This window comes from Syzygium oleosum, unplaced genomic scaffold (assembly GCF_021117445.2).
Source record: "Syzygium oleosum isolate NSW1041296 unplaced genomic scaffold, Sole_v2.1 Sole_v2.17, whole genome shotgun sequence".
Taxonomy (NCBI): domain Eukaryota; kingdom Viridiplantae; phylum Streptophyta; class Magnoliopsida; order Myrtales; family Myrtaceae; genus Syzygium; species Syzygium oleosum.
The window spans coordinates 839,567-983,745 of record NW_026607501.1 but is presented as its reverse complement, the minus strand read 5'-3'; the positions used below and the strand labels follow the sequence as shown (position 1 = coordinate 983,745).

Below are 144,179 nucleotides of genomic sequence, written 5' to 3'. Positions count from 1 at the left end.
AAATGGGATTTTTCATTTGCTTCAATATGGAACAGCATCGTATGGCTTATGCTCCTGAACTTCTTCATTAAGATAGTAACTTCGACTGCTCAAAGTTATCTGAAGAAACAGCAAGAAAAAGAGCTTGACGACTTGAAAAACAGGTTATCCACGGCCACGAATTCAAATTGATATGTCTGATGAAGCAGGTCGATGAAGCGCCACCTTTATAACCCCCTTTGCTTTTTTCCCCCTTTCTTTCCCTTATGGAACTAGATTTATTGATTTATAGTGACAGATCTTTATAGGTCACTATTTAGGTTACCCCCCCCCCCCCTCCCCGAAGATCTCCGGGAAGTAGGAGTCCTTTTTACACAGCTTGTATAGATCTAGGAACGGGACGGCCATAGGAATCCGAGGGCTCCACAATCTCCATTATATTTGGCGCAAGCATTGTTTTGGGTGGGTTTTTCCCCCCGGTCTCAACTGTTAAACATTCGGATGATGATGAAAGGTCATTATTATTCTTTCGGAATGCAAGAACCGATCATCTTTCTCTTTGCACATTCGTGCTCTCTGATTGGCACAAGAGTGGCCCGTGTGTGTATGTGGATATTTCGTCAAATCACCTTCTTAAAGTGAGTTCGATGTTACATGCCCTGCTTTAGTGGAACATGTTCAAAGGAAAATTTCCACATCAAAACAAGAAATCCTTCGTGTTCACAAACTGTTAAACATTCGGATGATGATGAAAGGTCATTATTATTCTTTCGGAATGCAAGAACCGATCATCTTTCTCTTTGCACATTCGTGCTCTCTGATTGGCACAAGAGCGACCCGTGTGTGTATGTGGATATTTCGTCAAATCACCTTCTTAAAGTGAGTTCGATGGTACATGCCCTGCTTTAGTGGAACATGTCCAAAGGAAAATTTCCACATCAAAACAAGAAATCCTTCGTGTTCACAATGATATTTTCCGTGATGTCTTGGGCCCCCCGTAGAAGAAAGAGGAGGTTCCTGGGTTCTCCACCTGTTCATGCTTTTTGGGAAGAAAAGATTGCAAGTCCCACTTCTTGATGCTAAGTGAGTGGAAATTGAGTAGGAGTGGATTGACTAGTTTCTAGAAGGTGACATCTTTCATGGAAAGAAATGACACTTTTGGATCGATATACAACTGAGATATCACCATGACTAATAGTAAACGTTGGGCCCTCAAACCAAAGTTTTCTAAGTGCTGTAGACTTAAGACTTCTACTACAATGCAATTTGCGCTGGAAGTCCGCTAGAGATTAGTTCTTTTTGATTTTTAATGCTTAGTTTCGAATAGATTGGTTGGCGGGGTGAGGAGAGGTCATCCATATCTTTTAATGAAATTGGGTTTCGAGTGCTGGGTTGCTCTCTGTCATATCATTTATAAAGTTCCCCCACGAAATCCACGAGGTATGATTGAGTATAACACCGCGCAGAACGTGGTGTATAACAAAATAGTTTCTTAATCTTAGATGGCTCCTCCCTATATGCGATTGTTATTTCACCATTTAATAATAAGTGGTATTAATTATGGGTAACAAGTCTTTAATCGAAATGTTTTAATCAATCATTTTTGTGAGTACACCTAAATCGAAGGAAGTTTTGGAGGAAATTGTCTAGTCGGTCCTAAATCTATTGTATGGATACCAATTTAGTCATTAATTTTCAATTTTACCAGTTTAGTTATAAACTTTTGCGCGAAATTTTAATATAGTCATTCCGGAAATTGCTGACGTGTGCCACATAGGATGGCCGACAATGACTAGACCAACGAACCTAATCTTAGATGTCAACGGTTAATCCTAGAGGCTCTGTTGCAAATAAAGACAAGGCGCCAACGAACCTAGATCAAATGTTTGGATCGAGCCTAATCCACAAATCTCTACTTGGGTGGATCACTCGACCGAAGCCCTAGATATGAGACTAGGGCTCGACTTGACCTTGGCCGGTGGTTGGCAATGGCCATGGCTAGGATCCTAGAGGTCGACGGTTGCCCTCAAGCCCGACCCATGTTAGAGAGAGAGAGAGGTTGTCATCGCACGCGGGGGCAAATTGCGGGTCACCGAAGATGTCATGGATGAGTAGCGGCGACAATGACCGAGGTGTGATGTCTTGGGCAAGGTTGAGCAAAGGAGAGGAAGGGAGGGAGGGCTAGGGTTTTTGGCAAAAGTGTCAAAAAAGTCCTAAACCTTTTGCATTGGTGCCAATTTAGTCCTAAACCTTTTTTTGGTGCCAATTCAGTCCTAAACTTTTTGCATTTGTGCCAATTCAGTCCTAAACCTTTTTTTGGTGCCAATTCAGTCCTAAACCTTTTGGTATTGGTGCCAATTCAGTCCTAAACCTTTTGTATTGGTGCCAATTGAGTCCTAAACCTTTTGTATTGGTGCCAATTGAGTCCTAAACCTTTTTTTGGTGCCAATTCAGTCCTAAACCTTTTGTATTTGTGTCAATTCAGTCCTAAACCTTTTGCATTTGTGCCAATTCAGTCCTAAATCTTTTTTAGCTAAATTAACCGAAAGGACTAAATTGGCACAAATACAAAAGGTTTAGGACTGAATTGGCACAAATGCAAAAGGTTTAGGACTGAATTGGCACCAAAAAAAGGTTTAGGACTCAATTGACACCAATACAAAAGGTTTATGACTAAATTGGCACAAATACCAAAAGGTTTAGGATTGAATTGGCACAAAAAAAATGTTTAGGACTGAATTGGCACCAATGCAAAAGGTTTAGGACTGAATTGGCACCAAAAAAAAAGTTTAGGACTAAATTGGCATCAATGCAAAAGGTTTATGACTTTTTTGATACTTTTCCTTGGCCGGTGATTGGCAATGGCCATGGCTAGGATCCTAGAGGTCGACGACTGCCCTCATGCCCAACCCATGTTAGAGAGAGAGAGAGAGGTTGTCATCGCACGCGGGGGCAAATTGCGGGTTACCAAAGATGTCATGGATGAGCAGCGGCGACAAAGACGGAGGTGTGACGTCTGGGGCAAGGTTGAGCAAAGGAGAGGAAGGGAGGGAGGGCTAGGGTTTTCTCATAGCGGTTGTTGGATCATCACATGGCCCAAATCAAATGGTGAACAGTGTCGCGATAAGAGGTAGGTATAGTGTTTGGCAACAGCATCCCTTCTTCCACAATCAAACTTATTATCGTTCAAGACTTTCACAAGTTTTAACTACCTAAAAAGGACTACCTAACCGCTCACTCAACTTTCAGCTATAATTAATAGGGGGATCGTGTTTTCCCCCGTTCCTTAAAAGACTATAACTGATAAATCAAAAATCGAGCACATTATCCATATGCAAGCTCAATAAAGAGTAAGCGTCAACGACATCCAAATTTTACGATCCGCCAAATAAAAAGAAAGTTCGAGGAACCACAAACGGGAGCAACGTGCAAATCTATTAGTAATTCACACGTTTGTTATGGGATCTTGTACCATTTCCCTGTCGGAATCTTATTCCCTATCTTTCCAATGTTTTTCTCTACCATCGAACAGCCCTATGTCGTGACGTGAGGTTGTATACTATTTCCACCCAAAATTCCTTTTCCCTACCCGTCAATCTCTCCTCTCTTTTGCATTATTATGTCTTTTGTAATCATTATTGTTAATCATTTCTCTTTTGCTTTTTGGGTGGCGCAGTCAGTTTATCTAATTTCCCCCGTTCTTTTGGTTATAATTACGATAATAATGTCACGATCTAAACTCCAAAGCCGCCGTGACGTGACGCCGCTTCACACCTCTCATCCTCCAACTTTTCGAAATTTGTGGTGATATGCTTTTTCTTTTTCGAATTGGAATGTTTTCCAATTTTAAATAACCTCAAATTACAATCGTGAAAGATACGGAGTTCACATATGATTGGCATTTTCTAATTTAACAATCGAAATGGAAAAGATCAATATAAAAAAAGAGATTAGTTAGATATTTCCCCATTTTGAAAATATAGATGTAAGTCCATTCTTGTCACGCTCCGAACCCCATCGAGCCCGTGACTTCCCTCTACCTCGGTCGAATCAGTGTGACGTCCCAGGAACACGTCGCCGACCCAAAGTTCCCATCAGAGTTGATTCGCGGCGGAAACAATTATAAAATCCCAGACAATAAAATTGGAGACTACCAGGAATAATTAGATCGCCAAACCGCCAACATATATATATATATATATATATATATATATATATATATATATATACACATTACACTTCCAAAGATTTACAATATCCATTATTATTTACAAGCACACTGAACCAGTAACTATTAACTTCCAAAATACAAAAAGGATCAGCATCCTAGATTAACATTATCAAAAAATGGGGCACTCTCAACTATTGCCTCACTCCCAAAACTAGTCCTTACGCCCTCTCGGAGGCGTCCACTCTGACTCACTGTCCTCGGCATCACCACCTGAATCCTCCTCAGCTGTCTGCTCACCCAACGGCTCCGAGTCGGCCTTAATATGTTCATGGCTCAGGCGGAAGCTCTGAAATGATTTGGTTGATGCAACCATGAGACACTTATCAATAAGTTGCAACCTAAACCCTACCTATTCTACCACGTTATTTCAAACACTTATAGACACGCAACCAATCAATTCACCCATCATCATCCACAAAATTAAACATACCTGGACTCACGGCATACGCAACCTACACATTAGTCCACACTCACAAACAATCAATTCTCACACACATGCCACAAACACACGACTGTCCGCATATCAATGTACACATCGATCATGCCATGTTTCCAACCCACTCATCGTACCCACATTTCCTCAACCATTTTCCCGGCCCGCGTAAACACGCCTCGGCCCACTCGATCGCGCCCCGAGCATCACACGCCTCGGTCCGATCCCACTTTCACACTTTCCACATCACATGTCTCATTCTCAATCGCTTTCTCGGCCCGCGTCAACATGCCTCGGCCCACTCGATCGCACCCCGAGCATTACACGCCTTGGTCCGATCCCACTTTCACACTTTCCTCAGCCCACGCCAAATGCGATAGGCCTACGTGATCAAGGCCCGAACCTAGAATGTCTCGGCCTGATCCCACATTCACTTTCTTTCCTCAGCCCACGCCAAATGCGACAGGCCTACGTGATCGCAGCCCGAGCTTAGAATGTCTCGGCCCGATCCCGATCTCATCCGAGCTAGTCGTGCCTCGGGCCAATCTCAATTTTTCCCGCTTTCTCATACCTCAGCCAGCGCCAAATGCGACTGACCTACATGATCGCGACCTGAACTTATAATATCTCGGCCTGATCCCACATTCTCGCACTTACACACGTTCACATTAATTTCCTTGCACATAATTGCACCCACAACCACATAATCACATCACAAACGCGCATTCGCGCACAAATCCGCCTTTTTCCACACCCAAACGTTTTCAAATCAATTTCAGTCATTCACGGGACTTTCACAGAATTTCGAGACGGACCTAACGGTACCAGCCTCGCACCAAACAGCAACCCACAGCACATCACACGGCACATCACATCCAGCAAATAGTATTTTCTACACTCAAAATCACAATATTACTCTTCCGGCTCTTCATGACACTTGCGTGAAATCCCGAGCCGGACTTAACGGTACAAACCGCGTCTCCAACAGCACCTCACAGCATACCAAACACGCAATCACAGCATTGATCGGCCTCTAAAATTTCTGTCAAAACTCCCCAAATTCAATCCTAGGCCCCGCATATCAACTTCGCCCACAAAACCATACCGAACAGCGTCTATCTAGGCCCGAAACAACCCGATATATTAGATAAAGTTTAGGTTGAACTTACCGAGCTCTAAACTATCGCGGTTAGAGCGAAAGCGGCGGCAAAACCCGAGATCTAACGGCGGCTTGCGGCGGCGGTGATGTATGGCAAGTGGCGGCGACGGCGGTGGCTTGGGCAGTCGGCGACGGCTCACGGCTTGGGCCGGTGAGGCTCACGTCCAAGAGAGACCGAGAGAGAGAGTCACGGAGGAGGGGGTGAGGCAGTGAGGCGGTGGTGTGGTGGAACGGCGGCGATGGGTGGCGTGGCGCGGCGGCGATGGGTGGCGTGGCGCGGCGGCGGTCCGGGACAGCGGCGCGGCGGCGACACGGCGAGAGGGGTAGCTCACGGAAGGGAGAGAGGGAGTCCACGGTGGGGGGGGGGGGGAAATGCTGTGAGAGAGAGGAAATGAGGGAAGAGAGAGAATTGTCTAGACTTAAACAGTAAAATTTGACCAACTTTGGCTAATTACAATCCTACCCCTCTCTCACAAATCCATCCGACGGCCCAGATTCGATCTTATCTTGAAATCGACGGCCCAGATCGAATCTCATCCAAAATATCCAAGGGCAATCTTGTAATTTCTCAAAAAGTTCAAGGGCAACATTGTCTTTTCCAAATTTGAGGGCAAAATTACCAAAATGCCTTTGCCCTTTATAACTAGCCCTTTAGAAATCCTTAGGGGTAAAATGGTCACTTTCTCATTTTCTTGCCCAAATTGAATTTTTCTGAAGGATTCGGGCACACCCAAAAATCGCACGTTACACCGGCAACGTCGTCCTAATGTTCTGCCGTGACTTCCTAATTTTCCGATGCCCAATTTGGTCTAAATTTAATAATTAAATTCTATATAATGTAACTCATGCATATCTCTGACTAACGGGCGGCTTTCCGGGAAATTCGCAGAATCGACCCGTGACTGATACTAAATCGAGTCACGTGCAATTTATTCAGACCGTAACGACTTCGGTTGTCAATAAAATCGTGAGGATCGATCACTAGTTCCGATGAGTACGATCGTTTGGAATAGGTTCTGGATCGTTCGTCAATTCATTTCGGGGTCAAATGGAATCACTCGTGATCTACGTGTATGATAATAACGAATTGGCCCATTTCTATCCTAAGATCGGCCTACACTGGCTCAAAATATCACCTCGACGATTTTATGGTCGAAAGTCAATTCGCGATCGAATTCCTCTAGTCGTACGAATTTAAATCCCCCATTAGCCTTTCCCTAATAGTTAGTATCTCAGGAATGATCAGTTCCGAGCGAGACTGCCTACAAGCACATTAATAAAATCAGCTATTTCATAAATCCCAAATGGGCGAAATTTCGGAATGTCACAATTCTTATGCGATATTGAGCTATCTCCAATTGGAGTTCATTTAAAAAAGAAAAGAAAATTTAAATAGGGATTTGTAAAAAATGTATATCAAATGTTATAACTAGTTAAACTTATGAACTCTCCAAAATTTAGGGTTTGATGATATTGTATGTCACATAATGACTAACATAAGTTACATGGAAGTGCCACTTTTGTGAACGTGAGGTGTGCATGGACTCTATATTAAAAGAAAGGTGTAGTGGGCCATTTTCACTGGACAATGTGAGAGCGTCTAGACATCTTATCTTAACTTACGAGCTTATAATCTTCGTATCTTTTTTTAGGGATGGGGTTACATAAATTTGAGGTAAGTTTATCTCTCATAAAAAAAAGTGATGTGGATGCTATTGCCGGACTAGAGTGTTTGGATAAGTAGAAAATCGAAAGGAGGGCCCGGACCAAGAATTTGCGCAATGTCTAGTAAACAGACCACAACTTTTGATCCCGAAGGGCCGTAATATCAATTTGGAAAGTTCGTTCCGAGCACTATGCTTTGCCGAAACAAGACAACTTATATGTAGTTGTTTCAAGCCTCGAAATTCATCATTTTCAAGGGTTTGAAGCCAACTCTGTATTTTGTAGGTCTATTTTCCTCATTGTTTTGAACCATTAATTATTTTCCGAGTTTCTTTGTTGCTTAGGGTTAATTGCGGGTTGCCTAGAGTATTATTTGTTCTTTTTGAATAAACCTTTCATAAATATTAATTCGGAACAAATGCTTTGAAAGAAGAATTTCTCCAGAATTTTGACTATAACCGAATTTTGCGTGCATTTGCGAATTGGACTATTTGCGTTTTCTTCGGTTCTACCGTGTCAAAACGTACCCAAATGATCTTCCACGTCGATACACACCCAATACTCGTTTGGAAATCAAGCTAGGGTTGTAGCTAAGTCAAACCAAATCTAATATATGCACCAAATCACAATGCTACAACATTCAACCTTCTCACCATCACGAATCCTCTACCAAATCTGATGACCGACCTCGTACATTCTCAAGACGCCTTTCCAATTTAGATAATCTTTGCTCCCACCCAATTTGACCTTAATATAAATCCCAAACGAATTTCCGTGTGCAAAATTTGATTGTAACGTGGCACCTCTCAAATCTTGCAGCTGACGCAGACCCTTATCTCGTTCTTCGCCGAATTCAAATCCCATGTAGTTCCCATTGGCACAGAAAGTGACAAGTACAAGGAATTCCATGGGACCATTGCTTTGATCGAAAGGGCATTCTACACGTGTGACGTTTTCGCTTGGAATCTGAGTGGTCGGATGTTCAAAGAAAAAAGGAGAAAGGAAAGAGAATGATGAGTGTAGGGTTTTACTTGACTTTGTAATGAGGATAAGGCAGCATCACTTTTGGAAGCCGTGAATAGTGATCTTTCTTCCCTTGCATTAATTAAAAGACATCCCCTGATGGTGTCTACTAATCTAGGGGTACAAATGCAAAGGCAAAACTATAGGGAAAAATGTAAAAAAAGTCTCAAATCTATTTTATTAGTGTTAATTTAGTCATAAACATTTTTTTATGTCAATTCAGTCCTAAACCTTCTAATATAATGTCAATTCAGTCATTCCGACTAATTTTGACATGATTTTACTGACATGGACGCCAGTGGTGCCACGTATGCCCGCCGGTGATAATGTGGACAATTTTTAATAAATTTTTAATATTTTATTGTTTTTTTAATTATTTTTCTGATTTTTTTTCTTTTCTTTTTTGGCTTTCTTCCTCCCATGGCCGGTGACTGGCCACTAGCCACCGACGATGGCCAGCCATTGGCCATGGCGGGGCCGACTGCCCTCGCCTAGGCGAGGGTCGGCCTCGCCCGGCTAGGCGATGCCTTGCAAGGCCTGGGTGAGCCTCGGCCAGGCAAGGGCAAGCCCCGGCGAGGGCTCCCCTCGCTAGATCTGGCAGGGCCAACCGTCGTCCAAGCCACGGCAGGGTGATGTCCGGTAAGGCCACCATGGCCTAGGCGAGGGTCGGCCCTGCCAGATCTGGCGAGGGGAGCCTTCGTTAGGGCTCGGCCGCGCCCAGGCGAGGGTCGGCCTCCGGCGAGGCCATTGTGGCCTGGGCGGGGGCTGGCCTCACCATATCTGGCCTAGGCTAGGCAGACCTCACCGGGCCTTGCCAGAGCCCTCGTCCAGGCGAGGCCAGCCAATCCTGCCATGGTCGGGGTGGCTGATCACCAGAAAAAGGTTGAAGAAAGAAGAAAGAAAAAGATAAGAAGGAAACAAGAAAAAAATCAGAAAAAATAATTAAAAAAACAATAATATGTTAAAATTTTATTAAAAACTGTCCACGTTAGCGCTGGCGGCGCCACGTAGGCCGGCTGGCATTCACGTCACCAAAATCCGGCCAAAAGTAGCCGGAATGACTGAATTGACATAAAAACAAAATATTTAGGACTAAATTAACATCAATGCAAAAGGTTTATGATTTTTTCAACATTTTTCCCCACAACTATCTATAGGCCAATGAATATCTTGCAAATTCCATGAATCGGTTACATTCAGCTCATTAACCTTTACAGTTGATCCTGATTCAAAGCATTTTGCACACGCTCCGGGTGTATTCCTACGTTAAAATACACTTGGACCATCGAATTTTGTGTATCCCATGTAAGTCATTGAGTCGAGGGCTCACCATATTCTAGATGCATCTGCAGTACCGCACACCCAATTGATAATTTGTTGTACGTAATTAAATGAAGAATACGCAAAACTCGACCAACGAAACGACGAAGGGGAGCCGTACTAATTCCATCGAAATTCAAGAATCAAAGAATTTGTCCTACATGTTAAGGTAGTACGACAAGTTGTGATTGAATTACGATGAGAAGAGGGTAAGACGAGCCAATCCATTTTTGTTTTGACATGAAATTACATACACATGGAGAAAGAATTAATTATACTTGAGCAACATGGACCAAGCCAATAATTGCATGTAATTATATTTGGACGATGTCCTCCAAAATCGGATATTTGTAACAGGTGTTTTCCAAAAATGCACTCCATTTAATAATTGCTGTTTAAGTCTCGAGGGCCATATATATAATATCTCCCTGGCTCCATTATGGAGGTGCACTGAACATAAGCCCTCAACCTCTCCTCCTCCTCCTCCTCTTCTTCTTCTTCAAAGTACAAGAGCTCATTGAGTTGGATCATTACTTGCTATTCACACAAGAGTTAGCTCAGCGACAGCCGGAGTACGAGATGGCGGGGGGAGGCTTTGCGGTGGCGGCGCCGGGGGCGAGCCAGTTCGAGGCGAAGATAACGCCCATCGTCATCATCTCCTGCATAATGGCCGCGACCGGTGGCCTCATGTTTGGCTACGACGTCGGCGTCTCAGGTAAAACCCCATTCACTTGTCCATTCGTTCATCAGATAGCCAAACGACAGCCTCCGTATGCGTAGAGAAGTTCACGTTCACACGCCGCGATCGTTCGTCTCGCGACGCCGGTCTTGTTCGGGTCGGCTCGGTTCCATCTCTCGACTCTGCCAATATCCAAGAGAGATAGAGAGAGAGAGTTCGAAACGAAGTAATCGACACGAAAACTTCACGAGTTTGAGAGCAACAGAGAGAGTTCATTAGGTTAGGTTTGTTGTGGTGGAGGATACTGGTAGCCGGTCCCTTCCAACCACTGGATGCACTCACCAATGGATGATGTTAATGCTATTTTCGTGGTATGTATGGAACAATTTAGAATAATCATATAGTCACTATTTAGATTAGGTTTACTTGGTGTCTGAGAAAGCAAGATTAATTTCCTTAATTTTTAATTTTCTCATCGCCAGTTAACCCTTTTTCACTTCAATTTTAACCGATAAAATTAGCGAATAATCCGTCTTTTCGAGCGGCGAAAATTATGATTTCTCCGATCATATTGATGTGAACGTATCTAGTGACATTTTTTATCCCGTGATGTGCAACTTGTTACCGTCTATAATGCTAAGGTTATTTGCAATGAAAATTTATCTGCTTATGTACACAGGAGGAGTCACATCGATGCCCGATTTCCTGAAGAAATTCTTCCCGGTGGTGTACCGGAGGACCCAGGAGCCGGAGCTCGACAGCAACTACTGCAAGTACGACAACCAGGGGCTCCAGCTGTTCACGTCGTCGTTGTACCTCGCCGGCCTGACCGCGACCTTCTTCGCGTCCTACACGACGAGGCGGCTTGGGCGGAGGCTCACCATGCTCATCGCTGGGGTCTTCTTCATCCTCGGGGTGGTGTTCAACGTCGCCGCCCAGGACCTGGCCATGCTCATCGTCGGACGGATCTTGCTCGGCTGCGGCGTCGGCTTCGCCAACCAGGTAATCCTTCCAAACATATGCATGCTCGCGCACAAAAAGATCGTTTTCATGATATCTAGCGTGCGATTGTGTACCGAAATGTGGTCCGGAAAGGGTGTCGTTACGCGACGCTTCAGTTGTAGCGATCGGATTTCCGTCGAGCAAAGGACGACTTGTTCATAAGGATAAGGTGTCCTCTAACTAAAGAAGAACGTAAGGTGGTACTTGACCATCTGGTAAGAAAAAAGGGCTTTTGTTTTTCTATAGGAGTGCCAATAGAAATGAGGAAAAGAAGAAAAACATGCGCTAGCACATTCAATCATGTGAAATTGTTCTCCTCTTGGTAAAGCTAAAGTTTAAACTCGACCTAATTTTTGGGCCATGATGACAAGAAGTACATCAATTATCTCATTTCTTTTCTTAATTTCTCTCAGAAATAAAGTGGTTTTTTCTCTAACATAATATGAAGTTTTATTTATTGAAAACTAACGAGGTTTCATGACCGGCTTCTTGTCGGTCATCCGATCAAATTGCTTATTTCTCAATTAAATGTCCTCCTTCCTCGAAGTCTTGGTCATCTATTCTTTTCCCTTCCATTATAGATACGGAGAGATTCTGTCGGACCGCTACTTGCTTTTCTAAAAATTCAGATACTTCCCTTCACATAGGCCAGACTCGGCCCGAGATCAAACATAAAGTTGTGTAGTCAGGAAAATGAATGCGGGGTCTGGAAATACTCGAACTCGGGAAGTGTGGCTTAATATCTAAATATTTTAGCAGATATCGTAATCCTTATTAATAGTTCTTTAAACTCAATCGACCAAATAATTTAAAAAAGATAGAGATATATATTCTGTGAATTGGCAGTTCGTCCTTATTATGATTGCGACATCACATTTATATATCTTTTTCTGGCCGATGGTCCAAAGAACATCATATTCGACATCGACTATCTTGGAGTCATTCGGGCAATGCCGACAACATCCCATTTAATATAATATGCTTTTATGCATCATTTTCGCCTCGTGAAAGGTCCTTTGGCTTTTGTTCCATCTTTCAAGTCCAATCCAATGTTTCGTGCCTTTTTTTAATTTTTTTTTAATTTATCTTATCCTCTTTTTTCACGTGACTTGAAATTCAAAATTAAATTCAACTGCCTGCGAAAGAATCTCTCATTCCTAGTTCCAAGAAATAATTGTTTGACCTAACACATCATGTGAGTCGAAAATAGATATAAATTATTTAATCGAGCGAAAAAACGATCTGGCGAGTTCCAACTAGACCACGTTATGTGATTTTGGGGGTTTGAACATGGACATCAAAGACCACACTTAATGTAGCTGCTATTTTGTTTCTTTTGGTACGGATAAAAGGGGTTGAAGCCGAATATGAGAATTATCGTCGAGAACTTACTATTCCCTATCTTATCACCTAATAAAACCAAGAAATAACCCTCTAGGAGGTAGTGAAACAAACCTAGTGTCAAAGCACCTATTGATTCCAAGATAAGCAAGCCAATTAGCAAGACAATTTTTTTCTCCAAAATTGTATTGCTCGACGGTCGCCAACATTATCAGTAAAAAACTACTGATTTATAAGATCAGTTACGACTTCAGACATAATTACAAAGCTTTCTATTTCTGGTTCTCGTATAGCTGGTCCTCCGGAACTACAAGAATCCTTCCTTAGAATAGATATAGAGAAAACCAAATTGTTGTGCATATACCAGAGATTTTCGATTATTTCGAGTAAAATGGAAGCTAGTACAAAAAAAGAAAAGAAATAAGATTTCCCAATTCATTTCTTGATTACTCGTACTTACAAAACACGTGCATTCGGTAATATTTTATAGGCGGTCCCGTTGTTTCTATCGGAGATCGCGCCGACGAGGATCCGAGGAGGGCTCAACATACTGTTCCAGCTCAACGTCACCATCGGCATCCTCTTTGCAAATCTCGTCAACTACGGCACGAACAAGTAAGTCAAACTCCAATAATTCCTAATTAAATTATTTTTCTCATATGTACATTTTTTTAATTTTCAAGATCTTCTGTGTTACACCTGTTGATTCCGTGAAAGCCCCTCCAATTTTTTTTAAATCGAGTTTTATAATCCCCTCCCCTTTTTTTTTAAGTGTGAATAAAAGTACGCCTCACACGTCGTCTTTGCTGAGATGAAGAAATTAGTAGGAGGGTCGACACGCTAGCAACCAAAAGAAATAATAATAATAATTTAAAGCGAACAAGAGAAAAAACAACGAATGGGATCTTCTTTGGTAGAACCGAAAATAGGGTGTAGAAAAATTTGAGTGTCGAATTGTAGGCGTCGGTGATTTTAAGTGCTGAAGATGAAAATAAAATATTTGAAAAAGCTAAATATCGAGTATCGATTCATAATTATTCTTTCTTGCCGGATATGGAGTTGTGAAAATCATTGGTAAGTTTTAGGCTTTTAGCAATATAATAGGGAGATTCTATGTTGGATGTGGATGTCTTTTCTATTTAAATGAATTAAGTAAAACCATCCTTGATTTCTTGAATTTAGTTAAATCTTTTAAGTCAAAACCAGTTGTAAATGCCGAACTTGCTCATTTTTATTAATAGATTAATTTTCAGCACTTGTTGAAGTTATCAAGCATGCCCTAAGTCAATATATGCCAGTATGAAGATGAGAGGTTTGAGACCAGGGAGGCTTTGGGCCATTGGCATTAATGGGCTTTTTAATTTGTATAGGGCCTGATAAATTATGCCTATGTCATTAGTGGGTTCGATGATTTACATTTGATTATGAACTTACACTCATTTAAGAGAGCATTTATTTCACAGAAAATGAATAATTTAGAAAAATAAATTTAAAAATAATCGCTTGAAGTAATTGGTCGATGAAAAATATATTCATTACTAATGATAATTTATGTCTATGAAAATATTTTTTGTTTCAATTTTTTTTTCTGTAAGTGATACAAGCGATTTTTTTAGGAAAATATTTTCCAAATTAATCATTTTTCGTGAAACAAATGGAATCTAAATGTAGTCTTTTTCATTATAAGCCTATGGCCAAGAACACCTCAAGGCAGAAGTAGTATGGTTAACATCAATGTTGTCCTCGTCCTCGTCCTCGTCATTGTCATTGTTGTCACTACTACTAGTATCCATTATTATTTCCTTCATAAATTTTCATGAAGTCTTACTAATCGATGATGATTTTTAGGAACCAAAGGGTGAAATGTGAACCAAATTACCGAAGGTTTTGCTGCGGATTACTCTATTTTGCCAATAATCAATTAATCACACTGAACTCTAGCATGATACACAAGTTTTAGTGTAATACTCTGATGCATGTTTTTTACTCCTGATAACTTGTTCTTCTCTGCTTCTTGATTTGATACAAGACGTTCCGAGTTTATATCTAAATCCAATCCATCTTCTCGTTGTTCTATTAAACCGATTCGATTCGATTAGATTGTCCTAACATAACTGCGAAAACTGTCTGATAGGATCAAAGGAGGATGGGGTTGGAGGCTGTCCCTGGGACTAGCGGGCATTCCGGCCGTTCTTCTAACCGTGGGGGCTCTCATGGTAGTCGACACTCCCAACAGTCTCATTGAGCGCGGCCGCCAAGAAGAAGGCAAAGCGGTCCTCCGAAAGATACGAGGGACCGACAACATCGAGCCCGAGTACTTGGAGCTCGTCGAGGCGAGCCGCATCGCCAAAGAAGTGAAGCACCCGTTCCGGAACCTCCTCAAGAGGAGGAACAGGCCTCAGCTAGTCATTGCCATGTCCTTGCAGGTACTTAGTCTCATGCCCTACATTGAATTGACTCAATTAAGTATAGGTACAAAGTACAGACATAAGATTAAGTTTTCAAATTGATGTTACCTTTTGATCTCAAGATCATGATCTTGTCAAAGGGAAATCATCCAGTGATGATAGATGTTCTCAAATTCTTATCAGAACACTTTTCTTTCATTGCAACAGATTTTCCAACAATGCACCGGCATCAACGCCATCATGTTCTACGCGCCGGTCCTCTTCAACACGGTGGGATTCGGGGGCGACGCATCGCTCTACTCGGCTGTTATAATCGGGGCTGTCAATGTCCTATCCACTTGTGTGTCCATTTACTCGGTCGACAAGGTCGGTCGCCGGATGCTCTTGCTGGAGGCCGGCGTGCAAATGTTCTTGTCCCAGACTGCGATCGCCATTATACTCGGGATCAAAGTCAAGGACCACTCGGAGAATCTCAGTCACGGGTTTGCAATCTTCGTGGTCGTCCTGGTCTGCACGTTCATCTCGGCCTTCGCGTGGTCGTGGGGCCCCCTCGGGTGGCTGATCCCGAGTGAGACGTTCCCCCTGGAGACGCGCTCGGCGGGGCAGAGTGTGACAGTCTGCGTGAACCTGCTCTTCACCTTCGTGATCGCGCAGGCATTCCTCTCAATGCTGTGCCACTTCAAGTACGGCATCTTCCTCTTCTTCTCCGGGTGGGTCTTGGTCATGTCGCTGTTCGTCCTGTTTCTTCTACCGGAGACGAAGAACGTCCCCATCGAGGAGATGACCGAGAAAGTGTGGATGCAGCATTGGCTCTGGAAACGTTTCATGGACGACGGAATTCCAGTGGCGAATGGTAAGGGCACCTCCAAGAATGGACACAGTTGTGGACTCTTAAGTTGGCTTAGCAGTTGTAAATTCTTTGCATCCATCGAGATATAGTGATGATACATATGCTAGTACGAAACATTTTCAGGGTGACTATGTTTATCGTACTGATTAGCGGACTCTATGTCATGTCCGAACAAGATGTCGATTGTGAAATAGATCCTGTAATCACGATTGCTTGAAAAGAAAATCCGACCCGAGTACTTTTTACGTCGCTTCCTGATGATGTCACAAGTGTTTTATTTCACTAGCAAAAGTGACATGTCTGAAACAAATATACATGTCGGCAACATATATACATGTCCTTCTTGCTGATTGACGTTACAAAGATTCAATCTTTCATGATCTTCAATGCATGAATTTCTTCCAAACTGGGTCCTGCTTCCACACCTTGTCGACCATCGCATCCATCGGCACGTTGTTCTTTTGTCTCGGGCGGCAGGAACAGCCCCATCAGGAAGATCCAGCCCATGAAGAAGAAAATGTAGGCGCACATGTCGCACAGCATCGAGAGGAAGGCTTGGGCTATGAGGAACGCGAACAGCATGTTGGAGCTGACTGCGAATGTGAACCCGGCAGTCCTTGTCTCAACGGGGAATGTCTCGCTCGGTATCGGCAACTGAGCGGGCCCCAAGGCCATGCGAATGCCCGACGAACAAGCACACAAGCACGATCAGGATCGCAGCCTCTCTTTTGTCTAGTGAGTTTGCGGCTTTCAAATAGGCTAATAGAATTGCTCCAATAGCAGCCTAAATCACCCAGACTTGCTAATCACCAAATCAAGATACAGCAAAACGAAAAGTTCGGCGCAGAGAAAGAGAGAGAGACCCGACTGATGAACATTTGGATGCAGGCTTGGAGCAGCAGCTTTCTCCTTCCGACTCTACTGACAGCGTAGATCGACACCAATGTACTCGACACGTTCACAATTCCCGTGATCACGGAGGACGACGGCGATGTGTCGTTCTTGAACCTGACTGTCTGGAAAAGGACCGGAGCGTAAAACATCAAGGCGTTGATCCAGGTGAACTGCTGCTGGAACACTTGCAATGAGATCCCGATTAATAGGTGTTTCGCCGGTTTTTACTCCGTCGAAAATCTTTCACCGAACGCTGCGTTTCGGATTTTATTAAGGGAGACCAAGGTCCTGAATCAAGTTTGGACAGAGAATGTCAAATGCATTTATTAATCCCAATTTAGATCTTACACCCTGACTTGATACGATGCTAGACTCGACAATACTAACAATGAAGCAACAACTTGCAAATGTTGCAATTAAGCTACGTCGGAATCTAATCAACGACACAACTTCAAAGTACGCCAGAATTTAATCAATGGCGTAGCTTAAGAGAATATGGCTTGAATCTAATCAATAGCTATACTCTAAGCACAACGCAGGAATTTAATCAACGACGCTGAACTGGTGGCACAACATTGGAATTTAATCAACAATGCTAAACCTGATAAAGACCCTCGTCGGAATTGAATCTACGACAAAGAATCTGAAAGCTATGATTAAAACTACTCCTAATGCGTTAAGGATAAAGACTAGATAAAAGATGTGTTGTGTTTGTCGAAGAAGGTCGCTCCTTCGTTGGAAATCCTTGAGTATTTATAGAACAGCTTGATAACTGTTGATCGCACTTTTCCTTGAAAGTCGTTTTTCACTTCTTTACGTTTCGCGTTTTAACTGCTGACTTATCAATGTGGCTTACGCTCCTTGGGCATCACGTACTAGCTAACGTGTCTTTTTATTTCTTCCTTGATCTTCACGCCCACGGTCATATTTTTACTTTTTGACACGTATAAATGAATTTTCCACCACGTATTACCATGATCCCGTGCAAAGCTCGTGATCTTAGATTCGTCGACGTCACATGCAAAGTTCGTGATCTTGGATTCGTCGACGTCACGTGCAAAGCTTGTGGTCTTTGGATTCGTCGACGTCACGTGCAAGGCTCGTGATCTTGAACTTGTCAATAATGTCACGTGCAAGGCTCGTGATCTTGAATTTGTCGACACCTCTATGACATGTCTTGTCGACAATTGCCTTAGGTCTTCTTAATGCCTCTGAGCCTGACTTGCGGGCTTTTGGATTTTCGCTATGTGGGCCGCACTTTATACCTTTTGTAACTTGTAAACGGTCCACTCCCACCAGGGATTATTTTGGGTGTCAACAATAGGAAAGGCAAGATCGGTCTCGTTAGGAGCTTCCTGGACGGGTTCATTGACTTGCCGGGCCACTTCATCGGCCGCTTTGATCTGCTCGAATTCGCTGTCGACTCTTTTCACACCCCTGATGTTTCGAGAGTCTTTCTTCCGCACATTTTTCCTTCCCGCGCTAGACTAGCCTAGTTGGTGTCTCGGCGATGACTATCGATCCTATGAACAGGAACATCTCTGGGATGAAAAAAAATGAAAGAAAAGTAAAAAAGCAAACAAAGAAAAAGAGAAAAGCCGCTGTTTTTGTGTACCCAAGACCGAGAGAGAAAAGAGGAGAGAGAGAGAGCGCGCGCAATGAGAAGAACGGAGGAGGAGAAGAAAAAAGAGGTGCGGCTTTGCGGTCCCGGTTCAAAGCCAAAGGTTGTTGGAATTGGCTCAAAATCCGGCAATTTCGGTTAGAGTCCTTGCTCCATTTATATTAATCCACCTTTGTAGTAGTGAAATATTGCCTAAGAAATGAAAGAAGATTCTTTGTGGAAGAGATTGTAAAATCTCTATGAGAGGAAAACCACAAAAAATAAAGCCTTTCAAGTTAAAAAAACTTGTGAATTTAAGAAACAAGGAGGGAAGTAACATGTTAGAATATTTGAGTGAATTTCAAGATGTTGTAAGTCAATTGACAAATTTTGAAATTGATCTTGGCAATGAATTTTTTCTATGTCTATTGCTTTGTACTTTTCCAGATAGCTTGGACACTTTGGTTGTGGCATTTAACGGTTCAGCTCCTTTCAGTATGCTTTTTATGAGCATGGTTAAAGAAAGCCTACTCAATGAAGAAATCAAGAGAAAAGGCTTGAATTATGCTTCTAAAGTAAAGGCTCTTGTTTTAGAAAACATGGCAAGAAGTTAATCGAGAAAATTTCAGAGTAATGATAACAGAGGCAAGTTAAAAAGAAGGTTAAAATCAAGGCCGAGGAGTGTGAAGGGTTACAATTGTGGCAAGATGGGACATTATGCCAAAGAGTGCTGATTGTCAAAGAGATAAATCCCATGATAGAAATGGAGATTAAAAGAAAGAAGAGAAACATACGGCGATAGTTGCATCCGATAGAGATATAATATTCATTTGTGATGATGCTTGTGTAAATCTTACATGCCAAGACTCTAGCTGGATTGTTGATTCTGCAGCTTCATCTCATGTCACCTCTCAGCTTGACTACTTTACATCAAATCGCAACAGTGATTTTGATTGTTGTTGAGCCTATAGTGTGTGACTAGAGAAAAACCCTTTGTGTGTCATACTATTTTTGATGATTATTGGAAGTTTTTTTTTTTGGGCAAACCGTGGTTTGTCTCGCATTGGACTTTCCAAATAAAATTTTGGTGTTGCTTTTGCCTTTGTCTTCTTATCATTTGGCAGTATATTTATTTATTTTGAGGTTGTATTGCTGGTTGCTGCTGGGGATAAATCGATTTTGGTTGACTTAGTTTTGGGGATGAAATGGATCCTGGATTAGGTTAGTTCTTGGTCAATTGTTACTCGGTTGTCCCCAACACTTAGTTTACTGAGTTTGCAACTAGAATGCCAACAGTGAAAAGGAGTTGGAAGTGAATGTTCACAGCTCCTCTGTGTTGAACATGAGCAATCTCTGACAAGAACAAAGGCACAGCTGCATGATTATTACCAAAGAGATTGGAAAGTGCTACACATTTTGTGAATTCCCATGATTTATGCACATCGAATTTCAACCAACTTAAAGTACTCAAATGCCAAAAAAAAAAAGTACTCAAATAGTTCTTGCATGGCTAAGTTACATGGATCTCTCCTCTGTTTTAAAAGAAATCTCCATTCCTTGTACCCTTAATTTTCTTTGTTTTCAGGATAAAAATTGAGGCCAAACCTTACAAAGAATAAGCTGTAGGATTTGTATTGCATTTAGAATGCAAAATTTGTGGGATTAAGCACAAATTGAATCAAAATCACCTTCCATAAGGTTAGAATGCAAAATTTGTTCAAAACAGTAATTATGACTCTTATATGCTAATTGATGGAGCAAGATTCACATTGCCATACCTCATTGCCGAAACTGACTCTGCTGCATAGTAGAATGCGTGCGACGATCAGCATCCAAATACGTTGAGCGCCAGCACTCAAGCCGGCTCCGCGCGCGAAGAACGAGGACGCAATGAGAATGGTGGGCTTCTATCCCCATTTAGTACAGACCCTCAACGCAACAACCTGAAACGAGAGCTACAAGGTACAGGGAGGATGCGAAAAGCTGTATTTACTGACTATCATTCTTGCTGTAATTGTCTTCCTTGGCGTGGAGCTTCCTTTCGTGGACGGTGGGGAAGAACTTTATCAGGAAATCGTCCATTGATGTAACTCCATCTGTGACATTTTGAAATTCGACCCTATTCGAGATGTAATGAAATGATAATATTAATCGATGTACTGTTAGTAAATCTCGCTCCGAATTGATCACTCGTGAGAGACTAACCGATAGGGAAAGACTATTAAAGAATTAGGTACGCACGACCTAAGAACCCTACCGTGGATTGACAATTCGACCATAAGGATTGATGAGGATCAATTTTAAGCCATTATAGACCGATCAAGGGATGGTTATAAAACGATTCGTCAATAGTATACAATCGAATCGCGGGTGATTCCGCTTGACCATTGTATGTATTGCGAACAACCCTAAACCCATTGACTGATGATCGCGTACTTCGAAACTAGCGATTGACCCCTCACAATTACATGACAATCGAGATCATCCATGGTTCGAGAAAAACTTAAACGTGGTTTGATACCGAATCAACCACGGGTCGAATACGCTTAACTCCTAAAAGCCGCCCGTTAGTTTGAGATGCACTAAAGTCACAATTGATTGATTTTTACCACAAATTAGAATCCAAATTTGTGTGTCGAATCTTCGAGGATTTCAAGACTAAAATTATTGGACATCGCCTCATTGATTTACTCGTTTATCGATTTGCTCGAATTTCTCGGAAAAGGATTAACGGACCGAGAATTTGAGCCCACGAGGGAGTGGGCCGGATAAAGGCACATTGGGCCTCAAGCCCAATGTGGTTCGGCCATTTGGGCCCAAGGCAGCCCAAGTGGGCCCAATGAGGCCCATTTAGCCCATCTAAGCCCAAATTCCATTTTCAAGCCCAAATTTGAGCCCAACCGCATTTTCAAGCCCGCTTCTTATCCGATTGAAACCCAACTTGATTTATACGAGTCCGTACAAAATTCTAGCTTGTATATGCATATAAATATTTTTATACCTTGTAAAATTACCAAAATACCTTTCTTTGCATTTATGATCAAGAAACAAAAACATTAAAGAGAGAAGACTTTTGTGCATTTTTGAATGATAAAAGAGGACTTTGAAGGCTTGCCTTAAATGAGAGAAATATCTCTCTTTTGTCTCTCTTTCCTCACTCTCTCTCTCATTTCACGTCCACCCCCTCCTCTCTCTTTTCTATCTCTCCATTTTCCTCTCAATTTTCACTCTTCTTCCCCCTTTTCTTCCTTTCTCGGCCAAACCAGCAGAACAGCCTTTGGGCTGCTGTTCTTGCTGCTTTACACCACCACTGAACCACCAGCAGCTCGCCGTGTTTGCCTGGAGCCGTACGCCGCCCGTTCAAGCCTTTTTCCGCCGCCGGTTCAAGGCCGCCGAGCCAAAAACAGCCGCCCCAAGTTGCTGTCCAGCCGAGACACAGTCGTCGTTGTCGTCTTTCCGTGTCGATTCTGGACCGTGCAAAGCGTAGCCCTCGCCGCCGCCGACGCACCGGTGTCTCCGGAATTTTAATCGGGTGAGTTTTCGCACTAATCCCTTGATTAGTATGTTAAACTTGATTAGAATGTATTAGTTTAAGTTAATTGTGCCTAGTACTAATTAAGTGGGGATTAGTTGTTAAGCTATTGGATTATTTATAATAATATTTTATTAATTTTCAGAATTAAAATATTATTAATTAATTTATTTTCGGAAAATAAATATTAATATTTTAATAATATTTTTGTGGAAATTCCTAAATTAAATTGTGATTATTTTAGGCTTAAATTGTAATGCCTAAGTTGGAATTTTCCTTATAAATTGGTTTGTATGTTCAATTGAATTGATTGTTTATTATTAAATATAGAATTGTGGGCATTTAATTAATAAACCCTAAGGTGTCGGGTTTATTTGCTGAGTTTTATGAGATAAATATGTTGTGGATGATTGAATATGGAAGTGTGCCAAGTTTGGTGGTTTAATAATATGTGCATGATCACGTGTGATTATTTTAGTGCATTTTTACGTGTGAAAATTGCAATATTTCAACGTATTAGCACGGATCATGTTTGCATCTGCTATTGCAAATTATAATGATGGAACCTGAGTACTGCTATGTGTGCATGATCACCTAAAGGTTCCTTTTGTGCCCGGTTATACCAGAAAACCGTATACCGGATGACCGCCAACCTAGGGTTTGGCCGTCCCTAACGGGTGTCCTCAATTTGATAATTGGAAGCCGTCGCTAGTAGAAAGGGAGACGTAGTCATTCGCGAATTGGATTCGGAATGAACCCCATTTTTGGGATACACCGTCATTGTGGTAGGGTGAGACGATGCCGTGCCCGTTGAGGTAGGGCGATGCCCGGATATACCGGAAGACCGCCAACCTGATGCGAATATCGCGGGTTGTACCGTAGCCCCTGGTGTGGCTGTTGTAATTGAAATACGCGTGAAAGATTGTGGTGGCATTGCGCTTGATTATGAGATCAAATTGTTAGGCACGGTATGGGACGGGCCGAAGCGGTTTCACCTTATAATCAGGACACGTGTGAATGCATTATGCTTGAGAAAGTTGATGCGTATTTTGATTGTATTATATGCTTATTGCATTATTATGGCATACGGTGAATCATAACGTACAGGGCGTGTGCATGTGCCCGGGGCAAGGTAAGGTTGCCTGTGACTATGTGGCGAAATGTTGTGAGTATTATGTTGAGATATCTACCTTCGATGTATCGTTGCATGTTTTAGGTACATCCGAGATGAGTTGACCTCCTAATCGAGGCTTAGGTCGTTAACTTACTGAGATTTTATCTCACTCGTTGTTGTTAATCACTTTTCAGGTGCTCAGATATGAGTACGCGTTGCGTTCCAAGAGAACTGGCTGTTTCGAGGGGAAACACCTTTTTGAGGTTATCCTCGTAGATAGAGGAGTTAGATTAACCCCTACCTTTTGTGGTTGCAATCGGATAGGTCTGTGTGGCGGACTCGTAATATGTTAACCCTATGTATTGTTGATGTTGTTTAAATTGAGGTATGTTTTCCTGACTATCCCTGTTGTTTTGATTGGGAGTTTTAGTTCGCTTCCGCATGCGTTTATTTGTTAACGATTTGATTGGGTCGGCGATGCGTCCTGAGACGTCGCATTTATAACGACTATGGTGGGATGTTAGCGTGCTCGAGGGTCGGGGCGTGACACCACCTTTTGCACGTATGACAAGGAAGAACAATGAGTGAATCATCTGCATAATCAGGCAGATGCAAACTGAAATTTCGCTTGGCAATGGCTATGAAGAGAGCAAAAAGTACATTAAGTAATTATCTTGTGTTGCGGCCTATCATGTGCTTTGATGTGCCATTTTACATAAACCAAAATGCATCACAACATGCCGCCAATTTTATGCAATGATAAGGTTACATAATTTTCCTTCAAGAGTATGAAAACCAAAGGAGATTTGAACTGACTAAATTTACAGTTTACTGAGTTCTGATCATGTTATAGAAGTGCCTGCTTGATGATACCGAACTTCATCTGATTTAGCAGAAAATAACTCGTAAATTTCTCGGCGTGGGTCAAAATTGATGGCATACTTGAGTGAGTTAGTGGATTGGTGTACCTGAAATTCCATATGTCATAGCCAAACACGAGACCACCAAAAGCGGCAAGAACCCAGAGACAACGACATAGAGTGTGACGTTCCACTGGAAGTCCCCAAAATTGTCAACCTTCATCGTTTTCGGTTTTGCCTTCTGACCTGATTCTGTAGGCACTTAGTATGGGAACGACTCGCTAAAACATTAAAAGATTGACTTGGTTTAGGACATAAGGTGCACGAAGTGGGATGAATTGCAGCACTTCCCTTAAATGAGCTTTGTCTCCATTTCAGATGGAGAATCTGGATGAATTTCACAAGTAAATTCTGCCTCAAATGCAGCCTTAAAGAGCAGATTCGGTTCTACATATTCTCAGTTCAAATTGATTTGGGAACATCACCGACACTCGGTTTAAAAAGACAGAAATTGACATGCTAGGAGAATCCTTATTCATGTCATGCTCCGAGTGTAGATGAAAAGGACTAAGGTGCAATCTTACATCAAACAATATGTGGATATATTATTGCTAGGGCCATCAAATTGGTGTGTCGGGTAGGGTCGGTTTGGGTTGGGTAGAAAATTGTCCGACCCGTTTCGACTCATTTATATGCAATACAAATTTAGTGACCGATACCCGATCCGACCTAATTACTAAAATACTTTCATATTTAATCCAATCTATGAAAATTTGTACTTACCTAGCTAACCCACTTTAAGCTTTCTATGTGTATATGTTATTTGGATAAAATCGTTATTTCAACTATAAGATGCTAAAGAATTGGCTTTCAACATTGCATAGAATTTTCAGTTTCTATATTGATTCACAATGAAGAATAAGAGAAGGTTAATACTTGGTAAAGAATTTGTAAAAGCACAACAATAAATAATATGGATGAATTCAAATTTTAATTAAATGGAATACATGATATTTAAGAGGATGATTTATGGCGACCATGGATTGCAATGACAAGAATTAATGTTAGAATATTCATATAATGACAATGCAAAATGCAATCAAGGAAATATATATTTTAATAACTAATAGATGAAACTTATTAGATTGATAAAAATAAAAATAAAATGAGAAAAAAAAGATGTTGTGATATTTTCAATAAGGGTGAAGTTAGACCCGTCTTGCAAGCCTACCAAAACTTTTCTAAACTTGGAACGGTCCAAGGAATTCATTATTTTCTTATAGACGGTGAAAAGAAAGTCACAAAAGTGGATTGGGTTTGGGTAGACTGTGAACTCATTCAATGCTCATATTTTTGGTCATCATATTGCGGGGTCGTAAAGAGAATATATAGAACTCAATTGCAAAGAGAATATGCGCTCCTATGTTCACAATATTTGCACTTCGCTTTATCTCTATGATTGTCGCGTGGCAAGACACTTGTTGTAACTTTAACATGTGATCCACATTTAACCAATAAGTTTTTAGCTTAGTGAATTGTCATCTTTTCTATCTATATTGGATTAAAATTGTAGAGAATCGATATTGAGAAAGCATATGAAGATTTATCTCTTCTCGAGGGTAAATTTGGAAAAAAAGTATAAATTAGAGAAAATATTTTCAATTATAATCTACCATCTCCTAGTTTCTATACTTTATTAATATTGAGTTTAAATGTTAGAAATTGGATAAGGAGAAAGTATGTTAAAATTTATTTCTATTTGAATTTATTTTTTAAAAGTATAAACTAGAGAAAGTATTTTAAATCATCCTATTAACTGGCATGGCTCATTTTGAATGTAGTTTCCTAAATTTATTTGTAGAGAGTGAAAATTATGTGCTAATTACAAAAGTCTAAACAAATATTTCAGTATTCTACAATGTTTGCTGCAAGTATAATTGTCCAATCAAATTAGGATATGTACTCTTGGGCGGATCAATTAAACTTGAACAAAGATATGGGTCGAATGGACGAGCTAAACAAAATTAGCAATAAGCAAAAATCTAATTTAGGATTTTGATATTTTTTTAAATCAAAGTAAATATTGTTCAAAATACAAATAGGGGATAGACAATCTTAATTTGACCAATCAGGAATAATAATAAGGATCAAAGACTCCTTCCATCCTTTCTATAAGCAAGTGACCTATTCTCTTTGATTGACCGACAAATGGAGGCTTTTTAACTTTTGTAGAGTCATAAGTGAATCAAAGATCGTTCAATCTAATTCGAGATTAAGCCACTAAAACCCTCTTACGGTGCTTATGTGCATGGGCTTTATTTTTTGTGATACAAGTTTAAACATGAATAAATAGATGAAGATATCTTTAAATATGATATCAAATGCTGTACAGTATATTTTTAACAAAAAATTAAAATAGTGGATTTCATAAATCCATTTTGTCACACCCCAGGACTCGTCGCCGACCCAAACGAACATCAAAACATAAAGCGCACGCGGAAGCAATTATAACACCCAGACAAGTCTTGAAGACCAAGGGTAGCAAGAGAACACTTGAACAAATCAACCACATACTTCATTCAATGGCACATACTTACAAAATCAAACCTTACGTACAAAAGGCTAATAGGGTTAAAACCACCATCATAAAAAAGGGACAAGTGGTCGGGTAGGCTAGCCTAGCTATACAAAAAGGTCCACCAACTCCATGGGCTCCTCTTCGGGGTCTTGCTCCATCAGCTCTTCCTCGGGATCCCAAAACGCTATGATGGACCATTCATGGTCGGGGTCGGGGGTCTGAAATGGTTATATAATAACCATAAGAACGAGTCTCAATAAGCAAGCACCCTAAACCCCACATAGGCTAACGCGTACCTCCAAACAAATAGAATAACACCCAACACATTCAATCACATGCAATAACATTCAAAGGCACTCTCTAACCTTACCTCGATGCATATATAACCCTGCACGTTAGTTGGATTGCAATAACATAACCAACTTATCATTGCACATGCACTCCAAGATACAACCAATTTCCTACACATGCATTCATAATAACATTCCAACCTATTCCAATCTCAAACTCTACACATGCTCACGTCTTTCAACTTCCGACACACATATGTGTCCACCTCGATCAATACCGACCCGCGTAACACGTCTCAGGCCTACCTCATCGTACGACTCACGTAACAGGCATCAAGTTTACGGCACGACTCGCGTAAAGACGCATCAAGTCCACGGCACGACTCGCGTAAAGACGCATCAAGTCGGCGATCCTCCGATTTATCCGGGCATTGTCTCGCGTAACACGCCTCAAGACAAATCCAATTCCTCGCGTAAACACGCCTCAAGGATTATAGGATCAAACCTCATTCAATTTCATGCATTTCCCCGCGTCAACACGCCTCAGGGATTATCGATCATACGCGATACATATCTTATTCCCTTCACACAACATCAACATGCCCTAATCACACACAAATATGCTCAATTCCAAATCAACAACTCAGCCCAACCAATCCATTCATAAGGGCAGCAATGTAGCTCAACCATATCATCCAATCATTCCAACACCTTTCAATCCACAATTCAAGTTATACACTCAATGGCATAAATCCACACATCTCAACATTCAACTCAGCCTCCAAGCACCACAACATTCAACTCAGCCACAAAGCACCACAACTCAACTACAAGAAACAAGGGAAAACCGAATACATAGATTCGGAGCAATTCTGGGCCAGCGTGCAGTTCTGGGATCCCTTTTAAAATAAAGAGTAATTCAACTCTAAAAATTATGAATTTCGGATATGTCCTAGAAGACATCTTGATGAACATTTTTCATGAAGAACACAAAACCTAGTTCTGCATAGAACCATCTCTTTTTGTCATCCAAAGTCGGACATAAAACATTTTATTCGGACTGGCCATCCAGCTTTCAAAATGCATTTCAACTAGTAACCAAATCTCCTTAGAAAGCTTTGAAATTTTTATATGTTATATCCACAAATGTCCCCAACAAGTTTTATGAAGGAAGTATTTTGAAAATAGGTCTGGAAAAATTTATAAAAATTCGAACAGATCCGAAGGTCGGAGGAACAGTGTTTCCGGCAGACTTATTTCGGTCCAAAGATGGACTTCCGAATGGCCTCAAATGACTTCCAAAAATTTCCAAATTAAATTATGTTATACTTCAAGATGTTTTGAACAACTTTCATGAGGGACAATACCCCAGATTCGGCCCACACAGATCTCGGAAAAAATAGAAAAATCCAGCGGCGCAGCAGCAACCTTACCGGAAATCAACCAACAAGCACCACCAAGCAAACCAAGCACAACCAGCCACTAAACCAACTATCCACAGCCCTTAAACCATCCCTAACATGTCCATTAGTCACCCCTTAGCCTAGTCAAGGGTTAGGAAGCCACTTACTCAAGGTCTAAGCAAGATTTTCAAGCTAGGGAGCCTAACAGAGCAAAGCCAAGCCAAGCATGCAGCAGCTGTTCCGGTGGACGTATGGGTGGCTCGGCGGCGGCGCTCACGGCGGCGGAGGGTGGCTGAGCAAGGGAGCTGGTCGGTCTGGTGAGCAGCAGCAAGAAAAAGCAAGAAGCAAAGAAGCAAAATGAATAAGAAAATAGCAGCAACAAAAGTGAAGAAGAAGCAACGGCAGCAGCAATGAAGGACAGAAGCAACACGTGAGGTTCATCATGAGCAGCAGCAGCAAAGGCGTGGGCAGCAGTAGGTCAGCAGAGGAAGTCAGCAAGGAGGAGAGGTCAACAAGTCAGCAGAAGAAGGGGTGTCAGCGGCAGCAAGCATAAGCAACGTGAGGGCAGCATCATGGGCAATCGGCGGGACAGAGGAGTCAACAACGTGGGCCAGCTTGGGAGTCAGCAAAGCAGGAGGAAAGCAGAAGCATGTGAGCAACGCAGAAGCAGAAATAGAAACGTGGGGATGCTCGGCGGGGAAGGAGGAGGAGAGAGAGAGATTTTCAACATTATCCACCCAAATATTTTGTCCGTAATTTTCCTTTTTCCGTAATTTCGATCAACCCGATAATTGGCCACACTTTAACGAGACGACGTCCAATAAATTAGTCGTGGAAATCTTGAAACTTCGATACCCAATTCGAATTCTAATTAATGGCCAAATTCAATCGAACGCGACTTTAGTGCATCTCGAACTAACGGGCGACTTTTAGGAATTTACGCGTATCGACTCATGGCCGATTCGATATCGAGCCACATCTAAGTTTACTAGAGCCATGGCGACCTCGGTTGTTATGTAATTATGAGAGTCAATCACTAGTTCCCAATGACGCGATCGTTCGGATTAGGTTTAGGATCGTTCGAAATTCATACAATGGCCAAGCGGAATCACCCGCGATCCAATTACACGACATTTGCAAATCGTTCCATAACCATCCTTGGATCGGCCTTTAATGGCCCAAAATATTCCCTCGCCAATCCTTATGATCGAAGTGTCAATCAACGGCCAAGTTCTTAGGTCCACGTACTTGATTCCTAGCTAGCCATTTCCTAACGGTTAGTCTACTCGAGAGTGATCAATTTCGAGTGAGATTTCACTGAAAGCGCATTGAAAAAATATTCATTTCATAAATCCCGAAAATGGGTCGAAATTCAGAATGTCACACATTTAATTTAAAATAGACATAAGCGCAAAAAAAAATTCTAAAACCTGTCGCAAAAGTACAATCGAATTTTAAAAATTTCAAATAATGCAATCAAGTTCTATGATTTTCGAACAGTGCAATCATCTCCTAAATCTTTCAAATAGCGCAGTCAAGTACTCTTGTTGATTCTGTGGAATTTGAATAACGAAAAATATTGACGTGGCATCCGAAACTCCAGCATCTTCTTCTTCCCTGGTTCGTCATCGCCCAAATCCATCCACCCTCGTCATTGTTCGACTTTGCGACTGCTCCACCAACCACTACATGCCCTAGCTTCGAATCTCCCACCAACGTGTCTTCCTTGTCGCCGTCCTCAAGGTCGACTTCCATGAAACGATGGTCACAGCTATACTTCGACCTCCGCAACCTTAGATTTGGGGGTCATGATCTTAGATTTGGAGGACGGGACACTGTTTGAGAGAGACTTCAGGGGTGGTAAGTTAAGCATGGTGGTGCTTGAGGTCGACAGATGTCACACCTCTAAACCATCAAAAATGGCGAGAACGACACAATCATCTTTTCACTCAATGGATGTAGCTCAAACATAACTAACAACGTGTTATCAAAATACACACACATATATGATAAAACAGTAAATTGGCTATAATATCAGAGTTTCTATAATCCATCAAAAGAATATTTATACTTCCAACTCAACTAAACCAAACAAATGTCATCGTAGACAATGATATAACTTCGTCAAACCATACCCAAAATCCATCTCCCAAAAGGCCTTGTCAATAGCGCTTTCGTACTATCAGCTGCTAATCGAGTAACCTGAAAAGATTTGGAAGGAATAGGGTGAGCAATCACAGCTCAGTGAGTAGTGTGTATCTTCTAAGCATATTGAGTATCCACTATGCACATTTACAAAACCAAACCACAACTCATTTAACCCAAATCCAAAATTTAACAAACTTCAAGATCAAAATGAGTTATATAGTACTTCAACAAAACATATTCATAGAAGAAATACTCATTTCAATTAATAATATCAAAACAAATATCAATGGTCCAACCTACTCATCAATCTCATCAAATCACACTTGGATGGTTTATTCCATTAATCAATTTCAAATCACATGTCAATACTCTATTCCATTGACCAATCTCGTGCTTAGATTTTTTTAACCATGATCACTCATAACACCTTGTGAGAATGCAACCAAGATTCCTCATTTGGTTAAGTCTCTACCTCTGTTGCTGTGGCACAGCCCACAAGGATATTCTGACACCAGTATGTATACACACAAACTCCTAACCGGGTTCACAGCGATATTAAGCATCAAATTATTATCCTCCAATACCATAATCAAATCCAAAATCCATCTCATAAATCGGTTTCACAAATCGAATCAAATCACCTTTCACAACTTAAGTATCAAATAAAATGCATTTCATAAAGCATTTCACAAATCAATACGTATGTTCACTAGAAGTCCTAAATCTTGTCACAAAAGTGCAATTGAGTCATAAAACTTGCACAAAATGTAATAAAGTCCTAAAACTTGTCAAATTGGTTCAATCGAGTCCTAAAATTAACACTGTCAAACTTACTAACGGAATATGCTGACGTGGTGCTAATGTGGCTTATTTTAATATTTTCTCGCTCCTGCGTGGCTAAAGTATGAAATATAAGACTAAAACGACGTCATTGTTGCCCAAGTTTGAAATAAGCTTTAAAAAAAAAAGGGAGAGGAGGCAGGTGTAAAGGCCTGCAAGCCCTCGCCGCCGTCCCCCACCCTTGCCGGTCCCTCGCGACAATGGTGGGGTAGCAGCAGCGAGGAGAGCTGCCCTCCCCACCCGTCCTCCTCCTCCTCCTCCATTTTGTTTTTAAAATTTAGCTTATTCTTAATTTAATATAAATAAAATTAGTATTAAAATAATAATAAAAAAAGCTACGTCATCACCACGTAGGTAGTCATGGCCACGGGCCGATTTCGGCCCGGAACCGGCCCGGTCAAACCCGGGCCCGCGGTTCGGAACCGGAACCGGTTCGTGGCCTACGGGCCCGGTTCCGGTTCCAATAATTTTGGAACCGGCTCGGAACAGGCGGTTCCGGACCCGGTTCCAAAAAAAAAAATTTAAAAATTAAATAAATAAATTAAAAAAAAAAAAAAGAAAACCTGCGGCGGGGCTGCACGTGCAGGAGCCACCTTTCTGACCCGTTGCCGGGCGCCTTTGCGAGGCTGCCTTGGCAACAGGCAAAAATAAAATAATAAATAATAAATAATAAAAAGATAACCGTTGCAAATTGCAACGGTTATTTAGCTTTTTTTTTAATCCTAAATTTTCTTCTCATTTTTTTTTTATAAATTCTCTTAAATTCTCTCAAATTCTCTTCTCTTAAATTTTCTCAATACTCTAAATTCTCTCAAATTCTCTTAAATTCTCTCAATTTTCTCAATCCGCGCAATTCTCTCTTAATTCTCCCAATCAATCCGCTCAATTCTCTCATTCCACTCAAAAAATGGCAAGTGGAAGTCGAGTGCCAACTGGCAAAGGTAAGAATATCATGACGGAATCCCATCATTCTTTTGATCCTCGTGATTATGCAAATTTTCAAGATGATGAAATCAACATTTTTCCTGATGTGGAGCGCGTCCTGACGCAAGAAAGTCTTCATCCTCATGCCGAAATAGCCACAACAAAGGAGGCGGAGCGGGAACTTACATCTGACATTTGGGACCACTTCACGAAAATGGAAAGGTTTGATATTGGTCAAAAAAGGTATGATATAATTTGTAAACATTGTGGGAAAATACATAAATACACAGGTGGACAAGGATATAGAACATTCAAACGACATCTTAGGAGCAAACATCCAACCCAAGCGGGAATCGATATCAGGAAATAACAAATTTCCAGGTACGTCAATCATAACACTTCTCCTTTATTTCGTTTTAATGAAAAAACTTATAATGAAGAATTAGGTAAATTTGTTTCCGTTGAGCATTTATCATTTAATTTTGGAGAAAGATTTGGTTTTAATCAATTTGTACAAAAAGCATGTGCTCCACAAGCAAAACGTGTTCCTAGAAATTCACTTAAACGAGTAATTAAAGATCTTTACAAAAATGGAAAAAAAGATTTACAAAACTTTTTTATGCAATTTAATGGATGTGTGCATATAGGTAGTGATATTTGGAGTGATCATTGGCAAATTCATTCTTACATGGGCATAACATGTCATTGGATAGATGACGATTGGAATATTCAAAAAAGAGTTATTGCATTTAGAGTTTTCGATGGTAAGCATACGGCAAATAATATTTATAGAATAATTAGGTAAATTTTAGAATAATATTATTTGCTTAATAAAATTTTTTCAATTGGTTTTGATAATGCCGCGGCAAATACCGCTTCAATTGCCGATTTAGAAAATATTTGTAAACCCGCTTTTGACGGAAAAATTTTTCACGTTAGATGTGCTTGTCATGTTTTAAATTTATGTGTACAAGATGATTTGAAAACTCTTGATATTTTTCTTGAACTAATAAAAACGGTGATTCAATTTTTATGGAAACATCTCCAAAAAATGAAAGGATGGGGTAGATTTTGTAAAGAAAATGACAAAAAGCCAAAAATATTTCCAAGAGATGGTCCAACTCGTTGGAATTCTACTTTCCACTTGCTTGGTGAATCTTTTGCATATAAAGATTTATTATGTGCATTCATTTCTAATAATATACCTCAGATTAATTTATACCCACAAGAGTAGGGTATTTGCAAAAAAAAATTAGATATTTTAAAGGTTTTTAATGATGCAACTTATACTTTGTCCGGTGTTTATTATCCTACTACGCATTTATTTTTAGTAGAGTGTATTAATATTGTCGGAGTTTTTGAGGAATATGAAAATGATGTTGAATTATAAAATACTATAGTAACAATGAAAATGAAGTGGCTACATTATTATAGCGAAATTCCCATTATTTATTTAGTTGCTTGTGTTTTTTATCCGTGTTGCAAATTAGATGGTTTAAGTGATTTTTTGCATATGTATTATCAATGTTTACATTATGATACGGTAAATGTTACAACCATACTAAGTGAGGTTAAAAACGTAGTAATAGGATTATATAATGAATTTTATACTAAATATAATTTAGGTGATATTGGATCTTCTCAATCTACCGAGAAAAAAAGTGAGAGTACAGGTAAAACTAGTAGAGGGTACCAACTTTTATTGCATAGACAAAAAAAGCAAAAGGGAGTAATAGGAAATATTTCTGAATTAGAGATTTATCTAACCGTTTCCTTTGAGTTTACTGAATCCGAAGGTCGTACAGGTTTTTTAATTTTGGATTGGTGGAAGAGGCATGCAAGCCAATACCCAATCCTTTCTCTTATTGCAAAACAAATTTTTGCAACCCCTTGTTCGACAGTTGCGGTCGAACAAGCATTTAGTGCCGGAGGTAATATTTTGGACGAACATCGTTCAAGATTAGTTCCAGAATCAGTGGAGGCTCAAGCTTGTGTTGATGATTGGACGAAGGCTCAATATCGACAACAAGAAATAGATCGGAATAATGAATCCGAATTCTTTAACGACGGAGGTACCACCGCTACCGGTACTGATACCGGAACAGGTAGCGACGACTGAGGGTAAAAGAACTGTTGGAGTTGGCAAATATTTCGGGGACCCTTGTTTTTCATACCGGGCACGCCCACGTGAGCTTAGGGAAACCGAAGTATAATCCGACGACATGTGACCCCTATGCACGGAATGCGGGGGTTCGGATAGGCTTAGGTTTTGGGGTCATTTTAGAGCATATATATTGTGCTCCTTTTTTTTTATAGATCATTGTAACGAATTGTAAGGCGCTTAGTGATAATTTATTAAGTTCAAGCCCCCTCTTTCTCTCTTTTTGTCCCCAAATTTGATTACAATTTACATTTTGATTACAATTTATATTGAATAATTCATTATTTCATAATTTCATAATTCATTATTTTTTTATTTCATAATTTATTTTTTAAAATTTTAAATTATGAACCAGAACTGGCCCGGAACCGGCAAGAATCGGCCCGGAACCGGAACCGGGCCGGTTCCGGTTCATACATGGCCACGAACCGGAACCGGCCGGTTCCGAACCGTGGCCATGACTACACATAGGATAAAAAGTAATAAAAAAAGACATGTCGGTATTTTCTTTTAGCCAAACTGGATGGTTTTAACTTTAGTACTCGATTGAACCAATTTGATAAATTTTAGGACTTGATTGTACTTTTTGTAAGTTTTATGACTCAATTGCACTTTCGTGATAAGTTTTAGGACTTTTAGTGAACATATTCCTTTCATAAACCATACTTAAAATCAATAGCTTTTAAAAGGTTTTGCAGACCTAAAATATATAATGTTTCTCAACTCCTTTCATCAAACAGAGAATACATATTTTGTTAAAATATGTCTCGAGTTGGAGTCCGATAGATGAAACCTAATTTGAGATTAATTGTTATCTGTGAAGATCTGAAAATTTCGAATTGGATATTTTACTCACGTCCAAAATTGAGCAAAATTGAATAATGCAGATTATAAAAAAAATTTAGTGATTGAATCGTGATCAAGAAGCGAAGGTAATATTATCTTTCCTACTGTGCTTTGGATTGTTTGGCTTAAATTAGAAAGTCCCCTATGGACTTTGAATTTGACCGTGACTTGGTCAACATATATAAATATATTCTCTGTTGGTGGGAGCTTTGGATGAGAATTGTTGAAGCGCCACTTGTGCTAGTGCTTTGTGCAAAGGGCTTTATCGTGAATTCAAATTGAAGTTGCACCCAAGTTGAAGAGTTATTTTGACATGAGATCAACTCTGTGCAAGACAATTGATTTCTTCAGAAATTTCACAACGTTTGAGTTCTACCCGAGAAATTCTTATGGTAATAATTTATGTATAATTCCTTCGTGAGATTGAGAATTATTTCGTGAGGTTTGAAAATTACTGAAAGTGTTTGAGTGACTCGAGTGTGGTTGCAATATCCGGATTATCACTTGATCTATAGTGAAATTTCACGCTACTCCCACTGTGGATGTAGGTAGATTACTATGATCGAACTACGTAAATCTAGTTTCCGATTTATTTTCTTATTCCTCTATTTTATTATTCGATCGCTTGATTCTGCAACATATTTCACAAGACATTTTTCATACCATTTTGGAACCCATTTCATATACCTGTAACATTTTGAAACACCTTTCATAAAACGTTTCTCCAACCATTCACAAATAATCGAAAAGTAGTAAATGCTCGATCCAAATTTTATGCAAAAAAACATGCTCTTTGAAAACTCCTATAATACTCAAATCTTTGTTACTTTCAAGACATGAGTTTACAAATTCATAGAAGAAATAGCACCACTTACTTGGGAATGCCCAAAAACCAAACAAGCTCACTCGAATCAACGATCTCATAATTTTATCAACCAAACGAGAATTGACTTCAAAATAAAGTAAAATACTGCTTTAACTAACGACTCGATTAAACTACACTTAAATGCTAACAAAACAACTCCTACACACTCACAAATCGCTCATCCAAAGCAATTATTCAAAGCCGTTCGAAAGCAGAGCTTGTGCGCCAAACTTGGTTGCACCACAACTCTCTCAATTGAACTCTGTTTAAAGAGAACTTGCAATTAAAAGAAAGCCCCAAACATCCATAGCTTGCTGACCCAAAATAGAGCCGAAAACCGACAAAAATTGGCATGAAAAGCTATTGGTCATTACCGTTCATCATGTGTGCCAAATTTCGAAAGTTCGTTTCGGGCAAATCGGAGCTCAATTAAAGTTCTGTAAAATTTTATAGCTCCACAACATCTTAAACTATCAATCTCCCATAATTTCTCAGCTTAACACCTCCAAAATCGGACTTTGTAATTCAAAAATCACTTAATTCCGAATTTGAGCCCTAATTCCAAAACTATTCCGATTATAAGAGCGTAAGGCGTGAACACTTGTCAGGATTTGCGAATCGAAATAAATTCGGCTTGACGAACTCTCCGTGGCGTACCTGTGCAATTTTCTCTCTTTTTCTCTTTCTTTCCCGGTCTTTCCTCTTCTTCTTTATATTCTTTCCTTTCCCCCGTCTATTTCTCTCTCTGGTCGCGTACTTTTCCCTTTATAAGAGCTGAGCACTTTTCCTTCTTTCTTTGACTCTTCAACCTTTTCCTTTCCAGGCGTCCCCCCCTTTTTGACCCAGTCAAAGGCACCATTACAGATGTTGGTAGAGGTAAGTTGTGCTCCTGGTTTGGTGGTGGCGAATGCCCGTGGTTGAGAGAGCAGTGAGGCGAACCGTGGCGGTTGAGTGTGGTTGCTATTGGCAAGGCAAAGGAGTCGGTGGTGAAGCCATTGTGACTGGTGTGAGTCGGATCTAGGGCGGTTGGTGGTGGTGAGCCTAATCAACGCTAGTAGTGACACCACTGCGGAAGTGCCGATGGCCCAGGTGGCTGAGCCTCCTAGGGGTGGTTTTAGATTTTTAGCTTTTTTTTATTTCTTTAATTCTTATCCCTTTTTTTTCAATTTTTTAATACTTCTTCTTTTTTTCATTTTAAATGTTCAAGTTTTTTTTTCTAATGTGACGATTGGTGGGTGTTAAATAAGTGCCATATATCTTAAGAAAAAAAAGTTCATGTCAACGTTTTTCGTTAACCAACTCAAACATAGTTCATGGAGGGACTTTATTACACAAATTTAATAACTTTTGGGATTTGATTGCACTATTTGAAATTTTTAAGATCCGATTGAAATTTTTGTAGACAAGTTTGAGAGTTTTTGGTGCAGGTACCCCTTTGAAATATTATGTCGCATTTCACAAATATAATATTTATAATTTGAAACTATAACATATGTCATCTCACATAAAAGACACAAATTTCAGTCATTTAAAAGTATTGAATTTAGGATGTCAAATATAGCATATTTCTTTTTCATCTATCTCTATTAATAACCTTATAAAAAAATCGTGAGTTTTAGTATAGATAATTTAATCACATGAACAAATTTCAATTGATTTATATCTTAAATCAAATTAGTGACAGACAAAGTTAACCTACAAAAAAATAAAACATTCAAATCCATATAAATAGACATGTTACTAAAAAATATATTATTGCTAATTAAAGCTTAAATGATTTTATCTGAGAAATTTGATTTGTGTAATAAAAAATACACTGAGCAAATAACTTCACATAATTTGAGTAATAAAAGAATTTTAAATATGTTATTTAATTGATGACAGATTTATTAAAATTTCCTTTTAAATATAATGATATTAAACGGAATAATTGACTCCGGTTAATTTATTATTAGAAAAGCATTGGTATTATCTAAAATCTTCAAACTCGCGACAAAATCTTTAAACAGAAAACATTAAATTGCAATTTATCTAAAACATACATCATTTACATTTTACTTATTTTTATTTTTCACCTTATGAACAGAATTATTATAGATATAGCTTTGATTATTATACACTGGAAAATCATTTTTTGTTCATATTTTATGTGCTTAGAAAACTTAACATTATAGCATCAATATGATAGTCTCCTTTAAAATTATAATACATTATCGCTATAAAAATGTCATATTTTTCTCGTACACGACTTATCATAGTAATGGATTACTGATTCAAAAATATGCATATTAGGAGGCAAGCGTAATGCTTGGGTTAAGTAACTAGTTTAGTGACATCTAGTTGGTGTTTCACATTGTATAAGCACCACAAGATTATCTTCTTTTCAATATGCTAGCAGTCCTTTGTTCGTCATGGCCCAAGATGGGTTATAAGAAGGCCTTCTTGTGAATTTCAAAAAATTGGAGTGTTCGTCACAAACCTCACTTTTGTATTGCTACAGGGATCCTTTTTCATCCGAAAGAAAATGCATTAAATAAAACACGAGTTAGCTTTTAGTCAACAACTATGTACGTACAGTTTTTGCATATGGTCGAATGCGTATAACTTTGCCTCTCATCCCATCCCACCCTCATGTGAATCCTCACGTGCAGTTTACTTTGTCACACCCTGAATCTATCAAGAATGGGGTGACACGACCGTCCTTCCATTCTGAGGATGCAACCTCAAACAAAAACCAACAACTTATTATTATTATTATTATTATTATTATTATTATTATTATTATTATATATTTATATATATATGTATGTTTCCATCTATATATATGATAAGCCAGCAAGCTCTTTTCAACATTGAAATTTCTAAAATGCATCATCAAGAATACTTACATCTCATAGCTCAGCTAAACTCAATGTGTATCAACTCATAAATCATATAACTAGCTAAGCTCATACCCAAAATCCTACTACCATAAGTTCTCCGTTGATAGTACTCTCTCCCTACTTGCCGCTAACCGCGAAACCTGAAACATATGAAAGATGAGTGGTATGAAAAACCACAACTCAATAAGTAGTAAATCTCTTTTAAGCAGATCAAGCAGCTATTATGCATATATATGTTTGTATGTATAGAGCAACACTATAAATTCATAATCCAACTCTTTAGTATACATATCAAATCATATATGAGTTGTTTTATTTCAACAAACTTTACACAATTTAGAAATACTCGTTTAATCCATCATCTCAATTCAAACATCAATGATCAAGTCCATTAATTAGTCTCACTCATAACAACGTCAATAGTCCATTCCATTGACCAATTATTGTTTGATATCATACTATGATCACGACACAAAGCCTAGTGACAAAACAACAAAGATTGAACCATTGGCAAGGTCTGCACCTGTTATTAGACGGTGGCTTAGTGAAAAGTATATCCTGAAATCAAGATGCATACTCACAAACCCCTACTTGGGTTCATAGTGATATTAAGCATCAAACCATCATTCTCCAATACTAGAATTCCAACCCATAATCAATCTTATACATTCTCTAGAAATACTTTTCGTAAAGCATTTCTCATAACATTTCAAAAATCATTTCACAAACCAGTTCGCAAAACAATACATACATATGTGTGTGTGTGTGTGTGTCTATATATATCATTTTACAACACCTTTTGTAAAACCATTCTCAAATACTAAAAGGTAGTAATTTCCTGATCAAGATTTTATGTAATAAACATGCTTTAATAACTCGTATAATACTTAAATATTTATTACTTTTAAGACATGAGTTTAGAAATTCATTTAAGAGATAACATTACTTACCTAGGAAGGCCTACGATCAAGCAACGTAGCTATATGCACCGATAATCTCATAATCCTATCAATTAAACGATAATCGACGTCAAAACTAAGAAAAATACTACTTAAACTAATAACTCAACTAAACTAACCTATTTCATAGCTAACACGCTCACTATGGATAGACAAAAGACCTCAAGAATGGCTAGCCACGATGGAAGGCCATTAATGTGAAGAGCAACCATTCGCGTGACAAACTTCCTTGTGCAATATCTCTCTCCACCGAACTTCATTTCAAGAGAGCTTATAGTCAAAAGAAAGATATTTCAAAGTATAAGAGAACCCATAACTTGACTAATCCAAAATCGAGCCGAAAACCAACTAAACTCAGCCCCAAAAGCTGCAGGTCATTACTGTACAGCACGCGCATCCAACCTCAAAAATTCGTTTCGGACAAACCGTAAGTCCAAACCGAATTCTGTAAAATGGTATAACTTTACAACACCTTAAACTATAATTCTCTCATAATTTTTCAGCTTAACAACTCCTAAATTGGAACTTGCAACTCAAATTTCACCTAATTCCGAATTTGAGCCATAATTCAAAAAATTACTACGATTAAACGAACAAATGGCATAAATCCTTAGGCAGCGTGGCAATTTGGAGTTGAATCGGCTTGGCGAGGGGGTCGTGACAAGAACGTGTAGTCCCTCATCTTCTTCTTCTTCTTCTTCTCGAGCGGTTCTCTCCCTCTCTCTCTCTCTCTCTTTTCTGTTCCCTTTCTTCCTTCTTATAATAAGAGTCCCATTTCTTTCATTTATTTTTACCTGGTCAAAACCCATATTTCACATACTTCACATGCGGATGCACTTGCTCCTTGATTACTTCGTCGTCCACATCGACCATGTACCGCTTCCAAAACCAGTGTTGTTTCCATACCTTCTCGACCATCGCGTCAATGGGGACGCCTTTCGTTTCGGGCAAGAAGAAGTGGGTGAGCAGCCCCATGACCAAGATCCACACCGCGAAGAAAAAGAAGATCCCAGCCCTCATGTGGCACAACATCGACAAGAAGGCTTGCGCGATGATGAAGGTGAAGAGCATGTTGGAACTGACGGCGAACGCAAAGCCGGTAGTCCGGATCTCGAGGGGGAATATCTCGCTCGGGATGAGCCACCCCAGCGGACCCCATGACCACGCGAATCCCATCACGAATACGCACACCAGGATGACCACAATTAGGGCTTCCGCGTGGTTCCATGAGCCTGTGGGCTTCAGGTCTGTCAGAAGGATCAAGCCAATCACAGTCTGCAGCATCACAGCACAATGCCAAATTGTGACATCATGGGAAGATTCAAATGAACATAGGACTAAAATAAATCTCCTGTAGATTCTTCTTCACCTGAGTGAGAAACATCTGAACACAAGCTTCGAGGAGCAAGATCCTCCTTCCCACCCGGTCGACCATGTAGATCGAGACCAGCGTGCTGAACACGTTGACAAGACCTGTGATGACGGTCGAGAGCAGAGATGCGTTGTTGCCAAACCCAACCGTCTGGAAGAAGACGGGTGCATAGAACATGATGGCATTGATCCCGGTGAACTGCTGGAACACCTGGAGCAGGATTGCGATGATGAGTGGGGGGCGGCTCGAGGGCTTCAGCAGCGTGCTGAAGGGGTTCTTGATCTGGCGGGCTGTCTCGCTCGCATTCACAATGGACTCAAACTCGGCAGTGACATTGTCCGTGCCCCGGATCTTCTTGAGGGTGGCCTTGCCCTTGATGAAATTCCTGCGCTCAATGAGGCTCGTTGGGGTCTCGCAGATGGTGAGGGACCCACAGAGGAGGATGACGGCTGGGACCATGGCAAGGCTGAGGGAGATGCGCCACCCGTGAGGGTGGATGTCAGATGTGAAGTAGTTGATAATGCCGGCGACAAAGATCCCAATGGTGATGAAGAGCTGGAAGCATATGTTGAGCGCTCCTCTCATCTTGGCTGGTGCTAGTTCTGATAGAAATAGAGGCACTGCCTGTAAAGAATTGGAAACATACATAGTTAGCAAAAATGAATCATAGAAACTACATGTCAAGGCTAACAAGAGCATTAATGTTGCTTTACACAAATTTGTTTTTAATTGGTAATTTATGCTCTTTTTGCTCATAATGTACTTGCCAGATAAATCTCAACTGACTATACGTCAGGAAATTTTAGAAGTTCTCTAGCTTTGATTGGCTAGAATTTTTTGCATGTGTCCCCACCAAATGGTTTGTCACTGCTACACAGAATATACCTGATTGGCAAAACCGACGCCGATGCCGAGCGTGATGCGTCCGCAAACAATCATCTCGATGCTGACGCTGCCAGCCTGAAGCCCGACCCCGATGATAAAGAAGAGCGATGCGATCTGCATTGTCGGCTTTCGGCCCATCTGCGTGCACACCTTAGAGGCGACGAAGCTGGCCAAGAGAGCGGCAATGTAGAGTGACGACGTGAAGAGCTGCAGAACATGGTTGTCATATTTGCAGTAGTTGTTCTCGTGCACATGCTGCTTCTTCTCGTACACTTCCTTGAAGAACTCCTTCAGGAAGTCATCCATGGCTGTGACACCTCCTGTGTTTAATTAAAATTAAACAAAAGAGGTTAAATTAAACATTTTGTTTAAGTATATTACCATCTATGATGTTTTAATCTTCGCCTTTTTCATATAATAAAAGCATTTCTTATAAGATACTAGCAAAAAATGCACGCTCATGTGAGTCCGCAAAAATGGCAAAAAAGAATCAGTCAAGAAAGACGAATGTGATTTATCAAATTTTCACAAATAATTTTAAACTATAATGAAACTTTATCTCATAAGAAGTTATATCTGAAAATCATTTTTTCCCGAAAAGATTACAGTTATGTGGTTATTTCTTTGCAGGCAACATAGGACTAGTTTACCAGGTGCACCAAATTGACTAGTTTTGGCACCAGGTGCACTTTATGTCTGTTACATGACTAAATCCTTTTGAACAATTTTTAGACCACCAATGAAAATCCTTTTCTAGAGCAGAACAAAAATTCAAACGAAAAGTTCAAGAAGTAGTAAGTTAAACCTGAAATTCCCAGGTCATAACCAAACATAAGCCCTCCGAAGGCGGTGAGGAACACGCAGACGATCACGTAGAACGTGATCTCGCCATCAAAGTCAGGAGTATCGCCACCGTGATTATTTATTACAAAAGCCGGCATTTTGACCTCTCCTTGGAAAGGAACTCCTCAAAAATCAATGAATGAAAGGGTGCAAGACAAATTGGCATAAATGGAGGAGAGGAAAAATGCAAGAGATGAAGAAAAATGGAGTTATCAAAGAGCAGAAGAGCAAGAGCGAGAGAGAGTTTCGCGTCCTTTGAGATGATAGGTTTTTGATTGCTCATCCCATTAGACAGGGGAAGAAACCATTCAAGAAAACTGTATTTAACTAAATATGGAGGCAGCAAGAAATTCTTATTGATATACTTGTGGACATAAAGGTTGTCCCTTAGGAATAGGAATGTCTATGCATTTATGTCCTCAGATGTTTTTTCAGTACTGTAATTTTCTTTTCCTTTTTTTGGATAGATAAGGAAAATTAGTGGGATTAATAAATAGTGCGAAAGATTTTCCCACTCCAAAGAGGTTGGCATGAATGACCAAGTTAAGAACGTTTGACTCTTTGTCCCAATATCTTCTACAGCTCACAAAGACCAGCAAAACATGGCATAAGTCCTTTTTTCCTTTTTTTTCAGTTTTTGTCCTCGTATTACTTTCTGAATATGACTCATAGATCGCCGGTTAAGTAACTAGTTTAGTGACATCTGGTCGGTGTTTTACTGTAGAACACAGAAGCATGGTTTTGATGTCGATGATGATTTGTGGTTTGAATGTGTGCAAGTGTATATGTGTATGGTATAGTTAATGTAGAGGAATGAACTAGGGGCAAGGAATACAGTTGAGTATTTAACGATTAGTATGCTATGGAATATGGAAATGCGGTTTCATAGTTTTTATTTAGAGGAGTATACATGATGTAGTTGGTTGGAATGGTGAGGGAGCTAGAGGTTTTCCACTTTAGTACATGCTACCCCACTCGTCTTTTTGACTGGTTTTTTCTGCTTCACTTACGGGAGCACTACACGCCTATTTATAGGCTGATTTTCACCGCCGTCTCTCTCTCTTTTGTTCAAGAGGTAAGGAGGTGAGCTACGGTCTTCTCTTTAACTCATACACACTTTGACTTTTACCCAATCTCTAGACAACTCCAACGTCGACTCTTCCTTTTTGTTACACATTTCAACTACTTCCTAAGTAATTTTTAGCCACTCATCTCACTTACTTCATGCAAGAGACACAGCTATACTTTAGTGGGATGTTCTGGAAAATGGATCACTTTCCAACATTTACATTGTACAAGCAATCACACGGTTATCTTCTTTTTAGCAGACTAAAAGCCCTTTGTTCATCATAGCCCAAGATGGGTAATAAGAAGGCCTTCATGTGAATTTCGAAATTTAGGAGTGTCCGTCCTGTTTGAATAGATTAATACTAGTGTTTTGGCATGCGCGTTATGAGAAAGAAAGAAATCTAGTAAATCACGGAAGTGAGCGGTTGTTCAATTATTTTTAATATTTGGATAATCTGGACATGTACAAAAATTGAGACAAACCTCACTTCTGTATAGCTATACTAATCTTTTTTTTCGTCTGAAAGAAAATGCATTAAATTAAACATGTCGAAACGGGTTAGCTTTAGCTCTACAACTATGTACGTTCAGTTTTTTTTACATGCGGTCGGACGTGCACGACTTCGCCTCTCGTCCCGTCCCGTCCCATCCTCGTGTGAATCCTCGTGTTCAGCTTACTTCACATGCGGATGCACTTGCTCCTTGATTTCTTCGTCGTCCGCATCGACCATGTACCGTTTCCAAAACCAGTGTTGCTTCCATACCTTCTCGACCATCGAGTCGATGGGGACGCCCTTCGTTTCCGGCACGAAGAAGAGCGTGAATAGCCCCATGACCAAGATCCACGCTGCGAAGAAGAAGAAGATCCCAGCCCTCATGTGGCACAGCATCGACAGGAAGGCTTGCGCGATGATGAAGGTGAAGAGCATGTTGGAGCTGACGGCGAACGCGAACCCGGCGGTCCGGGTCTCGAGTGGGAATGTCTCGCTCGGGATGAGCCACCCCAGCGGGCCCCACGACCACGCGAATCCCATCACGAATATGCACACCAGGACGACCACAATTACGGCTTCCACGTGGTTCAATGAGCCTGTGGTCTTCAGGTCTATCAGAAGGATCAAGCCAACCACAGTCTGCAGCATCACAGCACAATGGCACCGTCAGCTGTGATATCATGGGAAGAATCGAATGAACATAATACTAAAGCAAATCTCCTGTAGTTTTTCTTTCACCTGAGTGAGGAACATCTGAACACAAGCTTCGAGGAGCAAGATCCTCCTTCCCGCCCAGTCGACCGTGTAGATGGAGACCAGGGTGCTGAAGACGTTGACGAGACCCGTGATGACTGTTGAGAGCAGCGACGCGTTGCTGCCAAAACCGACAGTCTGGAAGAGGACGGGCGCGTAGAACATGATGGCGTTGATCCCGGTGAACTGCTGGAACACCTGGAGCAGGATTGCGATGATGAGCGGGGGGCGGCTCGAGGGCTTCATGAGCTTGCTGAAGGGGTTCTTGACCTGTCGGGCCATCTCGCTCGCGGCCACGATGGACTCGAACTCGGGGATGACATCCTCGGTGCCCCGGATCTTCTTGAGGGTGGCCTTGCCCTCGTCAAGATTCTTGCGCTCGATGAGGCTCGTCGGGGTCTCGCAGATGGCAAAGGATCCAATGAGGAGGATGACGGCGGGAACAATGGCGAGGCCAAGGGAGATGCGCCACCCGTGGGGGTGGACTTTGGAGGTGAAGTAGTTGATGATGCCAGCGGCCAAGATCCCGATGGTGATGAAGAGCTGGAAGCATATGTTGAGCGCTCCTCTCATCTTGGCTGGTGCTAGTTCTGATAGAAATAGAGGCACTGCCTGCAAAGAATTGGAAACATACATAGTCAGCAAAGGTAAATGTTAGAAACCATATGTGAAGGCTAACAAGAGCATTATGTGTCACCGCCAAATGGTTTGTAACTGCTGCACAGAATATACCTGATTGGCAAAACCGACGCCGATGCCGAGCATGATCCGTCCGCACACAATCATCACAATGTTGATGCCGCCGGCCTGAAGCCCGACCCCAACCATGAAGAAGATGGATGCGATCTGCATTGTTGGCTTTCGGCCCATCTTCGTGCACAACCTTGAGGCGACAAAGCTGGCCAAGAGGGCGGCGATGTAGAGTGACGACGTGAACAGCTGCAGAAGCGCGTCGTTGTATTTGCAGTAGTTGTTCTCGTGAACATGCTTCTTCTTCTCGTAGACGTTCATGAAGAACTTCTTCAGGAAGTCATCCATGGATGTAACACCTCCTGTGTTTGATTAAAATTAACTAAAAGAGGTTAGATTAAACATTTTGTCTAAGTATATTACATTATATGATGTTTCAATCTTCGCCCTTTTTATATAATAAAAGCATTTCTTATAAGATACTAGCAAAAAATGCACACATTCTCACGTGTGTCCGCAAAAATAGCAAAAAGAATCAGTGACGAAAGACGAATGTGATTTATCATTTTATAAAAATAATTTTAAATTATAATGAAATTTTAAATTATTAGAAGTTATATTCCGAAAATCACCCGATAAACTTTCCCCCCCGAAAAGATTACAGTTATATGGTTATTTCTTTGTAATTTGTAGGCAATATAGGACTAGTTTACCAACTAAACGAGACATTTATAGAACTTAAGAATAATTCTTTTAGAGGGTCAACGGTAAAATCAAGTGCACTTTATGTCTGGTACATGACCAAATCCTTGTGAACAATTTTTCAGACCGCCAATTAAAATCTATTTCTAGACAAGAACAATGAGGTCAAATGAAAAGATCAAAAAACAAAAAGAGAGTTAAACCTGAAATTCCAATGTCATAACCGAACATAAGCCCGCCAAAGGCGGCGATGAACACGCAGATGATCACGTAGATCGTGATCTTGCCTTCAAAGTCCGGGACATCGCCGCCGTGATTAGTTACTACAACAGCTGGCATTTCGACCTCTCCTTGAAAAGGAACTCCTCAAAAATCAATGAATGGAAGGGCGCAAGATAAATTGGCATAAATGGAGGAGAGGGAAAATGCAAGAGATGAAGAAAATTGGATTTATCAAAGAGCCAAAAGGGCAAGAGTGAGTGAGGGAGAGCTTCACGTCCTTTGAGATGATAGGGTTTGGATTGCTCATCGCATTTTATAGAGGAAGAAAACCATTCAAGAAAACCGCATTCGACTAAATATGGAGGCAAAAAGAAATCGTTGTGGATATATTTGTGGATATTATTTTAAGGTTGTCCCTTAGGAATAGGTCTATGCATTTTTGTCCTCAGATGTTTTTTTAGATTGTTTAATTTTCTTTTCCATTTTTGTGGGTAGATGAAGAAAATTAGTGTCATTAATGGAATATTAGGAAAGATTCTCCCTCTCCAAAGATGTTGGCATGAATGGCCAAGTGAAAGTTTACGTTTGGCTCTCGTGCCAATCTCTCTTGCAACTCACAAAGACCAGCAAAACATGGTACCACTACTTTTCTGAATATGGCTCGTGTTTCTTTCTATTTCTACTCATTCGAGAATTATTTTTCATCTTCAAAGGACATTAGAAGAAAAGGCTGTTTTGTTAGCTCGTAAGTTCTTTTGTGTATTTCATATCCTAAGTTAAGGGAGTAACAATTTCTAACATGACTTCTTAACATATCCACGCAACACGCGCGAGTTTGGATTTCATTTGATATGATCATGCACGTGTGAAAATCATGTTGTTGGCGATGTGATTTCAGTCAATCTGCTTTCCAGTTCATTGTGAACAGTTTGATTTAAAGTGTAATGTTTATTTGCTGTAACATAGTTTTGTCCAAGCTAGTTGTTGACACGTAAGTTTTTGCTCCAAATGTCACTTTCATGTTTAATGAAATTTAGGGATCGAATCCGCCGACAATGACAGATTTTGACTCCCACATAAAACCATTAATAATTTTGTTGTGCCGAATTTAAATAGACTTAGCCCAATCCAAGTTTAGCCCGAGGCCTTCATGTAAAACCTGGTTGGCCCATATCTCTGCCTCTCTCTCTCTCTCTCTCTCTCTCTCTCTCTCTCTCTCTCGGCTGTTTCTCTGTCATAGATTCAAGAATGAAAAGTTACACAAATAGTCTCTAAACTTTGACCCAATGTGTAATATCATCCCTGAATTTTTAATTTATTTAATATGGTCCTTAAATTTTGGCTCAATGCTCGATGTCGTTCCTGAATTTTTAATTTATTTAATATGGTCCCTGAATTTTTGGTACATAGTTAATTTAGTCCCAAAACTATAAAAAAAAATGTTCAATATTGTCTTTCCATTGATTCAAATTAACGAAATTTGTTGATTTAGCTTTCAGTCCGGTATGTTTGAATGGTGGACAAAAAAGCGTTACACGTGGATTATTCAAGTAATAATTCTTACAATTTGGACAAATAATTATCCATGTTATTTGATGACGTAAATTATTATATCTTGATTTGAGTTAAATATCTTACGTAAATAATCCACATGTAAGGCTATTTTTTTGTCCACCATTCAAACTTATCAGATTGTAAGCCAAACCAGTAATTAGAAGGGTAACATTGGATATTTCTATATAGTCTAAAGACTAGATTGAACATTTATCAAAAATTTAGGACCATATTGAACAAATTGAAAGTTCATTGATGATGTTACACATTTGGTCAAAGTTGAGAGATCATTTGTATATTCATCCCATTAGAGAATGTCGTGTTATGATGCTATATTTGGTTCGGTTCTCTGTCCAAACAAATGATGCCTCAGTTAGGGAAAGATCCTAAGGATTTCTAGGCTAAGGAAAGTGAATGAGTGAAGGGAAGGAGGGATTAAAACAGAAGAGTTCGGACTGTGTTGTCTAACACTGTCTCGAAAATAAGGCTCTGTTGGACACTATAAGTTTGAATCAATGTATGAGCCGCATGCCATTAGAAACTAGACTCGAAGGGGGTCACCGCGGTGTCCGATTGGTTGCTGTTTGAGTCCGTACTGGTCCAGAAACCATCCGAGACAAGACGGATTGGAAATCTGCTCAACCCGAGCCAGGGACCTTACGGGCTGCTTGTGAAATCAGGTCTGCTCTGGTGCTTCCGGGTCTTTGTTAGTGCTCCGAGGGCTCACTAAATCAATCACTCAAAGCCCTACATCGTGGCTGAAGAGCCATGTAGCCCTTTACGAATCTCGCACACCGTTGTCTAGGGGTGTCAGCAGTTTGGATTTCCATTATACCTGAACCGAACAGAAAATGGAAGCGTGCTTGACCCGAACTGAACCGATACCAACACTAAATATAGCCCAAGCCATCGGGTCGGACCGGGTTGGGCTCCCGGGTTTTTTGGGTGGACGTAAAACCATTTTTTCTCTCCTCCTAGTGCATCCTTTTGTTCCTTTTGTTAATAATTAGACCAAATTCATCTCAAGGAAGCTGCTGATTATGTGAAGAGGTTTTCGATTTACTAAACTAGTTGTTCATTTTAATGATTGTCAATCCGCTACCTGGTTGTTGATGTACAAGTTCGATGTCGATGTCTGTTCAGCTTCCAAGACTAGTGCACGGATTAAGAGGAGTCTTCATAGTAGTGTTGTTTTCCAGAGCATGTTCATGTTTGTATGTCTAGTTAATGTTTTGTGAATTCTCAGGAACCTATATATTTATGAGTCATGTAACAAGCCTATTGTAATATCCCAAAATTTCGTCGGTTCGTTTAACGAACAAAGTGAACGAATGGATGGTGGCAACGAGAACGTTCGTCGATGGAAGTTGGGAAGTGTCAATTTCGGAAACTTCGGAAATCACTACGTCATCACCGTTGCCATCACTATTTCCACCACTGTGTCACCACGTCACTTCCACACTAGCCACCGCGCGAATCGCCCCTCGCCGTCACCGCCGGGACACCAACCGCTATCATCCCTATCCACTTTTTGCCGCTGGCCATTTCCTTTTCATTTTCCAACCTCCACACCAACATCACCATACATGCCACCATCAGCCACATCATTTCATCTATTCATGCCACCACTTGACACCTAGCTCCCCCATGCTCACTCATAACCGTTTTCTTTTCCCCTTGAGCCACCTTGCCACTCCCTCTTCTTTCTTCTTGCCACCTTGCAGCCCACTGACCACCGTTTCTCCTTCCTTCTTGCCACCTGCTCATGCCGCTGCCTTCCCCACATTACACTCGGTCGCCCACACTCACGAACGCTCACAGAGAACCAGCAACTTTCTTTCTTCCTTTCCTTCGGTTTTCTTCATCTCGGGCAACACTCACGCGCACGGCCACTCACCACTCACACTCACTCGTTCGGCCAACGTTCGTACCACACGGACGCACGTCCCCCGCCCGCAAGAACACTGGTCGATCCACGAAGATTCGCGGAAATCCGAGTATCAATAGGCAAGTGAATGTTTTCTAATCTATGCTGTGTAAATCCATTATTGCTCGGCGTGGCCCTTGCATGTGCATCTTTCGGTTTGAACTTGAGTAGGCACGGCCTTGCATGTGTAATTTTCGGTTTGAATGGTGATTGCATGCGTTATTCGTGGATTCAAGTTGTGAATTAAACTTATTTTGCTGAATCTTGATGGAGATGGATGGTGCATGTGGAGGTTATCTTCCGGTTTGGGGGTTTCTTGAACAAAAAATTGTGGGTTCAACTTTTGGGTTGCTTCTTGAACTTTTGCTTTGATTTCCAGAATCGGTACTGCAGGACCTTTACCTTTTTCCATTTTTATAGAGCTTTTTGTGGGTCGAATTTGGGGAAACTTTCTCGATGAAAGTAGTTCAAAACATCTTGGAGTATAATATACTTTAAATTCATATTTTTCTGAGTTCAAATGGGTTGCACGAAGACCCTATTTCTTACCATATTAAATCTGTTCAATACAGTAAAAACAGTGACCTTTATGTTTTCTCGAATTTTTATAAAAATTTCCAGTTCGAAATTAGACATACTTCCTGCACAAAATTTTTTACAGAAATCCATTTCTACAACTTATAAAAATTTTGAAGTGTTTTTAAAAGGTTTGGTTTGCGAAATGATTATTTCTTTTAGTTCAATCATTCTGTTCCAGTGGGCCAGTTTTGGTATGACTTTGAGCTAAAAAATGAGGCATTTAAAAAAATATTTAGACTTTTAGTCCTTCAAGAAAAATGTTTATCAAGGTATCTTCTGTGACATATCCAAAATTAAAAAATTTTGGAGTTCATATACTATTTATTTAAATCAGATTTCAAAAACGGCGCAAGGCTGCCCAGTTTGACCCTTTTTGCAATGATTCACTATTTCCTATGTGAAAACGTTGGAATCTTGATATGATGTCTTTTCGAGATGTAATGTACAAACTCTGAGCTTGCTGATGAGATATTTTCTTTACATTAGCAATTGCAAATGACATTTCTCATTTTGATGCACTGTATACGCTGAGACGTGTGGCATTGTAAGTGTGACTATTCCGTCGGTCCCCCATGACGACAATGCCCCGAAGTTGAGATGCCTGGAGGGGTAACTGGGTTCCTCTGGATGCCTGGGGAGTAACAGGGGTCCCTAGATATCCTCACAATGCCGTGGTGGGTGCGAGATGCCCGAAACGTAATTGGATTCCCCGGAGGATGTTGCAACCTGAGTTATTGAATCAAAAGTGATCATTCGTATTTCCATGTTTCAATTGCATTTCTAGTTTACTTGTCCTAGGGTCTTCCCTTTATGCCAACTTACTACTTTGGTTTTGAAGAAGGTACTCAGACAAGTTGATTTTAAAAATGATTTCATATATTTAATGTTTGGAGTTATCCTCGCATGTGCACTGATAGGTTTATACAGTATAGATTGCTAAACATTTTACTTGCTGAGTTTGTGCTCACTGGTTGTCGACTATCCTCTTTCAGATTAGTAGGCATGCCGATCTTGCCTGCCTCCACCTCGATTAGCTACGGTGCCCCTGTCGATTTCTCTAGTCATATTACTGAGTTTGTGGATCCTGAGTTTGTGAATCCTGATTTCTAGAGGATGGTGGAGTAGCATTTTTGGAGACCAGGTAATGATTTTTGGACATACTTTGGGTGATGGATAGGCGAAGTTGTACATATGTGCTTACAAGTTGGGAGGTGATAACTTTATTTTATATAGAGTTTATTTATTATTTTAGACTTAATATTTGCTTAGTTTTAATTGAATTTGATGTCTACTTTATTTATTTTAATTAATTTTTGTAGGTAATTGAAGTTAAAGGGAGCTTAGGGACTAATCCTGTAATTTGCCGGCTTTCCACGCGCAAAAGTATCCGAAACAATCCAATTGTTCCTAAATCGTGTAGAAGCTTCCCAGATTGGAGATCAAAGCCATGCAAATCTGCAATCAAGAAGAATCAAGCCTATTTTGGGAAGAAAATCAAAGTCCAAGCTAAAAAAGGAATTTTATTTTTTGGAGGAGTCCTAATTTGGAAGAACCTTTAATTGCAATCGTATTGTGATTAAGGTTTCTTGGAAAGCAAGAGGAGGTCTATAAAAAAAAAGACATTACACGTGATTTCATAGGGAGAAAAAAAAAGAAGAGAGAAAAAGAAGAAAGAGGAGGCGACAAAAAAATCAAGCATTTGATTATTCTTGGTGAATCCGTTCTAGCTCTTCATCATGTTTAGTTTAGTTATTATTTTTAGTTTAATGTTCATTATGTTCTAGACTACTTGTTGTTAGAGCTACGATGTAGCTTAACTATGATTGATTAATTTTCAAGAGTTGTTGATGCAATTCTAGATCTCGTATGTGTGAGTTATATATCATGTTCTTAATGCTTTGAAGTGCTTGATCACCACTTGAATGATTTTTATTGCATGATGAAACCGAAAGGAGATTCTATGCGAGTGCTTTATGATATATAGCCATGAATTTAACTTAGATAGAGATATACTAGGTTGTTTGTGTGGTTTCGGTAGTAAGTAAATCGATGGTGATTTATTGAATCCGGGAACATTCATAGATTTTAATGCACTTAGGTTTACATAAATTCACATGGACCAAGTGTGGGTTGCTAAATCTAAGTAGGGTTGCTATACCGGACCAAGGATAGTAATTTAAATTAGGGTATTCTACCATCACACTATGATTTCAATTTGATTGCATGACAAACTTGGTTAATTAATCTTGATTGGTTAAGTGAAATCGGATGCTCTAACGTTTTTAATTCTTGATCAAAGTCCTTTGCTTCTTGCTTCTTTATGTTCGAAATTTCTAGGTTTAGTTTGTGAATTTCTATTTTCGATTTTTGTTTGCTGCCTTGGTTAATTTAGCTTTCAAAAATTTCAATCGTAATAGGTTAATTTAGTTTTCTTTAGAATTTCGATTGTTTTATTAAATCTTTAATTGGTTAGATAAAGTTGAGAATTGTTCACCTTTAGTAAGTAATTTGATTGATTTGTCTACAATCTCTGTGGGAACGATACTTTAATTTATCACTTTATTACTTGTTCGATACGTACACTTGCGTGGCTAATTTAGAGAACAAGTTTTTGGCGCCGTTGCCGGGGATTGATTTGATAATTAACAATTACTATTAATACCGAGCAATTCTTGGTTTAGTCTAGCTTTATTTTATTTTATTTTATTTTTATTTATTTGATTTTACAGAAGAAAAATAAAAAAAGGAATTCGGCTCTATTCAAGAATTGGGTGGAATATTGCATGACTCGAAGCCAACAGGGAGAACTTGAGAAGCTTGATCCTAAAATTGAGCGCACTTTTCTAAGGCGACGACGAGAGCAAAACAACAACACCATGGCTGAAAACCAACAGGGAGAAGAAAATCCAAGGATGACTTTGAAGGATTATGCCGCACCTACGGTCCAAGGATCAACATCAAGCATTAGAAGGCCAACCATACAAGCTAACAATTTCGAAATTAAGCCTTCCTCAATTCAGATGCTTCAAAACGCAGTCCAATTCAGTGGATTGCCGAATGATGATCCTAATATCCATTTAGATGCTTTTCTTGAAATTTGTGACACTATAAAATATAATGGCGTTACTGATGATGCCATTAGATTGAGATTATTCCCTTTTTCCTTGCGTGATAAAGCTAAGACGTGGTTAACTTCTCTTCCTGTAGGATCTATCACGACTTGGAATGACATGGCTCAAAAATTCCTTAGTAAGTACTTTCCTCCTGCTAAGTCTGCCAAGATGCGTAACAATATTACTTCTTTTGTACAGATGGATGGTGAATCTCTATACGAAGCATGGGAGAGGTTTAAAGAATTACTAAGGCGTTGTCCGCACCATGGCCTACCAGTTTGGATGCAAGTGCATACATTCTACAATGGAGTGATGCCGAATTTGAGGTCTACCATTGATGCCGCAACTGGAGGGACGTTGAACAATAAATCGCCTGAGGAAGCCTTTGATCTTTTGGAGGAGATGGCAGCTAATAGCTACCAATGGCCGATTGAGAGGCTATCTACTAGAAAGTCGAGTGGAATTCATGAAGTCGGTGTCAATACTACCATTGTCGCAGAGTTTGCTGCTTTAAACAAAAAGATCGACTCAGTGTTGAAGATTCAAGGCCCAACTTGTGAATTTTGCAATGGAAGCCATGCTAGCACCGAATGTCAGGTAGGTAATCCTTTCACACATCCTCCTGAAAATACTAACTTTGTTGGAAATTTTAGCAGGCCTCCCCAGAACAATCCATATTCAAACACCTATAATCCTGGATGGCGAAACCACCCGAATTTCTCCTGGAGCAACCAAAATCAGCAAGGGCCGAGACCACCACCACCATCATTTAGGCCGCTTGAGGAGAAACAACACAATCACCTTGAGGAGATGGTTACTAAGCTAGCTCAAACAACTCAAGACTTCATTAAAAGTGCTGATGTGAGGTTCCAAAATCAGGAGGCATCCATTCGAAATCTGGAGAAGCAGGTTGGCCAGTTAGCTAACCATTTATCTAAAAGATCGTATGGTACCCTTCCGAGCAACACTGAGAAGAATCCAGTTGAGAATGCAAAAGCAATCACCTTGAGGAGTGGAAAAGAAGTTAGCAGAAATTTGTCTAATGAAGCAGCAAGAAAGAAGAAAGAAATCGAACCACCCGGAGCCGACGCACCCGAAATTGAACCCTCCAAAGTTGATCCACCTCGAAGCAAGTTATTTCTGGACAATCCAAAGCCATATGTGCCGCCAGTTCCATACCCAGAAAGACTTCAGCAACACAAAATAGATAAGCAGTTCTCTAAATTCCTTGATGTTTTTAAGAAATTGCACATTAATATTCCTTTTGCAGATGCCTTAGCCCAGATGCCTAGTTATGCGAAATTTTTGAAGGAAATTTTGGCAAACAAACGGAAATTGGAAGATTATGAGACTGTGAAGCTTAATGAAGAATGTTCAGCTATTTTGCAGAATAAGTTACCACCAAAGTTGAAAGATCCAGGGAGTTTTACTATTCCTTATACTATTGGTAATTTTTATTTTGATAAGGCATTGTGTGATTTAGGTGCAAGTATTAATCTAATGCCTTATTCTGTTTTTAGGAAATTAGGTTAGGGGGAAGCAAAAGCCACCACCGTATCTCTTCAGTTAGCCGATCGATCGATCAAATACCCGAGAGGCATAGTAGAGGATGTTCTAGTTAAGGTTGACAAGTTTATTTTTCTTGCAAATTTCATTGTCTTAGAGATGGAGGAGGATTTCGAGATCCCAATCATCCTAGGCCGACCTTTTCTAGCAACAGGGAGAGCTCTAATTGATGTGCAACAAGGAAAATTAATTCTTAGAGTTCAAGATGACCGAGTCACCTTTGATGTGTTCAAAGCCATGAAATATCTTGCTGAGCCGAATGAATGTTTGAGAGTTGATGCAATTGATAGGCTTATGGAATCAATTTTTAGTAAAGCCACAATTGAAGACTCGTTGGAGGCATGCTTAGTTTGGCCAAGCAAAGAAGAAGCCAAAGTTGTAGAGGTCGAGCAGTACACGAAATTTTTGGAAGCAAATCCACCTCTTCCGAGATTTAGACCACCGAAATTCGAAGAATTGGGATCGAATTTGAAGAAACCGAAACCCTCTATTGAAGAACCACCAATTCTAGAACTCAAATCTTTACCATCTCATCTTAAATATGCTTTTTCTTGATGGAGTGTCCTCTCTTCCAGTAATTATTTCTTCTTCTTTGACAGGTGTGATGGAGGAAAAGTTACTCCGAGTCCTGAGAGATCATAAAGGAGCAATAGGATGGACCATTGCAGATATTAAAGGAATAAGCCCCTCGATATGCATGCATAAAATATTGATGGAATAGCAATTCAAACCGATCATCCAACCCCAAAGGAGGCTCAATCCAAAAATGCAGGAGGTGGTGAAGGCTGAGGTAATTAAGCTACTTGATGCAGGGATCATCTATCCTATCTCTGACAGTGCTTGGGTAAGTCCTGTGCAAGTTGTTCCCAAAAAAGGAGGTATGACTGTTCAACCTAATGATGATAATGAATTGATTCCTGCTAGAACAGTTACTGGATGGCGTGTTTGCATGGATTATAGAAAATTGAATGATGCCACCCGTAAAGATCACTTTCCTTTGCTTTTTATTGATCAATTATTGGAAAGACTTGCAGGGCATGAGTTTTACTGCTTTTTAGATGGTTATTCTGGTTATAATCAAATCCCTATTGCACTTGAGGATCAAGAAAAAACTACTTTTACTTGTCCCTATGGCACTTTTGCCTATAGGAAGATGCCTTTTGGTCTTTGTAATGCGCCTGCTACTTTTCAAAGATGCATGATGGCTATTTTTTCTGACATGATGGAAAAATATATTGAGATATTTATGGATGATTTTTCTATTTTTGGCTCATCATTTGATTCATGCTTGAATAATTTAGCTTTGGTGTTACAAAGATGTGAGGAGACTAACCTTGTCTTGAATTGGGAGAAGTGTCACTTTATGGTGCAGGAAGGGATTGTGCTAGGCCATAAGATCTCTATAAGAGGAATTGAGGTGGACCGAGCTACGGTTGAAGTTATTTCAAAACTGCCGCCTCCTACCTCTGTGAAGCTTGTTCGAGGATTTTTGGGACATGCAGGATTTTATAGGCGTTTTATTAAAGATTTTTCTAAGATTGCTAGACCCCTTTCTAAATTGTTGGAAAAAGATTCTAAATTTGACTTCTCTAATAATTGTTTGCAGGCATTCAACACATTGAAGGAGAAGTTAATTTCGGCCCCTATCATGACTGCGCCTACTTGGGATTTGCCTTTCGAGTTGATGTGTGACGCTAGTGACTCGGCTGTTGGAGCCGTACTTGGACAAAGAAAGAATGGAATTTTTTGAACCATATACTATGCAAGTCGCACCCTATTTGGAGCTCAATTGAATTATGCCACAACTGAAAAGGAGCTTTTGGCGGTAGTGTTTGCTTTTGATAAATTTCGCTCTTATTTGATTGGTTCCAAAGTCATTGTTTACACTGACCACTCTGCTCTTAAGTATTTGCTTGAAAAGAAAGATTCAAAACCTAGGTTGATTAGATGGGTCTTACTGCTGCAAGAGTTTGACTTGGAAATCAAAGACAAGAAAGGAAAAGAAAACTTAGTGGCCGACCATCTCTCTAGATTGCCGAATGCCCCTGTGGAAGAAAGACCAATCCTAGATGAATTTCCTGATGAGGCACTTTTCTCTGTCAAAACCGAAACCCCTTGGTATGCTGATTATGTTAATTTCTTGGTAAGTAAGGTTCTCCCTTCTGAATTGACTTATCAACAAAGGAAGAAATTCTTTTCTGATGTTAAACACTATTTTTGGGAGGATCCTTTCTTGTTTAAGGTATGTGCTGATCAAGTTATTAGGCGATATGTTCCCAATGAAGAAATACCTAACATTCTTTTTCATTGCCATGATGGACAGGCAAGTGGTCACTTCGGTGCCTCCAAGACTGCAGCTAAAGTTTTACAGTCTGGTTTTTATTGGCCTACACTATTTAGAGATGCATATTCTTATGTTGGTGCATGTGATAAGTGTCAAAGAATTGGTAATATATCTAGAAGACATGAAATGCCTTTAAACAATATCTTAATCTGTGAATTGTTTGATGTTTGGGGTATGGATTTCATGGGACCCTTTCCACCTTCTTATGGTAATACTTATATCTTGGTTGCTATGGAGTATATTTCTAAATGGATTGAGGCCGTAGCTTTGCCTTCTAATGATGCTCGAGTTGTGGTTAAATTTTTGAAAAAGAATATCTTCACCAGGTTTGGCACGCCTAGGGCTATTATAAGTGATCAAGGTACACACTTTTTGAATAAGCAATTTGAATCACTTTTGCATAAATATGGTGTGACACATAAAGTAGCTGCTTCTTATCACCCTCAAACTAGTGGTCAAGCTGAAATTTCTAATAGGGAGATAAAGAGAATATTGGAAAAGACAGTGAATTCTAATAGGAAGGATTTGGCAATTAAACTTGATGATGCATTGTGGGCTTATCGAACTGCTTATAAAACTCCTATTGGTATGTCATATTTTCGACTTGTTTATGGAAAAGCATGTCATTTGCCTGTTGAGTTAGAGCATAAAGCATATTGGGCAGTACGTTTTCTTAACTTCAATATGCAGGTAGCTGGTGAGAAGAGATTGTTGCAATTGAATGAGTTGGATGAGTTCCGCAATGAAGCATATGAGAATGCCAAGATCTATAAGGAGAGGACCAAGAGATGGCATGATAGGCACATCTTAAGAAAGGAGTTTCATATAGGTCAAAGAGTTTTATTATATAACTCACGTCTTCGTCTTTTTCCAGGTAAGTTGAAGTCAAGATGGTCTGGACCTTTCACTGTCACCAAGATCTTCCCTTATGGAACAGTTGAAGTTGTTAATGATAAGGAGGAAACCTTTAAAGTGAACGGTCAACGTCTCAAGCCGTACTTTGGAGGTGGTTTCGACTCACAGACAACCACCATTGCTTTGCTTTCGCCTGCCTAAAAGAATTGGAAGAGTTTGGCTGCAAACTATAAAGCAAGCGCTTCTTGGGAGGCAACCCAAACATTTTTATTATGTTTCTTCATTAATTTTTATGTTCATTTTGTTTCAAAAAAAAAAAAGATGATTAATTTTTTTTTCTTTTATCCAGGTTAATTTTCTTTCTTGAAGGATCACCTTTTGGAGTTTAGTCATCAAGACCATCCATGGACACATCCTACAGCAAGGGGAGTTTTCTTGTTCCTATTTTTCTTTTGTTTCTTTTGTTTTTCGCATTAAGGACAATGCTTTATTCAAGTTTGGGGGGGAGACAAAAATTTTGCTAAATTTTTATGATTGCATTCCTTGTTGTGAATTGTTGCGATTCTTAGGAAAATTTAAATTTTGTTCAAACTTGCAAATGATATGTGAGTTAATTTTGATTCTGATTATGTTGATCCACTTACTGAGCACTAAAAGTCCTTAATTTTTGAGTAGTGTGTACATCTAGAGAACATTCACGTGAAGTATGTGCTTTTCTTAGATCTCACCCAAATCTTAGAATTTGTTTGATTTTCTCTTGAGGTGAAATCCTAGGCTACATCTAACTGAGAAAATGATTTAGGCAATTTTTGGATCGATTGAGCCTTTCAAGCCAACCCTGTTTATTTATCCATAGTCACCCCCATTGAGCCTTAATTATTATCCAATCTTTTATTGGCACCCGCATTTTTTTAGCTTACCTTTTGCCAAATTATATCATTGTCCCACGCCCCATGAACATGTTAATTTTTTAGGATAAAAGTTTATTTGGGAGGAAGGGTGGAGTATGGAAATAATTTGATTGCTATGGTTGTTTAGGGTGTATCGTTTCAAAAAAAAGAAAAAAATTGCTTTTATGGTTCCCTATCCAACTTTCAATTGAGTGAGCCTTTCGGATACTAAATGGGTTGGGAATATTCACGTTATATTAGGAGGGACTTAGGGAGGAACTCCACCATAAAGCAATGAAAAAAAAAAGAGAAAAAAAAAACGAAAAAAAAGGAGAAAGCATGATGATACGTGGTGGCAGAAAGATTATTTTGAAGATGTGAAATTGGGGATAGTGGCATATGCTCCAATTAGATCCTAGAAATCAATGTGTTCATGGGTGATTTGAGCTTAAATTTACCATTATCCCACCGTTAGCCCAGCCTTACATTACAACCCGAGGAAAGTCCTATTGATTTTTGGTTGGTTGATTAGCTTACATTAGTGGAGAGAGGAATGAAAAGCAAACCTATGAGATTTGGTTATAATTATAAAGAGTTTTTGAGAGGTTGCATACCAATGTGAACTTATCTGGATTGCATATAATTCGAAAAGATGAGGACTCACACACACACTTGGATCACATAGTTAGAATTGGTTTTAACTTATGAATCTATTTCAATGTTTGGATGAAATTTTTGTTTGTCTTTGAATTGTGATTTCGAGCAATTATGGAAGGAAGTCATGTAGGGGGTTGTTAGCTTGAGTATGTTTTATATCTTACTTTTGCTCGAGGACTAGCAAAATGTTAAGTTTGGGGGTATTTGATAACTTTATTTTATATAGAGTTTATTTATTATTTTAGACTTAATATGTAACAGTCTGAATTTTCGATCCTTTTCCCGGGATTTAAGAAATGAATGTTTTGGCCAATGCACTTATAGTGAGATCTCACCCGGGACCCGCGCATTCTCGGGATGTTAACCTTAGGGGTAGGGCTATTACGGGATTGACTTCACACGACCAAAGAACTCGACCTGAGTTCGATCTTCGACCATATGGATTGACGAGGGAATGTTTTGAGCCAATCGAGACCGGTCTACTTGATTGATCGTGTCCGAAGGGAACTAGTGACAGACCCTCGCAATTATATGACAATCGAGGTCGTCTCGGGTGGAGTAAACTTAAACGTGATTTGACTTAGTGTCGGTCACGGGTCGAGAGCGCATAATCCCAATGAGCCACCCGTTAGCCAGAGATAAGCTAAAGTTGCAATTGTCCAATTTTAGTCATTTCTTGGAATTCGGGCCCGGGAATCGAGAATTTTGAAAGTGACAATTTTGAGCGGCCGATGACGTTTTTGGCTTGGCCAACCTTGGGGCCACCCATTTCTGCAAAAAAATGGATTTCGGTCCGGGACCCGGAAAATGACGATTTTGCCCCTCTGGTCACCGATGGCGATTCTGAAGTCGTTTGAGGTTATTTTTCGAGGCTAGTGTCATTTTGGGGTGGCCACGCATACCAGGAGTCGTTTTGGCCAAAAATTGGAATTTCAACAAAAATTGGAAAAATAATATTATTTTATTCCCGAAACTTTGACGTGGATTTTCGAGGGCTTGCGCGATGAATTTCGCGATTCCGACGCCATATTATGTTGGCCACGCACATATGGAACACGTATGTGCGAAAATTGAAATTTCGGTTCGGGATCGGAAAATTACGAAAATGCCCCTAGGCCATTTTTGGACAATTCCGAATTTAGAAATTTTTGGGGTTCTAACCAAGGTGAGTTAACTTAATCCAGGTCTGGTCAACCATGGTTAGGGACAAAAGACCATTTCACCCCTAAATTATTGGATTTGATCAAATCTTGTCCTTTGGATCAAGGGCAAAAGTGTCCAATGGGCTTAGATAATGACACTTGGACTCTACTTAGACCATCTTTGACCCAATTGACCAGAAATCTCTCTCTTTCTCACGCATTTCCCTGATCTGCCGAGCCCATTCTCCTCATTTCTCTTCTTCCTCACCGTTTCTGGTTTTTTTTGCCGTGCACTTTCTGCGAATTCTGGTACTGTTCACGCCGGAACAGTATCAGCCGGAGCTACTGGCCACCCACCAGCCATCACCACAGTACCCTTGGACCTCCCTCTCACCTGTTCAGCCACCACAGCCCCGGGGTATAGTCCAGAAACAACCCTCTCTCTCTCTTTTTCTCTCTTCCCGTTCTGCAAACAGTATCGCCGGAGCTTCGCCGGAGCTCCGATCGCCGTTCCGTCGACACCCAGCCGTCCAGCACGTCCATACATCGCCGCCCAACCCGTCCGTACAGTGTCCCCCCGTACGGGTACTGTTCACCGTCCGTACGGATCACTGTTCACGCCGGACCGTACGAACGCCGCTGCTGTCACCGGCACCTCGCCGGCCACCGCCAGCCCTGTCCGTACGGTGTCCGTACGAAAAGTATTGTTCACGCCGCCCGTACGTCGCCGGCGACGCTGCTCCCGCTGCTGCTACTGTTGTCCCGGCCCGTTCCAGCCCCGTTCTATCTCGCCTTTTTGGGTAAGTGTTTTCCCCAAATGTCATTTAGGAGTTCGGGTATCGTAGGGCATGTTTAGGGTTTAGTTCGGGTAGTTTATGTGGCTATTTTAGGACTAAATTGAAGGCTGATTGTGTGGTTGTTGTGGGCTGAATCGGAGACTGAGTTGGCAAAGAAATTTGCGAGGTTTAGGAGGCTCGATGATGGCTGAGGTGTTGTGGATTGATTGTGACTGAATTGTACGATTGATTGGTAGAATTATGCCTTGAATGGCACTTTGTATGCGGTTGTGTGGCTCGTGATGGTTGGCTAGTTTGGTGTGTGTTTCGGACTGAATGTGGCTTGGCCGTATGCTTCGTGTGTGTGGCCGTGAGGTGTGTGAGTATGGGAGTGTGATTGTGCAATGAATTTGTGTACCAAGAGTGTGTGGTTATGTGTGCGTGTTCGTGTGACGAGAATGAGTAATCGTGAAATGTGTGTGAGGTGTGTATGTTTGACCATACGTGGTGGATTGTGTGTAAGGCGTGAGGTTGTGTATGACCGTGAGTGTTGCTGGCCATGTGTAAGTGTGGTTTGAGTGGAACGAGGGTACGGAAATGTAGGATTGGTTGGAAAGGTCCGTCCTGAGGCGTGTACGTTTACGCGGGACAATGCCATCCCTGACGAGGTGACGATGCCCGGCCTGACGAGGTGTCGATGCCTGACGTGGTCAGAAGACCGTTGGCCTGATGCGTTTTACGCGGGCGCGGTAGAAGGAAAGTGTGTGTAGGATTCCGTCCTGAGGCGTGTACGTTTACGCGGGACGATGCCGTCCCTGACGAGGTGACGATGCCCGGCCCGACGGGGTGACGATGCCTGACGAGGTCAGAAGACCGTTGGCCTGATGCGTTTTACGCGGGCGCGGTAGTGGTGGAAAGGTTGAAAATGAGTGGGATTTGGCAAGACAAGCGAGAGGATTGTGGAAAGTGACGCATGGTGTGAGTAGCGTGCGAGTGTGTTTGTATCGAGTGATGTGATGCTTAATTATGGGGTAGAAACTGCTAGGCACGGTATGGGATGTGCCCAAGTGGTTTCTGTCTTATAATTAAGGCACGCGCCCGTCTGTGATTCCTTGCTGTGATGTGTTGGCTGTGTTATTGTCTAACGTGCAGGAACGTGCGTGATGGATTCCAAGTAGGGTCACATGTGATTGTTAGTTTGGCCGATCGTTGTGTGTTATGTGTGTTTTCGTCTGGCGGTACGTGAGTGCCTACGTGGGGTTTGGGGTTGTACACTTATTGAGATTCGTCTCACGGTTGTATAACCGCCACTTTCAGACCCCCGGCCCTAAACCCGGGAAGTGCGCCTTTTCTTTTTGGAAGTCCGGGGAGCTGCTGTTGGTGCCCAGTGGAGCTACAGGTGAGTTCCAGAGATTCAAGCCAGAAATTCCGAAGCAGAATGGAAGAGGGCGACCCTTAGGTTTTTCCCTAGGGTGTTTTACGGGTTGTATAACTTGGGTTATCCGATAGTGAAGTTAAGATAACCAAACTCCTGAACTTTTGTTTAAACGGTGACTGAGGATGTTAGTCTGTATTTACGTCTGTAATATGATGTTTGTATATTTGGTGTTGTATGAATATGTGGTTGCTGAATTGTTCTGTTGTTCTACCCCGTTGTCGTCATTATTTGTCCGGGGTTTTGTTATTCGCTTCCGCATGTGGCTCTGATGTTTAGGTTGGGTCGGCGACGTTCCTGGGACGTCGCATCATTTCGACCGGAGCAGGGGATGACGCGAGCTCGTTGGGGTTCGGGGCGTGACATAATATTTGCTTAGTTTTAATTGAATTTGATGTCTACTTTATTTATTTTAATTAATTTTTGTAGGTAATTGAAGTTAAAGGGAGCTTAGGGACTAATCCTGTAATTTGTCGGCTTTCCACGCGCAAAAGTATCCGAAACAATCCAATTGTTCCTAAATCGTGTAGAAGCTTCCCAGATTGGAGATCAAAGCCATGCAAATCTGCAATCAAGAAGAATCAAGCCTATTTTGGGAAGAAAATCAAAGTCCAAGCTAAAAAAGGAATTTTATTTTTTGGAGGAGTCCTAATTTGGAAGAACCTTTAATTGCAATCGTATTGTGATTAAGGTTTCTTGGAAAGCAAGAGGAGGTCTATAAAAAAAAAAAGACATTACACGTGATTTCATAGGGAGAAAAAAAAAGAAGAGAGAAAAAGAAGAAGGAGGAGGCGACAAAAAAATCAAGCATTTGATTATTCTTGGTGAATCCGTTCTAGTTCTTCATCATGTTTAGTTTAGTTATTGTTTTTAGTTTAATGTTCATTATGTTCTAGACTACTTGTTGTTAGAGCTACGATGTAGCTTAACTATGATTGATTAATTTTCAAGAGTTATTGATGCAATTCTAGATCTCGTATGTGTGAGTTATATATCATGTTCTTAATGCTTTGAAGTGCTTGATCACCACTTGAATGATTTTTATTGCATGATGAAACCGAAAGGAGATTCTATGCGAGCGCTTTATGATATATAGCCATGAATTTAACTTAGATAGAGATATACTAGGTTGTTTGTGTGGTTTCGGTAGTAAGTAAATCGAGGGTGATTTATTGAATCCGGGAACATTCATAGATTTTAATGCACTTAGGTTTACATAAATTCACATGGACCAAGTGTGGGTTGCTAAATCTAAGTAGGGTTGCTATACCGGACTAAGGATAGTAATTTAAATTAGGAAGTTCTACCATCACACTATGATTTTAATTTGATTGCATGACAAGCTTGGTTAATTAATCTTGATTGGTTAAGTGAAATCGGATGCTCAACGTTTTTAATTCTTGATCAAAGTCCTTTGCTTCTTGCTTCTTTATGTTCGAAATTTCTAGGTTTAGTTTGTGAATTTCTATTTTTGATTTTTGTTTGCTGCCTTGGTTAATTTAGCTTTCGGAAATTTCAATCGTAATAGGTTAATTTAGTTTTCTTTAGAATTTCAATTGTTTTATTAAATCTTTAATTGGTTAGATAAAGTTGAGAATTGTTCACCTTTAGTAAGTAATTTGATTGATTTGTCTACAATCTCTGTGGGAACGATACTTTAATTCATCACTTTATTACTTGTTCGATACGTACACTTGCGTTGCTAATTTAGAGAACAGGAGGATATGACTGACGGAGCTTTTGGTGTAGTCAGGGGCGGCAGGACCCTTTTTATTTCCCCAATGTACCCCAACCTATGTCGTATAAGTACATAAATAAGAAATGAAAATGAGATAGTCATGTTTATATTTTCAAATTTTAGCATGCATAAAAAGTGAAAGAATACATTAACAGCGTTAGAGGTAACGTACTAGGGGCGTCACACCTATTTATGGGCACATCTTGTAATCGTCTTTGATAAGGTGAAAAATAAAAACTCTATTCGTCTCCCTCACTTCCTTGAGTTGTGTGAGTGTTTACACCTAATTTTTTATTATTCCATCTAGTCATTTGAAAAATTAGGGATCAAATTCGAGCCCTAATATATATACACATCACTTGCATTTGCATTTTTACTGAAATCACCACACGTAAGATCACTCTTTATCGTACAACACCTCCACAGATAAGCGTACGTTGGATTATCTCCCACATTATCTCCCACAGATAACTGGCCATTGCACACTGTTAATCTCGATCAAATAATTCAGAAGGAAAGAAAGTAAATTATGATCGACAAATCGAGAACATTCAAGGGTTGAAAGGAAACAATGAAATTTGGTGTGGTTGAATAGATCAATTCGGTGGAAATTTGGTCTTTCTTTGCCAAGATCCGGCAAGATCCAAAGCAAAACTCTACACGATTCTTGGCCCAAAAAAGAGCAATTGGAGAGAGAATTTAGCTCTTGATTGGCGTGTGCACAAATTGAGCAATTCTCTCCCAATAAAGAGCTAGGGATCCGAGCCACAATGAAGGAAAGGGGAGAACCAGATTATGCAATTTGGAAGGAAAAGTGATGCCGGAGAAAGTGTAGAAAAGTAGGAGGCAACACAAAAGAGAACTTAAATGGATAGGTCGCTCGCTACTCGTAGATAATTAACCTAAGAGATAAAAGCAATACTCGCCACCCGTAGAAATCCACCTAAGGGATAAGAGTAAAACAAGAAATCCTTCTTGTTCTCAAGCCAAAGCTCAATTAGTTTTGAATCAAAATTAGTCTTGCTTTGTTATTCATCATAGCACGCTTATATAGAGTATGGAATAACCCTCCAAGCTTGAGTAATTACTAAGACTCTTTGTAAAAACAAAAGACTCATAGGAACGACAAACAACATTTACTAAAAAACAACCACAAATAAATAAGGACTCTAGAAACTTGAACGACATTAATTAGACCTAGAAAATATATAAGAATTAAACGTAACCGATTGAAGGTCTCCATGATTTTACCATTTCCAAAGTGGATAAATTAATGGCCTTTATTTTTTTTGAAGGAACCAAACAGCCTTCGGTTCGTTGTGATCAATGAGTCGACTTGGAATCAACAATATCAACAAGAGTCGACTTAGTGTCGACAATATCGACAAGAGTCGACTTGGAACCGATAATATCGGCAAGAGTCGTCTTGGAATCGACAACTCGTCAACAACTCGATGTCTTCCGACATCAAAAAGAATGAGTGAAACAAATCTGATGAAAACCGTAATTTATGGTTGCGTTATCATCCACCATATCCTCTCCTTCCACATGTTGACTCGTACATCTCCAAGATTGGTGAAGAAAGGAAAATAATCAATGGAGAGAGAAATTTTCGGAAAAAGCAATCGAGAATTCTCAGCTATATAAAGCAGAGTTCACAATGCTAAAAGGAAGCGGGGAAGATAAAGTGAGGTCTTTATCATCATCATCGTGGTTTTACTCTGTAAGTCCACATTGTGGGAGAGGAGCGTCCGTTAAAAAAGAGAGGAGACAATCGTGAATACAGAAAATTTGAGAGAGACCAAAAATTCCTTCTTCTTGCTGAAGGTCACATCCGCCACTAGAGGGGCCCGTCAACTACATTTCTTTTTTCACCGTCACCCACAGAGCCCATTGTCGAGCGCACGAGACATTCACTCCAAGCCACACTTGCTCTGACCTTCCACACGCATAAGCAATAAGAGCACCCGAAGTGAAATTTGGCGAAACGAAGTTTCAGTCACTTTGGCCAACGGTGACTCTTTTCCAGTGACGATGCTGCGATCGCGAAGGAGCCTGGACGTCCATAATGTCTTGCCGCAAGTCATCACTATCCGTAGCGCTCACCAAGCTCCGCTGTTCCAGCATTTTTTTTCCTAGCGCCGCTGAACTCTCAGCCCCTACTCATATGCGGTCCCTATCACAATCCAGTTGTAGCAAGTTTCCACAGCCGCCTAGAGAGTTGCTCGCTAGCGATTTCTCTGTGTCCTGGTGATCTTACCTAGCATCCAGTGGTTCCTGCAGCCATTCCAGAAATTCCAGTGGTGTACACGAATTCCCACAGCGTCTGCAGCAGTCCCAGTGGTCTTCAGCGAACCCCAACGATCACCGACCCCGACATTGTGCCCAACGAGCACCTAGTATTCCTACCGCGCCTCGATAGCGAGCCCCGCTGTCATGTTCCACGCTCGCCAAGAAAATCCAACCTGCTCGTGTACGCTCCAGTAACTTCTGTCAGTACGTCGGCTACAGTCTCTGCTGTACCCAGGGATCCTCTTATCGACATTGGTTTCCCTTCTGCGTGCCACCAGCAACTCAACGAGCCCCTCCTGCATTCCTACAAATTTGTTTGTCAAATTCCTTGTATTCTCAGTTTGTTGCAGGTCTCTTGGACGAAACCTTCATCACGTTAGCAGGCCAACGAGCCCACCAATCTGTCGTGGTCTCAGTCCAATTGCTCTTCAATCATCGCCTAGTATTCTTCCAGTTTCGCTAGCTCCTATATTCTCAAGGAAGCTTCACCGTTGGCCAGCATTGAACCGCTACTATAGTGTTCCTCACGTTGCTCGTGGTTCCTCTTCTCGTTCGGTGTTATGTAGGTAAGTGGAGTTGTGTTCCAACTTTCTGTGATAATTCTTAATTGCATGTTATTAGTTTATAGAACCTTAGGTTGTCATGATTTGATTATTTACCCGTGTTAACTAAGGCGTATTAGGCCTCCGAACCTTTAGACACTAAGGTCGGATCCTAATGTTGTCTCGCATGACTTGTCATAATTGATTTTGATATGATGTGTGTTTCATTGCATCACAATATTATCAATCGTCATTGCACGCCACTTGCACTTTAGGATTTTCATATTTAGGGCCGTGCATTGTTAGTCTCATAACGCATATAGGTTTAGAATGTGCTAGTTTTAGAATGCATATAGATTCAGGTTAGTTCATAGCTTTCATAAATAAATAAAAAATGTTATCTAGTTTCCCTCTAGATTGCACGAAGACTTAGAATTAATTAGTCTCATATCTTATAATATCATCATTTAGAAAATCATATAGAAAATGTTAACTATTAATCGCATTACAAGCATCATCCGCATTGCACATAGTTCAATATTAATGGCTAGTTCATTAGATCACATTATAGTCCTAAGATTTAAATTTGCTGTTTTCATAAAATAAAATTAGCATTTCATAGTGGTTTGTATTATAGGATTAGTTCATAGTTAGTCCTAGAATAGAAAATCCATGCATATTGAATTTATAGACTTTTGGGACATTTGTCTTTTTGTTAAGAAAAAGAACAAAAATACGCTAGAGAATCTCATGTAGATTGCATTAATTAGGTTAAATATTTTTGTAAAAATCTATATTTCATGACATTTAGTAGAATTAATAGGTAAATTTAGAATTAATTCTATGACATATTATTAGGAGAGTCCGCACTAAACTCGAGCAATTGCCTCATGAAAAGGAACCTTCATTCCTGTTTAGTAAATCCGTTGGCCATCCCCTAGTGGTTCACCTCCAAGAAGGTCACGATAGTGAGTTGTGAGTGTTTCACCTTCAAATCATCCCATCAGATTGGTATTAGAGCTTCCGATTTGTGATCATGGCCTCAACAAACACTCAATTTCCTCTTCAATACCCTCGTCTTACCAAAGAAAACTATGGTAATTGGGCTGTTAGAATGAAAGTGCTACTCAGCGCCTATGGTGTTTGGTAACTTGTCAACACTAGCTATGATGAGCTAGAGGAGAAAGCCACTTTGAGTCAAAATAAAAAGATTGCCTTGGTGAAGGCTTGAGCAAATGATCAATATGCTCTATCAATCATCTATCAAGCTTTAGATGATTCTATGTTCAAGAAGGTTTCGAACGCTACTACTTCTAAGGAGGCATGTGAGATCCTTCACAACATACACCAAGGTGTACAAAAGGTTAAGAAGATTCGGATTCAAACTTTGAGATGCAAATTCGAGGTAATCCATATGAAATAATCTGAATCTATTTTCATGAGTCTACTCAACATGAGCTGTAAATGAGCTATAAATGATATTGAACTATTATACACAAGAGTTTTGGCAATTGTCAACAAAATGAAAAGAAATGGTGAAGATGTTCCATATGTTCGAATTGTTGATAAGATTCTTCACTGTTTAGACAAGAAGTACAATCACATTGTCATTACAATCGAAGAGTCCAATGATCTGGATGCCATGATGATTGATGAACTTTTGAGTTCATTGCAAGCCCATGAAGAAAGAGTTAGAAGAAACAAGCATAAGCTGGTGGAGGAAGTACTCCAAACTTGGTTGACCATCCGAGATGAGGAGCAAAGTGGAGATCCCGTGCAAACTTGAGGGACTAATAAAGATTGTGGTCAAGGTCGAGGCTGAGGTAGTTTTCAAGGTAGAGGTCGTGGACGAGGTAGAGGAGATATTGCTCGAATTGACATTAGATGCCAAAATCAAAGAGGTGCTCGTGGAAGAGGAAAGAACTTGAAAAGTCATTGGCATGATAAATCTAAAATTCAATGTTATCATTGCAATAAACTTGGCCATTATGTTTCTGATTGTCGGTACAAAGAAAGTAGTGGAGCATATGAAAAGGCAAATCTGGTGAATGATGTTGAACAAGTTCTTTTATTGGCATTCAAAGAAGATGAAGGTGGACAAAATGATACTTGGTACTTGGACATTGGAGCAAGCAACCATATATGCGGGCAAAAAGACACAATTCTCATTCGTTTGAAGAATGGTGCACATCAATTTATCACTAATGTTTATTATGTTCCAAAAATGTCAAGCAATATCTTGAGTTTTATACAGCTTCCGAAGAAAGGCTACACTGGCCACATGAAAAATCTTAGCCTTGTGCTAAGAGACCAAAGTAATAAACAGATTGTAAAAGTGAAGATGTCAAATAATAGGATGTTTACTCTCAATATAAAAAAGTTTCATTCGGTGATAATTCTAAAATTCTTATTAAAGGAAAAGATACAATTCTGATTCGTTTGAAGAATGATGCACATCAGTTTATCACTAATGTTTATTATGTTCCAAAAATGTCAACAAATATCTTGAGTTTTATACAGCTTCCAGAGAAAGGCCATATTGTCCACATGAAAAATCTTAGCCTTGTGATAAGAGACCAAAGTAATAAACCGATTGCAAATGTGACTATGTCAATGAATATGATGTTTACTCTTAATATAAAAACTGAATGACTCGATACTTAAAGGCAAGCGTGGATGAACCTTCATGGTTGTGGCATTTGAGGTTCGAGCATCTCAATTTTGGTGGACTCAATTTGCTTTCTTGTAAGAAGATGGTTTATGACTTACCACATATTGATCATCTTAATCAATTATGTGAAAGGTGTGTCCTCGGCAAGCATTCAAGAATTAGTTTATCAAAGGAAGCAACTTATCAAGCAAAGAAGCCACTAGAGTTGATTCATTCTGATGTGTGCAGCCCAATCACTCCTCAGTCATACGGTTATCATTGATATTTTGTTACTTTTATTGAAGCGTCGCATGTGAAGACAGGAGATCAAGTAACATATATTTTTACTAAACCTCTTAAGATCAATGCTTTTGAAAAATTCAAGAGTATGCTTGGAATGATCGATGGAAGAGAATTTGGTTTGAGGGTATCAAACAAGTTGCCGATTATGCTAACATGTTACCAATTCACTAAACAAGTTGTCAATTCAATTTTAATGGTTGTTGATCGGATGTTTGGTTGTGGATGTACAAGTTCGATGTCGATGTCTATCCGGCTTGCATGAATTAAGAAGAGTCTTTATTGTAGTGTTGTTTTTTAGAGTGTTCGTGTATTTATATTTGGTTAATGTTTTGTAAATTCCCATGAATCTATCTCATTAGAATGCTAGATATTTACGAGTCACTTATAAGTAAGTGTTACATAACGAACCTATTTAAAGGCACATCTTGTAATCGTTTTTGATAAGGTGAAATAAGGTGAGATAAATAAAAAGCCTATTCGTCTCTTTCACTTCCTTGAGTTGTGATTTGTGAGTAATTCACTTTCAAAATATCCATCGCTTCCACCACTCCACAACCCCACCCCACCACTCCACAACCCCACCCCGCCCCGCCTCCCCCCCCCCCCCCCCCCCCCAACCCCTCGATGCTTGACTAGCTTGGTGCCTCCTCCTAGCTCCCCTTTGTACTCTCTCTCTCTCTCTCTCTCTCTACGCTTTCTTCATTGTAGAGCATCGGAAGAAGCTGATCTCCCTTTGCCTTCAATCTCTAGTAGTATTATTCCATCAATCGTTCGCTTCTACGAGAATCTCCTCACTATGACTTCTCTTTCTCGTCGCTTCAATTTCCCTCCTCTTGCTCCGTATCCTCGTACTTCATCGGACCTCAACTCGGCGCCCCCGTGCTAAAGGTGTTGCACCAGACCAAATGTATCCTCTCCTTCCTTGACACAGTGATTGAGGCCGTGAGGCTCACCTTATGAATGGCGATGTCACCAGGAATTGCTACCTCGAGAAGCTCGTGAAGTTCATGGGAGTGCAAGCAAGCCCGCTGATCGATGGAACCCCAGTGCTCAAACTGAACCTCATGGGTGCTGGAGTCCCTGCACGAGCTGGAGCGCCTTCTCGCGGGGGCTTCTGTTGACTACCTTCGGGTTTATGTTGCCAACCTTGGGGATCACTGTGCCCTCGAGCAGAAGGGAAGAAGAAGAAACCCAAAACCTGGTCCGAACCAAACCGCCAAACTACCCAAATTCCTTTACTTATTACCTGAACCAAATGATACCCGAATAAAATAAGTCCTAAAATTTTTGGTTCTGTTCGGTTCGGGTATTTTTTACACCCTTAGCTGCCATAGCTCGTTTTGCTCGAATCAAAGTAAAATTCCAGACTTCGATTCCATCACCATGGTTATTCTCTTAACATTGCTTTGAGGATTCTTTTACTATCTTATTCTGAGAAGGTCGTCACTTAGCACCACTCATTAGCCGTTCTTCAGAAGTAGCCGAGCCCCATCATTGTTACCCCCATCAAGTTGCCAAAAGGTCATGGTTAATGAGGTACACGTACTACCTCACCATTTGTAGAATATGTGTCCGTTCTAATAAGTCATTACCCTAGTGATAAGTGGTCTCCCATACTTGCGGGTTATCATAGCCAGGAGAATTATTCAGTGGAGAAAAGAATCATCGAAAGGGTAACTAATTTATAAGAATAGGAAAGCAAGCTATCCCGTTTCTTGTCTTGTTTGTTCGTTCTTTTTTGTTGCCGTGTGAAATTTTGTTTGTCTGATCACTTTTATAGTCGTTTATTATGCAGCAAGATGATTATTGTTCAAGACTAATTGATAGTCACTTCCAGATTTCTTAATTTTCTTCATGCCATCTGTTAATCTTCGGGTTGAAGAGTCTCCAATAAATGACAGCATGATTTGAACTGTTTGATGAATGATGATGGCGATTTGGGACAGCCAGGGGATTAAAGAAAAATTCTGGGGCTTTTGCTTTGTTTTCTAATATGAATATTTTTATATTTTATCTTACTGAATCATTTTAGAGTTGGCAATACTTCAAACTATATTATGGGTAAGAAATTCTCAACTAGCACCTGCACGAAACAGGTACAACTTTCTCACGTTCTATGTGAGATGAAATGCTTATCCGGAAATAAGGTACGAGAGAAACTACATACTGCCCATTTGAAATTAGTCTCTTAAATTGATATGCTCTTCGAAGCTTGCTTTGTCTTATCGTATCGTGAACTTTCAAAACATGCATCAACTTGCCCAAAATCCTTTGGGATAGTGCCTCTAAAGATTAGAAAGTTGTATAGTACGATATGAGGATCACAATGACGAGAGAGCTAAATCTGAACAAAGTATTTTGTATCAAACACATGCAAAGTAGTAGCACAAAAATAATGTGCAGTCAATCAAGGTGTGACCTAATTACTCATGCCCATTCCTACAAACGACACCTTCTTTCGGTCACAACAATTTTTATTCGGTCGTAGTCTCCATCTGTAGCCATATCTTTATATTACCTTTACTCATTCTAAGGGAGAGATTATGCATCCTTTCAAAGACTCACTCTCCCCCCCCCCCCCCATCACATTGGAAGACTTTCAGTTTACCTCCATCAATTTATGACCAGATTAAGCTGCTGTACTTTGTCTTCGTTACATTTAACCATTCAAGCATTATAATAAACTTTGTCCCCTCCAATGATGGAGCAACGGAAGGCCCACAAATCGCCGGAGACAGCACATACAACATTTATATGAATATGCATTGATAATAGCATGCTAGATTACTGATTTTACAGAATCAAATCACAGCCCCAGACAAAATTTAATAAAAGATTTCGCATTGCCCTGTGTAATTCAGGTGTCTGGATCGTGTTAGAGCTGCCCCCAAATCTTTCTGCTAGCTAGTTTCCCAAGGAGCTGCATAATAATTACCACTGGGTCATTCGGGTCCCAAGATTGCCCCTACCCAGAAGAGCAAAACTACAGATTGTGCCAGAATAAGTCCCATGTTGCACAGGGCCAAATAGGTCATTAAGCAGGTCTAATGGGTCATCATTGGTTTCAGCTTTGCACTGGCTCCCACATGGCAAGAAAAATTAAGCTCTCATGGGAGCACATGGTTAGGGCTCCTACGATCCATGCTATAATCCATGCAAAGCCTAGTCAAAGGCATTAAAGAAAGGGAAGTATAGTTTATCTTTGACTGACCCTAGTTTTAATTATGCCTCCCAATTGCCCCCACTAAACATAAAAAGATAAACCCTAGGCTTCCTCACCCTATATCATAATTTTCTCTCTTCTTTCGAGATGCTGAAATCCCGTGGTGCAATGATTTAGACTAATACAGAACTTTCAGTTTTCTTTTCTGATATTTTCGCTGCTTTTTATTTCAATTGAGAATCCATTTTACCATCCAAGAACATATGTGATGCTCTATTTCCTGCATTGACATTTTAATAAGTTATAAATCATTAGTTACATAAGTTATGCAACTAAAATTCTACTTACTCATATCTACAAATTATGGGTCATTGCAAATAATTAATTAACTTTTCATATCTAGGTGTGTGCAAAAATACCTGCAAAACCGGCAGAACCAATAGTTATTAAAGGTCGCGAGGAGATTCTAGGTTTCAGAAGTTTAGAACTATGAGTATGGGAAAATCTCGGAGTCCGGAATCATTTCTAAGGAATGTATATGCACGTAAGGAAGGAAGCTACATACTATCCTTCCTGGGTGTTTTGTTTTAAGTGCAATATCAAGGGAACCCCCTTCCTAGCAATAAATATTTCAAGGCAACCCTTGGCTTTTTCTCAATAAGAACAAATTAATTTATTATATCTCTCATTAAATTAGTCATCCATTCAAATCTGAGCATATACTATCATTATAGTTAATAACACCAAAGTAAATATTTTATATCTCATTAAATTAGTCATCAATGCAAAGTCTTTTCTGTCAAGCACTCGCTTTTAGTATTCGAAGTTAAACAATTTTTACTAAAGAAATTTGGAAAAATACCTAACATGCCGCTATCACCTAAAATGCAGAAGTTCATACTTCACTAGTACAGGCTACAGTATTATCACAACTAAGCACTATTTTTTTCGTTCTTTTTTGAACTTTTCCATAAGATTAAATATTCAAATCCGACCCAAATACTAGGGGTGTGCATGATCCGGGTGGGTAATTTCCACCATAGAATCGGGAACTGCCCACTAAGGATCAGTTCCTAAAAATTGAAACTGGGAATCGCCCATTGATTCCATAGATCCACCCGGAAATCGGATCGCCGGTGCGGTCCGATTTCCGGGTGGATCCATGGAACCAATCCTACCAAGCTTCACATGTCCGCATTGTAATATTATAAGGAGGTGCACATATGCAGAACTTTTGGATCGACATTGACAGGAACACTAAGGAAAAAACCTAAAAAATGATGTGTTCTGGTCTCATTTCTGCATGCACAAGCAGATAAAGAAGCCAAGCCATTTGTCATGTATCCCCCCGAGAGGTCCCATGTGCTGTTCCGGTGTTCCCATATCCTCACACACCATCTCACCTCTGATGTTTGGGCATCTCCAGACGGCCTCATTCCCTAGAAAAAATCCCAATTTTAGATCAACTCCCAAATTTAACCTGAACGTTTTTTATCTCAGAAAAAATCTCAAACTTTAAATTCAGTCCCAAATATGCCCCAAACTTTTTTTTGTCTCGGAAAAAATCCCAAACTTTAAATTCAGTCCCAAATCTGCCCCGAATTTTATTTTGTGCAAAAAAAATCACCAAAATTCAATTTATTTTCAAAAATATACCCCCATGATTCAGTCCCAACTTAACGTGGCACTTCCACGTCGATAGCAAATCCACATCAACAAAGTAATGGGACTTTTTTTATAGACATAGAAAAGTTTGGAGTAAAACCTAAAAATTAGGTTTTTTATTAATTAAAAAAAGGTTTTTGGGGTAGATTTGTTATCGTCCCTAACTTTCATATCTTAGAATGGTTTTATTTTGAAAAATTTCAATAATTTTTATTAGATTGGATTTGTTATCGAAGTGGAAATGCGACATCGCCTATCGCCCTATTACTTTGCTGATGTGGATTTGTTATCGAAGTGGAAGTGCCACGTTAAGTCGAGACTAGATCACGAGATATATTTTTGAAAATAAATTTTAGCCAATTTTTTTTTGAAAATAAATTGAAATTTGTTGATTTTTTTACACAAAATAAAATTCAAGGTAAATTTGGGACTGAACTTAAAGTTTGGGGTTTTTTCTGAGACAAAAAAGGTTTGGAGCAGATTTAGGACTGGACCTAAAATTTGGTGTTTTTTCTGAGATAAAAAAGTTCGAGATAAATTTAAAATTTGACCTAAAGTTGAAGGTTTTTTTAGTGAATTCACCCATCACCAATGAGGCCCCCAATCACGACAAAGTTCAGACCTCAAATTATATATGTATCTGTGTGTATGTAAAAAATAGTAAAATTAATTTTCATGAAACAAACAAATAAACAATATCCTTCATAGTCTCCTTCCCTTTTATAAGATCCCATCACCAAGCCCACCCTCTTGTTCCAATCTCACCGTCTACATCAGTCTCTCTCTCTCTCTCTCTCTCTCTCTCTCTCTCTCTCCCCCAAAACAGAGAGAAAGAAAAGGAAAGATTATGGTTTCCCAAGAAGACATTGACCCACCTCCCTCAGCCCCCAGGATCTCATTCTCTGCAGATTTTCTTGATGAAAACGACTTCATATCCATTCACCCAGATGGCCATTTCCCCGACCAAGAAACCCAAGCCAAAGAAACCCCAACAGTGGACCTTGGAAAGAAACCAAGAAATGGTGAGTTTGAGTTCTTGGCCGCCAGCATGAGCACCCACAAGATGATGACTGCGGATGAGCTCTTTTTCGAGGGAAAGCTGCTCCCTTTCTGGCAAATGCAGCAATCCGAGAGGCTCAAGAGAATCACCCTTAAGCCGAAATCCGGAGACAGTGAAGAAGCCAGAGATGGAGGTCGAGATCAAGAACGAGTTCAAGAAGAGGAAAAGATGAGGAACAGCAAGAACAGTAGTAACAGAGACCAAGATCAAGAACAGAACAGAGTGAGTTGGCTACTTGACGACGACCCATCGCCGAGGCCGCCCAAGTGCACTGTCCTTTGGAAGGAGCTCCTGAGGCTGAAGACCAAGAGGGCTTCGTCCTCCCTCTCGCCGTCGCCCTCTTCATCATCCACTTCGTCTTCCTCGAGCTCGCTCGGCGACGTGGCTTCCATGGACGAGAGGAAGGAGGCCAGAGACAGAGACAGGGAGAGCAATAGCAACTACGTCCAGAGGATAAGGAAAGGGTTGGAGAGGACGAGATCGAACAGCATTAGGATCAGGCCCATGGTAAACGTGCCCATTTGCACGCACGTGAAGAGCGCGAGCGGTGGTGGGTCGTTGCCTCCTCTGTTTCCGCTCAAGAAAGGAAGAGTTTGAGAGAGAGATGTGGAAGGTGAAGGTGGAAGATGAAGGGTTCGGATCAGGGAGAGATGTGAAGATTTTTGTCTATGTTTTCCTTTGTTTCTGTTTTGCTTTCTTTCGTTTTTATTTTCGGGTCTACTAATTTCGTTGTTACGGCGGATCTGCTGATTTAGAATGTGCATATGCTGACTTTGTAATTTGTTTTGTGGAATTAACCATGACTAATTACATTTGGCTTCTTCCAGTGTCGTGAAAAGCAGGAATCTGCACTACATTGTGGCCTCAAATCACATGTACATCTCTTTTTCCATTTATCAGATGATTGTACCACTGTCGATCTTAATCTTGAAGTGATTAGTGGATTAAGTTTTCCTAGCAATGGAACAAACCATTAGACGCTGTAGGTGATCCACATGATGAACCAGCAAAAAATGGGAGTGGAGTTGAGTTTTTGGTTTCAAAGAGGGGAGATAATCCAAGAGGAAGTATTAATGAAACTCATATGGAAATATGTAATGGTCGGGTTGTACTCGGGCCTTCCCATTAGGTTAGTTTTGGGTGTATCTAATGAGGAAATGAATTTATTGACCTTCTAATTTTTTACAGCACTTTCTTTTTCAGATGTGCAGACAAGGGATATTTTAATCTGTTCAGTAAATATGTTTCTCCCTACATTATTTGTCTTCAGTGTACATTCAAAGAAGTGATGGAAGTTATGTCTTAGCTTGGTGAGAAGCAATGGTCATCCCTTCCAACTTCGTTTGAATTAGAAATACTGGGCGGACTGGGCACTCCAGGTTAGACATTTTTTTGTCACGATCTGTTTGCACTACACTTAATTGATTTTATGTGTTAGGATTGAGTTTTGTCGTGTTTGTGTCTTAAATAGGTCAACTCGTCTATATACAAAATAGTAATGTCTTGTACGCAGATTGACCCTTTCAGCCAATTTATGACATGTTTAGACATGCTCAATAGATAGATTAATATATTGAACATGTCAAGCGGTGAATGCGTAACTACGTGTAGACATCATTGTAGACATCATAATATACGTTTAAGGATATTTTCGCATATGTTTTGCAAAAAGAAAAAATAACATTTCTACAAGTTTTTTTTGTAGAAGAGTTTTATGTCTTAAAGGTTTTATATATCGTGGCTTGTAACTCTCTTAACAATTGTGTCGTGTTTGGATTTCAAGCACATAACATGATTGATAAACATGGCGCGTTCTAATTAAATTGTGTTTTGACACCAGCATGCTTATGATAGAAAACATGAATCGTCGACCCTATTTTAAATGGAATGTCCATTAAACCTAGAGATTAAATCGTGGTTCCTATTCTTATCATTCACATTCACAGAAAATCAATTCTGTAAAATTATAAATCTAATTATTAAATAACGACAATTCATATAAAATGAATCATATCTCGAAGAAGGAGATCATCATTAGAACAGAAAATATAAAGAAAGGCAAAGTTGCTGATTTTGATTATGATGGCTTGTTCATATTAAGTGAAAGTTTGGGTCTGTCAGAGTGTCATGAGCAAATAACTAGAGTTGAACAGGGCCTTCCTCCTAAAGCTAGTAATAGAGGCTTCCAACAAAGGTTCTTCCACTCATGATAACTTATCTACATTGCCACTTAATTTTGTGAATCCACAACCTGGCAATATGGTGTTTCCCCATGTGCATCTCTGTAGTAAGAGCTCACTCCAAATCAATATGTGCCTTAGGTTTTGAAGGATGTCCTACAAGCACCACCAAAACCACCTGATGATATTGGTGGGATGGGAGACATCAATTCTTCTGCTAATTCACCTTTGTTAGAGGTTCTACATTGCCATAAAGAGACAACTCACATGAAGCCTGATGAGGATGTTGATATGCCGAATTCTATGATGCTAGACGGCTCCATCTAGCTGCTGTACCCTTCTCTTTTTCGAACATTTCATTTTTGCAGTTGTTAAGTGGAATTGCCGAGATATGGGGAGTGAAAAGTTTTTAGCCACAGCTAAGAACTTGATTCATTTGCGTAGAGTTCAAGTGCTTATTATTATTAAGTCGAGAGTAAGTAGAATTCAAGCTGTAGAAATAATTAGGAAGTTTCACTTTCCTGATCATACTCGGGCTGAGGCACAAGGTTTTTCGGGAGGAATAAGGTCATTATGGCGTGATGCTTTCTTTTCTATAAAAGTAGTCCAAATTGATTCTCAATTTATTCACATTCGAATAAAAGAGAGGGGTAACAGAATTCCGTGGTTGACTGCTGTCAATGGCAAACCAGATGAATTAGCTAAAGCATAATTGAGAGGTCAACTTGTACAAGTAGCTGCTATAATAACAGGTCCTTGGATGGTCACACGTGATTTTAATGACATTGCGTTTCCAAACAAAAAGAATGGGGGTGCATCAGTCAACGCTGCGAAATGTCTGGGTTTAAAGAGTAGATCGACAAATTATCGTCTCATTGATCTTGGTAGGGTGGGAATGAAATTTACAAGGCATGGGCAGAAGTGGAATGGATATAATCGGGTATTTAAGTGCCTTGACAGAGTATTATGTAATCTTTCTTGATGTTTATTGTTTGTTGATGCGACAATTCGAGCACTTCCAAGAATTAAATATAATCATCAATCTCTCTGGATTTTTCTAGCAGTGAGAGCACTCCCAAGGTAAATTGGCCTTTTCGTTTTGAAGCAGCTTGGCTAACTCATTCTTTTTTAAATGGTTTTGCTCAACTAAATTGAAATTATGAGTTATCGATTCATGTTATTCCGGCCCAACTTCAAAACAACTTCAAGGAATGGAATCAGAATGTCTTTGGGAAAAGTGTCAGAAAAGTCTTAAACTTTTTGCATAGGTGATAATTGAGTCATAAATCTATTTTTGGTGCCAATTGAGTCATAAACTTTTTACATGCCAATTGAGTCATAAACTTTTTTTTTGTACCAATTGAGTCATAAACCTTTTGTTATTGTGCCAATTCAGTCCTTCCAGCAAATCTTGGCTAGATTTTGATGACGTGGACGCCGGCCGGCGGCCAGTCACCGGCGCTGACGTGGAAAACTTTTAATAATATTTTAATATTTTTTGAATTTTTATTTATTTATTTTCTTTTTCTTTTTCTTTCTTCCTCCCCTCCCTCCTTCCTCCAACCAGTCGCTGGTCTAGCGACCGGCCAGAGGCCGGTGAGGTCCTTGTTGGCCACGGGCGAGGCTTGCCCTCGTTGGATGGCCGCAAGGGCGGCCTCGCTCTGGGCTGGTGAGGTCAAGCCTCGCCCAGCCATGGCGAAGCTCACCTTCGCCCTCGCCTTCGTCGTCGCTAGCGAGGGCGAGCCTCACCCGTGGCCAGCATGGCTTGCTAGAGGCCGGCGACCGATTGGAGGAAGGAGGGAGGGGAGGAAGGAAAGAAAAAGAAAAGGAAAATAAATAAATAAATAAAATTCAAAAAATTTAAAGTATTGTTAAAAGTTGTCCACGTCAACGCCGGTGACCGGCCACTGGCCGGCTGGCGTCCACGTCAACAAAATCTGGCCAAAATTAGCCGAAAGGACTGAATTGGCACAAAGACAAAAGGTTTATAGTTCAATTGGCACAAAAAAAAAAGATTTATGACTCAATTGGCACCAATGCAAAAGGTTTAGGACTTTTCTGACACTTTTCCCGAATGTCTTTAGAAACATTTTCAGAAGAAAAAATGATTTGTTGGCTAGATTGGGAGGCATCCAAAAATCATTTGAGAAATGTACAAATCCTTCTTTGTTAAAGCTTGAAGTGAAGTTACAAAAAAGAGTTTGTTGATATCTTAGTTCAGGAAAATATCTATTGGTATAAAGTATCTTCATGCTACCAATATGGTTGCAGTTCGGGGATAAAAATACAAAGTTATTTCATGCTACCATAATCATTCCTTGTGGAAAGAATAACATTGATGCTACGAAGAATACCAATGGAGAATGGGTGTCTTACCGAGAGGAATTGAAAGGCATTGTGGTAGATTTCTACAAGAATTTTTTCACTGGGGATGACTTAGTCCCAACCGTGGTTCTGCAGTTTAACAGTTTTCGAGTCTTGAGTTCTTCATAAGCTTCAAATCTAGCTAAGCTAGTTGAGAAAGTAGAAGTACACGGAGCACTATATGATATAGGACCTTACAAAGCACCCGGGCCGGATGGCTCCCAAGTAATTTCTTTCAACATCAATGGAATTTGGTTGGTACTTTGGTTGTTAAAGTTATTGTTGAGGCTTGTAGTTGGGCTGAGATTAATATAACTATCTTAATACTGATCTCAGAAGTGCAACAACTAGAGACAATCAGCAATTTTGGTCTAAAAAGTCTATGTAATGTCGCTTACAAAATTCTTGCCAAAGTGCTTGTTAATAGACTAAAGGAAGTGCTTTCACAACTCGTGTCGTCTAATCAAACCAGCTTTATTCCTGGTAGACACAGTTAGGACAATGTTATTACTGCACAAGACATAGTTCACTGGATGAGCAAACTCCAAGGGAAATGAGGATATATAATCCTCAAAATTGACCTTGAGAAGGTGTATGATTGACTTAAGCAGTCCTTCACTAAGGACACTCTTCGCATGTTAGCTGTTTCGGGGTTTATGGTTCAGCTCATTATGTATTGCATCACATCATCGTTTTTGCAAGTTTTGCGGAATGGCAAGACCACGGAGGAATTCTTTCCAAGCAGGGAAATACGTTAAGGAGACCGCCTCTTACCATAGGTCTTTCTTTTATGCATGGAATGATCTCACCTCATTAATGATGCAATGAATTCAATACGATGGAAACCTTTTTGTTTACGAAGGAGGGGAACACGAACTTCTCATCTGATATGCATGGAGATCTACTGTTAATGTCAGAGGCTTAGAGAGATCAAATGGCTGTCATCATGGAATGTTTAGGTGATTTTTGTAACAGAATAGGGCAAGTTGTGAGCAAGGCTAAAACTAAAATTTTATGTTCAAAGATTACTTCTCAGGGGTTGAAATGAAACTTGAGTGAAATTTCTAGTTTTGATTTATGTTCGGAGCTAGGCAAATATTTGGGAGTGCCTTTGATTAGTGGAAGAACTTCTTCGAGGCATTTTCAATCGATATTATAGAGGACTAATAATAGACTAAGCGGATGGAAATCTAAAAGCTTGTTAATGGTAGTTGGAATATCTTTAGCTCAGTCTACAGTTATGTCTATCCCTATCAATCATATGTAGTGCACTAAAGTTCCAGTTCAAGTTTGTCGAGTGATTGAAAAGAATTGTTGTGCTTTCATATAGGGAGATTCAAGTGCCGAACGTCAAATACACCTCCTAAATTGGGAGTCAATCTGCAGGCCTAAGAATCATGGTGGTCCTGGTCTTAGATTTCTTGAATTTTACTAATTAAGGATTCATTATGAAGTAAGCATGGGGCCTCGAGACTCAACCCAATAATATCTGGGAACAAATTCTGATTCCCGAATATTGTTCACATTTTGCATAGAGGACCAATATTCATGCTAAACTGGGTGACTCAATCTTATGGAATGCGATTGTGAATTCATGGTTGGCCTTATAGGAAGGAACTTTGTGGAGTTTGGGTAATGGCAAATCGGGTTTTGGACAAAAAGATGGATTCCAGGTGTGGAGCCGCTTTCTAACATCATTAATACTCAACTATCTGCTTTCGAGATGGACAGAAAGGTTTGCGATTGCAAAAAACACGCATACTGAAATGACGAGGGGCATTTTGTTTCCTTATCCCGAACAAGATAGGTAAACAATTGTTTAACCCCTCCGAGCTTAAATATTGGAAGACTTTCCTTCAAATTAATCCTATTAATAATCACCCCACACCGAGGCAGAATTGGGGAGACATTACAAGGTGAGAAAATTGAAAGGGACCTTTTTTTTTTTTTTTGATAACCGAGGTGTCCGCGCGCCAATGAGCTAGGGCTCAAACCAATCTGTGATGCCCGACTAGTCCTCGAGGCTAGCGCAAAGATCCCACCGCCACGACCCCCACTTAAATCACCGATGGGTGAGTTTGAACCCGTGACCTCTCGTGAAAGGAACGAGCGCAAACCAACGCGGCCACCGATGGGTGGGTTGAAAGGGACCTTTTTTCCCTCCCTTAAATCAATTTTCAAGTGTCTTTGTTACGGATGGTCTCAAACAAGAATTTAAGTATCCTAAAGTGATGAAGAGCATTTCATTTCACTGTCCGACACTTTTATCCCTTACATAGCCCATTTGAGCTTGTGAAGTCGTTTCTAAACCTAATTGGTAATCATATCTCACACTAGGGTAAAGCAGATGAGTTGCCACAACGAGGCAGCATGAACCGGATCTTCAATTGAAGATGAAGAGCCCGAGAGTAAAAAAATGCTAAGTTGTTCAAAAGCTGATGGAACTGCAAAAGCCAGAGTCTGGCTAATCCATGAATGTATTGAAAAGAAAGCAAAACGAAAAGAGACGAAAGAAAAATGTTGATGTTGTTGTGAAGCCCAATTGATGGGATGTAAAGCCGAAGTATCAAGGCCAAAGGCCCAAGTTTGCCAAAGTGGTCCCTAGTAAGAGAGCAAGGCTCTCACAATTCTCAAGCGATCCATAAATCGGAAATCGGTGTTAGACTCTCGTGGCCGACGAAGCATCTACATAAAAAGACAACTCCTAGTGAAGGAAGCAGATTTGTAATAATGTCGAGATGATTACTAGTTTCAATACTCCTTCGATGAAAACTCTTTAAGCCTAACAATTCCTTTCGTTTCTCAAGCACTTAACCGAACCTAAGTTACGTACCTTATAAAGTCTCCTCAAATTATGTCACTTAAAGTAACGTCGAAGTTTCAAATGTTAAAAGTTTCGCTCGAGTAAGTATAGGCAACATTGTTTCCATCTCATTTGCAAGTTCTTGACTTGTAACCCAGAAGAAGATGACATATAATTGAAGAACGTTTCATTCTAAGCCACAAAATTGAATTATCCCTTTTGCTAAGCTGCTAATCAAGCCTACATTATAGTACCGGTAGAAGACCCTCAGATTGGTAAAGTTGTATCGTTTGCAAGAAAATTCAGGCCCTTATCGATATGCTGACGATGGTAGGATCAAGTGATTATTCCTTTCTCCTACATCAATGGACGGAACAAATCAGGCTTCTAGATGAGAGTGAATGAAAAATACTTCCATAGTGAAAGTCTCCCATTCCGTATTTTGAGCGAATCCACATCATTAATAAAGATCGTCCTGATGATGAATTCTTCCCGTGAATATTTAATGATGCAGACACGACAAAATAGCCATACGTAACCCTCAACTATTGACGAAAACGATTGTTTCAGAACATGCAATAGATTTTGACGGTTTATCTCTTGGAATATACATATGTTTGCTCTAACCATGTTTGATATAAAGCAATACTTTAAAACCAGAGTCATTTCCAGGGTCGGACTTGAGATCTAAGTCCATAATTACTGAGCTACCTCGAAAATCTACTGATTATTCAGGCTATTAAAATGAGGAACCCGCATGCATCATTCGAGGGCGGTTCAACTTTCGCATAATTGTACAACAATACATGGGTGGTTCAAAATCATCCGAGCACTCAACATGGTTTAAATCATTGGTTTTATACAAACAAAATAATCCTACTAGCATACTCTTACTTAGACATAGAGGCAGGATAGAATAAGGGCTCTTGAGAATACATCATGGCATTGTGTTTAAATGTTCTTGTCCACTTCCTCGTTCCTTGGATTGGGTTCATATATTCAGTAATGAGCTGATGCGAAGATTTCGTAGGAATTATGATTCAGGAAAACACAATCCTTGTCAACAGCAATGCATATTACAGCTTGAAGTTACTTGACAACTATGACAGTTGAGAGAGAGAGAGAGAGAGAGAGAGAGAGAGAGAGAGAGAGAGAGAGAGAGAGAGAGTCTGTGTGCGCATGTCGAAAGATTCAGAACCTCAGCCCTTACATTATAGAAAACCATTCACGTACTATGCATAAGTCAGCAAGCAAATTCATTAAATTACAGGCCAGAGGATGGCAAGCTATGCAAGATGGCAGACACTCTATTGAAACAAGAAGTTACGGAAGAGAGCATCATGCTTACTCAGGATATCTTAACTGACTAATCAGGCAGTATCGGCACACACCACGAAACTCTTCGGATTGATTGTAATGCTCCTACTGCAGTCGTCAGTTTTGTATATTCCAACAAGTCAATCCGCAAGCTCAAACATGCTGTTTCTGAGGCTGCACATAGCATAGATAAAACATGAATATGGGGATTTTGGGGAACATTGTCATCTAAAATATATTTAGACTATCTGCTACCCATTGTACCTTATAATAATGAATTGGGCATCCTTTGTCTGATCTTTCACACAGTGTCCCACAAGAGAAACATTTTTGAAGTCTGTGAAATTATAACGCAGACAACTAAGGTTGGAACAGGGGCAAAATAAACAGCATGCGAAAAGAAACGAACTCTGGAATGTGCACTGAGTACCTAGAGCAGCATTGATTTCGTCCATCACATATAGCGGAGTGGAATTGTAGTGATGAAGGGCAAATACAAGAGCTAATGAGCTGAGAGTCTGAAGATTCATAAGGGCAATTGTCATACCGACACATAAAGCTTCACAAAATAAGTGGGGCAGAGCAAGTATGTTTTCAAGTTACCTTTTCCCCGCCAGATAAGTTAGCGATGTTCCTCCAGCTTTTATTTGGTGGCCTGACACTGAAGACCACACCTTCAGAAAAGGGATCCAAAGAGTCGACCAATTCAAGTTCTGCATCACCTCCTAGTGTGATCATCTGTTTTCTAAAAGATAAGGATCAGGAGGAAAAGTACCACAGGTGCTCAGCACCTGATATAGTTTGGAAGCTAGTTTTCCACAAGTGCACAAAAAATTGAGCCCAGTAACTGAAAGGTCAAGGTAATTTTAAGATGAACTAGACAAGGCAGGAGATGTGGCAGCATTATCATCAATAACAGTTAGTGCTAAGCATGCATCAAGAAGTTTATTAATATGGAAAGATCGAATCAACTATTAATGAGAAACTAAGAGGTCGAGATATGTTGTCATGAACCTACGCAGACATGTGCAGGCATGCGAGATGTATAGATATACAATTACTCATATAGGGAGAGAAATTAAAACCTGATACGTCTCTTTTAATTTCAGAGATACATTATCGAATCCTGCCATGAACTCATCCAGCCTAATGTGAAAATACCGGTTAGAACTATTTCAATCTCAAGATGCAAGATGAAAAATAATTATTCTTACCTCTTCTTTCTCCACCCATCATACTGTTTCTTTATGTCATCTCGTTGTTGAGTGATATGATTAAGATCATCAACACGTTGACCATATAATGCAACTTTCTTCCTGTACCTGTACATACAAAAAAAATTACTCTAGAAACTCTTCTCATGCATCTCAATGTGCACAGGATATTGAGAGCAAGGAGACAAAGTTCCTACTCTAAGAATGAATCAAGATTAGGACTCATTTCCTTGAGTTGCGCTTCTAGTAATGCTACCATCTCAAGTGCCCTCCTCAAGTCACAAGTCTCGGTCAGAGACTTATCAGTCAATGTAGCTTGAAGCTTTGCAGGATCTACTGAATCTTTGTGAATCCTACAAAATACAGAGTAGGATTTGAAAAACTATGCAGCGCTCTGCCACCATAGGATTTATTTTTCTGTAAAACAACATACTGTCCCATATGTTTTGTAAGTGCAACTTGCAGATCGTCATGTCTTTTCTGGTAACTTTTTGCCTCCAATTCCAATTCATTGAATGTCTTCTTCATGCCTTGTAATTTGGAATCAGCATCAATCTGCAGTACTAAGAAACCCCAATCATATGGCCCTCTTTAGTGGATGGTAGGAGCAGGAGCGGAAAAGGTTTTGCCAGAAGGTACCTCTGATTCCCGCAATTCATCCACAGACCTCTTCACTTTCCCATATTCAGATTTTGCTTTCTCCAAGACTTCTCTATGCTCATCTATAAGCTAAAAGCAAGCACCCAAAGTTATGTCATATCAACATTAACCAGCAGACGCATGTCATTTTGTCTAGACACCACAAGGATACCCTATGGCATACGCACAGAAAAACAGAGACACAATAATACCTGCTGAACTTTGAATGCTTTCTGTTCTATTTCTCGGAAAGCAGAGTGCTTCTCCTCAACAAGTCTCTCTTTCTCCTTTGTTGCCTCCTCAAGCTCTTTCGTTAATTTTTTATCATTTCCTGCCCAGTATCTATCTGGAATTTGTGGCGGTTGATCTCTGTCTCGTGTTGATCAATATCCTGATAGTGGAAAGATAAATATATAGACTTTCGACAACATAATTCAATATAGAAAAGAAGCGAGTTCTTACAGACTGAATCTTAGAGACCCTGGACTTCTGCGCTCTCATCTTTTCCGTTCCAGCATCAATTTTCTTCATCAGCTCCAACGCCTGAAAACAGAAGTCATCACCACGAGGAGTAAGCAGAAGACAAATCCAGTTTGAAGTACCACAGGCTATATTCTCTACTTCACCTGCTGTGCCATATTTATACACAGATCGGAGACAACAGGCGACGTTTAGTTGCACAACAATAAGAGCAGCAAAACTTATTAGAAGAACATCATTAAAAACACCCACCATATCCTTCAGTTTTTTGTACCCGAACATAATCCTACCAATCTCCTTTTCTTCATCGTGAGTAATTTTCTTAACCTCCTCAAGCCTATCGAGTTCATCCTTCCTTGGCTTTGATGCTGCCTCCAAAGAAACAAGTCGATTTTCAAGGTAGCTATGCTGGGAATGCAAACTGTCTACCTGTAAAGCAAGATCTTTGTCCGTCAGTGTCAGTACATATGACAATAACAACATGACTGAAACTAATAAGTACCTGCTTGTGGCACTTAGGCTATTCCATCTCGAGATTTGCAAGTGCTATTTCAAAGGACTGGTAACGCCTCACTGCATCACCTATTTGTTGTCGCAGATTGCTTAATTTATCAGACAAGGTTAAAAGCTCGTTCTCTGCATTTCCAATGGCTTCCGCAGACACTGTGGAGCTTCGAATGCATGTACCCATCTTACCACCACGTGGTTTACTTCCCCCTCCACTCATGGTTCCAGATTTTTCAATAAGTTCTCCATCTAGTGTTACGACACGTCTAAATTTTCTACTTCCACCGTAGGCAATTCCTGTTGCCTGAAAGTTGTACATAAGTGTGATCACAACACAGGCCAAAAGGACTAAGTCATCTTTCTGACGAATACAAGCCTTGCTGTACGGAAGTTCGATTATTTCAATCTTGTGGCACTAACTTACGGGACCTTTACATGTTCTAATTTAAACATGGGACAAAGCCAAAAAAAGAAAATATTTAAACACGTCCTCATCTGCGGATGTGTATGGGTGTGCATAAAAACTAAATCTAAGATACATGAGATATCACAACTTCATCATTACCTGATTGATATTCTCTGCTACAACAGTATTTCCAAGCATGGCATAAAAAGCAAGCTTCACTCTCTCATCTTGGACTTTGATTAGGTCAAATAGACGTGGAACTCCTTCTCGAGTGCTTACCTTCTTCAATTTGTGGAGAAGACTAACTTGCATCTCCTTCATTAAGGAAATACAAGAGTTAAACAAACAAAACAATTTCATAAAGCACGAGAAATTACCCAACTATCAACACTTTCCTTCCCAATTCTGCAGTCCTACCAGCACAATTGAGGCCGAAGAAAAAAATAGTTAAAGAAGAGTGATGTGTTTGCATTCAAGGTGATGAATATAAATTGAAGAAAGAAAACTGGGGGTCAATAATCAATCTTAGGTCAGAGAACTTGTGCATTGCAAATCTAGCAACATCAGCTGGTTCAACCGGCACACAATAAAAACAATTGCCTAAAAGTAGCATCTGAGCAATGAGGGTTAATAAGCAATTTGTACCAATATCATGAAAGTTGCAATGCCTAGCCCCTCTTTCCGTAGTAACTCAACACATGCTTGTGCTGCGCTCGTTGTTTCCACCACTGTATAGTGAAGTCCCGGACATGCCGTTGATAGAGCAATATTGTACTTTGCTGCAAGGTGTAAAGTTAGTCAAGCATGTGAGCTGTTAAAGATTATTTAGTTTTTCGGGAGCAAAAAAAAAAGAGTCAAAATCATTAGATGCATATTCACAAATTTTGGATCACATGGATATGGGCTCGCGTCTGACTTGGTCATGAGATTAGTAGGATATTTCATGAACATGGGATTGGCCTACTTAAAGTGGGCTTCCTCGACATTAAAAGGAGGAACAAAAATCTGAATACTTGAGCACTGTCAAATTCTGAAGTATGAGTAGAAAAATAAAGAGGACAATAAACGACAGTGCAATTTCTGCACTTTTATAAACTACAGCGAAGCCCCCCTGTCAAACTTCCACAGTGAAACTAGAACGAAGTCAAATCTAAGTAAAACAACAAACAACACTAACCATCAATAGCTCCAAAGTCACCCATTCGCCCATATACTCCCTCTATCTGATTTGACTGCTTGGCACGCAAAATTGCCTTCAAAACTGATCCTTGACTCTTCTCAGAATCCATAACAAGCTTAAGTTGAGTAGCCTTTTCTCTTGCGGCTTGTTCAAGCGGTATTAGTTTTTCTTGTTCTCTAATGCATTTCTACAGGTAATTTAAAAGTTTGAGCAGGAGGTGAAAGCGAACAAAAGAAATGCAATGTAAACATGATACAAACTTGCTCCAATCTTTGAGCTTCTGAGACCTCCAGCCTTTTCTTCTGGATATCCTCTTGGATATTAGCAATGTTTTCCATTCTTTTTTCAATCTTTCCCTTGATGTCATCCATCTGCTTTTGAGCATCTTCAAAAGCAGAACGACCAGCTTTATACTGTAAGAAGTAAATACATAAATGAGCCAAAGATTTACATACCCAAACTTTCTTGACCTCTTCTTTGATTGCTCAAAGCATAATAATCCATAGAACAAGACATCATGGTGAGCTGGGAACTTTCTCAAACGTCATCTCTAATCCCCCTCTTGTAAGTTAAAACGAAGTTTCTCCACAATGAAAAATGATATATCTCTTTGACTAACCTACATGTATCTCCTAGAGTGCAGGGGCTTAAGCCCCAACACAGAGGTAGATATTTCGACCAACAATGCTATTAATACTATTAAATTGTAAGTGGATAGCACATCGCCTTCTCATTAAGAAGCTTGCTCTCATTACATGCGACTTCAAGTTTTTCTTTATGTTCAACCAGTTGTTCTTCCCAAGGTTTTGAATCAGCACGAACTTTTGCAAGCTCAGAATGACATTCATTTTCCGCTGCTTGTCAAAATCATCAGAAGGGAAAGAAGCGTTTAAGAAAGCTCATCAGCTTAGAGCATGAAACTCCAAGAGAAATACGATTGCAAGAAGGGATTCTATCATCATCAATAAAGTACTGCATCTTACCCATAACAAAATAAGAAATGGAGCATGTCCATCCAAGCAATGTTGGGGAGGGGTTTTATGTTTCTTAACCAATTAGACCACATTATGAATAAATTGGATGAAACCAACTTACTTTTAATGAGATCCAAGCTTAACTAGAGACTGCTGATTGTCTCTCTCACATGAATTTGAACCAACAAAAGTCTAAGTCATAAACAATGATCCTTAATCTGTCATCAAATCAGAAAGCTCATAAGCAAGAAGCTACAAGCTTTCCTAAGTTCAAATAAATTATTTTTAGACTGATTATCATCCTTGAGTAACTTGACGCAGCAAAAGAATTTACAAATATGCTCATAGCTCAGTAGAGTGTTGGAGATTGAACCAGAAAACCATCCCATATACAAGATTCAAACTAATAAAAAGTGAAAAAATACCTCGAGAGTTCTCTTCGATTTTCTCCAGAGCTGATTCTTCATCTGACAATAGTTTTTCCAGTTTTGGAATATTGTCCTCAAGTTCTGGAATTGTCTTTGCTAAATCCTCACACTCCTTTGTTAAATCTTCGATTTTCAATGCATCCTAGAGGAAGGAACTGGTGAAATGCAAATTCAAGCTTAATGTATGTAAACTATCTGCTCCCTACCTTTTCAAGTTTCTCCTCAACTTTCTTGATGTGCTTCAAATCTTCCCGATATCCGACATTTTGCCTTTCAAACTCCTTGAATTCATCCTTACAGACTAGTAAATTGTTATCTAATTCCTGATCATACATAGAACAATCCCAATTACAAATATTCAGAGTAGCGGAATGGGAAAAAAATATTTCAGCAGTAATCATAACATTGCAAAGAGTATGCACACATCCTTCCTCATATAGAGGGAAAAACGGCTGATATGTGGTGGCTGGAGCTACTTCAACTTGTTAGTCAGACCCAAGCAGAGCATACCTCTTTTCTGTTCAGATACTTCTGGTGCACATCCTCGAGCTCCTTCAGTGTTTTGTTACTTTCTCCAATTTTCTGCCTAGAATAAACATCCCAAGACCCAATACAAAAGTGTGAACTTTGGATACTAACACAGACATAATGAAGCAAACAGATACACCTTTGTGTATTCAAATTTTCTTCTAGGCTGGAGAGGTTTGCTTGCATTTCAATCATTTTGGTGTTGCTGTCTTCATAAGCCAATTTTGTGGCTTTCTCTTGCCATTTCATTAGAGAGAACTCCCTCAGCATGTAAGATTCTGCTTCGTTCTTCAAGTCCTATTGCAAAGACAATAACATAATGCAGCACCATCTCACGACTACAAAACCCACGATTTGGATGTCCAAAATATATTGTCATACCTCCAGGCTATCTCTTTCTTTCTCAGCCAGCTTCACCATTTGCACTACACCAGATCTCTTCTCATTCAGCGACTCCAGCCTGCAATGTTGGTCATTGTGTGTGTCATTGTCAGTCTAAACGTTACTCATTGTGCAATCTAGATGCGATGGGAAACAGATGAGTGACCCAACATATCCAGCAAATAAAGGATAGAGGCATAAGTCAGGTAACGGTGGCACATCCAATGTATTCCACTGTATACAAATGGAAACCTGCACCATCCTGAATGTGCAACTTCAGATGTTATAGGCACCGACTCTTGCTATACCTCTGCACAAAGCCACATATTATAGTCTATTTTCCCATCTTTGAAGATACTACTTTCCTATCAAATATAAGGCAAGCACATTCACACCTATGAACAAAAGCACAACTAGAAAAACACACCGTATGGAAAAACCGTAAAATGTAAGATCATTAGACTGCTCTTTATCTTATGTTGTCATTCAAGTTCCGAGATGAAGTACTCACTCTTTGACTAATTCATCTAATTTCTCGATGTATTTGTTGGTTCCAATAATGTCTTCAAGATACTCAAGAAAACCTTCATCATGGGGTCCTTGGGCCTTCGGCTTCATTAAGGAAATCTGCTCGACTTCACCCTGATCACAGCAACTCTGAAGTCAGTTCCGTTTTGCATTAAGCTCAACCGCAAGATTTTGAGACGGGATTGACCTGAAGAATCAAGAAACGGTTGTTGTCCAAGTCCACTCCTTTCCCTCTTGTTGGAAACAGATTCCTAAACATAATACAAAAATTGCGGAAAAACGTGCCCATTCTATACTTGAATCACCGATCGTTCAAGTATATCACGTAAACGAACATACCTCTTTGCCACGATTAAATGCATTTATCACAGCCTCGAGAGAGAGAACAATCCTTGAATTGTTGAACAAAGCCCCTTCTTCTTTGTCCTTTAGTGAGAATGAGTTTTCTGATAATGAAAATGTAACCCACACACACTCTTACGTGTGTTCTCACTTTTGTTTCTAGACAATAACGCCAAGTGCTTATTTTCTTTCATGGGCTGGGTTAGCCCATCATGGCGCCCATCTTCACAAAGAAAATCCATCATCTCCCACTCGCACATGGTGGGCTAAACATTAACTCTCTTCTTGCAATATTCATACTAGCAAATAATCCGTGCGACCAAAGCATACTTCGAGAGCTCGTTACGATGCATCCGTTAGGAATACATAGCGAGCTCAAAATTGGGTACAACGTTTTCCGAGTAGATATAGTATGTAGTCCCCTAAATCAATCAGTCACATTTATATCCCCTTTGATCTCTTTTAGTATCTCGTATATTGTATTCACAACTATGATTTACTTAAAATCATAATTGGTCGAATTCGTGAATACAAACATAGAATGTGACATCATAAATAAATTGATCTTCCTCTTTTCTTAAACCTCTATTTCAGTCCAGCACGCTTTTCTAGAAATGCCCCATTAGATCGAATCATTCATGACCATTGGCAACACCCTAAGATAGCGAACACTAAATAAAAACTTTGAGAATAAGTCGAGTCGTGAGGGTACTAAATGAGGAACTCAGATCCTCAAGAGTCTCACACGGCATAAAGTTGAGATCAAGAACTTTTGCCACTCTTATCGGTCGTCTCATGCATACGTAGTATGAAATACGTACAGTATTAACTCCTTTCCCATGGAGCGTATGTCTTTACATTCAATACCATACAGATGATAGTTCAGACATACTCAATATCTAAACTTGAGTTCACGTATCTACTCTCCTAAAGAATCCATTAGAACTCACATCTGGCATCAAAGACAGATAAAGTAAAATATGTGGGCTATTTTACTTTCGGACATAGTAAATATTGTGTCCTCATCTTAATATTCAGTTAAGGCAACACTTGTAATTTAAGCTTGAGCTCTCAATTATCACCCAGATAATAAGCTTAAAAAAAAAATTGTCTCATCTCTATTTATCGCACAGTAAATAGAGGCGATTACCCGTGTAAGTGGGCTAATCTCATCTGTCAGACATACTTTCTCGATATAATGCACTAAGCATTGAGATGCATAAATATTAAATAAATTCATAGGCATTAATAATGAGAGAGCAACTTCATTAAATATGAACACTCAGGGAAAAATACAATATTCGTACATCACTTTCTACGCGGTCTCGGAGATTTTACATGACCATAGAAAACATCTCTTGGAATTGGCTTCGTCATAGGATCTGCTATCATTCTATGCGTAGATATGTACTACAAGTTCACATCTTTTCGTGCAACCATATCCTTGACAAAGTTATACTTTGTATCTATATGTTTGGTCTTGCCATGATATTTCGGATCCTTGGTGTATGCTTATCGCCGCTTGACTATCACTATTGACTAACAATGAGTCTTCAAGACATTCTTAGCAACACCTAAATGATCCAAAAATCTCTTAAGCCAAACACCTTCTTGTACTGCTCCTGACAACGCCACGAACTCAGCTTCCATCGTGGACAATGCTATACATGTTTGTTTCTTACCGCTCCAAGATATGGCGCCATTATTCAAGAGTAAGTAAACAAAACCAGAGGTAGATTTCCTTTCATCTAAATCTCCTCCCAATCAAGATCTCGAGTAGCCTTCAAGTCGCAGCATCCTTGCCTTGATAACTCAATGAATAATTAGCAAGTACCCTTTAGATACCTCATGATTCTTTTTACGGCTTTCCAATGTGCTTGACCTGGATTTGATTGGTACCTACTTACCATCCCAACCGCAAAACATATGTCAGGTCTTGTACACATCATAGCGTACATTAAACTTCCAATAGCACTAGCATAAGGAACACGTTTCATTTGTTCCTTCTCTTGTGGAGTCTTAGGACACAACCTATGGCTCAATCCTTCACCTTTGCAATAGGAGTATCCATGGGGTTTACAAGATCTTGCATACAAAATCGTTCAAGAACTTTATTTATATAAGTCTCTTGCGAAGAGACAAATAATCTCTTGAACGATCTCTTGAAATTTTAACTCCAAGAATATATGCAGCCTCACCCATATCTTTCATCTCAAAATTGGACGATAACCAACTCTTAATAGTATTAACCAACTCCATATTGCTTCCCGCAATCGGTATATCATCAACATACAATGATAAAATCACAAATTGATCTTTGGATCTTTTGATATACACACAATGATCTTCATCAATCATTGTAAAATCAAAACGCCACTATGGCATTATGAAAACGATCTTAGAAGTCGAAGACCGCTTTAAGGCCATATATCGATCTTAGAAGTCGACATACTTTTTGTTCTTGGCCTTTCACAATGAAGCCTCTTGTCTGCTCCATGTAAATTTCTTCTTCTAATTCTCCATTTAGAAAAGCGGTCTTTACATCCATTTGATGTAATTCAAGATCCATGCTTGTCACTATTGCGAGAATAAGGCGAATTGAGGTAAATCTCACTTACGGGAGAGAAAGTTTCTTCATAATCAATTCCTTCCGTTGATTATACCTTTCGCCACTAGGCGAGCCTTATATCTTTCTATTGAGCCATCGGATTTGCGTTTTATTTTGAGAACCCATTTATTCCCAATAGCTTTGCGTCCTTCCGGAAGATCAACCAGCTTCCCAAACACGGTTTGACTTCATTGACTCCATTTCTTCTTTCATTGCAATCATCCATTTTTCTTTTGTTAGGGCAATTTAGAGCCTCATTTACATTCCTTGCCTCGCCTTCATTTTGTAGAGCGATCATGAAAGTTTCCCCTTCAATTTCAAAACGTCGTCGGGGAATACTTTTGCGACTTGTTCGCCGTATGCGAGATTGTACACGTGGTATATCATTCTCCATTATGGTCCCACTTGGATTAGATAATGACGGAATCGTCTCATCAAAGGTTACAATTGAGATTGAGTCGAATTCAATTCCTCATTTCTCACATTGCTTCCACTTGGACGAACTTTATTGATTTTACTATTAGGATCCAAGGTTTCAAATAGTGAGTAGTTTTCACCTATTTCGCCCTTCTTAGGAAACTCATTCTCTAAGAATGTGACATCTCGTGATTCAAATTCAGTTATACTCCCACTTTCTTGCTCACCTATAAATACATATCCTTTTGAGGTTTCAGAATACCTTATAAAGATACTCTTCTTACCTCTAGGACCTAATTTCCCATACTTATGAGAAGATTCATGTGTATGGAGCTACGGCCCCAAGGTTTTAGAAAACTCAAATCGGATTTTCTACTTTGTTCATAACTCATACGGAGTGGAAATAACTGATTTAGAAGGGACACGATTAAGTATGTAGGCAAGAAGCATAAAGCGTCACCTCAAAAGGTGATAGGTAAGTTAGCCCGCGCCATCATGGACCCAACCATTTCTAGTAGGGTTACGTTTCTCCTTTCGCAACACCATTTTGTTGAAGAGTATAGGGAATAGACAACCGCCTTTCTATTCCCTTTTCATCACACAAATTTCTAGAACTCATCATATAAATATTCTCGACCTCGATCGGATCTCAATACTTTTATTTTCTTATCTAATTGATTTTCCACCAAGTTCATAAATATCTTGAAGCAACTAAAAGCCTCGAGATTTATGAGAAATCAAATAGACATATCCGAATCGAGTATAATCATCAATAAATGTGATAAAATAAATAGCCCCATGTCTAGCCCTCACATTCATTGGACCACAAATGTCGGAATGGATTAACCGCAAGGAAATTCAGCTCTTGTTCCTTTTCCAAATGGTTTCCTTGTTGTTTTCCCAAATAGGCAAAGGTTTCACAAGTGGGCAAGTCGACTTTTTTCAATATTTCCCATTAAGCCTTCTTTGGCTAATCTATTCATTCGTTATTGGCCTATATGGCCAAGCCTAGCATGACATACGTGCTCACATCATTATCACACGAAGTAGAAGACGTGAAGTGGGAATAACTAACATTGACATTTACGTAATCAACATCCAAGATTACAATAAAACCATCTAGAAAATAACCACAACCATAATAACTCGTACCTAAATACAAGTCTACACCATTGTTATGGAAGTTCAAATTAAAACCAAGCTTAACCAACACTAACACGAGACACTAAATTTCGACGAATCTCGGGAGCATATAATACATCATGTAGGAACAATGTGCTGTCCACCACGCATCATCAACCTGCAAAAATGCCAAGCACTGACCCTAGTTTTAATTATGCCTCCCAATTGCCCCCACTAAACATAAAAAGATAAACCCTAGGCTTCCTCACCCTATATCATAATTTTCTCTCTTCTTTCGAGATGCTGAAATCCCGTGGTGCAATGATTTAGACTAATACAGAACTTTCAGTTTTCTTTTCTGATATTTTCGCTGCTTTTTATTTCAATTGAGAATCCATTTTACCATCCAAGAACATATGTGATGCTCTATTTCCTGCATTGACATTTTAATAAGTTATAAATCATTAGTTACATAAGTTATGTAACTAAAATTCTGCTTACTCATATCTACAAATTATGGGTCATTGCAAATAATTAATTAACTTTTCATATCTAGGTGTGTGCAAAAATACCTGCAAAACCGGCAGAACCAATAGTTATTAAAGGTCGCGAGGAGATTCTAGGTTTCAGAAGTTTAGAACTATGAGTATGGGAAAATCTCGGAGTCCGGAATCATTTCTAAGGAATGTATATGCACGTAAGGAAGGAAGCTACATACTATGCTTCCTGGGTGTTTTGTTTTAAGTGCAATATCAAGGGAACCCCCTCCCTAGCAATAAATATTTCAAGGTAACCCTTGGCTTTTTCTCAATAAGAACAAATTAATTTATTATATCTCTCATTAAATTAGTCATCCATTCAAATCTGAGCATATACTATCATTATAGTTAATAACACCAAAGTAAATATTTTATATCTCATTAAATTAGTCATCAATGCAAAGTCTTTTCTGTCAAGCACTCGCTTTTAGTATTCGAAGTTAAACAATTTTTACTAAAGAAATTTGGAAAAATACCTAACATGCCGCTATCACCTAAAATGCAGAAGTTCATACTTCACTGGTACAGGCTACAGTATTATCACAACTAAGCACTATTTTTTTCGTTCTTTTTTGAACTTTTCCATAAGATTAAATATTCAAATCCGACCCAAATACTAGGGGTGTGCATGATCCGGGTGGGTAATTTCCACCATAGAACCAGGAACTGCCCACTAAGGATCAGTTCCTAAAAATTGGAACTGGGAATCGCTCATTGGTTCCATAGATCCACCCGGAAATCGGATCGCCGGTGCGGTCCGATTTCCGGGTAGATCGATGGAACCAATCCTACCAAGCTTCATATGTCCGCATTGTAATATTATAAGGAGGTGCACGTATGCAGAACTTTTGGATCGACATTGACAGGAACACTAAGGAAAAAACCAAAAAAATGATGTGTTCTGGTCTCATTTCTGCATGCACAAGCAGATAAAGAGGCCAAGCCATTTGTCATGTATCCCCCCGAGAGGTCCCATGTGCTGTTCCGGTGTTCCCATATTCTAACACACCATCTCACCTCTGATGTTTGGGCATCTCCAGACGGCCTCATTCCCTAGAAAAAATCCCAATTTTAGATCAACTCCCAAATTTAACCTGAACGTTTTTTATCTCAGAAAAAATCTCAAACTTTAAATTCAGTCCCAAATATGCCCCGAACTTTTTTTTGTCTCGGAAAAAATCCCAAACTTTAAATTCAGTCCCAAATTTGCCCCAAAAATTATTTTGTGCAAAAAAAACATTACCAATTTTCAATTTATTTTCAAAAATATACCCCATGATTCGATCCCAACTTAACGCAAGACTTCCAGCGTCGATAGCAAATCCACATCAACAAAGTAATGGGACTTTTTTATAGACATAGAAAAGTTTGGAGTAAAACCTAAAAATTAGGTTTTTTATTAATTAAAAAAGGTTTTTGGGGTAGATTTGTTATCGTCCCTAACTTTCATATCTTAGAATGGTTTTATTTTGGAAAATTTCAATAATTTTTATTAGATTGGATTTGTTATCGAAGTGGAAATGCGACATCGCCTATCGCCCTATTACTTTGCTGATGTGGATTTGTTATCGAAGTGGAAGTGCTGGCGTTAAGTCGAGACTGATCACGAGATATATTTTTGAAAATAAATTTTAGCCAATTTTTTTTTGAAAATAAATTGAAATTTGTTGATTTTTTTACACAAAATAAAATTCAAGGTAAATTTGGGACTGAACTTAAAGTTTGGGGTTTTTTCGAGACAAAAAGGTTTGGAGCAGATTTGGACTGACCTAAAGTTTGGGGTTTTTTCTGAGATAAAAAGTTGGAGATAAATTTAAAATTTGACCTAAAGTTGAAGGTTTTTTTAGTGAATTCACCCATCACCAATGAGGCCCCCAATCACGACAAAGTTCAGACCTCAAATTATATATGTATCTGTGTGTATGTAAAAAATAGTAAAATTAATTTTCATGAAACAAACAAATAAACAATATCCTTCATAGTCTCCTTCCCTTTTATAAGATCCCATCACCAAGCCCCACCCTCTTGTTCCAATCTCACCGTCTACATCAGTCTCTCTCTCTCTCTCTCTCTCCCCAAAACAGAGAGAAAGAAAAGGAAAGATTATGGTTTCCCAAGAAGACATTGACCCACCTCCCTCAGCCCCCAGGATCTCATTCTCTGCAGATTTTCTTGATGAAAACGACTTCATATCCATTCACCCAGATGGCCATTTCCCCGACCAAGAAACCCAAGCCAAAGAAACCCCAACAGTGGACCTTGGAAAGAAACCAAGAAATGGTGAGTTTGAGTTCTTGGCCGCCAGCATGAGCACCCACAAGATGATGACTGCGGATGAGCTCTTTTTCGAGGGAAAGCTGCTCCCTTTCTGGCAAATGCAGCAATCCGAGAGGCTCAAGAGAATCACCCTTAAGCCGAAATCCGGAGACAGTGAAGAAGCCAGAGATGGAGGTCGAGATCAAGAACGAGTTCAAGAAGAGGAAAAGATGAGGAACAGCAAGAACAGTAGTAACAGAGACCAAGATCAAGAACAGAACAGAGTGAGTTGGCTACTTGACGACGACCCATCGCCGAGGCCGCCCAAGTGCACTGTCCTTTGGAAGGAGCTCCTGAGGCTGAAGACCAAGAGGGCTTCGTCCTCCCTCTCGCCGTCGCCCTCTTCATCATCCACTTCGTCTTCCTCGAGCTCGCTCGGCGACGTGGCTTCCATGGACGAGAGGAAGGAGGCCAGAGACAGAGACAGGGAGAGCAATAGCAACTACGTCCAGAGGATAAGGAAAGGGTTGGAGAGGACGAGATCGAACAGCATTAGGATCAGGCCCATGGTAAACGTGCCCATTTGCACGCACGTGAAGAGCGCGAGCGGTGGTGGGTCGTTGCCTCCTCTGTTTCCGCTCAAGAAAGGAAGAGTTTGAGAGAGAGATGTGGAAGGTGAAGGTGGAAGATGAAGGGTTCGGATCAGGGAGAGATGTGAAGATTTTTGTCTATGTTTTCCTTTGTTTCTGTTTTGCTTTCTTTCGTTTTTATTTTCGGGTCTACTAATTTCGTTGTTACGGCGGATCTGCTGATTTAGAATGTGCATATGCTGACTTTGTAATTTGTTTTGTGGAATTAACCATGACTCATTACATTTGGCTTCTTCCAGTGTCGTGAAAAGCAGGAATCTGCACTACATTGTGGCCTCAAATCACATGTACATCTCTTTTTCCATTTAGCAGATGATTGTACCACTGTCGATCTTAATCTTGAAGTGATTAGTGGATTAAGTTTTCCTAGCAATGGAACAAACCATTAGACGCTGTAGGTGATCCACATGATGAACCAGCAAAAAATGGGAGTGGAGTTGAGTTTTTGGTTTCAAAGAGGGGAGATAATCCAAGAGGAAGTATTAATGAAACTCATATGGAAATATGTAATGGTCGGGTTGTACTCGGGCCTTCCCATTAGGTTAGTTTTGGGTGTATCTAATGAGGAAATGAATTTATTGACCTTCTAATTTTTTACAGCACTTTCTTTTTCAGATGTGCAGACAAGGGATATTTTAATCTGTTCAGTAAATATGTTTCTCCCTACATTATTTGTCTTCAGTGTACATTCAAAGAAGTGATGGAAGTTATGTCTTAGCTTGGTGAGAAGCAATGGTCATCCCTTCCAACTTCGTTTGAATTAGAAATACTGGGCGGACTGGGCACTCCAGGTTAGACATTTTTTTGTCACGATCTGTTTGCACTACACTTAATTGATTTTATGTGTTAGGATTGAGTTTTGTCGTGTTTGTGTCTTAAATAGGTCAACTCGTCTATATACAAAATAGTAATGTCTTGTACGCAGATTGACCCTTTCAGCCAATTTATGACATGTTTAGACATGCTCAATAGATAGATTAATATATTGAACATGTCAAGCGGTGAATGCGTAACTACGTGTAGACATCATTGTAGACATCATAATATACGTTTAAGGATATTTTCGCATATGTTTTGCAAAACGAAAAAATAACATTTCTACAAGTTTTTTTTGTAGAAGAGTTTTATGTCTTAAAGGTTTTATATATCGTGGCTTGTAACTCTCTTAATAATTGTGTCGTGTTTGGATTTCAAGCACATAACATGATTGATAAACATGGCGCGTTCTAATTAAATTGAACACAAGCAAAAATTTTGACACCAGCATGCTTATGATAGAAAACATGAATCGTCGACCCTATTTTAAATGGAATGTCCATTAAACCTAGAGATTAAATCGTGGTTCCTATTCTTATCATTCACATTCACAGAAAATCAATTCTGTAAAATTATAAATCTAATTATTAAATAACGACAATTCATATAAAATGAATCATATCTCGAAGAAGGAGATCATCATTAGAACAGAAAATATAAAGAAAGGCAAAGTTGCTGATTTTGATTATGATGGCTTGTTCATATTAAGTGAAAGTTTGGGTCTGTCAGAGTGTCATAAGCAAATAACTAGAGTTGAACAGGGCCTTCCTCCTAAAGCTAGTAATAGAGGCTTCCAACAAAGGTTCTTCCACTCATGATAACTTATCTACATTGCCACTTAATTTTGTGAATCCACAACCTGGCAATATGGTGTTTCCCCATGTGCATCTCTGTAGTAAGAGCTCACTCCAAATCAATATGTGCCTTAGGTTTTGAAGGATGTCCTACAAGCACCACCAAAACCACCTGATGATATTGGTGGGATGGGAGACATCAATTCTTCTGCTAATTCACCTTTGTTAGAGGTTCTACATTGCCATAAAGAGACAACTCACATGAAGCCTGATGAGGATGTTGATATGCCGAATTCTATGATGCTAGACGGCTCCATCTAGCTGCTGTACCCTTCTCTTTTTCGAACATTTCATTTTTGCAGTTGTTAAGTGGAATTGCCGAGATATGGGGAGTGAAAAGTTTTTAGCCACAGCTAAGAACTTGATTCATTTGCGTAGAGTTCAAGTGCTTATTATTATTAAGTCGAGAGTAAGTAGAATTCAAGCTGTAGAAATAATTAGGAAGTTTCACTTTCCTGATCATACTCGGGCTGAGGCACAAGGTTTTTCGGGAGGAATAAGGTCATTATGGCGTGATGCTTTCTTTTCTATAAAAGTAGTCCAAATTGATTCTCAATTTATTCACATTCGAATAAAAGAGAGGGGTAACAGAATTCCGTGGTTGACTGCTGTCAATGGCAAACCAGATGAATTAGCTAAAGCATAATTGAGAGGTCAACTTGTACAAGTAGCTGCTATAATAACAGGACCTTGGATGGTCACACGTGATTTTAACGACATTGCGTTTCCAAACAAAAAGAATGGGGGTGCATCAGTCAATGCTGCGAAATGTCTGGGTTTAAAGAGTAGATCGACAAATTATCGTCTCATTGATCTTGGTAGGGTGGGAATGAAATTTACAAGGCATGGGCAGAAGTGGAATGGATATAATCGGGTATTTAAGTGCCTTGACAGAGTATTATGTAATCTTTCTTGATGTTTATTGTTTGTTGATGCGACAATTCGAGCACTTCCAAGAATTAAATATAATCATCAATCTCTCTGGATTTTTCTAGCAGTGAGAGCACTCCCAAGGTAAATTGGCCTTTTCGTTTTGAAGCAGCTTGGCTAACTCATTCTTTTTTAAATGGTTTTGCTCAACTAAATTGAAATTATGAGTTATCGATTCATGTTATTCCGGCCCAACTTCAAAACAACTTCAAGGAATGGAATCAGAATGTCTTTGGGAAAAGTGTCAGAAAAGTCTTAAACTTTTTGCATAGGTGATAATTGAGTCATAAATCTATTTTTGGTGCCAATTGAGTCATAAACTTTTTACATGCCAATTGAGTCATAAACTTTTTTTTTGTACCAATTGAGTCATAAACCTTTTGTTATTGTGCCAATTCAGTCCTTCCAGCAAATCTTGGCTAGATTTTGATGACGTGGACGCCGGCCGGCGGCCAGTCACCGGCGCTGACGTGGAAAACTTTTAATAATATTTTAATATTTTTTGAATTTTTATTTATTTATTTTCTTTTTCTTTTTCTTTCTTCCTCCCCTCCCTCCTTCCTCCAACCAGTCGCCGGTCTAGCGACCGGCCAGAGGCCGGTGAGGTCCTTGTTGGCCACGGGCGAGGCTTGCCCTCGTTGGATGGCCGCAAGGGCGGCCTCGCTCTGGGCTGGTGAGGTCAAGCCTCGCCCAGCCATGGCGAAGCTCACCTTCGCCCTCGCCTTCGTCGTCGCTAGCGAGGGCGAGCCTCACCCGTGGCCAGCATGGCTTGCTAGAGGCCGGCGACCGATTGGAGGAAGGAGGGAGGGGAGGAAGGAAAGAAAAAGAAAAGGAAAATAAATAAATAAATAAAATTCAAAAAATTTAAAGTATTGTTAAAAGTTGTCCACGTCAACGCCGGTGACCGGCCACTGGCCGGCTGGCGTCCACGTCAGCAAAATCAGGCCAAAATTAGCCGAAAGGACTGAATTGGCACAAAGACAAAAGGTTTATAGTTCAATTGGCACAAAAAAAAAAGATTTATGACTCAATTGGCACCAATGCAAAAGGTTTAGGACTTTTCTGACACTTTTCCCGAATGTCTTTAGAAACATTTTCAGAAGAAAAAATGATTTGTTGGCTAGATTGGGAGGCATCCAAAAATCATTTGAGAAATGTACAAATCCTTCTTTGTTAAAGCTTGAAGTGAAGTTACAAAAAAGAGTTTGTTGATATCTTAGTTCAGGAAAATATCTATTGGTATAAAGTATCTTCATGCTACCAATATGGTTGCAGTTCGGGGATAAAAATACAAAGTTATTTCATGCTACCATAATCATTCCTTGTGGAAAGAATAACATTGATGCTACGAAGAATACCAATGGAGAATGGGTGTCTTACCGAGAGGAATTGAAAGGCATTGTGGTAGATTTCTACAAGAATTTTTTCACTGGGGATGACTTAGTCCCAACCGTGGTTCTGCAGTTTAACAGTTTTCGAGTCTTGAGTTCTTCATAAGCTTCAAATCTAGCTAAGCTAGTTGAGAAAGTAGAAGTACACGGAGCACTATATGATATAGGACCTTACAAAGCACCCGGGCCGGATGGCTCCCAAGTAATTTCTTTCAACATCAATGGAATTTGGTTGGTACTTTGGTTGTTAAAGTTATTGTTGAGGCTTGTAGTTGGGCTGAGATTAATATAACTATCTTAATACTGATCTCAGAAGTGCAACAACTAGAGACAATCAGCAATTTTGGTCTAAAAAGTCTATGTAATGTCGCTTACAAAATTCTTGCCAAAGTGCTTGTTAATAGACTAAAGGAAGTGCTTTCACAACTCGTGTCGTCTAATCAAACCAGCTTTATTCCTGGTAGACACAGTTAGGACAATGTTATTACTGCACAAGACATAGTTCACTGGATGAGCAAACTCCAAGGGAAATGAGGATATATAATCCTCAAAATTGACCTTGAGAAGGTGTATGATTGACTTAAGCAGTCCTTCACTAAGGACACTCTTCGCATGTTAGCTGTTTCGGGGTTTATGGTTCAGCTCATTATGTATTGCATCACATCATCGTTTTTGCAAGTTTTGCGGAATGGCAAGACCACGGAGGAATTCTTTCCAAGCAGGGAAATACGTTAAGGAGACCGCCTCTTACCATAGGTCTTTCTTTTATGCATGGAATGATCTCACCTCATTAATGATGCAATGAATTCAATACGATGGAAACCTTTTTGTTTACGAAGGAGGGGAACACGAACTTCTCATCTGATATGCATGGAGATCTACTGTTAATGTCAGAGGCTTAGAGAGATCAAATGGCTGTCATCATGGAATGTTTAGGTGATTTTTGTAACAGAATAGGGCAAGTTGTGAGCAAGGCTAAAACTAAAATTTTATGTTCAAAGATTACTTCTCAGGGGTTGAAATGAAACTTGAGTGAAATTTCTAGTTTTGATTTATGTTCGGAGCTAGGCAAATATTTGGGAGTGCCTTTGATTAGTGGAAGAACTTCTTCGAGGCATTTTCAATCGATATTATAGAGGACTAATAATAGACTAAGCGGATGGAAATCTAAAAGCTTGTTAATGGTAGTTGGAATATCTTTAGCTCAGTCTACAGTTATGTCTATCCCTATCAATCATATGTAGTGCACTAAAGTTCCAGTTCAAGTTTGTCGAGTGATTGAAAAGAATTGTTGTGCTTTCATATAGGGAGATTCAAGTGCCGAACGTCAAATACACCTCCTAAATTGGGAGTCAATCTGCAGGCCTAAGAATCATGGTGGTCCTGGTCTTAGATTTCTTGAATTTTACTAATTAAGGATTCATTATGAAGTAAGCATGGGGCCTCGAGACTCAACCCAATAATATCTGGGAACAAATTCTGATTCCCGAATATTGTTCACATTTTGCATAGAGGACCAATATTCATGCTAAACTGGGTGACTCAATCTTATGGAATGCGATTGTGAATTCATGGTTGGCCTTATAGGAAGGAACTTTGTGGAGTTTGGGTAATGGCAAATCGGGTTTTGGACAAAAAGATGGATTCCAGGTGTGGAGCCGCTTTCTAACATCATTAATACTCAACTATCTGCTTTCGAGATGGACAGAAAGGTTTGCGATTGCAAAAAACACGCATACTGAAATGACGAGGGGCATTTTGTTTCCTTATCCTGAACAGTATAGGTAAACAATTGTTTAACCCCTCTGAGCTTAAATATTGGAAGACTTTCCTTCAAATTAATCCTATTAATAATCACCCCACACCGAGGCAGAATTGGGGAGACATTACAAGGTGAGAAAATTGAAAGGGACCTTTTTTTTTTTTTTTGATAACCGAGGTGTCCGCGCGGCCGGCGAGCTAGGGCTCAAACCAACTGTGATGCCCGACTAGTCCTCGAGGGGGCTAGCGCAGCATCCCACCGCCACGACCCCCCACTTAAATCACCGATGGGTGAGTTTGAACCCAGGACCTCTCGTGAAAGGAACTGAGCGCAAACCAACGCGGCCACCGATGGGTGGGTTGAAAGGGACCTTTTTGCCCTCCCTTAAATCAATTTTCAAGTGTCTTTGTTACGGATGGTCTCAAACAAGAATTTAAGTATCCTAAAGTGATGAAGAGCATTTCATTTCACTGTCCGACACTTTTATCCCTTACATAGCCCATTTGAGCTTGTGAAGTCGTTTCTAAACCTAATTGGTAATCATATCTCACACTAGGGTAAAGCAGATGAGTTGCCACAACGAGGCAGCATGAACCGGATCTTCAATTGAAGATGAAGAGCCCGAGAGTAAAAAAATGCTAAGTTGTTCAAAAGCTGATGGAACTGCAAAAGCCAGAGTCTGGCTAATCCATGAATGTATTGAAAAGAAAGCAAAACGAAAAGAGACGAAAGAAAAATGTTGATGTTGTTGTGAAGCCCAATTGATGGGATGTAAAGCCGAAGTATCAAGGCCAAAGGCCCAAGTTTGCCAAAGTGGTCCCTAGTAAGAGAGCAAGGCTCTCACAATTCTCAAGCGATCCATAAATCGGAAATCGGTGTTAGACTCTCGTGGCCGACGAAGCATCTACATAAAAAGACAACTCCTAGTGAAGGAAGCAGATTTGTAATAATGTCGAGATGATTACTAGTTTCAATACTCCTTCGATGAAAACTCTTTAAGCCTAACAATTCCTTTCGTTTCTCAAGCACTTAACCGAACCTAAGTTACGTACCTTATAAAGTCTCCTCAAATTATGTCACTTAAAGTAACGTCGAAGTTTCAAATGTTAAAAGTTTCGCTCGAGTAAGTATAGGCAACATTGTTTCCATCTCATTTGCAAGTTCTTGACTTGTAACCCAGAAGAAGATGACATATAATTGAAGAACGTTTCATTCTAAGCCACAAAATTGAATTATCCCTTTTGCTAAGCTGCTAATCAAGCCTACATTATAGTACCGGTAGAAGACCCCTCAGATTGGTAAAGTTGTATCGTTTGCAGGAAAATTCAGGCCCTTATCGATATGCTGACGATGGTAGGATCAAGTGATTATTCCTTTCTCCTACATCAATGGACGGAACAAATCAGGCTTCTAGATGAGAGTGAATGAAAAATACTTCCATAGTGAAAGTCTCCCATTCCGTATTTTGAGCGAATCCACATCATTAATAAAGATCGTCCTGATGATGAATTCTTCCCGTGAATATTTAATGATGCAGACACGACAAAATAGCCATACGTAACCCTCAACTATTGACGAAAACGATTGTTTCAGAACATGCAATAGATTTTGACGGTTTATCTCTTGGAATATACATATGTTTGCTCTAACCATGTTTGATATAAAGCAATACTTTAAAACCAGAGTCATTTCCAGGGTCGGACTTGAGATCTAAGTCCATAATTACTGAGCTACCTCGAAAATCTACTGATTATTCAGGCTATTAAAATGAGGAACCCGCATGCATCATTCGAGGGCGGTTCAACTTTCGCATAATTGTACAACAATACATGGGTGGTTCAAAATCATCCGAGCACTCAACATGGTTTAAATCATTGGTTTTATACAAACAAAATAATCCTACTAGCATACTCTTACTTAGACATAGAGGCAGGATAGAATAAGGGCTCTTGAGAATACATCATGGCATTGTGTTTAAATGTTCTTGTCCACTTCCTCGTTCCTTGGATTGGGTTCATATATTCAGTAATGAGCTGATGCGAAGATTTCGTAGGAATTATGATTCAGGAAAACACAATCCTTGTCAACAGCAATGCATATTACAGCTTGAAGTTACTTGACAACTATGACAGTTGAGAGAGAGAGAGAGAGAGAGAGAGAGAGAGAGAGAGAGAGAGAGAGAGAGAGTCTGTGTGCGCATGTCGAAAGATTCAGAACCTCAGCCCTTACATTATAGAAAACCATTCACGTACTATGCATAAGTCAGCAAGCAAATTCATTAAATTACAGGCCAGAGGATGGCAAGCTATGCAAGATGGCAGACACTCTATTGAAACAAGAAGTTACGGAAGAGAGCATCATGCTTACTCAGGATATCTTAACTGACTAATCAGGCAGTATCGGCACACACCACGAAACTCTTCGGATTGATTGTAATGCTCCTACTGCAGTCGTCAGTTTTGTATATTCCAACAAGTCAATCCGCAAGCTCAAACATGCTGTTTCTGAGGCTGCACATAGCATAGATAAAACATGAATATGGGGATTTTGGGGAACATTGTCATCTAAAATATATTTAGACTATCTGCTACCCATTGTACCTTATAATAATGAATTGGGCATCCTTTGTCTGATCTTTCACACAGTGTCCCACAAGAGAAACATTTTTGAAGTCTGTGAAATTATAACGCAGACAACTAAGGTTGGAACAGGGGCAAAATAAACAGCATGCGAAAAGAAACGAACTCTGGAATGTGCACTGAGTACCTAGAGCAGCATTGATTTCGTCCATCACATATAGCGGAGTGGAATTGTAGTGATGAAGGGCAAATACAAGAGCTAATGAGCTGAGAGTCTGAAGATTCATAAGGGCAATTGTCATACCGACACATAAAGCTTCACAAAATAAGTGGGGCAGAGCAAGTATGTTTTCAAGTTACCTTTTCCCCGCCAGATAAGTTAGCGATGTTCCTCCAGCTTTTATTTGGTGGCCTGACACTGAAGACCACACCTTCAGAAAAGGGATCCAAAGAGTCGACCAATTCAAGTTCTGCATCACCTCCTAGTGTGATCATCTGTTTTCTAAAAGATAAGGATCAGGAGGAAAAGTACCACAGGTGCTCAGCACCTGATATAGTTTGGAAGCTAGTTTTCCACAAGTGCACAAAAAATTGAGCCCAGTAACTGAAAGGTCAAGGTAATTTTAAGATGAACTAGACAAGGCAGGAGATGTGGCAGCATTATCATCAATAACAGTTAGTGCTAAGCATGCATCAAGAAGTTTATTAATATGGAAAGATCGAATCAACTATTAATGAGAAACTAAGAGGTCGAGATATGTTGTCATGAACCTACGCAGACATGTGCAGGCATGCGAGATGTATAGATATACAATTACTCATATAGGGGAGAGAAATTAAAACCTGATACGTCTCTTTTAATTTCAGAGATACATTATCGAATCCTGCCATGAACTCATCCAGCCTAATGTGAAAATACCGGTTAGAACTATTTCAATCTCAAGATGCAAGATGAAAAATAATTATTCTTACCTCTTCTTTCTCCACCCATCATACTGTTTCTTTATGTCATCTCGTTGTTGAGTGATATGATTAAGATCATCAACACGTTGACCATATAATGCAACTTTCTTCCTGTACCTGTACATACAAAAAAATTACTCTAGAAACTCTTCTCATGCATCTCAATGTGCACAGGATATTGAGAGCAAGGAGACAAAGTTCCTACTCTAAGAATGAATCAAGATTAGGACTCATTTCCTTGAGTTGCGCTTCTAGTAATGCTACCATCTCAAGTGCCCTCCTCAAGTCACAAGTCTCGGTCAGAGACTTATCAGTCAATGTAGCTTGAAGCTTTGCAGGATCTACTGAATCTTTGTGAATCCTACAAAATACAGAGTAGGATTTGAAAAACTATGCAGCGCTCTGCCACCATAGGATTTATTTTTCTGTAAAACAACATACTGTCCCATATGTTTTGTAAGTGCAACTTGCAGATCGTCATGTCTTTTCTGGTAACTTTTTGCCTCCAATTCCAATTCATTGAATGTCTTCTTCATGCCTTGTAATTTGGAATCAGCATCAATCTGCAGTACTAAGAAACCCCAATCATATGGCCCTCTTTAGTGGATGGTAGGAGCAGGAGCGGAAAAGGTTTTGCCAGAAGGTACCTCTGATTCCCGCAATTCATCCACAGACCTCTTCACTTTCCCATATTCAGATTTTGCTTTCTCCAAGACTTCTCTATGCTCATCTATAAGCTAAAAGCAAGCACCCAAAGTTATGTCATATCAACATTAACCAGCAGACGCATGTCATTTTGTCTAGACACCACAAGGATACCCTATGGCATACGCACAGAAAAAACAGAGACACAATAATACCTGCTGAACTTTGAATGCTTTCTGTTCTATTTCTCGGAAAGCAGAGTGCTTCTCCTCAACAAGTCTCTCTTTCTCCTTTGTTGCCTCCTCAAGCTCTTTCGTTAATTTTTTTATCATTTCCTGCCCAGTATCTATCTGGAATTTGTGGCGGTTGATCTCTGTCTCGTGTTGATCAATATCCTGATAGTGGAAAGATAAATATATAGACTTTCGACAACATAATTCAATATAGAAAAGAAGCGAGTTCTTACAGACTGAATCTTAGAGACCCTGGACTTCTGCGCTCTCATCTTTTCCGTTCCAGCATCAATTTTCTTCATCAGCTCCAACGCCTGAAAACAGAAGTCATCACCACGAGGAGTAAGCAGAAGACAAATCCAGTTTGAAGTACCACAGGCTATATTCTCTACTTCACCTGCTGTGCCATATTTATACACAGATCGGAGACAACAGGCGACGTTTAGTTGCACAACAATAAGAGCAGCAAAACTTATTAGAAGAACATCATTAAAAACACCCACCATATCCTTCAGTTTTTTGTACCCGAACATAATCCTACCAATCTCCTTTTCTTCATCGTGAGTAATTTTCTTAACCTCCTCAAGCCTATCGAGTTCATCCTTCCTTGGCTTTGATGCTGCCTCCAAAGAAACAAGTCGATTTTCAAGGTAGCTATGCTGGGAATGCAAACTGTCTACCTGTAAAGCAAGATCTTTGTCCGTCAGTGTCAGTACATATGACAATAACAACATGACTGAAACTAATAAGTACCTGCTTGTGGCACTTAGGCTATTCCATCTCGAGATTTGCAAGTGCTATTTCAAAGGACTGGTAACGCCTCACTGCATCACCTATTTGTTGTCGCAGATTGCTTAATTTATCAGACAAGGTTAAAAGCTCGTTCTCTGCATTTCCAATGGCTTCCGCAGACACTGTGGAGCTTCGAATGCATGTACCCATCTTACCACCACGTGGTTTACTTCCCCCTCCACTCATGGTTCCAGATTTTTCAATAAGTTCTCCATCTAGTGTTACGACACGTCTAAATTTTCTACTTCCACCGTAGGCAATTCCTGTTGCCTGAAAGTTGTACATAAGTGTGATCACAACACAGGCCAAAAGGACTAAGTCATCTTTCTGACGAATACAAGCCTTGCTGTACGGAAGTTCGATTATTTCAATCTTGTGGCACTAACTTACGGGACCTTTACATGTTCTAATTTAAACATGGGACAAAGCCAAAAAAAGAAATATTTAAACACGTCCTCATCTGCGGATGTGTATGGGTGTGCATAAAAACTAAATCTAAGATACATGAGATATCACAACTTCATCATTACCTGATTGATATTCTCTGCTACAACAGTATTTCCAAGCATGGCATAAAAAGCAAGCTTCACTCTCTCATCTTGGACTTTGATTAGGTCAAATAGACGTGGAACTCCTTCTCGAGTGCTTACCTTCTTCAATTTGTGGAGAAGACTAACTTGCATCTCCTTCATTAAGGAAATACAAGAGTTAAACAAACAAAACAATTTCATAAAGCACGAGAAATTACCCAACTATCAACACTTTCCTTCCCAATTCTGCAGTCCTACCAGCACAATTGAGGCCGAAGAAAAAATAGTTAAAGAAGAGTGATGTGTTTGCATTCAAGGTGATGAATATAAATTGAAGAAAGAAAACTGGGGGTCAATAATCAATCTTAGGTCAGAGAACTTGTGCATTGCAAATCTAGCAACATCAGCTGGTTCAACCGGCACACAATAAAAACAATTGCCTAAAAGTAGCATCTGAGCAATGAGGGTTAATAAGCAATTTGTACCAATATCATGAAAGTTGCAATGCCTAGCCCCTCTTTCCGTAGTAACTCAACACATGCTTGTGCTGCGCTCGTTGTTTCCACCACTGTATAGTGAAGTCCCGGACATGCCGTTGATAGAGCAATATTGTACTTTGCTGCAAGGTGTAAAGTTAGTCAAGCATGTGAGCTGTTAAAGATTATTTAGTTTTTCGGGAGCAAAAAAAAAAGAGTCAAAATCATTAGATGCATATTCACAAATTTTGGATCACATGGATATGGGCTCGCGTCTGACTTGGTCATGAGATTAGTAGGATATTTCATGAACATGGGATTGGCCTACTTAAAGTGGGCTTCCTCGACATTAAAAGGAGGAACAAAAATCTGAATACTTGAGCACTGTCAAATTCTGAAGTATGAGTAGAAAAATAAAGAGGACAATAAACGACAGTGCAATTTCTGCACTTTTATAAACTACAGCGAAGCCCCCTGTCAAACTTCCACAGTGAAACTAGAACGAAGTCAAATCTAAGTAAAACAACAAACAACACTAACCATCAATAGCTCCAAAGTCACCCATTCGCCCATATACTCCCTCTATCTGATTTGACTGCTTGGCACGCAAAATTGCCTTCAAAACTGATCCTTGACTCTTCTCAGAATCCATAACAAGCTTAAGTTGAGTAGCCTTTTCTCTTGCGGCTTGTTCAAGCGGTATTAGTTTTTCTTGTTCTCTAATGCATTTCTACAGGTAATTTAAAAGTTTGAGCAGGAGGTGAAAGCGAACAAAAGAAATGCAATGTAAACATGATACAAACTTGCTCCAATCTTTGAGCTTCTGAGACCTCCAGCCTTTTCTTCTGGATATCCTCTTGGATATTCGCAATGTTTTCCATTCTTTTTTCAATCTTTCCCTTGATGTCATCCATCTGCTTTTGAGCATCTTCAAAAGCAGAACGACCAGCTTTATACTGTAAGAAGTAAATACATAAATGAGCCAAAGATTTACATACCCAAACTTTCTTGACCTCTTCTTTGATTGCTCAAAGCATAATAATCCATAGAACAAGACATCATGGTGAGCTGGGAACTTTCTCAAACGTCATCTCTAATCCCCCTCTTGTAAGTTAAAACGAAGTTTCTCCACAATGAAAAATGATATATCTCTTTGACTAACCTACATGTATCTCCTAGGAGTGCAGGGGCTTAAGCCCCAACACAGAGGTAGATATTTCGACCAACAATGCTATTAATACTATTAAATTGTAAGTGGATAGCACATCGCCTTCTCATTAAGAAGCTTGCTCTCATTACATGCGACTTCAAGTTTTTCTTTATGTTCAACCAGTTGTTCTTCCCAAGGTTTTGAATCAGCACGAACTTTTGCAAGCTCAGAATGACATTCATTTTCCGCTGCTTGTCAAAATCATCAGAAGGGAAAGAAGCGTTTAAGAAAGCTCATCAGCTTAGAGCATGAAACTCCAAGAGAAATACGATTGCAAGAAGGGATTCTATCATCATCAATAAAGTACTGCATCTTACCCATAACAAAATAAGAAATGGAGCATGTCCATCCAAGCAATGTTGGGGAGGGGTTTTATGTTTCTTAACCAATTAGACCACATTATGAATAAATTGGATGAAACCAACTTACTTTTAATGAGATCCAAGCTTAACTAGAGACTGCTGATTGTCTCTCTCACATGAATTTGAACCAACAAAAGTCTAAGTCATAAACAATGATCCTTAATCTGTCATCAAATCAGAAAGCTCATAAGCAAGAAGCTACAAGCTTTCCTAAGTTCAAATAAATTATTTTTAGACTGATTATCATCCTTGAGTAACTTGACGCAGCAAAAGAATTTACAAATATGCTCATAGCTCAGTAGAGTGTTGGAGATTGAACCAGAAAACCATCCCATATACAAGATTCAAACTAATAAAAAGTGAAAAAATACCTCGAGAGTTCTCTTCGATTTTCTCCAGAGCTGATTCTTCATCTGACAATAGTTTTTCCAGTTTTGGAATATTGTCCTCAAGTTCTGGAATTGTCTTTGCTAAATCCTCACACTCCTTTGTTAAATCTTCGATTTTCAATGCATCCTAGAGGAAGGAACTGGTGAAATGCAAATTCAAGCTTAATGTATGTAAACTATCTGCTCCCTACCTTTTCAAGTTTCTCCTCAACTTTCTTGATGTGCTTCAAATCTTCCCGATATCCGACATTTTGCCTTTCAAACTCCTTGAATTCATCCTTACAGACTAGTAAATTGTTATCTAATTCCTGATCATACATAGAACAATCCCAATTACAAATATTCAGAGTAGCGGAATGGGAAAAAAATATTTCAGCAGTAATCATAACATTGCAAAGAGTATGCACACATCCTTCCTCATATAGAGGGAAAAACGGCTGATATGTGGTGGCTGGAGCTACTTCAACTTGTTAGTCAGACCCAAGCAGAGCATACCTCTTTTCTGTTCAGATACTTCTGGTGCACATCCTCGAGCTCCTTCAGTGTTTTGTTACTTTCTCCAATTTTCTGCCTAGAATAAACATCCCAAGACCCAATACAAAAGTGTGAACTTTGGATACTAACACAGACATAATGAAGCAAACAGATACACCTTTGTGTATTCAAATTTTCTTCTAGGCTGGAGAGGTTTGCTTGCATTTCAATCATTTTGGTGTTGCTGTCTTCATAAGCCAATTTTGTGGCTTTCTCTTGCCATTTCATTAGAGAGAACTCCCTCAGCATGTAAGATTCTGCTTCGTTCTTCAAGTCCTATTGCAAAGACAATAACATAATGCAGCACCATCTCACGACTACAAAACCCACGATTTGGATGTCCAAAATATATTGTCATACCTCCAGGCTATCTCTTTCTTTCTCAGCCAGCTTCACCATTTGCACTACACCAGATCTCTTCTCATTCAGCGACTCCAGCCTGCAATGTTGGTCATTGTGTGTGTCATTGTCAGTCTAAACGTTACTCATTGTGCAATCTAGATGCGATGGGAAACAGATGAGTGACCCAACATATCCAGCAAATAAAGGATAGAGGCATAAGTCAGGTAACGGTGGCACATCCAATGTATTCCACTGTATACAAATGGAAACCTGCACCATCCTGAATGTGCAACTTCAGATGTTATAGGCACCGACTCTTGCTATACCTCTGCACAAAGCCACATATTATAGTCTATTTTCCCATCTTTGAAGATACTACTTTCCTATCAAATATAAGGCAAGCACATTCACACCTATGAACAAAAGCACAACTAGAAAAACACACCGTATGGAAAACCGTAAAATGTAAGATCATTAGACTGCTCTTTATCTTATGTTGTCATTCAAGTTCCGAGATGAAGTACTCACTCTTTGACTAATTCATCTAATTTCTCGATGTATTTGTTGGTTCCAATAATGTCTTCAAGATACTCAAGAAAACCTTCATCATGGGGTCCTTGGGCCTTCGGCTTCATTAAGGAAATCTGCTCGACTTCACCCTGATCACAGCAACTCTGAAGTCAGTTCCGTTTTGCATTAAGCTCAACCGCAAGATTTTGAGACGGGATTGACCTGAAGAATCAAGAAACGGTTGTTGTCCAAGTCCACTCCTTTCCCTCTTGTTGGAAACAGATTCCTAAACATAATACAAAAATTGCGGAAAAACGTGCCCATTCTATACTTGAATCACTGATCGTTCGAAGTATATCACGTAAACGAACATACCTCTTTGCCACAGATTAAATGCACTTATCACAGCCTCGAGAGAGAGAACAATCCTTGAATTGTTGAACAAAGCCCCTTCTTCTTTGTCCTTTAGTGAGAATGAGTTTTCTGATAATGAAAATGTAACCCACACACACTCTTACGTGTGTTCTCACTTTTGTTTCTAGACAATAACTGCCAAGTGCAGTTATTTTCTTTCATGGGCTGGGTTAGCCCATCATGGGCGGCCCATCTTCACAAAGAAAATCCATCATCTCCCACTCGCACATGGTGGGCTAAACATTAACTCTCTCTTCTTTGCAATATTCATACTAGCAAATAATCCGTGCGACCAGCATACTTCGAGAGCTCGTTGCGATGCATCTGTTAGGAATACATAGCAGCTCAAAATTGGGTACAACGTTTTCCGAGTAGATATAGTATGTAGTCCCCTAGATCAATCAGTCACATTTATATCCCCTTTGATCTCTTTTAGTATCTCGTATATTGTATTCACAACTATGATTTACTTAAAATCATAATTGGTCGACCTGTGAATACAAACATAGAATGTGACATCATAAATAAATTGATCTTCCTCTTTTCTTAAACCTCTCTATTTCAGTCCAGCACGCTTTTCTAGAAATGCCCCATTAGATCGAATCATTCATGACCATTGGCAACACCCTAAGATAGCGAACACTAAATAAAAACTTTGAGAATAAGTCAGAGTCGTGAGGGTACTAAATGAGGAACTCTGTATCCTCAAGAGTCTCACACGGCATAAAGTTGAGATCAAGAACTTTTGCCACTCTTATCGGTCGTCTCATGCATACGTAGTATGAAATACGTATTACAGTATTAACTCCTTTCCCATGGAGCGTATGTCTTTACATTCAATACCATACAGATGATAGTTCAGACATACTCAATATCTAAACTTGAGTTCACGTATCTACTCTCCTAAAGAATCCATTAGAACTCACATCTGGCATTAAAGACAGATAAAGTAAAATATGTGGGCTATTTTACTTTCGGACATAGTAAATATTGTGTCCTCATCTTAATATTCAGTTAAGGCAACACTTGTAATTTAAGCTTGAGCTCTCAATTATCACCCAGATAATAAGCTTAAAAAAAAATTATCTCATCTCTATTTATCGCACAGTAAATAGAGGCGATTACCCGTGTAAGTGGGCTAATCTCATCTGTCAGACATACTTTCTCGATATAATGCACTAAGCATTGAGATGCATAAATATTAAATAAATTCATAGGCATTAATAATGAGAGAGCAACTTCATTAAATATGAACACTCAGGGAAAAATACAATATTCAGTACATCACTTTCTACGCAGTCTCAGAGATTTTACATGACCATAGAAAACATCTCTTGGAATTGGCTTCGTCATAGGATCTGCTATCATTCTATGCGTAGATATGTACTACAAGTTCACATCTTTTCGTGCAACCATATCCTTGACAAAGTTATACTTTGTATCTATATGTTTGGTCTTGCCATGATATTTCGGATCCTTGGTGTATGCTATCGCTGCTTGACTATCACTATTGACTAACAATGAGTTTTCAGCATTCTTAGCAACACCTAAATGATCCAAAAATCTCTTAAGCCAAACACCTTCTTGTACTGCTCCTGACAACGCCACGAACTCAGCTTCCATCGTGGACAATGCTATACATGTTTGTTTCTTACTGCTCCAAGATATGGCGCCATTATTCAGTAAGTAAACAAAACCAGAGGTAGATTTCCTTTCATCTAAATCTCCTCCCCAATCAGCATCTGAGTAGCCTTCAAGTCGCAGATCCTTGCCTTGATAACTCAGTGAATAATTAGCAGTACCCTTTAGATACCTCATGATTCTTTTTACGGCTTTCCAATGTGCTTGACCTGGATTGGATTGGTACCTACTTACCATCCCAACTGCAAAACATATGTCAGGTCTTGTACACATCATAGCGTACATTAAACTTCCAATAGCACTAGCATAAGGAACACGTTTCATTTGTTCCTTCTCTTGTGGAGTCTTAGGACACAACCTATGGCTCAATCCTTCACCTTTTGCAATAGGAGTATCCATGGGTTTACAGTCTTGCATACAAAATCGTTCAAGAACTTTATTTATATAAGTCTCTTGCGAAAGAGACAATAATCTCTTGGAACGATCTCTTGAAATTTTAACTCCAAGAATATATGCAGCCTCACCCATATCTTTCATCTCAAAATTGGACGATAACCAACTCTTAATAGTATTAACCAACTCCATATTGCTTCCGGCAATCAGTATATCATCAACATACAATGATAAAATCACAAATTGATCTTTGGATCTTTTGATATACACACAATGATCTTCATCAATCATTGTAAAATCAAACGCCACTATGGCATTATGAAAACGATCTTAGAAGTCGAAGACTGCTTAAGGCCATATATCGATCTTAGAAGTCGACATACTTTTTGTTCTTGGCCTTTCACAATGAAGCCTACTGGCTGCTCCATGTAAATTTCTTCTTCTAATTCTCCATTTAGAAAAGCGGTCTTTACATCCATTTGATGTAATTCAAGATCCATGCTTGTCACTATTGCCAGAATAAGGCGAATTGAGGTAAATCTCACTACAGGAGAGAAAGTTTCTTCATAATCAATTCCTTCCTGTTGATTATACCCTTTCGCCACTAGGCGAGCCTTATATCTTTCTATTGAGCCATCGGATTTGCGTTTTATTTTGAGAACCCATTTATTCCCAATAGCTTTGCGTCCTTCTGGAAGATCAACCAGTTCCCAAACACGGTTTGACTTCATTGACTCCATTTCTTCTTTCATTGCAATCATCCATTTTTCTTTGTTAGGGCAATTTAGAGCCTCATTTACATTCCTTGGCTCGTCTTCATTTTGTAGAGCGATCATGAAAGTTTCCCCTTCAATTTCAAAACGTCGTCGGGGAATACTTTTGCGACTTGTTCGCCGTATGCGAGATTGTACACGTGGTATATCATTCTCCATTATGGTCCCACTTGGATTAGATAATGACGGAATCGTCTCATCAAAAGGTTACAATTGAGATTGAGTCGAATTCAATTCCTCATTTCTCACATTGCTTCCACTTGGACGAACTTTATCGATTTTACTATTAGGATCCAAGGTTTCAAATAGTGAGTAGTTTTCACCTATTTCGCCCTTCTTAGGAAACTCATTCTCTAAGAATGTGACATCTCGTGATTCAAATTCAGTTATACTCCCACTTTCTTGCTCACCTATAAATACATATCCTTTTGAGGTTTCCGAATACCTTATAAAGATACTCTTCTTACCTCTAGGACCTAATTTCCCATACTTATGAGAAGATTCATGTGTATAAGCGGCACAGCCCCAAGGTTTTAGAAAACTCAAATCGGATTTTCTACTTGTTCATAACTCATACGGAGTGGAAATAACTGATTTAGAAGGGACACGATTAAGTATGTAGGCAGCAGTTAATAAAGCGTCACCTCAAAAGGTGATAGGTAAGTTAGCCTGCGCCATCATGGACCTAACCATTTCTAGTAGGGTTCTGTTTCTCCTTTCTGCAACACCATTTTGTTGAAGAGTATAGGGAATAGACAACTGCCTTTCTATTCCCTTTTCATCACACAAATTTCTGAACTCATCATATAAATATTCTCGACCTCGATCGGATCTCAATACTTTTATTTTCTTATCTAATTGATTTTCCACCAAGTTCATAAATATCTTGAAGCAACTAAAAGCCTCAGATTTATGAGAAATCAAATAGACATATCCGAATCGAGTATAATCATCAATAAATGTGATAAAATAAATAGCCCCATGTCTAGCCCTCACATTCATTGGACCACAAATGTCAGAATGGATTAACTGCAAAGGAAATTCAGCTCTTGTTCCTTTTCCAAATGGTTTCCTTGTTGTTTTCCCAGCTAGGCAGTGTTCACAAGTGGGCAAGTCGACTTTTTCAATATTGCCCATTAAGCCTTCTTTGGCTAATCTATTCATTCGTTATTGGCCTATATGGCCAAGCCTAGCATGACATACGTTCACATCATTATCACACGAAGTAGAAGACGTGAAGTGGGAATAACTAACATTGACATTTACAGAATCAACATCCAGTACAATAAAACCATCTAGAAAATAACCACAACCATAATAACTCGTACCTAAATACAAGTCTACACCATTGTTATGGAAGTTCAAATTAAAACCAAGCTTAACCAACACTAACACAGACACTAAATTTCGACGAATCTCCGGAGCATATAATACATCATGTAGGAACAATGTGCGTCCACCACGCATCATCAACTGGCAGGTGCCAATTCCTTTAACTTCTACTTTGGAGTTGTTCCCTACATAGATCCATTTCGTTCCGGTCGGAACCCGTCGGAACTCCACGAAGGCATCTCTGTCCTTCGTTACATGGTCTGTTGCTCCCGAATCTACGGTCCACAAAGGATTAGACTCAGTTAAAATTACAGAGCTTGACACATAGACAAAGTTCTCAAGAATGCAAGGGGAGTTTACCTTCTTTGGCTCGCCGCAATCGCGAGCGAAGTGGCCCTTCTTGCTACAGTTGTAGCATTTCACCCTCGACATCTTCTTAACAAAAGAACGTTTTCCTTTGTCATGTTGATTAAATTTTGGTTTCTTACCCGAAGAACTTGCTCCCTTGCCTTTCCACTTCATAAACCTTTCGACGCGCTTGCGCTTGGAGCTCGAAGCCCCATGTGAGCTAGAACCAGCATAATAGATGTTGGTTTCTGGTTTCGCCGCCAAGAGGCGATCCTCTTCTAACTCAAGATGGCGCATGGCATCTTCAAAGGTCTTGATATTCTCATTATGGGTCAGGTGCACCTTCATGTGCTCCCAGCTTTGAGGCAAGGAACGGATCACTGCTTGCACTTGCTGTTCATTAGTCAGAATGTGTCCAGCATCTTTCAGCTCAGCGATCATGTTCGACATCTTTCTCAGGTATTGTTTCATGGACTGACCATGAGGCTTCTTATACGAGTCAAACCTTATAGTGAGCTGTCTCAGCTTGGTCACCGATGTATAACCAAATCTCGCTGCTAATGCTTCCCACATCTTTTTGGCATTCTCAAAACGCCTGAACTCTCGCATGATATCATTCTCCATGCTACTCAGCAACGTGATGCGAGCAATCGAGTTCTTCCTTTTCCATACAGCAAATGCATCCCTATCTCTCTTATGCTGTGCAGTGTTCCCATCCTCAGGTTCTTCCATAAGTTGGTGAAGAGCTTCAAGAGCCTCTTGCTCTTCCAGCACATATTGGATTTTCATATGTCAAATTTCATAATTATCACCGTTAAGCTTCTCTCCTTTGTTCAGTTCAGCAACTATATTCTTTGATGCTGAAGCCATGGTATCTGAACATTTCAGATATATACGCACGAATTATTAATGCCACTCATTTATGCATCAATTTTACACAAACTGATTATATTAATGAATAATTTCACATAGGCTTTAGATTCGAAAGTTCACTATGTTCCCAATCATCATCAAAAATCCTAATGTGAAATTACCGTTAATGTAATCATTAAGGTAAAATTACGTTCTTTAAAGTTACTAAAACTTTTAGAACTCCCACTCAACCACCTTATTCTAATAAGACAGATATCATAATAAAATAGTACCATAAACTATTCACAATAATAAATATCCATCAACATTCAATCACTAAGTACTATTTACATTAGGAACGAAACTAGCATAGAAAAGAAACATGAACATCAATGTGAACAGAAATATCCACCTAGGATATCTTAAACCGAACTAAAATAACATAGAAGTCAACGATTCCTAACTATCCTAAGAATTAGGAAAAGACTTAAGAAAAACTTCATTGTCAAAACCCTTTGAAAGATCGATGGTCGTATCGGGTAGCCGTGAAAAGACCGTCGGAAATCCCTTTGGTTTTCCCCATGACGCATTTATTTTGCGCCAGGATGAGTTCATCCCAAGAGTTGACGTCTTCTTCGCCCTAATCCTTATGAATTCCTTTAGAAAATCCACATCAAACTGTTTGTATTCTGGAATCCATGGATCACTCCCGTCATCCCATCCACCATCCTCAAAAAATATTATCTCCAGACCCTTCCACAAATCATCAATCAGCATTTTCCACTCATACGGAAGAGTGGTTCTTAGGGCATCAATCTTTTTTGAATCCAACATATGGTATCCATTCGAGATGATATCCCGTATTATCTTGTTAACCTTCATAATGTGCATTTCCATGTGACATCCATCCCACCGATAGGCAGCTAAATCAGCTTTTAACTTCGCAAGAGTATTCATTTGTTCATCCATCCTCACGACTATAGGTGTGTATCAATGGTACGCCTTTGTTCCTGCAACAAATGCAGAACAATAAAGGATTAACATATAATCCATTGAACATCACAATAGACATTCCAATATGCACATATTGCCACCGAAAAAACGCTCCAAATCAAGCTTCCACGCAACTTTTTTTTTTTTTTTCGGTGGTCAACGCCGGTCAACGATGGTCAACTCAGTCAACGCCGGTCAACGGAACGGATGACCGGGTCAAGTCAATGGGTCACATGGGTCGGGTCACGGGTCGGATCGGGCTTCCGGACCGGGTCCAAATCAACCGGAGTGGCTGACATCAGCGTGACGTCAGCCACGCAGACGCACACGAAGGGCGCGTCCGTTGCACGTGTGCGCGGCAACCGCTGTGCACGTGCCGGCGCAGCCGCCGCTTGCGGCGGCGCGTGGAGGCGCGTCCGGCCTCCCCCGGCGGCGTGCCACCCGTCGTTTTGCTCGTCTCGACGAGCACTACGACCCTACACTTTCAAAAAATATTTTGACGCACGGAAATCGAGAAATGACCTCGAACAGTACGGCCGGGTGTCGGTTTTTCGTACCCGAGCGTTCGTCGGCCCCGTTTCACGAATTCCGGCCAATACTCCGTGTTATAAGCATATTAAACTGTTGACACTCAAATTTTGACTAACCATTTAGTGATTAGTTACATAGAAAATTAGGGATTAAATTTTAGTCCCTAACAAAAATATTAAAGTTAAATTACATAGCATTTTGTTTGAAGAACATTTATTAAGTAGTTGCATTTGCATCGGACTGGTGGCGGATGGGCTTAACAAAATTTAATTGAACTGGAGTTAATGGACTCAAGTACAGAGGTTCTGAACCCAATGGAATTAATTGGATCAAGCCCGTGTGAATTAAAGATTTGGCCCAACTCGTTATGCCCTCAAGTGGTCAAGATTGACATGTGCGTTGCGCGTATGGCACATTGGATTAGGAAATATTGAGAAAATATCATGAAAATCTTTGGGCGCAAGATAACAATATTCACGTGAAAAAGTGGACAAAGCTGGAATTTGGACAGGATGGGGTGGAAATATTCGGTAAGGGACAAGGTTGCACGTGGTGATATATACTTGATCTTAATATATCTTCAATGAGGGCACGTGGATTTGCAAGGAAGAGGGAGGAGGATCAGTAGATTTGGTTTCCTTCGTGCAAAGGGGAAACAATATAAAGAAAATAACAAAAGAGGGAAAGAAGCATAGGGAATTTGGTCAGCATGGGGGCATATATATTGGACAGTATCATGGAGGCCTTCACGTCTTTCGGTAGTGCGGACAGAAAGAAATTTGATCACGTGCAGGGAAGAATATATATTTGGCCATATTCTCTAGTCTCAAAGAAGGCAAGTACAGTGTATGCTAGGATCAGAAAAAGAAAATACGGGGAAGAAGCCAAAGCATAATATATCTCAAATATCCCAAGAGGTTATCTTTCTCTGAAAACCCTAGGCCCTCTCACCTATAAAAAGGACCTCCTACGGGCAAGAATAGGGGGGGGGGGGTCTGATCACACACGAGAAACACAGGAAGAAGAGACAAGAGAGAAGAGAGAGAAGATTTATCTTCTTCCTCGGGCGTGTGTTTCTACGATCATGACCGAGAGCTCCACGACCAGACGCTGTTTCTTGCTGCTCTCGGTCCTCCTCGTGGTTGCTCTTCCGCTCATCGCTGCGTCATTCAACTAAGTCGGTGGCAGTCCGTGAAGAAGTTGTCGCTGCTGTACCCACCTTCGACGACGACAAGAAGGAGGAGCCGCTTCAACCTTTGGCCCTCGATGTCCCTACTGCATGTGCTAAACCGACGAGTCACGTTGTCGAAGTTCCCTGTCCCGTGACGATTGCCACGACCTACTTCCTGTCTTGGCCCCGGTGACGTGGCTCCTACTTTGTTCCGACGAGGATTCGCTGTCCACGAGCTGTTTCGCCCTCACTTGATGCTGTCCTTGCCGCGAGCCCAACCGAGACTGAACTTTTACGTTTGGTTCGGTCTTCTCTGATTTTGCAGGTTCACCCAAGGCTGGCTTATTGTTGACGGAGTCAACATACTACGTCCAGGCAAAGTCCAACTTGGTGATACCTCTGCCGAATTGCTCATCATTGTTGTTGTTTGCCTCTTCATCGCGAGCCCTCCGCCGCCACAGGGAGTCTGCGAATCACCATCGAGACGAGTCGCTTGTGATCCATCACCAGTCCGATCTGCCACCGTCCGCTGATCCCGAGACATTCAAACTTGGAAAGGAAATATTCGAATTAGGTAAAAAGCTCATTTAATTTGACTTTCGAGTATATTGTTTCCTTGTTTACAATATTACAATTTTGTGTGAATCTTTGAGTGATACTGCCATATCCATGAAATTCCCGAGTAGCTTTAAATTAGGAATTATTTCCTAATTTCACAACGTGCATATGATCGACAGTCCGATTTCATGCCCGAAATATGACTCGCGATCGCACGGAAATCGTCAATCCGATCTCTCGCCCGAGATACGATTCGCGGTTGCGCAAAGAATTGGCCAATCCGATCCTCATGCCCGAGATACGATTTGTCAATTTATTTTCCAAATTTAAATGGATATGGATGATATCTTGGGTGATTGAATGCTATTTTTGATTTTGGCTTGATCTTTGGTTTGATTTGATTCGATTCTCTGTTTAAAAATCCCAAAAATATTAGATAGTATCAAGGTAAATTTTTCTAGATAGATTGCATGCTAGGTTAGGGTTTATCTAGTAAGGATAACATTCCGATTTAAATTAGGATTTTGGCCTAGTTTAATTCCTAAAATGAATTGGATAATATCTTGCACTAGATAATGAATTTTTATCATTTTATAATTTCGAATTTCAATGAAAAATACAAAAAGGTATCATGCGCATGTCATATAGATTAATTGCATCATGCTTGCATTATCACTGCCATGTCATTGCTACGTGCCACGTTGCGTGTCTTCTTGCTACGTCATTCACATATGCTATGTCGCATGTCATCTTATCACGTCATTCATACCTTGCCATGTATCATTGCACGCGTGTCATTAGAAATTGCATGTCTAGGTTCATTTGTGTGCCATATTAGAATAATCCATTTAAAGGTAATTGTATGTCGTGTGTCATGTTAGACTAGCATTATGCATTGCATATAGTTTAGTTTTTTTCATTAAATAAGCGAAAACTCCAAAAAATATCGTGTGATTTGCGTGTTAATTAGAAATCATATTAGGGTTGTTGATGTGATTTTCTAACTAACATCGCAGATGCTTTCGTTGCTTTGAGGTAAGTCCCTATCTTGCAATTTATTTATTGCTTTGCATTATTGGGTGTTTCATTGGTGGTTTGCGCACCCGCATGAACACCTCACATGTTAGTGATTAGGTAATAAAATGGATACAGACTGCCTGCATAAATATTTTTGAAAAGAAAAGGTACCGAAAGGGCGTTAGACTAGATCTAGCGTAACCAAGTCCCTGAGCTTAGAATCTCTGGTTCGTAGGAATAAAACATATCTCCCTATGTTTTATTTAGGTTTCTAATCGACCTACCACAAATAGATTAGTGGCGACTCCAAGCATGAAAACTTTTGCATGTTAAAAAACTTAAACCTTAAGTTACGAATTGGTAGGGCTTGGGAGGGCCCGAGTTAGGCTTAGTCTTAATAATCCATTAGCCTGAGAAATTTTAGGTCGCGACAGCTTGGCGACTCCGCTGGGGAATTGAGTTAAAACTCTTAGTGGACTTAGGCCAGTTTTTCTTTTCAAAAAAAAAATATTTTGTTTGGCAGCGAGGATCCCAGGTACGTCCCTAACATTTTAAGGTGTTAAATGTTTTTGCAGAATGGGAGTTATAAGGGGTGGAGTGTTTGTTAACCATTTTCTTGCAGGGAGGTGTTGAGATTGGATGTTTCAATTTTGATATTGAAGCGCTGTTTGCATATGAACTGTTGTGCATGCCTATGCATCTTCACTACACTCTAGCACACACAACCTGTCGCCGGACCTGGGCCGCATAGGATCACCTAGGATGGTATTGAGATGGATACCACTCCGACCGTCCGCCCGCGGTACGAGTTGCCCATCTCAATCCCGATATTTCTTTCTTGATGTCAAAGAGATTACCACCCCGGTCCGCATGCCCGCGACATGGGTCGGCTCTTTGACGATGCCGGAGTTACGAGGACCCGACTTAGTCCGCATGCCCGCGGCTAGTCCGATCATCCCCGTGGCTCCACTTTGTTAAGCTTTCTAGAGTAGAAATCGAGCCACGTAGCATGCGTATGTCTATGTGATTGCCATCCGGTTATTGGTAAAGTAAGTCCTTTGAGCTTTTTCTTCGCAATTTATTTACTTTATCGTATTGTTTTGTCGGTCCATGACATTAGGTTGATCGCAAGTCTTGGTCAATATACAATGGGAAATTCCGACATTCGACTTATTCTTCCTCCCAAGAAGGAACTCAACGCGTGGTGGGACAAGCTAGACCGAGCTGGTCGTGAGTTCGTGGAATTAACAATTGGCCGACTCCTCCCTCTGTTGCGTATCAACATTCATGGCGGCCTCATTCAAGCACTTGCCCATTGTTGGTGTCCAGAGACGACTACTTTCATCTTCGGTAAGCATGAGCTCACTCCGACCTTGGAAGAATATAGCATTGCCATTGGAAAACCTTTGGAATTAGAATTAATTAGTCCACCTATTGGAATAAATCCTGTCTCAATTTTATCTGATTTTCTGAGAATCAAGGAAGAAAAGATAAGAAAAATTTTAAAAGGTCACCGCAATACTTGCCCATTTTCATTTCTTGATGAATGTTTTCAAAATGGCACTTCATTTCAAATGAGAAGGATTTTCCTACTAGCTTTCTTTGGGTTTATACTTTTCCCTCACTGCAAGAATGCTATTAATCCTTTGATTGCTAAGTTAGTGGGACAAGTGTGTGGGGGAATGAACTTTGTTAATGCCCTCCTGGCAGAAACTTTTCTTTCCCTTTCTCGATTTAAAGAAAATGGAGACAAAATCTTTCGTGCTTCTCCTGAACTTTTGCAAATTTGGTTCTTATCCCACTTAAAAGGGTTTGGTGGTCTAATGATTATACGTGAAGTTAGCAACTCTGATCACCCTATCATGAGATTTGAGAATAAACAAAAACATGCACCGGATTATCATTATTCCAATTGGCTGGCTTTCTTTAAAAATCCAAAGTCCAAATGTTTCCTATGGCATGCTAAATGGTTCCAAGTTCGTGAGGCCAGACTCACATGTGGACGTGTTGGCCCAATCCCTTTACTGGGATTCACTGGGGCAATGGAATATTACCCAACTAGGGTGACTCGCCAGTATCAAGTGGTGCAAGAGCTTCCCCCAGCTTTGAAGCAAGCTGATTCAATTCGAGTCGACTTCACCGACGGAGACCTCGACCATGAGGATAACATTTCTTTAATCAAGTCGCTGTGGGATATGTGCCATCCACAAATGCTCATATGGCCCGAAAAAGAATTAGAGGGTAAAGAAAGAAAGTATTATGCTACGGCTGAATACATTCGACGACACAAGATTCCAGATAATTTACTCCCAAAGATACCAATGGTGCCTGAGAAGATCACCAACCGTGCTGAGAAAAGATGTCTCAAGAGAAAAGCTGAGAAGTTACAAGAGCAAGTTACACACTTGGCCAAGGAGAATAAGCGATTACGTTTGGAAATCACATCCCAGTTGTATATTGATCAAGCCAAATGAAATGGCTCGTGTCTTTTAAGATATTTTTCTTTCTAGATTCGTTGTTTAGGAATTGAGTCATTTGTTTTTGCATTTTTCTTTAAGTGATTTCAAGTTACAGTCGTTGTAAAAAATTTCGTCATTTCAATAAAGAGGTCATTTTTAATCAAAGCGGTTAGACCAATGTCATGGATCGGCGTGTGATTCTTCTTGACACTTATGTATGCCTGTTTTATCCGTGAAATCAGGTAATTACGGACCGATCACGATCGCCTATTCGTACACGGTCAAGAACTAGAATGGCCGATCAAACTGACTTACGAGATCGTGTCGTTGGCATTGAGGACCAAATGAAGCAAGTCCTCACTGCAATGCAACAGATGTCTGCCGAGATTAAAGCCTTTCGACTGACTCCCATTCCTGCATCCCCTGAGGCATCAGCCCCAAAGCAGAAAGGTGGAAAGAATGCCGATAGTGAGGAAGATGACGATCTTCCTGATTTAGTAGATGACCCCGTCCAGATTATCGTCAATAAGGACAAACCTAATGAACGGGTCAACAAGCTTGAAGAGAGAGTGAAGCAACTGGAAGGCTCACATGATTCACCCTCAATTGACTTATCTCTTTACTCACAGATCAAAATCCCGAAGAAGTTCAAGATGCCAGATTTTGACAAGTACAATGGCACCTCCTGCCCAAAGGCCCACCTGCAGCTATATCACGTACAAATGACCCCGTACGTTGAAAATGAACTCCTGATGATTCATGCATTTCAAGCAAGTCTGATGGGTCCTGCCTTGAATTGGTATCTCATGAAGAAGATAAATGGCTTCAAAACCTGGAAGGAAGTTAGTGAAGCATTTCTAAAGCAGTACAGGTTCATAACGGACATCATTCCCACCCGCGATGACCTCGAGCGTGCTCAGATGAAAAAGACTGAGTCGTTCAAAGATTATGCTATCAGATGGAGAAATATAGCCGCTCAGGTTATCCCGGAACCTATAGACAGTGAATTGAAGAGGATGTTCATTAAAACTCTCCCGTTCGAGTACCGTAATCGGATGGTAGCCACTCCGGCTGACAACTTCAATCAACTCATCCCCATAGGCGAACAGATTGAGATAGGGCTGAAAGATGGGTGGTTTGTGGAGCCATCTTCCTCGACCAAAAGATTTGGTGCAAGGAAGGAGAAGGAACCGGCACTTGAAGTGAATGCGACTTATACCCAAACGGGCCGACGGAATGCTAACCTTGTCCCAGCAATCCAAGTAGCAGAAACTCAACAACATAGCACGGGTCGTCAACCCTCTCAGAGGAGGAACAACAAGAGGCAATTCACCCCCCTCCCCGGGTCGTTGTCTCAAGTGCTGGTGGTCCTCCGGAAGAAAGGTTTGCTTACCACTGAGCCAAAGAGGCCCAACCCCGAGCAGTTCTATAACTACGATCCGTCCAAGAAATGTGATTATCATATGGGTGAAGTGGGGCATTCAACTAATGACTGTATCACTCTCAAGCATCGGATCCAGAACTTGCTTGACACAAAGGCATTTTCCTTTCAACCCACTAAGCCGAATGTTCAGAGCAACCCGCTCCCTGATCATGCGGGCAATGTGAATGCCATATTTAGTTTTGATGCTAGTCGAATCAAGAATGTCAAGGTGTACACCGCCGACGTCTACGGTGAGTTGGTGAAAGCCGGTTATTACCCGAGTAATGAGGTCCTTCCCCGGGCTATCATGAAGAAAAGAATCTCTGAAATGGTAGAAGCCGGAATGATTGTCTATGCCAATCACACTGGCATCGTCTCCACAATCTCCGAAGTGGTTATTAATTGGGACGAGGAGTTTGCTACATTGAACACCGGGAAGGACAAGCTCGACCCTCTGCCTAAAGACATGCCTCCGCTTGAAGACGCGTCTGGTGATGAAGAGATCGTAGTAAGCATGCCTACAACTGATGAAGGAATAGTGATCGAGATACCTCAACCATATGAGTACAGTGATAATAAGGCAGTCCCTTGGTCCTACAATCTCGATGTCGACTTGGTTACCAGATCTGGGCGTACCTATGGCCAAGCTAATGCCCAACCTGCAAAACCTGTTACTGATGAAGAAGCCAAGGAGTTTCTAGCTGTGATTAAGGCTAGCGAATACAACATAGTTGAACAATTGCGCAAGATGCCCGCACAAATCTCTCTGCTTGAACTACTCCAGACATCTGTCAAGCATCAGAAGGCCTTAATGAAGGTGTTAAGTGAAGTCCACGTGCCAGAGACGATCGATCATGACAAATTGGAGGAATTTGTAGGTTCTATACTCCTCAAGGACCTCATAGCCTTTTCAGATGAAGAGTTCCCTCTGGAAGGGAGGGGGCATACCAAGGCACTTTACATTTCTGTCAAATACAAGGCCTCGCATGTAGCCCGGGTACTCATTGACAACGGATCAGCCTTGAACATTTGTCCTTTGGCGACTTTACACCGCCTCAAGATAGATCCTTCTAGGATAAATTCTGCGAAGACCTCCGTGCGAGCCTTTGACGGAACAAAGAAAGAAGTGATGGGAGAGATCCACCTTGATATACAAATAGGACCAACAATGTTCAACATCCTATTTCAAGTTATGGACATTCCCACTGCATTCAATTTTCTGCTGGGTCGTCCATGGATTCATACTGCCGGAGCTGTGCCATCCAGTTTACATCAGAAGGTGAAGTTCGTTGTGGAGAGAAAGTTAGTCACAGTCCACGGTGAAGAAGAGCATCCAATTTACCATGCAACGGCTATCCCCTATGTTGAGCCGGATTGCAAAATAGAATCGAGCTATCAGTCGCTCGAGCTTGTATCAACCATACATGCGTCAAGAGGATCATCACCGCCCATACCTGAGGTGTCAAATGCTGCAGTCATGGTTGGCAGAGTAATGGTGTCCCATGGCTTTACTCCAGGTGAAGGCCTTGGTAGGAATGGTCAAGGTATCCGCCAACCGGTGAAAGTCTCTCGGAGGCCCCACACTACTGGGTTGGGGTACCAGGGGTCAAGCGAGCCAAATAATGGGGGATGTGGACGTGGACGTGGACGTGGTCGAGGTCGAGGTCGAGGAGATGGGCAGAATAGACAGCGGTCCGAAGAAGAGCCGAATGTTGAAGAACGTGGGCGTGGAATTACCCAAAATAACGGAGAGCTTGGGCGTGGTAGGTTGCTTCCACACATCCGCGCCACATTCCCAGGCCCTGCAAGAATGATGCATGAAGAGAAGGAGGTGATCGACACTTTGGGGCAACCGAGCGGCAAGTTCGATTATTATGTGAAATACTCGGCGCCCCCGAGCTTCTATGTTGACCCCTGTGACATAGTCCCGGATGGATGGGGAGGTATGGATGATCCAACACCTCTAATGACAGAAGATCCTGATGATGCAATGGATGGAATCACTGCCTTGTTCGATGATTTCTTCATTGGAGCTATCGAGGAAGGACCATTGGAGAGAATGGGCACTGGCCCGCAAGAGTAACACCTTTACTTTTTTCGCACACTCCCCTGCGTGGGAATTTTTACTGCTTTCTAGGACTTGCCCCGTCTCGGGAGCTGCTTTTCAGGACTTTTCATTTCTAGGACTTGATTGTTGCAATTTCCATTCCAATAAATGTAATTCATTTGGTGATAATCAATGAAATTACAAGTTATTTTCATTTTTGAGGGCATGTTGAGGTACATCAAATCAGCCCGGTGATGATATCCAACCGATAAAAATATAGTCCAAGGAGAATTCTGAGGCCTGGGCTTCTTCATGCTTCCTCGTGTTAAAACTTTTTTGAAAAGAATTTCGAAAAAAAAAAAAAATCAAAAGAAATAAAAATACACTGTTTAGCCCTGTTTGTCCTTCTGAACCTCCTACTTTATGTTTCAGGGGCAATCTTGTGACACGTGAGGGTATGGAAACGGTCCAATCTGATGAATTATGTGCCACCGAGCCTGATCTCGATGACATCAATGAACTCGAAGATTCCTCGGACCTTCAGCGCGATCTAGAGCATCATGAAAGACCTAAAGTCCTAACGGTAGACCAAACTATCACTGTCAACTTGAGTGATTCCAGAGAACCCAAAGAGGTGAAGATAGGGGCAACCCTTCCCGAAGGTGAATCGAAACGCTTGGTCCAACTGCTGAAAGATTACCAGGATATCTTTGCCTGGTCGTATACCGATATGCCAGGTTTAGACCCTTCTATTGTGGAGCATAGTCTACCTACTAATCCGGACATGCCGCCCAAGAAACAGAAGCTGCGAAGAACCAAACCTGAACTTTCGAAGAAGATAGAGGAGGAGGTCATGAAACTTTTGAAAGTAGGGTTTATTGAAGTCACCCGATACCCCAGTTGGGTGGCCAACATCGTGCCAGTCATGAAGAAAGATGGCCGAGTTCGGGTTTGCATCGACTATCGCGATCTAAACAAGGCCAGCCCTAAAGACGATTTCCCATTGCCACATATAGACGTTTTAGTGGACAGTACTGCTGGATTCGAGCTGTTTTCCTTCATGGATGGTTTCTCGGGTTATAATCAGATAAAAATGAAAGACGATGATAAGGAGAAAACAGCGTTCATCACTCCATGGGGAACATTCCACTATAAGGTCATGCCCTTCGGCCTTAAAAATGCCGGGGCAACATATCAACGGGCAATGGTGACACTTTTCCATGATATGATGCATAAGGAAATCGAGGTCTATGTCGATGACATGATCGCCAAGTCTCAGTCCGGGAAGAGTCACGTCGATACCTTGAAGAAATTATTCGAGAGACTTCGTGAGTTTAAGCTTCGTCTTAACCCAACGAAGTGCATGTTTGGAGCAACCTCGGGCAAATTACTCGGGTTCATAGTAAGCAGTAAGGGTATTGAAGTTGACCCCTCCAAAGTGAAGGCTATATGTGAGTTACAACCTCCATCGACCATGAAAGAAGTGCGAAGCCTCCTGGGTAAATTGAACTACATAGCCCGTTTTATTTCTCAGCTCTCCGAAACTGCTAAGCCATTCTTCAAACTTCTAAGGAAGAATGCTCAAGTAGAATGGGACGATGATTGTCGGGAAGCGTTTAACGAATTAAAACAGTACCTGATGAAACCACCAGTGCTAGTCCCACCAATGCCGAGCCAGCCTTTGATCCTTTACCTCACGATTCATAGCGAGTCTCTAGGTGCGATGTTAGCCCAGAAAAATCCTGAAGATGGAAAAGAGCGAGCCATTTATTACCTAAGTAAGAAGTTCACCATTTCGGAGTTGAATTATCCTGAAGCCGAGAAGACTTGCGTTGCACTAGTATGGGTGCTCCATAGGCTGCGACAATATACACTGCATCATCAGACTTTGCTTGTGACTGAGAACGATCCCATCAAGTATTTACTTGATCAACCGGCTTTGGTAGGGAAGTTAGCCAAATGGCAGATTTTAATTTCAGAGTTTGATGTCCAGACGATGCCACAGAAGTCAGTTAAAGGCCGAGTAATTGCTGATGTGTTAGCCGAAAATCCTGGAATCCCTGATGATGATAGATATTCTCCAGAAGATCGCATTCTGGTAATAAAAGAAGACGCATGGACCATGTTTTTCGATGGAGCTGTAAACTTGGCTGGTTCCGGCACTGGGGCAGTTTTAATATCCCCAGATGGGCAACATTATCCAGTAGCAGCAAAGTTGGTATTCCCCTGTACCAACAACATAGCCGAGTACGAAGCTTGCATCCTCGGACTCCAAGCCGCAGTGGAAATGGGGATAACCAAGTTGAAAGTGTTTGGTGATTCCGCTCTAATTATTCTTCAAACTGTAGGAGAATGGAAGACGAGAGACACCAAACTAGTGCCGTACCATGAATACCTTGAAGAAATTATAGAGGAATTCGAGGATATCTCTTTTGAGTACTTGTCGAGGTCCCATAATCAGTTCGCTGACGCACTAGCTACATTATCATCCATGCTGCAAGTGACTGGTGGATTAGAGGTAGAACCCTTGAAGATCGAAGTCCTGACAAAACCGGCCTACTGTATGATTGTGACCGAAGAACCTGACGAAAAGCCATGGTATTACGATATCATGAGTTATATCCAGAGACAAGAATTTCCCGAGGGAAGCACCCCTGCCGATAGGAAGTACATAATGAAAATGGCTTCAAAATTCTTTGTCAGTGGTGAAAAGCTATACAAAAGATCCTACAATTCGATCCTGCTGAGGTGTGTGGATGCGGCTGAAGCTACCAGAATCATGCAAGAAATACACGAGGGGATATGTGGTCCACACATGAATGGCCACATGCTAGCTAAGAAGATCATGAGGTTGGGTTATTATTGGCTCAGTCTTGAAAGTGACTGTATCCAACATGTTCGAAGATGTCATCGCTGTCAGGTTCATGGGGATAAAATAAATGTTCCCCCGACAGAACTACATCAGTTGTCTGAGCCATGGCCCTTTTCAATGTGGGGCATTGATGTGATTGGCCCAATTAATCCCAAGGCATCAAATGGACACCGATTTATCTTGGTCGCGATTGATTATTTCTCCAAGTGGATTGAGGCGGCATCTTATGTGAACGTCACTGCAAGGAATGTTGTAAGATTCATCAGGCGAGATATAGTCGCTCGTTATGGTGTCCCCGAGGCTATTGTCACCGACAATGGGACAAATTTGAACAACAAGTTCATAGATCAGTTGTTCAACGAGTTCAAGATCCGGCACTTGAATTCATCTCCTTATCGTCCACAGATGAATGGAGCAGTTGAAGCCGCTAACAAGAACATCAAGAAGATCCTGGCCAAAACGGCTGAAAGCTATCGTGACTGGCATGAAAGGTTGCCATTTGCACTAATGGCGTATCGGACTTCCATCCGAACCTCTGTCGGGGCAACCCCTTTTTCCTTAGTATATGGTATGGAAGCAGTCCTGCCCGTCGAAGTAGAGATCCCTTCCCTGCGAGTCTTGTCTCAGGTGGAGTTGTCTGAGGCAGAATGGATGCAACAAAGGCATGATCAGTTGAACCTGATTGATGAGAAACGATTGAAAGCCATTTGCCACGGTCAAACCTATCAGCAGAGGATAGCTAGATCCTTCAACCAAAAGGTGCGTCCAAGACACTTCGAGGTAAATGACCTAGTCCTAAGGAAGGTACGCGCCGTCTTTCCTTCTGGGGTAAATTTGCCCCAAACTACATTGGTCCATATGTGGTTAAAAAGGTGCTTCCGGAGGTGCCCCGATTCTCGCAGAAATGGATGGTCGTGAGTTCTCCAATCCTGTTAATTCTGATGCTGTGAAGATGTATTACCCTTGATAAAATCTAACATTTTGCAGCAAAAGTTTGCAAGTGTTTGGTTTTATATTCTAAATTGCAAACATTTCACTGATGAATAAATGGTTTCAATCAATTTCAAGTTAAGATGTGTGCATTGGCTTTAAATTCTGCATGGTTATTTTGGTCTGCATCATCGATTTCAAAAGGGGAATCTATTTGGACAATCTGATAACTCATGTGGAATGAATTGAATGTGTTGAATGAGGTACATTGGGATGATGAAAGGCAAGCCCTATCCTATACACAGTCCCATGCACTAATCCCCAATGAGTTGAGTGGAAAAATTCCATATCTGCAAGGTAAAGGGTTATCTCGCAAAAGGTACGGCAACCGAAGTGACGAAAGGCGGTTCATTTCTCTATCACAAACACCACAGGTTATCCATTGTTTCGCCACTTTGAGCCTAAACACTTGGAGAAATTCTTTCAAATTACCCCTGTCAAGAACCACCCCACATCGGGGCAAACTGGAGGTAAGTCAGCATTATAAGGTGAAAAAATGAATAGAAATTGTCTTGCTCTCACTTACATCAATCTTCGAGTGTTGCTTTTTCAGATGAATTCACACAAAGTTCAAGTGCCTTAGGATGACGAAGAGCATTTCTTTCTCTATCCTATACACACTTTACCTTTTGCTAAGCCCAATTGAGCCTGCAAATTCATTTCTTAAACCCGAGGTTGGTGATAATCCCCACACCGGGGCAAGGCAAAAGTCATCATTGTCTAAGCAAGCATATCCGAACGTCGATAGAAGACAGAAATCCCGAGAGTCCAAATGGTGAGCCATTCACTCAGAGTATAGTTGGCCAATGTTTACATTGTAAACAACGTATGTCAAGTGTCAAAGTAAAAAAAAAGGGGCGAGAAAAAGCAGTGTTCCTGGTAAAAGCAAGGCCAATGCCCATGAAAAAAAAAAAAAAAAAAAAAAGAAGAAAAAAAAAATGAAGGAAAAGGAGAGAACTTTTTGAGTAGAAAATGTTAAGATGTGTCAAAGTCATGCACAGTCTTAAGGAATCAAGTGATAAGCTCTCGAGGCCAATGGAGCATCTACCGAGAAGACAATCCCTGGCGGAAAAGAGGACCGGTGATAATGCTGAGATGATCACCAACTCTCACCCCAATTATACACATTTTGAGCCTAATGATCCATTCATTTCTCAACTCATGAGCCTAGCCTACGTTACGTCCCTTGTAAAGTCTCTTCAGATTAGGGCACTTGAACTAATGTAGGATTCAGATGTTTATAAGCTTAGCTCGAAGAAGTGCGAGCAAGTCCATTTCTATCTCATTTTGCAGGGTTCTTGACTTGTAAACCCGGAGACGATTGCGTAGTATTTTCTTTCAATAGCCTTGACTCAATGAGTCCCCTTTTGCTAAGCCATTGACCAAGCCCACGTTACTGTCCTAGCAAAGACCTCTCGGATTGGTAAGGTTGTACCGCTTGCGAGAATACTCGGACCCTTGTCGACATGATGATGGTGAGATAGAGTGATTTTCATAAATTAGCCACTTTTCGATGAGAGTGAGTGAAAGCCCTTTCGGACCGAAAGTCCCTCATTTGACATTTTCAAGACACTCACTTGTGAGTTCGGATTGTCTTATCATGATTCTCTCCAGTGAAGTTTGGCAATGCCGATTCGACAAAATCGTCATGCATGAAAATCGGTTGAATTTATAGTGCATGAGTATATGTGTTCTTGATTGTCCATGAATGCATATTACATGTTGCCTAAAATCGTGTCTAGCAGGAGACACACCTTCAAGAGTCAGAGATATCACCAGGTAAGTATATCTCTATTTCTTGGATGCCTGTGACTATCCAGGTATCCCTAACCTGTTCGAGTAATCGTCAAGCCCCATATTTGATCATTTTGTTGCGGTCTCTAGATGCTTCTGACGATATCCAGGTATCTATTGATCAAGCCTTTTCAGGTACCTCTGATGATATCCAGGTACTTTGTCAAGGAATCTTCGAGCATTCGGGCTAGCCCCTCTGCTCGCCAAATCGTTAAATACCTCAGACGATATCCAGGTATTTATCGATCAAGTCCTTTCAAATATCTCAGATGATGACTAGATATTTCGTTAGGCACACCTTTCAAACAATTTGGAAAGTTCCTTCTTAAACACCTCTGACGATATCCAGGTGTTTAGCAGTTGACTCTTTCCGAATACCTCTGACGATATCCAGGTATTTCGTTAAAAGTAGGAATGTATTCCAATTTGTTGAATCACTTTTCAGGTACCTCAGATGATAACTAGGCACCTTGTTAAGCCCCCTTTCTAGCAAATTGGAGAAAGCCCCGCATTAGGCACCTCTGATGATATCCAGGTTCCTAATGAATAATTTTCTCGAGTACCTCTGATGATATCCGGGTATTTCGACAAAAGGTGGGATAAATTCCGTTTCGCTAGGTTATCACTGGATGCCTCTGACGATATCCAGGCATTCAGCGGAAGGTCCGTTTCGAGTATCTCAGACGATATCCAGATATTCGAAGTAGTCTTCCATTCTTTGATCTCTAGACACCTCAGACAATATCCAGGTGTCTATTGATCACCATCTTCGATTACCCCAGACGATATCCAGGTAATTCGAACTACCCTTTGTGTGTCCTAATTGAATTACAGGTCACCGAAGTCCATCAGCGTTCATCAGGCAATACTTTTGGGACTGAGCCCAAACATTTGCCAAACAACCTATAGGATCAGAGTCATGCCTCAAATTACGCTACCACTCTTGTCAGGTAAGTAACTTCAGGTATGTTTTATTCATGTTAACATGCATCATGATATACTGCATTTCAAAATGGGACTCATACTCCCACAAAAATAACATTCATTGCATTTGCATAGACAAAATTTAGGTATCATCTAGTCTTTGAATGCAACCTCTTCGAGCTCACATTTAAAGAGGGGCAGCTGTTGACACTTAAATTTTGACTAACCATTTAGTGATTAGTTACATAGAAAATTAGGGATTAAATTTTAGTCCCTAACAAAAATATTAAAGTTAAATTACATAGCATTTTGTTTGAAGAACATTTATTAAGTAGTTGCATTTGCATCGGACTGGTGGCGGATGGGCTTAACAAAATTTAATTGAACTGGAGTTAATGGACTCAAGTACAGAGGTTCTGAACCCAATGGAATTAATTGGATCAAGCCCGTGTGAATTAAAGATTTGGCCCAACTCGTTATGCCCTCAAGTGGTCAAGATTGACATGTGCGTTGCGCGTATGGCACATTGGATTAGGAAATATTGAGAAAATATCATGAAAATCTTTGGGCGCAAGATAACAATATTCACGTGAAAAAGTGGACAAAGCTGGAATTTGGACAGGATGGGGTGGAAATATTCGGTAAGGGACAAGGTTGCACGTGGTGATATATACTTGATCTTAATATATCTTCAATGAGGGCACGTGGATTTGCAAGGAAGAGGGAGGAGGATCAGTAGATTTGGTTTCCTTCGTGCAAAGGGGAAACAATATAAAGAAAATAACAAAAGAGGGAAAGAAGCATAGGGAATTTGGTCAGCATGGGGGCATATATATTGGACAGTATCATGGAGGCCTTCACGTCTTTCGGTAGTGCGGACAGAAAGAAATTTGATCACGTGCAGGGAAGAATATATATTTGGCCATATTCTCTAGTCTCAAAGAAGGCAAGTACACTGTATGCTAGGATCAGAAAAAGAAAATACGGGGAAGAAGCCAAAGCATAATATATCTCTAATATCCCAAGAGGTTATCTTTCTCTGAAAACCCTAGGCCCTCTCACCTATAAAAAGGACCTCCTACGGGCAAGAATAGGGGGCTTTTCTTTGGGTCTGATCACACACGAGAAACACAGGAAGAAGAGACAAGAGAGAAGAGAGAGAAGATTTATCTTCTTCCTCGGGCGTGTGTTTCTACGATCATGACCGAGAGCTCCACGACCAGACGCTGTTTCTTGCTGCTCTCGGTCCTCCTCGTGGTTGCTCTTCCGCTCATCGCTGCGTCATTCAACTAAGTCGGTGGCAGTCCGTGAAGAAGTTGTCGCTACTGTACCCACCTTCGACGACGACAAGAAGGAGGAGCCGCTTCAACCTTTGGCCCTCGATGTCCCTACTGCATGTGCTAAACCGACGAGTCACGTTGTCGAAGTTCCCTGTCCCGTGACGATTGCCACGACCTACTTCCTGTCTTGGCCCCGGTGACGTGGCTCCTACTTTGTTCCGACGAGGATTCGCTGTCCACGAGCTGTTTCGCCCTCACTTGATGCTGTCCTTGCCGCGAACCCAACCGAGACTGAACTTTTACGTTTGGTTCGGTCTTCTCTGATTTTGCAGGTTCACCCAAGGCTGGCTTATTGTTGACGGAGTCAACATACTACGTCCAGGCAAAGTCCAACTTGGTGATACCTCTGCCGAATTGCTCATCATTGTTGTTGTTTGCCTCTTCACCGCGAGCCCTCCGCCGCCACAGGGAGTCTGCGAATCACCATCGAGACGAGTCGCTTGTGATCCATCACCAGTCCGATCTGCCACCGTCCGCTGATCCCGAGACATTCAAACTTGGAAAGGAAATATTCGAATTAGGTAAAAAGCTCATTTAATTTGACTTTCGAGTATATTGTTTCCTTGTTTACAATATTACAATTTTGTGTGAATCTTTGAGTGATACTGCCATATCCATGAAATTCCCGAGTAGCTTTAAATTAGGAATTATTTCCTAATTTCACAACGTGCATATGATCGACAGTCCGATTTCATGCCCGAAATATGACTCGCGATCGCACGGAAATCGTCAATCCGATCTCTCGCCCGAGATATGATTCGCGGTTGCGCAAAGAATTGGCCAATCCGATCCTCATGCCCGAGATACGATTTGTCAATTTATTTTCCAAATTTAAATGAATATGGATGATATCTTGGGTGATTGAATGCTATTTTTGATTTTGGCTTGATCTTTGGTTTGATTTGATTCGATTCTCTGTTTAAAAATCCCAAAAATATTAGATAGTATCAAGGTAAATTTTTCTAGATAGATTGCATGCTAGGTTAGGGTTTATCTAGTAAGGATAACATTCCGATTTAAATTAGGATTTTGGCCTAGTTTAATTCCTAAAATGAATTGGATAATATCTTGCACTAGATAATGAATTTTTATCATTTTATAATTTCGAATTTCAATGAAAAATACAAAAAGGTATCATGCGCATGTCATATAGATTAATTGCATCATGCTTGCATTATCACTGCCATGTCATTGCTACGTGCCACGTTGCGTGTCTTCTTGCTACGTCATTCACATATGCTATGTCGCATGTCATCTTATCACGTCATTCATACCTTGCCATGTATCATTGCACGCGTGTCATTAGAAATTGCATGTCTAGGTTCATTTGTGTGCCATATTAGAATAATCCATTTAAAGGTAATTGTATGTCGTGTGTCATGTTAGACTAGCATTATGCATTGCATATAGTTTAGTTTTTTTCATTAAATAAGCGAAAACTCCAAAAAATATCGTGTGATTTGCGTGTTAATTAGAAATCATATTAGGGTTGTTGATGTGATTTTCTAACTAACATCGCAGATGCTTTCGTTGCTTTGAGGTAAGTCCCTATCTTGCAATTTATTTATTGCTTTGCATTATTGGGTGTTTCATTAATGGTTGCGCACCCGCATGAACACCTCACATGTTAGTGATTAGGTAATAAAATGGATCCAGACTGCCTGCATAAATATTTTTGAAAAGAAAAGGTACCGAAAGGGCGTTAGACTAGATCTAGCGTAACCAAGTCCCCGAGCTTAGAATCTCTGGTTCGTAGGAATAAAACATATCTCCCTATGTTTTATTTAGGTTTCTAATCGACCTACCACAAATAGATTAGTGGCGACTCCAAGCATGAAAACTTTTGCATGTTAAAAACTTAAACCTTAAGTTGCGAATTGGTAGGGCTTGGGAGGGCCCGAGTTAGGCTTAGTCTTAATAATCCATTAGCCTGAGAAATTTTAGGTCGCGACATAAACGATCAGGAAACAAGAACACATTGCCCTGATACCAATGTTGGAAACAGATTCCTAAACATAATACAAAAATTGCGGAAAAACGTGCCCATTCTATACTTGAATCACTGATCGTTCAAAGTATATCACGTAAACGAACATACCTCTTTACCACAGATTAAATGCACTTATCACAGCCTCGAGAGAGAGAACAATCCTTGAATTATTGAACAAAGCCCCTTCTTCTTTGTCCTTTAGTGAGAATAAGTTTTCTGATAATGAAAACGTAACCCACACACACTCTTACGTGTGTTCTCACTTTTGTTTCTAGACAATAACTGCCAAGTGCAGTTATTTTCTTTCATGGGCTGGGTTAGCCCATCATGGGCGTCCCATCTTCACAAAGAAAATCCATCACCTCTCAATAATTTAGTGACCTCAGTGAAGTTACTCAATCAGTTATTAATGTAGTACTTGGAGGAGTTGTCTCGCAGTGCAACCCGGCTTATTTCAAAATCGCTTCCAGGAAGAGCTTCATATCCACCGTCATCCTGGAGTTTTGGAAAATGATCATATCAAAAACATTTGAACACTGTGACTCTGCAACAAAATCAGGCTCTAATTACTCATCTCTTATCGTCAGTGATGGGTGCGAAGAATGTCCGCTTATATGTATCCCAGTTGCTTGAGAGAAACAGAGGAATATCAAGAAACAGATACTAGCCCCATACAACTATTTAGCCTACTTATTTGTAGTGCTATTCAGAAGTGAAGGGTGTCTGAGTAACAGATAAAGACTTAACAATTTTATCCTGCAATCTCTATTGGATATCAAACATGGCAAGGGCAGATATCGTTAAGAGATGCAAGTCCTTATTACCAAGTCCACAATTTCCTGAAAGTGAATGGAAACGCCAGCACTGTCAAGATTCTGGTGATTAGCCGAGTTATGGATAAGCTCCGAAACCTTGTTGAGCCTCATCTGCAGAGACAAGCCCAGATTCCCGCAAACGCAAAATCACTTTCGCAGTATGGTTTCTGAACAGCTTGATAAAATTTAGCTTTGAAGAGCATGCATCTGCAAACATACCTGCTTTGCTCTCTTCCCGAACACGAACATCATAGCATCTATCACATTGCTCTTCCCGCTCCCGTTCGGTCCGATTACAGCCGAAAAGCTCTGAAAAATTCACAACACCCAGAACTCAATAGTCGTGTTCGCGAGCCGCAAACCTCTTCACCTCTTTGTCAAACGAATAACATGGGAATTTCTCAAAATCTGAACTTTCACCAACATGTGCGAGGCGAAACTCCCGTTTCTCTTCGCCACAAGAACAAGAAATTCAGGCTAACGGCAACAAATTCCGCAGTGAGAGACCTCGAAACCCTCACCTACCTTGTGAAAAGGGCCATTGCGCTGCTCGCCGGCGTAGGACTTGAAGTCCCTCATCACCATCTCCTTGATGAACAGCCTCGGCGAACCACTCCCTCTCGACGACTTCCGACCCGGCTCGCGGGCCATCGCGTCGTCCCCGATGTCCATCCCCGTTGTCCTTTGATTCGGAAGCTTCGCCCGCGCTGCCCCGCGGCCGATCAAGGTCTCGAATTCGTCTGGCGGGTGCTTGGTGACCGGTCTCCGGGGAAGAGGAAGCCAGCGAGCTCTCTCCAATATCAGAACGCGCAACGATATATTATAGGCTGTGATCTCTCCGAATCTCCAGCTCCTACGCGTGCGGATTTTCGGGGAGACAGAATCATGCAAAATGGCGGGAAAGTGAATTTCGAGAGTCTTGCTTTGAATTCAGGATGATCCGACGGGATCGGGCTAAGAGGAGGCCGAGTTAATTGGGCTTTGCCTTAACGTTCCGTAAAAAATGAATGATTTGAAAAACATTTTCCTAAAAAAATGATTGATTGTTAACTTTA

The 144,179-nt window shown here is 40.3% G+C and overlaps 7 protein-coding genes, 1 long non-coding RNA gene, 1 other non-coding gene and 3 pseudogenes across 10 annotated transcripts in view; 7 read left to right on the top strand and 5 right to left on the bottom strand.

The window, feature by feature from the left end:
• Positions 1–543, top strand: part of LOC115664912 (vacuole membrane protein KMS1-like) — a 6,947-nt gene extending 6,404 nt beyond the window's left edge. For both annotated transcript variants that reach the window (XM_030586785.2, XM_030586786.2), the window contains exon 8: positions 1–543. This exon is cut by the window's left edge and continues 6 nt beyond it. In XM_030586785.2, the coding sequence (XP_030442645.2) occupies positions 1–171 (171 nt within the window). In that variant the 3' untranslated portion in view covers positions 172–543.
• Positions 544–10,266: 9,723 nt separating this feature from the next.
• Positions 10,267–16,315, top strand: LOC115688716 (sugar transport protein 13-like). The gene is made up of 5 exons (XM_030614628.2): positions 10,267–10,525; positions 11,169–11,491; positions 13,323–13,447; positions 14,967–15,258; positions 15,448–16,315. Exons 1-5 carry the CDS (start codon positions 10,390–10,392, stop codon positions 16,177–16,179), a joined length of 1,608 nt encoding a protein of 535 aa, XP_030470488.2. The 5' UTR covers positions 10,267–10,389; the 3' UTR covers positions 16,180–16,315.
• A 5,305-nt stretch (positions 16,316–21,620) lies between these two features.
• On the top strand, positions 21,621–23,630 carry LOC130140252 (uncharacterized). The gene is made up of 2 exons (XR_008818290.1): positions 21,621–22,116; positions 23,425–23,630. It is a non-coding gene; the product is annotated as an uncharacterized LOC130140252 (long non-coding RNA).
• Positions 23,631–40,784: 17,154 nt separating this feature from the next.
• Positions 40,785–43,184, bottom strand: LOC115688730 (sugar transport protein 8-like). Its single transcript, XM_030614640.2, has 4 exons — positions 43,049–43,184; positions 42,244–42,563; positions 41,356–41,982; positions 40,785–41,261 (listed from the first exon to the last, which is right to left on the bottom strand). Exons 1-4 carry the CDS (start codon positions 43,182–43,184, stop codon positions 40,785–40,787), a joined length of 1,560 nt encoding a protein of 519 aa, XP_030470500.2.
• A 1,385-nt stretch (positions 43,185–44,569) lies between these two features.
• LOC115688729 (sugar transport protein 8-like) lies at positions 44,570–47,284 on the bottom strand. Its single transcript, XM_030614639.2, has 4 exons — positions 46,997–47,284; positions 46,134–46,453; positions 45,387–46,013; positions 44,570–45,287 (listed from the first exon to the last, which is right to left on the bottom strand). The coding sequence occupies exons 1-4, from the start codon at positions 47,130–47,132 to the stop codon at positions 44,829–44,831; spliced, it is 1,542 nt and encodes a 513-aa protein (XP_030470499.1). The 5' UTR covers positions 47,133–47,284; the 3' UTR covers positions 44,570–44,828.
• Positions 47,285–53,951: 6,667 nt separating this feature from the next.
• Positions 53,952–59,154, top strand: LOC115667460 (uncharacterized; annotated as a pseudogene).
• On the bottom strand, positions 54,354–54,460 carry LOC115667461 (small nucleolar RNA R71). Its single transcript, XR_004003622.1, has one exon. It is a non-coding gene; the product is annotated as a small nucleolar RNA R71 (small nucleolar RNA).
• Positions 59,155–77,028: 17,874 nt separating the features above from the next.
• On the top strand, positions 77,029–78,045 carry LOC115688737 (uncharacterized). The gene has a single exon (XM_030614644.2). It carries the CDS (start codon positions 77,054–77,056, stop codon positions 77,861–77,863), a length of 810 nt encoding a protein of 269 aa, XP_030470504.1. The 5' UTR covers positions 77,029–77,053; the 3' UTR covers positions 77,864–78,045.
• A 7,938-nt stretch (positions 78,046–85,983) lies between these two features.
• LOC130140270 (structural maintenance of chromosomes protein 4-like) lies at positions 85,984–93,557 on the bottom strand (annotated as a pseudogene).
• A 6,714-nt stretch (positions 93,558–100,271) lies between these two features.
• LOC130140309 (uncharacterized) lies at positions 100,272–101,362 on the top strand. The gene has a single exon (XM_056319394.1). The coding sequence runs from the start codon at positions 100,329–100,331 to the stop codon at positions 101,136–101,138; it is 810 nt and encodes a 269-aa protein (XP_056175369.1). The 5' UTR covers positions 100,272–100,328; the 3' UTR covers positions 101,139–101,362.
• Positions 101,363–109,271: 7,909 nt separating this feature from the next.
• LOC115688722 (structural maintenance of chromosomes protein 4-like) lies at positions 109,272–143,795 on the bottom strand (annotated as a pseudogene).
• Positions 127,619–128,949, top strand: LOC115664569 (uncharacterized). Its single transcript, XM_030587723.2, has one exon. It carries the CDS (start codon positions 127,619–127,621, stop codon positions 128,942–128,944), a length of 1,326 nt encoding a protein of 441 aa, XP_030443583.2. The 3' UTR covers positions 128,945–128,949.
• Positions 143,796–144,179: the final 384 nt, after the last annotated feature.

Coding starts and splice junctions, on each gene's coding strand:
- LOC115688716 (XM_030614628.2), top strand. CDS start 10,390: ATGGCGGGGGGAGGCTTTGCGGTGGCGGCGCCGGGGGCGAGCCAGTTC. Junction 10,526..11,168: donor CTACGACGTCGGCGTCTCAG/GTAAAACCCCAT, acceptor TTATGTACACAG/GAGGAGTCACATCGATGCCC. Junction 13,448..14,966: donor GTCAACTACGGCACGAACAA/GTAAGTCAAACT, acceptor ACTGTCTGATAG/GATCAAAGGAGGATGGGGTT.
- LOC115688730 (XM_030614640.2), bottom strand. CDS start 43,184: ATGCCGGCTTTTGTAATAAATAATCACGGTGGCGATACTCCTGACTTT. Junction 42,564..43,048: donor TTATGACCTGGGAATTTCAG/GTTTAACTTACT, acceptor AATTAAACACAG/GAGGTGTCACAGCCATGGAT. Junction 41,983..42,243: donor GCGTCGGTTTTGCCAATCAG/GTATATTCTGTG, acceptor AATTCTTTACAG/GCAGTGCCTCTATTTCTATC.
- LOC115688729 (XM_030614639.2), bottom strand. CDS start 47,132: ATGCCAGCTGTTGTAGTAACTAATCACGGCGGCGATGTCCCGGACTTT. Junction 46,014..46,133: donor GCGTCGGTTTTGCCAATCAG/GTATATTCTGTG, acceptor AATTCTTTGCAG/GCAGTGCCTCTATTTCTATC. Junction 45,288..45,386: donor TTCAGATGTTCCTCACTCAG/GTGAAAGAAAAA, acceptor GTGATGCTGCAG/ACTGTGGTTGGCTTGATCCT.
- LOC115688737 (XM_030614644.2), top strand. CDS start 77,054: ATGGTTTCCCAAGAAGACATTGACCCACCTCCCTCAGCCCCCAGGATC.
- LOC130140309 (XM_056319394.1), top strand. CDS start 100,329: ATGGTTTCCCAAGAAGACATTGACCCACCTCCCTCAGCCCCCAGGATC.
- LOC115664569 (XM_030587723.2), top strand. CDS start 127,619: ATGGGAAATTCCGACATTCGACTTATTCTTCCTCCCAAGAAGGAACTC.